Raw genomic sequence first — 139,939 nt, forward strand, 5'->3', positions numbered from 1 at the left:
AGACAGCAGCAGGTCCCACAGCCCCTCCAGACACGGGCTGGCGACACGGAGGCACTACGACCTTGTGCTGGGCTGGAGCTTTTGACTGAATTACGTTTTCTGGCCCTTTCAGGTGCTTCCTACCACCCCCTGCTTCAGGATCTCCGGGCCGTCACAAGCATCTTAAAAGAAGAGAGCGCGCCAGCCCAGGGAAGAGGTCACGGTAATCCAGCCCGTGCATCGTTTCCGCTGATGAAGCCGCTGAAAATGAGTCGCGTCGCCAGCTTCGTGTGGCCAGAACACAAAGTGATGAATTCACTGCCGCAGTTTTCTTGCGAGAAAGGACTTTTGCAGTAAAGCAAATCCTAGACATCATTCCTAAACCTAGCAATATTTATGAACTTCTTGGAAATATAATGGTGTGTTTGCTAGGGCAAGAGGAGAGGAGAAAAAAGTCTTTTTTAAGTAAGTGGGAGCTTTTAGTGGTTTTATTCCTCAGCTTAATCCCCTTTTTCACATGGATGCCACGGACAATTAGCACCAGTCCTTTCACTGGAGGCCGAGCTCCCACCGGAGCAGGCGGAAGAGCGCGGACAATGGACAGATCCCATTCGTTTCCCCCGCAGCCGTCCTACCTTCTCCGTAGGCAGATTCGATTTCCTCCAGCACATGCTGTTCTCCCTTTATCCAATCCTTCTCCCCTCAGGTTCCTTTTTCCTTCTTTTATGGGAACTGGAAATAAGATCTCAAGATGTGTTTCCTACAATACCTGGAAAAAAAAACCTTAGAGCAACTTTCAAATGCTTGCAAAATATTTAAAAAAAAAAAAAAAAAATCAATTGTACAAACAATTCTGGTGTTTGGACAAAAAATTAAAAGCAACTCCTCTGTAACACAGCCACGCTTTTCCGCGTAAGACTGCTTCTGGTAGCAAAGAGTTTAACCATTTTGAGGCTTACCGTGGAATAGCCCGCGCCAGCAGCCACGACACCCCGGCCAGCGGCTCCCCTTCCTCGCAGGCACCAGCCTCTGCCTCCATCGGGAACAAGCGGCGCGTTTGCAGAGGAGCTGCTCACCCCGGCGCACCGAGGGCTGCAAAGACCCCACCACCGTGGGGAGAGCTGGCAGCCCCCAAAGCACCCCTGCGCCGGTTTCGGAAAGGAACGGCGAGCGCGGGCCAGGGCCAAGGGCAAGCCCTAATGCGGGCAGCAACGCCTGCGTCTGTCGGGGCTCTCTCCCCAGCCAGGCACAGCCGCCACCACGCAGCCCCTCCGCAGCCAGCCTGCCCTCGCCGGCAGGCAAAGCCTCCGTCCCTCTCCCAGGCAGCTAAAAGGAATCCTAGAGAGCTCGATGCTTCTTGCACAGAAATGGTGAGATTTTTACATTTAGAGTGATTTGCTACGGAATCTCAGCCTCTGTCAGCGTCCCTGGTTCTCCCCTCCAAGGCCAAGGGCCAAAGGAGGGGGGCCTGTGTTTGTTGGGATCACTCCCTCGCTCAGAGGCTGCATCCCAGCATTTCAACGCGCTCATCACGGCCTGATTTGAGGAAGACTCAGATAGATGGTGACACTCTAAGAAATCCTGCTATCATCAAAAGTTAAGCAAATCTAAAATGGGGGGGGTGTGGGGGAGCAGTGACGCCATGCTGAAGTTTCAGGGATGCCACTTCAGGCACGTGGAGCAGAAGAGGCGCAAGGCAAAGCCTCCCACCCAAGCAAGCTTCAGGAAAATCACGGTGCTGTGCCTGCTGCAAAGGTCACCGTGCGAGGCAGCGCATTTTAAAACCTCCACGGAAATCACGAGTATGGCCCATCACAAGGGCCGAGCCACACAGCCATCTCCCCTCTCCGGCGACGGAGGGAGCGCGCTGCTTTCCCCAGTCAGAAGATGAAACCCGTTTCTGGGAGGTGAGTCTGAATCCTGTCTAAACCTGCTCAGAGGTTTACAATGCTGGAAGAAGAAAACAACCTGGCTGACAAGACGCAGGCAGAAGGCCAATGGAATCTATTTGCCCACTGCAGATGGCCACAGACCTGCCACTTATGTGGTACAAGGCGGCTGAGCTGTCACAGAACCAGACTGGTTATTTGAGCTTGGATTCGGCGTTAACCCCCGCCGAACAGAGACGTGGGTTTCTTCAGACCCCGCTGCTGACCCGCTTTCAGCAGCACATCCCTCCCCTGCGCTCCCAGAACCGCTGGCTGCGGAGGAATGATTGAGCTCTAGGTGTCCGCAGCTTCAGGCCACCGAATGAAGAGAAACAGGAATGCCAAATATTCGAGTTCTCTGAATATACAAGACCAAATAAGGCCCAGATGCCAAGAGAGTAAACACAAGGCTGATCTACCAAGTTTGGGCAAATGTGATTCAGAGTTCCCCAATGCTACAGATTTTGCCTTGCAGGATAAACTTAATAATTCTCTCTGTGTACGCTTATTCTTGTTTAAAAAGGAAGGCTCCGTGTAACCTCCATCTGTCTGTGTCAGCCCCGACCGCTTGTTTCTGAGGAGCACACGTCTGAGGAGTTCTGCCATGAACCAAAACCACCAACAAACCGTTTCACGAGGCAGGTAAGTTACGTACGTGAGACTAAGAAAAACCCGGCACAGCCCCAAAAGTGGATGGAATCGCTGTTTCCTGACCTGCCAGGCTGGCACCGAAGACCGCCGCAAGGTTTGAAAACCTGGTTACAGACAGGAAGGGACACCCTGAAGCGGAGACGTGCGTTCCACCGTCTGTGGGAAAGTAACGGAACTCCCACAGATAACCTGCATTTGTAATCAAGAACCAGGTGCAATAAAGCATAGAAACTAAATTAAACACTGCTATCCAGCAAAAATTGCTACATAAGTGACATTTATTAATGTTCTGCTATATTTACAGTTTTAACATAGTAAAACTCCAAAGTGAGTTACCACTTGGCAGAAAGCACAGAAGTGCACATTAAATCTACATTTATAACGCATCGTAGTCTCTGCTAACACAAATTATAAAAGCAAGAATTACAGGTGTGTTAGGAATCTGTTCAAAAGTCCCAAGCGAAAGGGAAAAAGAAAGAAAAAGGCCTTTGTTTTGCAAGGTAATTTTTCATACAAAGTTGCAACGTGATCTTTCATTTTTACACTACCAATGTGTACCGTGAAAACCCCTATATAGTCCAAAAAGTAGGTAGTATGAAAGTAAAGGATACTAGAACATTGAGAATATAGACTATTAAAAAAATTAATACTTGTGCCACCTTCAAACCACCACTCTCTCCCAGTCACGCCTCCAGAATCTGCACCGCACAGAGCCCTTCTCCCTTCGGGCACAGCCAGCACCGGCGCTGTCGGAGCTAAGCAGCAGCGAGGCGTGTAACCGAAGCCGCGCCGTCACTTCAGCTTCCGAGGTCACCCCTTCGGGCCGCCAGCACCGCGCAGGCTGCACAGGACAGAGCAGAGTCCAAACCCGCTCCCGGGACGGAGGAGGAAATAAAGCAAGCCTGTCCCCTGCTGGCTCCGGGGGCAGGGCTCATGCTACCAAATCACTACAGGAACTATCTCTAGAAGGCTTTATTAGCACGTCACAGACTCGACTGCAATAGCTTTTTCAAACATTAGCCACTAATGATTCAATGATTACAGAATTCTGCATTAATTATTAAAATTTTACACCTAGAAACAAATAGAAAGAAATGCTTCTCCTTAGTTGGTTGTGTTTTTTTTTTCCAACAGTACTTTTATTTATTTTAAAGCAGATGATTATTTTGTCTTCTGCTCCAGAGTCTTGATTCACTTCCTGCAGGTGCCCTGTTGCTTCTTGGGGGCGAATTCACTAACGCAGGAAGGCGTTTGCCAGAAAACATCTGTTCGGAGAAGGATATTGAATATTGAAACTATAGTTAGATTGTTATTTTGGTTAACAGAAGGATGTAGTTCACAAAGAGCGCAGGATGTGTAAAGGCTCATAAAGCATCTCGGTACACAATGACGCGACTCTAGCAAAACACTCAGTAGTTCTGTGGATATTTTACAGTTCTGAGGAGTTAAAATTCCTTTGGGGAAAACAGACGTCAAATCAGACGGTGCTCGTAGGATCACCGGCATGAAAACATGCAGGTGCATGAAATTACCCTGCATTTGCACTACGAGAATGAAATTTGACTCAGTCTTTGGTTGCTGCATCCACCAGGGATGACGACTCTGGTGTCTTTCCATCAAGTGTTCTAGCAGGAAGGAGGCAGCAGCTCTCGCGTGGCGTCTCTTCCAGCCCTGCCAGCCAGGGCCGCTTAAACCTGCGCTGCGACACAGGCCACTCGCGCTCGTCCTACAGCTCGCGTAGGCTGCTGGGGCACCGCCAAGGATAACGCCCATCACTAGCACACGCCGACTGAACAGTCGGCGCCGAGCTTGCCGTCAGACACATTTTCACCAGTTATTATTTTCTGGTTCGCGCTAATTGTTCCTCTCCTCCTCCCCTCCTTGTTTTTGAAAAATTATCCCTGATCTAAAATGATGATTCACCGTGCCCTTTTCATTATGCCCTACAGAGGAAATCTAATCTTAAGAACAATAATCCACTGAGAATCCAAGCCTTTTGTGGTTTCCCTACTCAGAATTTAGGATTAAAGATTTATTTTCAGGGGCAGTGTCAAAGTTGCATTATTCAGAAATTATTCTGGACATTTATCTCGATGTATCTAAGGGAGAGAGTGCTTTTTCAAAGCTTTAAAATGACAAAAAAAACCCCAAACAAATAAATAAAAATTTAAAAAACCTCTACACCTCCATCCTCACAAGCAAGGAGCCAAGCAAGGTCTCTAACACTGTAATTTCAAATTGCAAACATAGGAAAAGCCTGTGCAACAAGAAACCACGCGGTTCCTTTAATAAATGAAAAATTCAGTTTCAGTAAAGAAGCAAAATTCTAAAAATTGTTGAGTGAGAACAAAGTACAGATGATAAAGCTGACGCTTAAGCGCTCACGCTACATGACCACACAACTGGGGGAAATAAACCCTCTGGTGATTCAGCAGGAATTTGAGAGGATATTACAAATCCTGGAGGAGGTCATAAACCGTAACGTTGTTAAACAGAACTGAAACACTTAAATAAATTGACTGAACTATTTTTACACACTATCACCAGTGGAAAACTCAGGCTGGAAAACACTGCACAATGCCCGTTTTGTGCAGCGTGTTCTCATTACAGGGTAGAAACGAAGCAGAATCTTACGCAATTTGCAGTTTCTAATAAAAGGAAAGCGCATTTGGAAAAACCAAGCCTCGGTTTCAAAATCTGAACAATTTAATCACCCCCAATTTAAGGCTGGGGTTTGCTTGGTTTCTTTGTACCACTGTCGCAGCTGCAATCGCTTCAACCCTGTCTTGGGGAAATCTAGTGTTGTTACGATATTTCTAAAGGGAGCATCATGTTGCACTGGCCATCTGGGAGCAACCTATTACAGGATTTCCTTTCCCTCACGGAGGGACAGTTAATGCAAGGCCATTATCTGCTGTAAGCAGGAAATTATGCTAGAAGGCTTCGACTACTTAAGCCTCCTTCTTTAAAGTCCCGCTCAGAAGGCAGCAAGGCTAATGTTCAGCCTTAAAGCGGAAGACTTTCAGGCATTAAGGTTTCTGAAAGATGTTCAGGCAGGACAGCGTGTTCAAGTATGTGGGAGGGGTTTTCAAAGAGCAAAGGTGTGCAAGAGTTTAATTTCTTCAGGAACTTGGCAGAAAAATCAAGCAGCACACAAAATGCAGACAAATTGTTCTTTCTGGGACATAAGCCAAAGGCACTGGCACAACCTTCTAAAAACATTTTGTGACCTTTACTCGTGTTTAGGACACACCAAGTGCTTCAGGCATGCTATTTATTCTGAAAGACACACCTGCCAAGTACAGTGCAATACCAAGGGGCAGAGATTCTGTTCTTACAATTCAAGTTATGCAATCTAATGAACATAAAATTCCTCAAAGCAATATCTCGGGAAGAAATGTCAAGTATTCCTCTGCTCCCCACCAAATCAGGCCGGACTCTGTACAGACAGGAGCCGCGTATGGGATACCAAGAAACAACTGGTTTCTGCTGCCTTCTGCTCTAAAAATATTCCAGCAAAGCCTAGCCTAGAAGAGTCACTAAACAGTGTTAGAAACACAACAGAACAAATTCAGGAAAGCAGAACGTTTACCTTTAGTAAATAAAGAGAACTCTGGTTCTGGGGAGAGTGGAAAAGGTATCTGGCATCTTCCTAACCTTTGCATAATTAATAAATCCTCTGAGAAACAGCAGAAAACCTAGATGGAAGAAACACATTAGTCCAGTTAACACAGGTGTGGTTCTTCAGTTAGAGAGGGAGCAGTTCAACTCACCGTTACTAGTGTGGAGGGACCTACGGTGCTGGGATGCACAGGAGCTGATTTAATACAAGAATTTTTTTGGTACCAATGACATCTAATCTTTCAATTTCAGGCAATCTCAGAAACAAACTTTCCTTAGCCCATCATAAAACTTTTGACTCCAAATGAGATCCAGTCACTTCCAAAGGGGAGGGGGGGTGGGTGGGGTGTGAAAGGAGAAAAAAGACAGACCACAACCCAGTCTTCCGTTTAAGATACAAGAACAGATACAACATCAGTTACTATGAAGACAAGCATTGTTATCTTCTTTACTCCTTCTGGATGATAAATAGGATGCTGCCACCAAGAAATGACAACAAAAGGACAGTGTTTATGTGTACCTTTAAAATGCAGGTGGCATCCAGTAAGAGGAGGAGTACTCTGGGGGGCTGCGTTTCAGTTTTACATCCATACACCCGTATTTTAACAGCCAGTAAAGCTATGCTCACAAAAGCTCCAATTGCACTTTACAGAGTTTTAAGCAGCCACTCCCTCTTCCCCCCAGAACAAACACTCACCTAGTACAAGGAAGACCCACCAAAGCCAATACTGGCCATCAAAGTAACCAGGAAAATAGGTGGAGAACTAAAGGGAGAAAAAAAACGAAAAAGGAAAAAAAAGAAACCAGTTAGAGCACATGGCAGTTTCTGAACCCAAATCTATCCTCACCAATCTCAGCAGTAACCAGATCAAGCTCGCTGCATACAAGGGAGCTTGTAGGATGCTACATTTCATCAACCGCACAAACTGCAGGGAACAAGCTACCTCCACAAACTTTCATTTCAGGTTTTTCTACGTGTGTCAGACCAACTCTAACCAAGGGGAATGGAACAGATTCAATACCCAGCCATAAACTCTTGCAATCAGTGTAGCAGAAAGACACTACACTGAGCAAATACTCCTATTTCTCCTATTTTACCTGACATCTTTGATGCTTATAAAGCACAGTTGCAGTTTCTGAAAGAGAAGACCAGGCTTGCAGCAGCGCATTATGCTAATTACACTGTAAAACTGGGTAGTATGGCCAACAAAAGTACAGTTTACAAAGAAATCCCAGATCTCTGGAATCCTCTGACACAATTTTCTACTGGGAGAACTACTGCCTATTGAATGAAAGGCACTGACACTATTATAGCACTGAAGTTCACTATGTCAGTGCTAAATACAGTATAAATTTGTTTGTTTTCATTTTATTCACATTTTAAAACCTAACGAAAGGGAAGCTTGTTATCAAAGCTTCAATCAAATCCACAGTTAAGGTCACCTCTTTGTCACACCTCTTAATCCAGCAAATAGTTCTTAACACCACTGTTACAAGATGACCCCAAAAATCTTAACTTTCTACAGAAAAAGTGAACATGCTGTATTTACAAATTACAATTTCTAGCCCAAAGAGATTGGGTACGAAGTGACAGCCCCAACACTAATGCTCTCTACTTCTACTTATGCACAGCTAATGAGATGTTTTGCCTGAAATTCAGAATCTGGCCCGGGACGTCTGTGTGCCATTTTCACAGGCTCCAAATAAAGCTTTTCTGATGTCTTCTCACAGTCTCTCAAAAAAATAGTTTGACTTTTTTTTTCCCCGTTCCTTCCAGCATCAGTACATCTATATCCTTCCCCCACCATCCCAAAAGGTTTCTCTTTCTCCCCCTCCACGTTTTAAAAATACATCAGCTTTACTTGCTTCTGCAGGCAGATGCAGGGGCACCCAGGCTCCTGTAATACAAACCAGTTCGGATCAGCCACCCGCTTCCATTCCCCATGTGATCTGGTGGAAGGGAGCCCAGTGGGTGTTTTAACAGCCCGAATATGCCTAGAGTTTATATGGAAATAAAACAAAACAGAAAAGCATGCGTCCTCCTGATCCCCTGCTGCTTGTGCCGCAGGCACGTCGCACCAGAGGGCACCAGCGGGCTTCTCCCGTCCATGTGACAAAGCGGTGGCTGCCTCTTCTTCCCCCAGCAAAAAGCAAACCTCACACCTCCTGATTTTTAAGTCCCTATTTCCCTCTCCTCACCAACTATCCCACATTTTAGAGAATTTTTTTTTTTTCCTTCTCCAGAGGAGCACCTAAGGAACATCGTGCTGGCGAGGAACATCCCTGTGCTGATGGCAGCGCTTGCTTTGTCTGGATAAATGCTTTACAAAGGTCAGATCTTTGTTACTGCTCAACACACAAACACCTTTTGATCCAACACAGTGGCTCTGTCAGAAAGCACCATACTTGGCTGTGCAACCTTTATTCTCTTTTATTACAATAGTAATTCCAGGATATAAACAGGACAGAATGATGATGAAGTTCTGTCCCAGTGAATAAGGGGCTCAAAATCTATCTGGTTATAAAAAGCTAAATTTATGACTAACTTCAGTATAAGTGAGATAAAAATGAGCTAGGGAAATAAAGTACCAGTGCGCCTATGCATGGTTTTGCACTACACAACTTACCCTGACAATGAGGATCCACTTAATAAGAGACAGACCGAACCCAGAAATGGCCCCGTATCGTCCTGCAGCTGAAGTAGTCAGGCAGAAAGACAGGAAAAATCCAATCCAGTTGAAGAGGAATGCCACTGAGAAAGCAGGAGAAAAGCAGCAGGTCAGGCCCTCTTTATATTCCAATTAAAAAAAAAAAAAAAAAAAACAAAAACACAACCATAAAACCCTTGCACACAGGTTTTTCTTGGTGCTACATAAACGTAAGTGCGAAAATAACTCAAGCTATTTTAGGTCACTGCCTGAAAAAAAGTAACTTCCATCATGTACTTACTGAAGAAAGTTAGCATGAAAATGCCATCATTTCCTATCCTCAGCTGGTCAGTGTCGTCAAAATCATCCCGTGTCACAAATTCGTCATCCTGCAAATCAAAGGGAGGCAAGACGTGGGCGGATTTTAAGTCATTCCAGTTCATACAGCAATTGCAGTTCTGCACGTGCCTCTTCAAGAAAGGGCCAGAAAACTCTACAGCCCTCAAAAAGCAGTGTACAAGGGAGGGATACAAAACGCTTCGCTCACGTTTAACGAAAGCCCCCCCATGGGGCAGGGGTGGAATCCTAAACCTCAAAAGGCTACAAATGCAAGCAGGAAAAATTCCTGCTTCTCATCCTGAGATGATGCAGAGCATGAAATACTAAATCAGCAGCGATACATTATTTTTTTAATGATAGTCAAGATCCAGCATGTTCTTGTTCTCACTGTAAAGAATTCCTCTACTCATAAAAAAAATTAAACTTATCATCTCAGCAAGGAATTTGGCTTCTATGAAGAAGTACAATGAGCTGCGGACATCTAAGCTAGCAAGGGTGGAAGAAGGGGTTGAACAAGAGAGAATGTTGAAAAAAGAACCAAAAATAAATTAAAAAATGAAAAAAATAATTATTCTGACAGTGGTTTTGTCACCCTTGTAGCAGCTGCACTGACCTGTGGAAAAGCCAACTAAGTAAGTGGCAGGAGTATCAAGGGGGAGGGGAGGAAATAAGATTAGTCACAGAACTCTTGGGAGTGTGTGCTATCGCCACCCAGGAAAGCTTAAAAAGAAAAAAAAAAAAAAACCAAGTCATGACACTTGCAGGAGTTAAACCAGAAATTCTACAGAAGAAATGTGAAGGGCAACAGCCGGGCAAGTGCACTCACCCTTCCAGGAACCAAGGGAATGGTGGCTTCAGCCTTGGTTCTCTCTGCCTCATCATAACTAGGCAGTGTTGTGGCCACGTTGTAAGATGGAGGCTTAGGAAATCCTGACTCATCCTTGTAATCAAAATAAGCTGCAAAAAAAAAAAAGTTATACAGAAGGTAACTTGTCAGTTCCTTAAGAACACTGTGTTGGGAATGAGAAGCCTTTCAGATGACTTCAGAAGACCCCGATATCCCGGACTGCTGAAGCCCCCTTCCCGCCCTTCCTAGCCTCTTGCCACCCCAAAACAGAAAGTGAAAAACACAGGAGCACCTTATCTAATACAAAGTAATACTCAGAGCACTACTTCAACATGCCTGGCTGTACTTATTTTTAAAACAATGATGCATGCTGCGTCTCTCCTGACTTCAATAAAGAGAAGTAGTCATATTTCAAGACCAAGTGGTTTGAGTGAGTCAAAGAAGGATCACTGCAAGCCTCAGGCCACTGGTACCAATTTTTCCACAGAGACTCCAAATTGTTTTCTGATGGAGGGGAAAAGGATTGGAACAAAAATCCAACATAGCATTTCTGAGCCCCAGTTGCCAAGACACGCTAAGGGACCAGAGCTAACGGGACATCTTGACCGTTCGTGTGCCACGGCAGGACACTCAATAGGCAGCTTGAGAAACACAATATTCAAACTTCGGTGCAAAGCTTGCTGGCTGTTTGAGAGACTGACAGACTGTTGCATTTGATTCACAGATCTCATTTGAACAACTGACTATGAAAGTTCTGGGCAAAAAAAACCCAAAAAACAATGAGAAGATTTACCTAAGCCAAAATACTCTGATATATAACCAACACAAAACAAGATGTTTTGCTAAAAGTTATTAGCGAGATACATGACAGTATGATGATTCAGAAGTATAACCCTTATGACCAAGTCCTCAGTTACTGAAAACTGCAGAAAGAGTGAATTCTCTAATCCCTTTTAAGTAACAAGTCCTTTTTGGAAGGAGCACAGCATCATCCGAATGACAGATCATGAGAGGGGAACCACAAATCCTCACAGCGCTTTGATTTTAACTGTCTTCAATCTACTAAGAACACTGTGAAATGTAACTTGAACACCACTTGATGGGATGACATCAGATGAATGTAGCCAAAATGTATCTTCTAAACCACAAGGAACAATAGTCTCTCTGGATCAATTCTGATCCTTTCCAGCCTTAGTAAGGATGCTGCAATGCCATCCATCAATAAGGAGAACAATTAAGGAGGTAAGAACGAACAACAGAGGAGACCTAGCTATTTCCTTTCAGTTAAATGTACCTGTATTCTCCGCAGAAATGCTGCTGTAAGGTGGAGGGGCATCATTCACCACCGGTGCAGCCTCGCCTGGCTCCTCTTCATTCTGCAGCTGAACACACCCACACACAAGAGACGTTAACGGGGTTTCCAAAGTTGTGTGAAATTACCTCTGTAGTTTTAATCGTACACAACAGACTATTCTGGAAGAAGACTGTTCTACGGCACCAGGGGACATTCGAGCAGCCTCTCAGCTTCCCTCCGAAGCACTCCCACTTGAAATGATCAATAAACCATCTCAGCGTTAATGTGTTTTTAAATCATATCCTCACACACCTGGATTTTGACAAGGCACAGCATACACCTTTCCAGTACCTTTCCACTTCCCTGGCACTTCCTCAGATTCCCCAGCTCAGGAGCTGCAGTTACATCTCTTTTAGTCGAGGAAATAGCAGGAGATACCCAACAAAAGACTCCATTACTGCCTGTGGCTTTGCTAAGGAAGGTTTTTTTCCTGGATACGTTACATAATGATGCACGTAAGTATGAATCTTGCCATTTCCCTTCAACCTTTCACACTGTGTGACTGAAAAGGATATCGTTTATTTTGTGCACTGTGCTTCCCACCGGCTCTGTATAAATAACCACACAGCTTATCAAATACGCAGTGTCACTTGCACGAAGCAGGTATGCAAACGCAGGCTTTGATCAGAGACGCTGACAACAGCGGGCCAGAAGCGTTCAAAGCAGAACGCGCCAGGAAGGAATTTACAGATCAGCTGCCATCTAATTTTTTTTTCTTCTTTCCATTTCTCATCATCTCATCGACATCGAAACTGAGGTTTTATGCAGAAAGACAACCCATTTCAAAAAAGCACCTTGGGACTGAACCACATGCCTGGAAAGAGAGGTGCCACCCTCTTTTGTAATCACCACTAAACAATAGCAACCCTGCAACCTCTCCCTTAACACCTTCTTGAACCAACCCTCCTGCACACCCCTGATAATACTCTTGAAGCCATCCAGGACATATTGCTTTCTCTTCTTTGGAGAGATGTGTTGCCATTCAAGTCCTTCCCAAGCATTTAATGCGGGGGGGGGGGGGGGGGCGAGGATATGTTCTTATTTTAATTGTATACCTTATCAGGAAAGGAAAAAAAAGAAAATCAGCTCATACTTCTAAATGAAGGTCTTGTTTTATACATAACTGTTCTGCGCCTCGGGCTTTTATTCCTTTTGCTGCCTAGGACCGAAGATGAGACTACATCCATGTCCTCTGTGACTGTCAAAGCCAAAACTTTTTCCGATGTTTTAAGTGCAATTCACCAGACCTTCGCATCCAAACCACAGCTGCACGTCTGAGCTGTGAGACACCCGAGTCCTACAGGTTTGCTGAGAAGAGCACAGCTTGGTTTATTTTCTCCGCCACGAACCGGACGGCCGCACACCTCTGCCGGCTGCACAGCCGCGAGCGTGCACAGGACGAGTGACTGCACTCGTGGGTCACTGCGCTGTGGCCGGACACAATGTCCACTTTGTGGCTTCCCACCTCCTCGGCACAGAGGCTGCCCCCTCCCCACCCTGCCGGCACAGCTGATGTGGCAGAGCTCCCCGCGCCAGCTATGGCAAAGAGATTTTAAATACACCTGCTGTTAGAGGAGTTTAACTAAGGAAGGCTTAAATGACTTGGGTTAGCAGGTGACAACACGAGTGGTTCTGCTGGCAGGTCGAAGGAGTCGGCCAAGAGGGGGAAAGGGAAAGAAATGACACTGGAGAAAATTCAGCAGCACTGTCACCCAGTCCAGCTGCACCAAAACAACAGACCATGACAGAAGCAGGACTTTCACCATCAGAGGAAGATCACCTTGCTACTCTAACAGCGAGCCTCCACCTGCTCCCCACTCACATCTTCTAGACAGGAGAAGTGGGAAAAAGAGGGAGCTGGTCAGCCCCAAGCTTTCACTCCCCCCACAGCACAAAGCTGAACCACCTGTGAAGAAGAAGAAATTAAGTGATTCAGATGAAAATTTAATCCGTATGACACCAAGAGCACCTCTTAGGACGGATGCTGTGGCTGTCAGCAGGAGACACCCAAAACACTGGCCCCCAGCCAGACATGAACCGCACCAAATGAACCTGCTTCCACACCCAGGAGCGAGGACGCAGCGAGGGGAACGCAGGGCGGAGACGGCAGGTACCTGCCACGATGGCTGCAGCTTTAATTAGCCTCAGGGCGCTGAGCAATTAACACAATAAGCTGCAGCAGCTCCTACAACAGCAACGCATCTTCATCTTTTTCAAACCAGCTAACTCAGCATGAGCCCCTACCAAGGAACAAAAATGCCTTATTTTATAAACCCCATGGAGCTCAGTCATTAGAAGAAAATGCAAACTAACTTGTGAAGCAATTGCCTATTAAAATAAGCTTTAAAAAAAAAAAAAAAGAGACCACTGCTGCAGAAATTCACGAGCAGCCTGCACACAGCATGAGAGGGGCAACCTGAGAGATAATCCAGCAAAATGCAGAATCAAACCAGTTGATTCAGTGTCTCCCAGCTCTCTAGCCTATGCATTTTCAGGAAATGCTCCACCATGCTTATTTTCAGTCTACCTATGAAAATTCAACACTTCTACACCTTTTTTCTTCCGCCTATACAAGACCTAGTCCATTAATGAATGAGGAAAGGCTCAGACATCCTAGGGACACTCTGGACACTGCATGCCCTGCATCACCTGCTCTCCTAGCGAGGGGCTGGCAGAAATTAAAACCCTGATATTCCTAAGAAAGAAGACATATACACCCTAAAAGTACAAACACCAAGGAGGGCGAAAAGGAAAGCGCGAGGTGGGACAGCACTGCAAGAGGTGAACCAAAAGCGGACACAGACAGTTGAGTGCAATATTAATCCTATGGCTCAAATTCTTACGATGTTCTTCTTTCAATAGTAGAAAGAAATACATATTCTTACAACTACCTCGTGTGGGAGAAAGCAAGGTGGACTCGCTGCTAGCTTCAAACCATTACAGTTCAGGTAATGACACAAAAAAAACGTAGTTACTTTTTAAAGTTGAGCTAGAGGCTGTAGGAGGTATGCAGTTATAGAAACCAGATTTTTCTTCTAATGGACAAGGTAGACAAATGCCTCCCAGCCTTTTTAATGATTCCAGGCATCTAAAATTCAACTAAGTGCTTATTAGCAAAGCAGTAAGGGTTCATGTGACAGGAAGAATGAGTCATCAGGTCTCACATGGCCCGGCGCTGCGGCACTGCCCTCGCCCTGCGAGCTCCGTCTGCCCCGTGCAGCACCGCGCACCCGCGAGGAGGAAGGCTGCGCTACTCGGGCTTGCGGGCGAGTGAGTGCCCCTCGGGCACTGCTGAGAGCCTTCAGGACCCGGAGAACCTGATTAGAGCAGCGTTTGGCTGCAGTCTCTTCTGCTGCGGCTGTGGGTCATTCTTTCGTTCGAGTCTCTGATGGATTTTAGCTTTTAAAGCATGACTCTTGTATTAGTGGCCTTAAAAAAAATGGACAGTCTTTACAGCAACGCATACAGTTATTAAAGCAACAGTTTGGGTGTGATTTTTTGCTAAAAAACCAGAAAGTTGCCTGATAGAATGGGATGAGACCCAGGGACGTTTATTTTCCAAAAAACACCATCAGAAGCTTGGCCCTGAGCAAGACATCGCCTCCGTCTGCCACTTCCCCCTGCTTGAGACCCGGCCACATGTAAATACACACAGCGCAGTAGCATTAAAGTTCAAAACTTGCAAAACATTTTGAAATATTCCCACGTAAATTTTGAAGAAAGGTTTTCTGATAAATATATTTGTTAATTCTTCCAAATTTTCTACACTTAGCACATGGTTGCTGACAGTTTTGGATCATTTTTTTAACCTCCCCTTGCCCGAAGTCCTTAGGCTACATGGAAATATTCTTTATACCTAAATCAGGATTACTACAAGCTTCGCCTTAGCAATATATCATCAGGAATATATTAACTCAGCAGTATATCATAAATGTTTACTGCATCTCAGTTTTTATTTTATGTTCTGGCATGCAATGTAGAAGTCCCAGAGGAATCCTAGAATGAAGATAACCCTTATCAGATCTCATTTTTGTTGCTGCTATGGTTTCTGTGAGATTTCAGAAAGGCAGATATTTAGGCTAATGACAGAAAGAAAATATTTTTTAAAAAGGTGACAGGATTGATTTTTTCCATAACAATGAAATCATAACCTTTGCAAGCCAAATGTTGGGGGCGGGAAGTGTATCACTACTAAATTTGAGAGTACTCCAGCAAGGCAACAGCCTGCCCACAAAAAGGTTACACTTCACTCCCCCTGCAACACCCCTTAGTTTTCTCCTCCTGTATCTTTGCCCTTTTGGAAACAAATGAAAGTTTCTGCCAACTCTGAAGGAAAAGAGAATTATTTTTATTCACTTACACTTCACTTTAAACATACTCTGATTGGAAATCCTGACTTTCGCCCAATGCTGTTGCAGACTTCTATAACTTAATATCAGCTTATTAGTCAGCAGGAATAATGCTAAGCTATGAGACAAGCCAACCCCCGTGCATCAGCCCTCTCCTTGACGAGCAAATAACTGTTTTCTCTCGTAGGCACTTCCACTTCATTTAACTGACAGCGAGTGACAGCGCTGAACGGCGTGCCTACCCCAGCCACCTGCGCTCGGGCACGCCACGGCGCGGCTCTCAGGCGACGCGCTTGGCAGTCGCGCTGTCCAAGCAAACCCTCCCTCCGGCTTCTCCCTGCACCGGGAGATGCTGATGCTCCTGCCCGAGCCTCACCCCGGGGAACACAGCCCAGCTCTGGGAAGCGACCTCCTGAGGTCTCTGCCAACCTGAGCTGCTCCTTCGTTTTAATAAAGGACTGAAAACCGCGCCTCCACTCCTCCTCCCCAAAAATGCTTTTCCTTTTCCAGCCGGACCAGCTCCCTGCCACACCGTGCGCACACACCTGCGCCCACGCAGCGGCACAGAGGGAACAAGGACCAGAAAGCAGCGGGAGCATCCACCCGAAGGGTACGTTTGCAACCCCCCTCCCAGCCACCAAAGTAAAAACCACAAATCTAATCATCTTTTTGGTCCATCCAAACACAACCTGTGCTCACAAGGATGTTGTTCTTCACCGACTCACCGCAGTTAATGGCCTGACAACATGGAAATACACCTTGTCCTGGGCAACGCGCTGATCTAATTCCCTCGCCTCTGTTCAAACAGGGAATTATACTGGTTGGGCTAGACTGTAAACAAGCACTTGGGCCAGCACAAACCTGTGCAGACAGACTGGCCTTAGGTTTCAGTGTTCCGGGTCTTAATACAGAAGAAGTAGGTTTTAAGATTAAGATAGCTGTAATTAAATTTCAAACTCTTAACAAAGCCTAAGGCCTTACTGTAATATTTAGCATCACATTAACCTTTTTTCTGGACATTAAGATGTCACAGAAGTAACTCAAGATCTTCTGAGCATTTTAAAATATCACCTTTTTAAAATTGTTTTAATGAAGACTATTCAGTATCTTCGATGAAAAAAAAAATCCCATTGTACCACCATATATCAAATTTGGCTATCTCACAAGAACAGGCAGAAACAGAATGGAGGGGTTACATCTTAATATTGAATTTTTCCTATAACTCCCAATGATGAAGAATCAGAATTCATACACACACACACACATATATACACAACTTTCAGTATGGCTCCTTTTAAAACACGATGCCAAGCCCCCATAAAGAGCTGCCACATCTCCCGTGAGCCACGTAACAACCCAAAGACCTGAGGGACTGTTCCTACATCTGCTTCCCAGACGGGGCTACTGACCCCGCACTGAATTTCAGCGATGGGAGAAAAGTCTCCAAAGAAGCCCAAGGAAGATCCTAACACAATCCTGATATCTGAGGTAATACTTTTTAAAAAAAAAACTTTGCATGCAAGGCTATTTTCTGCTGTTACACAAGCTACGTGACGATACCGGACCTGCACTGTTTCACAGCATTTCCCAAGTCCTTTGAGTTTTAGAGGTGGAATCTATTTTTGTTCTATAATTACTTTTTCACACAGAATCACTAAAACCTTGCAAACTCACCTGATGGGTGCCATCGCCTACCGCAGCGGGTGTTTCAGCACCTAACAGGGAGACCCCAGTCACCTGGACACAGACTGGGCTGGACATTGGGCAGCTTCAAAGCGTGTGGCCCCCATCAGCTGCAGCAGAATGTAAGGGCAGCGGCTGTGCAAGAGACGTGACTTTACCCTCCAACTTATTTTTTTTAATCTTTACTGTTACATCAATGGACACCTCCTATTCTACTTATACAGAAAGAGAAAAAATGTGATAACAACCTACCCTGGAAATTTCCTCGCCATTCTTATCAGCTGCACATACCTTTAGCAAAGCAAGCACATCTTCTGCAGGCTGCCAGTACCCTGCCGAGGAAACGAATACCCACTGACATCACTAATTCCAATTGCTGACATTAAAAAATAGGATATATTCTCATCTTTCAGCTTAAATCTGCGTGCCCACTTCAACTAAAATAATTAAATACAAGCGTAAGGTAAGCACAAGGTGACAACTGACATCTGCCTCCCTATTTCACTCGAGCCCTCCCAGATATTAAGTAAGCACTGTGGTTCTCCATGGATTTAAACTGTATTCACAACATATCTTCAGCAATATACTTCCTCTACAATTACACTGTACAAAAACCAAACAAATGGAAAAATCTTTCTTCCTTATGGTTCCCATGGACGCCTCCCCTTCCAAAATGATTCATGATCCATGTAAGCCTTCAACAAGTGGAACAGGAAGAAATACCACTTAAAAAGGAATACGTCGTCATTATTTAACACACTCACCGTTTTCTAGGTGGGTTTACATTACTCATATACATCACATATTACTTCCAACTGCCTCAAGTAAAAAGCATGCCTCAGTTAGCATACAGTGTAAATAAATCTATTAAAAGACCAGCTATTTTTTCCAGCTAGTTTCTATTCTAAGGACAAAATACACCTCTGCCACTAAACGCACAACCCAGGTGTTATACTCAAAAGGCCTTAAACCACCTAATCCTAACCACATCTCTGCACATCTTTCCCAAAGGCAAGTCTAAACGGCAACAGCCTCCCAGTGTCCCCTTCTGGGGCACAGCACCGCCCGGAATAACGATGCCAGGGCATGCTGCAGCCTCCCTTCCTCCCAAACCTCTCCCATTCCCCCTTCCAACAAGCACAGCCCGGTCACCCGGCCTGCAGAGGAACCAAAACCAGCAGTCTGCCCCGGTCACCCTGCCCGGCTCCCGACAGAAAGGGGCCAGGGGAAGCCAAGATCTTTTTTCTGGAGTTTTAGCGTTATTCTTCATCGAGCTGCACTTCCTCGCTATATTAGATCAGAGTGCCACATCATCCAGGGGCGTCACCACAGGCTATTTTTTATCGGATTATCTAATGCCTGAACAAAGCACAGGGGCCAGAAAGTTAGCTTTAGAAAATAAATCGTATGCCATCCATTGTACATGCCTTTAACGCCACGCGTATTGGCGAACGGGCACTGGTTGCGAGTTTGCAGCGAAGGAGGCCGCTGGGGGCACACGGCCCACCACCCCATCTGCAGGGTGGCGTGGGCTGAGGAGCAAGGTGGAAGAAGAAACACAGAGGTTTCAAACTTGATTATCAATTATCCTCATTAACTACCACCTTTTTTCCTGAAAATACACACACTCAGGGAATCCTACAAGTATTTTACACATTCAAATAGTGCCCACACCTCAACAGCGCTGCTCCTACACACAGGCTGATACACCAACACCACTTCCAGGGGCAGGGGTTACACGACCCCGGCATGCCTGGATGGCACATCGCATTTAGCTGTACCAGAACCACCTCGTTTTGTGTTAAACTCCACTAATGCATTACCCCTCTCCCCCCTCAAAAAAAACAGTTATCAATGTTTAAAATTCTCAGTTCTCCTCCACTGGCTGATAATCCAGTAACTTAAAGATTAATGAGCTTGTTCTGAATTTCTACAGGCTACCTCTACTCACTGGATCCTGCACTCAGCTCTAGCCCTTACAGTCAGCAATTCACTACAAGCCTTCCTTCGCTGGCACGTGCTACGTTCATTAATTGTACATTCATAAACACAATAAGTTTCAATGTATGGAAAAAAACTTGACACATTCAATGCTCAAGAGACTCTCCTACCCTCTCATCCCTTCTAAATACCAACTCTGCATCTTTAGATCCACAGCTTGCAGGGGGTTTTGGAGCAACACAAGCATTAGGGGCCGGTTCAGCAACAACGCGCTTCACAGCAACGTGAATTCCAAGGTTCTGGCAGAGGGCGAGGGGAAAAAAAGCAATTTCTAAGCAGCTACACAAAAGTAGATACATTTATAGGTGAGTTTCCGATTCTGCACTCCAGTTAGAGCAGTCGTTTTCGTGGGGCCTCTGTTATCTGTTTGTCTTTAGCAGTATAAATCTGTCAGGGCACAGCCTGCCTCCCTAACCTCTGCAGTACCACGCCGTTACGCCCTACAGCAACAGCCGGGCCTGCTATATGTCCGTCGGACGCTCGCAGGATCTGCCGAAACAACAGCTTTGCACATTTCTCTTTAAGGAAACCAGGATTCTGCTTATCGGTCGGGTACAGAGCCACTGAAGAGCGACGCAATAGTGTCCTTCAGCACATTTTGTCACCCACCTCCACAGGCTCAAGGCAACGGGACATGAAGCTTGATCACTTTGTAAAAGACATTTGGGAAGGCGTTTGTCAGGATCAACACCATCGGCAGGGCTCTGACGGGAAAGGCGATGGGTGAAGAGACCTGGTTACCTCTACCTACCCTTCCCAAAAACAACAGTACGGAGATTTGTCTTCATAAGTGAACACATCTGTTTTGCACGGAACAAAAAAAAAGCGCCTGAGTTTTACTTAACTTTTACATTTCTAATATGTGAAAACAGAGATCTCCAGCTGTCATGACGAGACCCCATCCCAATGGCAAGGTGCATCTCGTATTCTGAGGAGAGCGAGCCTACCCCCGCTGAGACTGCTACCGAGGCAAAGCCGTAACCCAGCGATTTCCTGTACGAAACTCGGATAAGCAGGAGAGCATTCTGTACCGTCTTGAGGGATTTCTCTCCCTGACTTTAAGTAATGAAGTCTCCACACCTGCACCTCGGAAACGTGGGTGAGCCAGATCACACAGTGGGACCGAACCGACCCTGACCCCTTTCCAAGAGGCTGATGCTCCTGACAAAACACGTCCTCTCCGCCAGGAGGCAGGGATGGAAGAACAACCCCAAATCTACACAGCAGCTCCTTAAGGACAGCCTCTGGCCTACGGGGATTCCAACCTGAGCCACAGAGGACCACAGGTAGAACGTGAAATAAAATTAATGCTAATCTCAAGACGGTGCAGAACAAGCTTGCTCCTCGGAGGAGCCCACCCCAGGTCCGCTGACCTGCGGGCTGGAACCGAGAGGCCACGGAGCAGGGGCCGGAGGGGAGCGGGACGGGCGGGGACAGCACCCCCTCCCCGCACAAGGTCGCCCCGGCCCCTCCGCCGCGCTCCGGGCCGCGGCCGGCCCCGCGGAGAGGCCGGGGGCAGCCCCAAAGCTCCGCAGCCCGCCCGGGCCCGGCGGCCCCGATCTCCCGTCCTCCCGGTGGGACAGCGGCCCCCGCAGGCCCGGCCCAGGCCTAGGCCCGGCCGAGCCGCCCCGGGAGACGCCCGGGCCTGGGCTGAGGCGCCGCCCGGCTCCCCGGGGACAGGGCGGGGAAGGGGGGGGGGGAGGCGGCGGCGGCACCCCCGGCCCCTCAGCGCGGGGGCGGCGGGTCCCCGCCCGACCCCGGGCTCCGTCCGTCCCCTCCCCGCCCCGGCGCGGCCTGCGGCGCCGCGGCGCTCGCCGGCCCCCCTCACCTGCTGGTAGCGGCCGCTGCTGGGCTCGGCGGCCGCCATGGCGCTCGGCGGGGCGAGGGCGAGCGGGCGGCGGGGCGGAGACGGGGGGGCACCGGGACGGGCTCGGCGGCGGCGCTGCCCGGCCGCCTCCCGACGGGCGCTGCGGAGGCGGGGGCGGCGGCGGCGGCAGCCGGGTCGTTCCTCGCTGCGGGCTTCGCTCCCGCCCTCCGCCCGTCACGCTCGGCCGCGCCCGCCTCCCGCCCCGCCCGCCGGGCCGGGGGCCGCGTCCTGCCGCCAGCCGGGCCGCCCGGGGCAGCGCTCGGCGGCGGCGGCGGGGTGGCCCCGGGCTGGCTCCGCTGGTGGCCGGAGGGCGACCAAGGGCAGCCCCGAGCCAGCGGCGTGTACCCCGCTCCGGGCCGAGATGGGTGGGTGCGTCTGCGGGACCCCCTGCACCCCTGCCCGGGAGCAGGGGGGTGGGCCAGCAGCACGTTCCCTGGCATTTTGCGGGAGCTGAACTACGTGTATGTTATGAAGCTTCACGTATTCCGAGTGAAAGCTTCCACAGAAAGTGTTAAAAAACCCCAGGGAGTCAGAAAATTGATGTAGACCCATGTCGAAAAGCAACACTGCCTCAGCGAGGACCCACCAGCACTGACAGACGCCAGAGCCATCCCAAGCCACGTTAACCAAGCCTTGGTCACATGCACCCACTGCCTGTCCCCATCACCAACGCCTGTCCCCGTCACCATCGTCTATCCCCATCACCATCGCCTGTCCCCATTACCATCGCCTGTCCCCATCACCATTGCCTGTTCCCATCATCATCACTTGTCCCCATCACCTGTCCCTGTCACCATTGCCTGTTCCCGTCACCATCACCTATCCCTGTCCCCATCACCTATCCCTGTCCCCATCGCCTGTCCCCGTCACCAACACCGCACCGTGCCCGCACGGGCAGCGAAGAGGCCTGCGACGTGCTGCACAGCAGCTTGAGCAAACACGAGACGTTGGCCAACTCCAAAAAGCGCTGTCAGATCTTTAATATCCACGCAAAGCAGATGGCGTCACAGATTCAAAATCTCATTCCAAGAGAAGCACGTGCAGGAAACCACGCAGAGAGAGAAGTTTGTTTATTCAGAGAGTTTGTGCATTGAACGTTACATTGGTGAAGAGGCTTCCCAGCTTGTGTAACCTTCATTTTCTACATGCGCAGTTCAGCTATAGTCAGGCTCATACAAAACCACCCACATCAATCCCTAATGCTGATGAGACTTATATATATCAGCTTTAGGATGAGGAAGGCTGAATCAGCCCCGCTGGGATTCCAAGCTGCAAATTCAGAGGGTCGCAAGCGTTTAAACCTCAGGGCATGGTTTTGGACTGCTCACTCAGTCATAAATACAAGCCTTAATGCTCGTTATTCAGTTCCACTATCAAGTTGGACTTTTTTCTCCTGCATTCTCTTTCTGCAGGAGTAGATAGTTCACCCTTGTCTTAGTGAGACAAATGAACGTCACAGTTCTCACGTCAAAGGAGAGGCAGGAATTGTCAGGGATTTTTGCCAGGAATAACCTCAAAGAGTGACTCCTGAGGAGTGCTGGAGACATGAGGAGGATGCGGGTTTCTTGCAACGCAGATACCTTTGAAGGAGTGGGAATGAGAGCTGCAGGCACTCACAGACTCTCTGGTTTCACCTCTCCACAAGATTCACAATTTGCACTAAGAACCCCTCCTGCAGTAAGAAGCTGTCCTGATGACACACACAGATTTACTTGCCATTGAGGTGGGATTATATCCCTAAGTAAGGCTGCAGCTAGAGTGATAATTAGCTATACGCTGATTGACTTGGACATCGTAGAGACTAAAATAAGAGGCAGTTTGCACATGTCCTCAGAAAAGATGCTGCGAAGTATCCTGAAGGAATGGTGAAACAGTTTGTGTTCAGCCATTTTGGGGCCAGCTGGAGGCAAATCACTGCCCAGCTAGGCCATCGAGTCTGACAAGACTAATTCAGGAGAGGTAACAGCAAGCTCTTCCAGCTGCTTTCTGTGTATTTATTTTATTTTTGTAGAAGGAGAAGCTCTGTAGAGAGATGATGCTGTGGCAGGGCATGACTGGTTCTCCTTTCATTTCCTACATGGTTTAGGCAAATCACTTCATGCCTCTCTGTTTTTTTGATATTTCCTCCAGTGCAAAATGTCTTTTCTCCCAAGAGACGTTCTGAAGCTTGAAGTCATTGCTTTTTAGTGACTTCCGCGCGGGATGTGCTGTGCAAGTATTTGAAAGTAATTGAAAGTATTACAGAATTGCAGTACGGCGAGTCTTCTGAAACCCTAGCGCTGTACAAGTGTTCCTTTAATTATTGTGTATGGCTGAGCAATGAAGGCAACACTTTGAATCTACAATTTGTAATAAATATAGAACTCTAAAAGCTCAATAATAAACCTCAAAGGCAGGGCATTTTAAAGCTAGACTAATAAGAAATAAGCAGGACATTTAAACTAGATCTCTCTTCTAATCTTGTACTGATAAATGACCCAATTAGGAAAAAAGCAAAGACGAAACGTTCACGTAAGCTAATGGGCCAAATGGTAGCTGTGAAGCTCTCCACTTTAATAGCTTAATTACAGGCAAGCAGGCTGCAACTGGCAGGTTAGGAAGAAGAAAAGTGACGGTGAAGTGTTGTTCACTAAAAGGCTGCATTATCCAGCCATTGGCAATGCTGGGCTCAAGGAAGATGGAAACTTTATTACGAGTCTGATCCAAAGACCACTGGTATCAAGAAAAACTTCACCATGCTGCCCACAAAACCTCAACAGAGTGCTGTGAGCCTGGCTGGGAGCTGAGCAGCTGCTGTCCGCTTGGTTCCTTCGGGCCCAGTGGCTGCTTGTAGTGTTCACTGATTGTACATTTACACTCTTATTGAAAAAACTTTTCTGTCATCAACTCCAAACACCAAAGTGAGCAGTATTCCCGTGCCCACAGAGGCATCCAGACTTAATATGCAAGAAGTGGAATCATAGGGTTTGGATATACATATATGTCATGTCTTGTTTTCACGCTGTGGAATAACATCCTGAATTCTAGTTGTGTAATAAGGCTGAAGAGATTTGTTAAGGATTAATAAATGCTGTCTTAACAGGTGTTCCTCCCCAAAACATCGTGTGAGATTTCTGCGACTGTGAAAATGTAAAGAAAGGAAAAGCAGCAGGAGGTGGGTCTCTTGTATGTAAACGTTGATAGAGCTGTAAATTATTTCTAGGAATTTACTGATATTAAATTAGTTTGCTTTGAGACACACTACATACCTTGATGCTCTTCAGTTTCTTAATATTTTTTAGTCAGTACCATTTTGTATTTGAAGCTTCTTTTAGCTTTTTGCTAGTTCAAAGCTCTATCGACACAGCACAGTGTTATTCTCATCTCAGTTTGGTTTAAAACCATGTTACTGATGTATCTACAGTAGGTCAGGACCTGAGTCTTTCTGGTTTTGCTGCCTCTTCAGAGAAACAGAATCGGCGATGACCACGGTCTGCGGAGGCACAAACCCCAGCCGTTTCTCAGGCAACATGGCTTCACACCTCTGCGTGCGCCTTTATGCCAACGAGCTCTGACGCAGCCTTTAAAAACACATGGGGGCCCCCGGCCCGAAGCCCCCTGACAGCCCCTGGCCAAGCACGCTGCACCACCTCTCGTCCAACCTCGGCAGATGGCGGGTTCCCCGGCACGGCAGATGCAGGCGCGGATCTCTGCGCGCAGCTTTGAACACACACGCAGCTGCAATTTTCTGTGCCTGTTCATTGTAACAACAAAAGCTGCTCGGTCACGTCGGGTCTGCTGCAAGGAGGAGTATCCACACAGCGAGCACAACTGCATACGCTCCTACAGCCCAGGCAGAGCTACTCGTTAGCAGTGCCTTGTTTACTGGTGCGCAAAATTATGCCCCAGTAAGCCGCAAGTATTGTAAGGAAGGGGAATGCAGATAGCAGCAGCATTGAGATGGAAGACTTCCTCAGCAGAACTTCTCTCTTCCTGAAATTCAACAGCAGAACTGAGGTTGAAACTATCGAGTGAGGAAGACGAATTTGTGCTGACTGCAAACAGGGCAAGGCAGACAGCTGAGCTCCGAATTGCCTTCATCTAGCATAGCTCACTCTGTCAGAGCTGGGGCTTTGGCACCCTAACCCACTCATTTCACCAGCCATCTTTGCCGCTCCATTATTTCTTCAGCTTACTGGAGAAACCACAATTAACCAACGGTTATTTTAATCTTGCTATCCAGATTAAATCCCATAGACAGCAGTTTTTAACCTGATGAGGAGTGAAGCTCTGCCAGTTTTCCCACGGGAACCTTGTCTGCAAAAACGGGAAGGGACTGGCATGTGCGCTCTCTTGAGCTGCCTGCTCGTGCACCACCCGAGCGTGTCGGCTTGCTGTGATCCCCCAGCAACTCCTCACTGGGATTTGGGTGCTTCTGGGAGAGCTAAGCAGTGAGCAGGGCTTGCAGAAAAGAGCAGCTCCCCTCCAGATCTATCCAACATGGAATCTTGTTTATCCTTTTCTTATAAATAGGGGTGAGAAGGTAAGTGGAACATGCTGGAGCAGGAAGAGGTGACAGATGGTGGATATTAAAAAGACTCATGAACTACAGGATTTGGAGAGAGGGTCCTTTACGGAGATAATTTTTTAGTTGTTGCTCTTTTTAGGTAAAAATATCCCAGTGCTCCCAAGCAGTTCCCGGTAGTGAAAGCCCTGGTCTCTGAGCGCTGTTGACTCACTTCGACACAGACATAAAGAAAATGCTGTGCTTGTTAGAACTGCTTGGTTAAACTTAAACTTCTTCTGCAGAGAAGTGTTTGTTTCCTTCCATCTGCTGCCTTTGCAAGGAAGGAGAATCAGCCTGTTCATGTACCAGGAAGTTCTTCAACATTTGAACAGCTAGCTGTAAATGCAGGAACAATAACATGCATAAATTATCACACCTAAAAATACCCTGCATGCTAGTCACACGTATAACCCAGCCCTGGAGCAATTCCTAAGTAACGTAAGATTGTATAAAGCATGCAGATACACGGGATGTGGGCAGAACAGGGCAGCTGTGGCAGCAGATGCACCTGCCCGGCTCTCTTGCACCGTTGTAGATTTTTCCCCTCATCAAAACATGTTTTGCTGTCACTCGGAGCTGCCGACTGCCTCCTCTGTCTTTGTGCATCATGTCTGCCAAAGCCACTTGCAGAGGAGATTAAAGCAAGAGCCAGGCCCTTTGCAATCGACAGAGACCCACAGCATCTGAATTTAAACCAAATCCATCCTGACATTGGGGCTGTGCAAGCAGCACGGTAGGATGCTCTAAGGCTGATCCTCAAATGCAGCAGCTCTCCATACCTCTGAGGGGGCAAAGTGCAGTGAAGAAGGGAAGGCAGGCGGCAGGGGACGGGGTGATGGCTGTCCACACGCCGCTCGGATGGCAGACAATCCTGACAACCCGCAAGTCACCCCAGGGCAGGACACGGTTGTTGCCCTACAGCTCACTGCTGTGGGAAGTCCACGGTGTCTCTTGCAATCAATTCCTATGCGGTCTGTGCCTCCAGTATTTGCTTTTCAGCAATCTCTGAGCCTTCGCCGCGTTTCCATGGTAACGCTGAGCGATCTGATGTGAGTTATTTGCAGAATCAACGTGCTGGTGCACTCTCCCTTCTGAGCCCTGCAGCGGTTTTGGCTTTGCACACCCGAAGCTGCAGGTGTGCTGCAATAACGGGGATGAGTTCTTCACCGCAACTCCCACGTTGGCGTGCAGCTCAGGAGATACGCTCACCCGATCCCCGGTGCCAGTGTCGGCAGTACCTGGCGAATGCGCCGAAGCGGTCCCGGGATGGGAAGTGCTCAGACCTCAGCCAGGTCCCTGCTGCCCCTCCATTGCAGTGGAGGCACAGCCTGTTTGGTCAGCGCCTCCGTCCTGCGCCTATGAACCTGCTGGCACTGTAATTCCTGCCAGTGTCCCTGGGACCAATGGGTCTAACACACCAATGTGACCCCGATGGGAAAAGTGGAAAAGCTGTTTCACGCAGAGCCAAAGCCCAGGCTGCCCTGCGCTGCAGGAGCGCAGAGGATGCTGCTGCTGTCAGTCCTTTACCCAGCACTACGGCCACCGAAATACTTACCTGCCTGCTGGCTAACCACTGCTGATGGAAACACATAGCGCTTTCAACCTAATTTAGTTTCTGTGGCCTAAAACTCTTCCCATGTCCAACCACAACCGCCTGGCTATGGCCCGTCACACCCCACACCCATCATTCCCCATCCAAATGCAAACCAAGCCAGGACTTCTCAGCATCCACGATAAGACAGTATCAGGAGCACTCACACTAGCCAGGTTGTTTAAATTATTAAAATAAGAAGAAACTGCACAGGCTGGATCCTAGCAAAGCAATTTGTATATCATCCTTTCTTCTAATGAAAGTGAAATGCTGTCTCACTTTGACGTAAGGGCTTTGCATCTGTCTCAACAACGAACCCATTGCAAGGAGAGGTTGGGCATGTTTCCATCACAGCTTGAAGGCAGCCGGAGCAAGAGCAGGAAGGGCTTTTTGGGATAGCACCGCTGTCGGGAGCAGCACGAACATCCGCGGGGCATGGCTTGTTCACTGGAGAGGGGCTCTGCCCCCGCAGCCGAAGCTCAGAACGACCCTAACGTGCCCTGAAGCGGGTCCCTACAAAATGCCTCAAGCGTGAGAGCTCCTCGTTCCTGGCCGGGACGTGGCTCCTGGCTTCACTCGAGGGACTGCGGGCGGCTGCGAGACCCCCAGAAGGGCCGAGTTGGGCGGATCCCTGCAGCGATGGGGACGCCCTGGGAGGAGCGGGAAGGAATAAGGAAATTTAAAGATCTAATTGCCTTTTTAACACATCTGGGGAAAATGCTTCGTTCCCAAAAGCTTTGTCCAGGCATGTTCCCAGCATCGTAACTTTGATTCACGTGAACAGCCCGATAGCAGGCAGAGCACCTAATTCTTGGGTGTATTTAACCTCTTCTTTGAATTCTAACCCTAAATCCTCACCCTAGGATCCCCCTCGCGGGGCTGAGAGCTCGGGCCGCGCCCGGAGCCGCCCGCGGGGCTCCCTCGGCGAGTGGCCGCCCTGAGGAGCCGGTGCCAGTCGCGGTCCCGCTCCCCGTCCCGCTCCCGGTCGCGGTCCCGCCGCTCGCCCCTCACCGCCCACCGGCGGGGCGGGCGCTCCGGGAAGGGCGGCCCGGGCGGTGCTGCCGCCTCGGTCCCGCCCGCTGAGGGGAGCCCCGGGCGGCGGCAGGCGGGCGGGCAGGCAGGTAGGTGGGTGAGGAGCGAGCGGGGCGGCGGCGGTAAGATGGCGGCGTAGCGGCGCTGCTCGGCGCGGTTCCCGCCCTGACAGGCGGCGCCCGGCCCCGCCATGAAGCTGGTCATCCTGGAGACGTACGCGCAGGCCAGCGAGTGGGCCGCCAAGTACATCCGCAACCGCATCGTCCATTTCAGGCCCGGGCCCGGGCGGTTCTTCACGCTGGGGCTGCCCACAGGTGGGTGCCGGGGGCGGGAGGGGGCCGGCGGGCGTCCCCGGGGGGCGTCGCCCCGGGGGGCTGAGGCGGCGGCTCCCCCGCAGGCAGCACGCCGCTGGGCTGCTACCGCAAGCTGGTGGAGTACTGCCGCAACGGGGACCTCTCCTTCCAGTACGTGAAGACCTTCAACATGGACGAGTACGTGGGTGAGTGCCCACACGCAAAAAAAAAAAGTATTTGCCTTTCGTTACCCGTTTCGCGGTCTATTACGTATCTCTGCGCGGTGCAGATGTCCCCTTACCGAGGCAGGTCCCAGCCCTCGGTGCCGCAGCCTGACGGCCCCGTTCGCGTGTGGCGGGCGCTGAAAATCCCATCTGCAAAGGACTTACGGTAGGAAGGGTAACACCTGCGCGGGCCAAGGGGGTTAACGGTACAATTTTAACACCTATGTAAGAAATAAATCAGTATCAAAGTATCGATTTGTCAGTATCAAAGAGCATCAGGTGTTGCCTGGTATTGTACGCGCTAGACACCACTGTATTTTGCCTGAACTTAGGTGTTGATCAGCTAAGGATCAGGCTGAGCACTGCAGCCTGAGGTAGCGTGCAATATTAACTACCACCTTTGCTCTGGGATTATAAAGGTCACTTTAGCTCCAGGTCCCTTATAAAGACGGATGTGTTACCTGTCCAAGTGCCTTTCCGTAACTGACGCGCGCTTCTGCTAAGGCTGCAGAGGACCATTTTGTTTACAAAGCTGTGATAAAATAGCCTCTTCACAAGAAAGAGTACAGAGAGATCAGTGGGCAAGCATAAAGCTCCAAAGGTGAAAACCATACGGGCTAAATATTTGCTAATGCTAATGTCACTCTGGCCAAGGAATTTTTCTGTGAACAATCCTAATCAAGCAGCGTTAGGGAGCAGGCAGTCCAGTGTGGGTTTATAGCATTCAAGGGGAAAAAAAATATGCAGTAAGTTACTTCCCAGGCTTCTGCACTTTTTTTAATCATTCTTGCTAATACAAACTGGTAGGGGTGCTGAAAAGGTGGTAACAGTTGAGGCACAGTGCATGGCTGCTTTTCTGGAACATCCATTGCATGATGGTATGAGCATGTGTCTTATAGGAGCTATTGTGATTGATGTAATTTTGCTATTTAGGGAAATAACAACAACGTGTGAAAGTTGAGGGAGCCACAAATGACAGACAGAGAAAGCAGCGCTCTATTACCAAAGCCACTGCAAGTGGTACAGGTGGTTTATGTTACGTGTCATGTTCTTCCAGTTGGTCTCAGTCCCGTGCGTGATCTGTTACCAGGTCTCCCAAGGGATCACCCGGAAAGTTACCATTCCTTCATGTGGAATAACTTCTTTAAGCATGTTGACATCTCAGCAGAAAATGTTCACATTTTGGATGGAAACGCACCTGATCTACAGGCAGAGTGTGACGCATTTGAGGATAAAATCAAAGCAGCTGGAGGAATTGAACTCTTCGTTGGAGGTGAAAACCCGAAGGACTATCGGTCTCTAAACACTGGCAGGAAACGCTGCCTTTCCTCCACCAGCCATCTCATTTATTATCAGGAGAGTTCATTTTCACTGCAGCTCAGTGGATGTGCAGTGAAAGCCAACCCATACACCATCACCCTGGGTGCTCGTGTGCTGGCAGCCTTGTCTTCCAAAGTACCGCGCCCCCGTTTTAAGTATTTCAGTCCAGTAAGTGGATTGTTCAGGAAAAGATTAGCAGGAGAAACAGGCAGGACTGTTATTCTAGCAGGTGTTTGGAAAGCCTAGCCTCTACAGGGCTGGAACTCTACTGAATACAAAACGTATCACAATTGCCAGGGCTAACAGGAACCTGCTAGGAGTAGTCAGAGCCAACAGGAGCTCAACCAAGCTTTTCCCATTAGTTTGCCTTAAGATCTGCCCTCTGCTTGTCATCTTGTCTCAGCACGATTAGGGAAGAGTCTCTGTTGGCTTCAGAGGGGGCTTTTGCTCTCTTTCCTACCAGAAGCAAATTTGAGCTTGAGCAGAAAAATTGCAGGGGTTTTTCTCAGATCTGTATCTATTCCTGAAGCCCCGAGTGTCCTTCTGATAGGAGCGCTGCTGGCTCTGCTTCCTACGGTAACTGTAACAGCGACTGACCTTCTTCTCAAACTCTCTCTGCCACAGGTATTGGCCCAGACGGCCACATCGCTTTCAACGAGCCTGGATCAAGTCTGGTATCCAGGACACGAGTGAAGACCTTGGCTATGGACACTATACTGGCTAATGCCAGGTTCTTTGACGGTGACCTCTCCAAAGTCCCCACAATGGCTTTGACGGTCGGAGTAGGCACTGTCATGGATGCCAGAGAGGTTAGGAGAAAAGCAGTGACTTCACAGAGCAGCTCTTGAGCAGGGCTTCCTGCAGTTAAAGGCTGTCCCGTCTCGGAGCAGCAATGCACCCTGCTGGCGCAGGCCAGCTTATGCTTTTCCTGCCACGCACAGCTGAATACCTGACCCTCCTGTTCTCTCGCATCCTGTGACGCTATTGAAAGGCTCGTGCTCTGTCTTCCATTTTTGCTCTACTAACACTTACGTTTGCATAACCCTGCAGTAGAGTTGTTATCCTCAGGGAGCTAGAAAGGTTCGGGAGAATGCCTTTGGTTAAGACCCTCATCTGGGGAAATAACTGCAAGAACCACTGGTTGACTTGATGTTACACCAGCAGGTCATGAAAACTGTATGGGATAGCTTTTAATTGAGGCTATACCTTGGTTTATACAGGGGAGCGCAAAGGGTCTGAGTCATTAAAATGACCCACCAGGCTATGATTTAATTGACAAATAAAATGCAGCCAGCGCAAACAGAATCAGGATACAGCGAAGTGCCTCTGCATAGGATGATGGAGATAAACCCCTGTCAGGGACTGGGGCGGCTCTCCCAGTTCAGCAGGGTGTGGGCATGCTCTCTCTGAACGCATCTTCTAGACCCTAACTGCCATCCTCTGTGTCTCGGAGTCCAGGTGATGATTCTTATCACAGGAGCCCACAAAGCCTTTGCTTTGTACAAAGCCATCGAGGAAGGTGTCAACCACATGTGGACGGTATCTGCTTTCCAGCAACACCCCAACACTGTGTTTGTGTGCGATGAGGATGCCACGCTGGAACTCAAAGTTAAGACCGTGAAATACTTCAAAGGTGAGTGTTTGGCCAGGCCAAGCAGCTGTTGTACTTAGTCTGTAAGTGGTAAAAGCCATGCTTTGCATTGTATGTTTCTGTTTAATCAACTCCCAAAGGAGTACATTCCTTAAACGTAACAGCTGAGCCGTACAGCCTTAATAAAAGCGTAAGCTTAACTTTGTGGGCACGGGAGCAAAGGCACAAGGACTTTAGCAATGCCTAACTTCATTAGCATCCAATGACTGAGAATTTTGCTTTATTATGTCTACTTAAGTCATCTTTTTGCTTGCTACATTAGGTTTAATGCTGGTTCACAACAAGCTTGTGGAACCCTTATACAGCATGAAGGAGCCGGGAACAGAAAGAAGCCAGTCTAAGAAGCCATACAGCGATTAATCTCTTGCTGCTTAGAGTAATGCTGAACCAGCTTTTCTGTTGAAAACCAGCTGTGAAGAAAGCGAATTGCTGCAGAAACTCAGATTTGTTCTTAAATTAGCAAAATGATTATGTGCTTGCTCCTGTCCGTTAAAAAGACAGATGCAACACCTGCCTTAATTAACCAAACGAGGATGGGAACCAGTATAGTGTGTTCCACAAACTTCCACCACGAGCTTATTCTCTGAAGGTGAAGTTGGTGGAGAACGAATTTTTCAATCTATGAAGCAACTGTAATCACGTGGACTGAGGGCCCCAAAACTTAAGTGTGAAGATACGTGAAAGTACAGTGTTGTAGAAACCAAACGGGTGCTCCCTTTGGGATGCATCTCTTAATTCTGACAAGTACCTTTTTGTGTCACTCTCCTTCCATAATACGCTCTTACATTATAGACATTTAAAACGAGAACCGAGCTTGTTCAGCCTGGAGAAGGGAAGGCTTCAGCATGACCTAACGGCAGCGTGCTTCACAGCTACGAGGAGGTCAGCGGGAAGATGAAGCCAGGCTCTCCTGGGCAGCGTCCCGGGGGAAGATGAGAACGGGCAGGGGGGCTTGGGTTGAGTTGAGGTGCTCAGACTGGATATAAGTTAAAAAACCTGACCCACAAGGAGACTCGGGCAGTGGGGCAGGCTGCCCAGGGAGGCTATGCAGCCTCTGTCCTTAGGGGGTTTTCAAGACCTGACCAGGTAAAGCCTTGGCTGAACCCCTCTTTGAGCCAGATGTTGGACTTGAGACCGTTCTGGCAAAAGGGAGGCTACAGACAGCGTTCATCAGTGCTGCGTTAATAATGCAGTATCATTAATGCAGTTAAGGCATTTGTTTATGCATCTATATGGTTTTATTTGTTGTCACACAGGAAGCCTTACAAGTTCAGTTTCAGGCTTTACGATGTACTACAAGAGGATAGATTTGTCAGATTAAGCATAAATAACTTCTCTCGCTGCTGCTCAGCACTCTGCTACAGTGTCAGGGCAGAGCCTGAAGCAGTACGTTCTCTCTCCCTCCTTTCCGTGCTTCACGCTGCAATGAGGAAATGCCAAACAAGTCTCAAAGGAAGCACTCTGTTCCCTCAGCCCCACACAGGTGGAAGCAGCCTGTACTGGCAAGGCACCACCAGTTCTGAAACTTGATTCCCAGCTGTCTTATCACATGCTAACAAGTGAGGTGCAAGACAAACTGGGGAGCATTTATTTTCTTTATGCAGAAATTTTGTAAGCTGTTGTTCTGTAACGTAACTTTCTACAGTAAATGTCTTATTTTTTTCTGAACGGTCACACTGACTCTATCTGCGGCTCACTCTCAGTGTGCTGGTGAAACACGGAACAGGTTACGTGGCTGAACAGGCCTCCTAACACCACCTTTGAACAGCAACACCACAGCCTTCAAAGCATGAGAAAGACCTGTTATTTTGCACAAGATTTCTCCATCGCCTAGAACCAAAGCTTTACCGAAAGGAGTTTGGTGGAAACAGCTGCTGCTGCTCCCTACTTCCAGAGCCCCCTGCCTTGGCAGCATGTGCTGGCAGGTCTCCACCAAACACCTGCTACAGTTTGTCCTGCCAGGCAGCAGCCATTTCATTAAAAAGGTGGGGATCTTTAAAGGAGAAAAGAGAAGGTCACAGCTCTCCACCTTTTACCACAAAATGTCTGCAAATAAATCTAACGCTTGCTCTGCATGTACAGAGAGAGCGAGGGGGGCTGCAAGAGGAAGGAGTACACGTTGAGCAAGAAACTCTGTGCCACGTTAGCAGAGTTGCCTGCCTTGCTCTCTGTCAGTGAAGACAGGTTCTGGTTTTAGCTGTCCTGCCTTTGCAACACCAGCTGATTGTCCTACACATGCAGTCCTCTCCTGGGAGGGTCTGGCCTCCTCTGCCTCACTGCAAAACATGGGAGCTCTAACCCAGGGGTCCCCAAATGCCCAGAATTCACATATTATTGAAAGCAGAGGTAGTTCATTGTAACATCTTCAAATACTTCACCACGCCCTTGGGCTGTGGTAGCCCTGGCAGACATCCCCTGCCATGGCTTCTCATCCCAACGTACCCTTTGGCACCCACGCCCTACCCTCAGCCCACCTCTGTCCTGGCAGAAGGGACCTGCCCAGAGACCCAACACCCATCTCCTCCATCCAGGCAGGAAAACGGGGTTTAAGCACATGCTCCTCCTCCTCATAAACATTCCCTGTCTACTCACATATGCAGCTTAGTGAGAGGAAAGCCCCCTCCAAAAGCAGGCAGCTTTTGGACTCAGCCTGTAGCGTTAAAAATTGTGGCCAGAGTGGAACTACTGTGGGGGCTGCAGCAAAAAGCTGGCTCCATCCAACGCAGCGTTCCCACAAGAGTCACGACAGCCACCTCGCATCAGTCAGGGGCTTGTGTCTCCCAGGGAAAGCCGGGGGGGGGCACATGCACACCTCCAAACTTCTACCAGCGGAACAGATCCCGTGCCAACTTCACCCGAGAGCTCTGCGCGAGCCCAGGTCCGGCCTAGGTCCTTGTACAGACGCTGCCGCGAGCGAGCGCCGCGGCACGCGGGCCATGGAGGCGATCGCCACCCAGGCGCGGAGCAGAGCTCTGTCCCACGCGCTGATCTGTGCTGCCGCACACGTGCCATAGTGAAGACAAACAGGGAGACAACTACATTTACTGTTTAAAGTGAATTTAGTGCATGTGAAAGGTGCAGGAAATACAATTTAAACCATACACAATGTAAACTTTCCCTACACGCTGCCCTACAGCCTAAACCAAGACAAGAGATCCGCTCTTAACATCTCATCTTTTTAATTACTACCAATTTCAATAGTACAGGCTTTCACCCTCTGCAGAAGGAACTAAATCAGCACTCATTTGGGCCAGATATCCGATATCAATTTATTTACTGTAAGTCAAAACTGAGTGAGAAGTGTTCACCTTGGGTTTCTGAAGAGTCCTCCAGCTCCTGAGCTATCTATCTGGCCCCTGCTACTTGTTTTGAACACAGCACATGCAGTTTTAATTTCGAAATAAATTTTTAGACCATTCTGCAAGTGGAAAAACTTCTAAAAAAAAAAAAAAGTAGTGGCTCCCTCCGGTAATTACTTTCATGCTCACAAAACTACTTGCTGAGCTTTCAGGCGAAAAAATTCAGGGTTTGAAATCATTTGAAGAGCAAGAACAGTGGAAATAAGGGATCTAGTCCGGAACTAAAACTATCAACTATCAGATTTCTTTTATGAAGAGTTAGGTTTTTTTTTAAAAAAAATCCAAACCAAAACTTCATCGTCTGAAGACAAGGTAATTTTCAATATCTTGGAGAATTCAAGTTCTTCTCAACTATGTATCCTGTATTTTTCACCCCCTCACTGGCCGCACGCTCAGCTCACTGCCTCAGCACCCACCACTGCCAAAACAAGGAGAGGCAACGTGAGCGAATACGACAGCGACGCCGCGATGAGCCATCAAACTCATTCAGATTTCTGGAAATGGTTCTTGGTCATTTTCTGCCACAGCACCCAGTAACACAAAGACCCTGGCACTACAGCCAGCAAGAAGGGGGTTAACGTCGTTAGATGGCATCAGTGACCAAGCAATGAGCTGCTTTTCAGAGAAACAGGTCAGGAAATGCTATAGAAACAACCGGCTCAGCTGCTGAACGCAGGAGGAATTTTCCATATTGTATCAGCAAACTCACCCTGTCCAAGAAGCATCGCTAAACGGCTCCAGGCTGAGCACTGCAGCTATAGTAACGCTGCCCTAAAACCCACGATGGACACGAGCCGAGTCCTCAAAAGGTCAGTCTCCCTAAAGGAAACCCCCAACTACTTCTGTGATTTGGGGCTTCAGTTTTGTTTGCTTTTGAGAAAGGGGCACCTCTTCGTATGTATTTTTCCAGTAATTTTCCCACTTCTGACTGGTTGTACTTGTCTCTAAATCGATCCGATTATTAGGGCCTTCAGTGGTGATCCTGACCGCAGGACGGGGAAAATGGTCTCCTTTGGTTTTGGCAACAGCCTCTGAAGTGTGAGTACCCCGCGGTGCAAGGTAGTTAGCGTTCTTCTATCACGTAACGGAAGTGAAAAGCAAACAAACGTGACACAAAAATGGAAAGCTTCTGTCTCTGGTTTGTTCGGCTTTTGTTGCTGGAGAAAGCTACTAGTCTTCATCTTCAGCTTCCCAGAACTCACCGTCAATATGCATGGCTTGAAACAATCTGCAAGACAGCCAATAATATACATCAGGATGCAAAAAAAAAAAAAAAAAAGTAGAAGATATGTACAAAAAAAGAAAATCAATCTAAATGGGACCAAAAATACAAAAGCAGGAAGTTTCATGGTTTTTGTCAGTATCATAAAACACTCGTGCTGCAACCATCAAAGTCAAAATATCAGCTAGTCCACAGGCGCTTCTGTGGCGCATCACACCAGAAGGTTGTACAGCCCCTTACGCACACGATGGCCCACGAAATCCCTGAAAATATCCGTAATCCAAACCGTTAAAGGCTCCCCAGCACGCTGCCGCTCCTAGCCAGTCTTCAGGCAGCGCACAAGCAGCAGCCAAGCCCCCCTGCTCCAAACAGGATTGTCTCATCCGACAATACAGAGCTGGGCAAACAGCTACAGCCTATAAACAGCAGGTGGGGGTGTGTGTGTTGAAACAAAAGGGAAGAAAGTGGAATTTTTTTATAAAACAGATGGGTTTAGCTAAGATAGGTAGAGGTTAAGCTAAATGAAAAGAAAAAAGAACACCAGAAGAAAAACAGAAAGGAAAACAGGCTAAAAAAAATTTACTGTTGGGAGAAGAGGGAATGCTGAAAAAGAAGAGCAAGAGAAAAATAAATGCTGTCAGCCACCTCTGTTACAGCGGGACAGGCGGTGGAGGGTTGAGTAAGTACTGGTGCTTTGACTTTGGTACCCAGGCACTGTGTATCACAGCGACGGGCACGTAAGCCAAGGAAATACACACAAGCTTGGGCTGCTGTCATTCCTCCTCCCTGACCTGCCTGCCCTTTCAATTGCCCAGACAGCCGCGGCATCCTTTCCCTCTTGATACACCCCTGAGAGCGATGATGGAAGCCTAGTCTGCAGCTTTTTAGAAGCCGCTTTTTTTTTTTTTTTACCCAAAATCTTGTGTTGCGCTATCATATACCTGAGCATCTGCAAGGAAAGGTTTTGCTACAGGCTGTCTCCCAGTCAGAGGCAGCGAGCAGAGCATCAGGAACAGGTCCAGAGGGCTTCTCCGCAATTTTAAAACAGAAGTTCTTAAAAAGCAAAACCACATCCCAAATCACTCCTGATATTTTTTATTATTGTCAGTGTCAGGTCCTTGTAAGCGTAAATATTTGAGACAAGAAACTGTGTCTTAAACTGTACAACTACAAATTTCAAGGTCAGCATAACCTGGGAGAGATTATAAGTAGAAAAACAAGCGGGACAGCACTAGAAGAAACAGATGCAAATGCATACCTATTAAAGCATGGGGAAGATGGATCGTTGAAGTGCCTGTACGGGTTCACCCTCGACAGAGAACCCATGCAAAGCCAGCAGAAATACTGCATGCAGCCAGTACACGTCATTTTGTTACAACCATCTAGTTTCTGAGGAGAAGAAAACAAGAAATAGCAGTAACAGAGTCTTCCCGTCTCAGTCTCCAGGCCTGTCTCTGTACAATAAGACTCCTTGAAACTGCATCAACTAATACGACTATATTTTGCCCCGACTCTGTCGTAACACTGTGATTGTTTCACTGCTCAAAAGGACTGGGAGCTAGAACCACAGAATGGTAAATTAGCTATAATGCTAATAATACTGGAAATTAATATTTTTCTGAAGCTGGTTTTATTTCCTGGCTGTAGCCCAGAACAGCAGTAGCCTGAAGCACATGGAAAACAAAGGGATTCATACAGACCCAAAGTCACCCCAGATCTTTTTAGTACCAGGGTCCGAGCAATACCGGTCGCTGTATTTACCCAAGTCCCTGAGCTCCAGAAACACCCCCTCCTTTTCCACGTACCACAGACTGAAATGGAAAGTTCTCTTGCCATCTCCTAGAAATTCACCTTCCCTGGTGAACTTGGAGGCTACAAATAAACCTGTTCCAGCCTAAATACAGAACTGACTCGATTTAAGTTAGTGCCTGTTAAGAGTTACTATGATTCTTCAGCCTTTCCCCACCACGCTTACCTCTATGTGAGTACCGCAGCAAGGACAAGCCTTGGAGTTCTTTTCTAGCCATTCTTTACTCTCCATCTCCTCAAGGGCTTTCTGAATCACTCGTTTGCCATAGCGTTGTTCCAAGAACTTCTTAGTTGCCTCGTCTGCTTCTAAATACTCATTTCGCAAATCCATTAATTTCTCTGGGGAAATAAAACAAAAACAAAACAGCTTTTATAATGTATTATCTAAAGAAGTCCAGCTAATAACAGCATAAAGTAATCTCAAAGGAAACTAACATCATTAGTTAAAAAGCAAGTAAAACGAAGAATATGTAAGAAAAAGTTGAGTCTATTAAAACCCCTCTACCTCAAAATTCAACGTTTTACACTGTTTCATTATAAGAGACCAGTTGACGGAGTTAGAACAAGTCTGCAAGGTAAAATAAACTAAAAACCAAATATTTTTTCTGAACATAGAGTAAACATAACTTTGTCACAAGATTTTGAGGCCAAACGACAGAGAAGCATCCATCCAGTTCCAGTATCAGCCCTGACAACGGAAAGCGGTGGGATTCCCAGGGAAGGATAAAGAAAGGCACATATAGGATCACTCTTCCCCGGCTACGGCCTCTCAGCATTTGGCGATCGGCAGTTTAGGGACCTCCTGAGCCGTGGAGTGTCATCAAAGGAATAATTTTTAATTGCCAGCAACGGACCTACTCCAAACGAATCTAATCTGACAGCAAGCTCACGCGGTGATGAGTTTCCTTGCTTAATTTCTGACTCTCAGCCTTCTTCCCACAAGACTTAATTGTTTCTTGATCCATTTCCGAAATACGATGAGACTCACCCGCCGTAACCTTACATGGAGAGACCCCATGGTAAGTCATTTTACAGAGAGTACAGAAGGCATAGTTGCAACACGAACATATGCCCATGGTGCAACCTGGTTCTTGCATGACCGGTGTCTGACAGCCGGGGCGAGGGCAATACACTACATCCGCCATCAGGTCCAAGCTAGACTGCAGGAGCAGGCGGTCGTATCGTGCAAAGAGCTGCTCTCCGACCAACTCTTTAACCTAAATAAAGGTCAAAGAAAGATTACAAGCATCTGAACTTCTGAGCCTCTAGGGTCAGCAAAAAACCAGTGAAAAGGTACCTACAGCTGGGATGAATCCACTTAATATTCTCCGACAGGTCATGCAAAGAAATGCTATTTTAATAATAATTAATCGAATGAAAAACATGCAGCGCTAAATGGGACGGGACATTAATTCAGGCCGCTGACTGACACCAGCGCTAACAGAGCCACGTTGTAACTCTGATGCCTCTGTGTGGCTCAGTATGAAAAAACAAACGTCCCCAGGTACAGTCACAACGCTCACCACGGAAAGCCACGCCTTGTCCTCTGTAACTATTGGTAAGTTAGCAGAACTCTACCACCCTGCTTGCACACTATTACCTGGCCAGGAGTAGCAACAGAAGAACACTTCGGTTCTGGGCAGTTGAGGCAGTGGACCTGCCCATCCCTGATCTGTATTTCAAAGTAGTCCTTCAGGCAAGCTTTGCAGTACACGTGGCTGCACTCGGTGAAGTACATACATTCACTGCCCAGCTTCTCACAGAAGCAGATATTGCACAAGTACATCTTACTGTTAAAGCACTTCCTCTTCTGAGCCTGATCAAAATCCAAGATTTCCCTGATCAGACTCGACAACGATTCCACATCCTGCACGGCTCTTGCGTCGATGATTTCCTCCTCAGCTGCTGAAGAGCCTGCTGCGCCACCACAATCATTCTCAGCGTCGAGAGGGGCCAAAGGCGTCCTGCTCTGCCCGCTCCCTCCATGGCACATTTTAAGCTCATACGGGGAGGAAATATTCAGGTAATTCAGTGTTTCTTCCTTCAGAAACTGCATCCAGGCAAACAAGACCACACAGCCTCGATTCTCTTCCCATACGTTGTCCAAGTGTTTGCAAAGAGCACTGAGCTGGGAAAGAAAAAGCAATTCCAGATTTCAGTATGTTTTGACAAGTCGTTTTCCTCTCCCATCACTCCCCTTAGCTCACATTTACCTTCCAGATTCTGGAGTTTGTACATAAACACAAAACATACACAAAAATAATGCTCCTAGGTGCAAGCTTGCATTGCTTAGGATGGTGGCCAAATAAAAACAAGTAGGAAACAAGAGAGCCAACCGAAAGAGCAATGTAATCGTTTGTGTCTGAATTTTACTTTCATCTGCTACATCAGCATCCCCCAGGGCACCGCTACTTACAAACCCGCTCTTGATCACAAAAGCACTGTTAAAATGTTAAAGCTCTTTCACAAACCTGGGCTTGGGAGAGCCATTTTCCACTGAGGGTAAACGCGGGCGGGGAGGTTGACGGGTAGTCCGGTGGGAGTTCGAAATTCAGCACGAGGGGAGGCAGAAAGCAGACGGTGTATTCAAAGCTGGTGTTCTGGAGGCTTTCTGCGGAATTGCCTGGATCAAAGAGAACTGAGACAGTTGGAGAAGGAACAAGAAAATGAAAACTAATGAGCTGTAACTGTTTATGACAGATAGCTCTTTTCATTTGATAAAATTCTGGGTTTTCAATGATTTATTCAATGATTTATAACAAAACTTCTCAGTGCAGTAAAACTTCACAGGGTTGTACGTATACGGTTAAGTCAGTGAACGCCAGCACTGGGAAACATCAGATCCTGCACACGAAACCTGGGAAGACACATCCTCAGGGAGTAAAAAATAACGAACGTAATTATTCCAAAGAAATACTATTACTCATCTCCAGTTCACCAAAGTTCACTACGGAGGTTACATGTGTGAGGACGAAACCACGCGCTCGGGTATAAGCCCCAACAAGACAGCGCAGGGCCAGTCGTGCTGTCCCCGGTCACAGCTCCTGCAGGTCGCTACGGCAGCGGCCATGGAAGCCCATACCGGAAAATCAGCTCAGTGAAAATGAATTTTGGGATAACACAAAACATTTCAACTCACCACTCACAAAAATTTTGAAGTTTTGGGGCAACTCCAGACAAATTCTCGTTTCTCCTCCTTGGGCAGACTTGGCTCTCTTAAACTCCTCTTCATCGTAAATGCTAGCCAAAGCCAGCAGCTCATCCTCCTGAGCTTCTTTGTCTTCTGAAGACATTGAAATTTTCTGTGGAGTTAACACCACTCTACAAGATCAACTGAGTTAACGCATCCCTATTTCAATTATTAATTTGGCATATCTATTCTATGCTACTATAATAAGATTTAGAAACATGAGCAATTGATACAAAACAATGTAAAACATAATTAAGCTTTTTTTACAGGTTGAGAAAACATTGGTAGCTTTATAAAATAAAGAAACACCTTAACGGAGCGTCAAAAAGCGAAGCATTAGTGGCTATAGGCAGCTGTAAGGGGGGAAAATAGTGAAATACACTGATGGCAAGCGACAGAGGGACGTTTTGTTCGTGTGTGAAAGGGAAAATAGAGTGAAAAACAAGAAAAAAAATTAGTAACAGGATTTCTTACCCACTGTTCTAAAACAAACATGCAAAAAGACCCATTTACGATTAGAGTTATTGAAGACATCGATAAGAAGCTTCAAACCCTACGCAGGTGTCTTTCAGACGTGCTCCTGCACCATTTCAGTTCTGGATTTGGGGAAATAAAGCCACGTGTAAGGGATTACCTTTTTATTCACCGGGGCGCAGCGGCGAGGTTGCAGGTGCTGGCTGGTGACCGAGGAGAGCTGCGTTAGCAGGGCCCCCGCTCACTGCTCGGGGAGAGCTGCAGGTCATAAACTTTTCCTCATATAAGGCATGAAAAACATCGACTTTGTCCTTAAAGCACACATGGTTGTGGCACCGCTACTTCCGAGCTGCCTGCAGGGAAACAAACAAACAAACGCTCAGGGGGATTAAAGTCCCCTCAGCATTTCTGTAACGAATGCTAACGAACGCTCCCTTTGGGCAGACGCGCTCTGTAAATTCCGAATCATCTTTTTACAGCTCCCACAGCACTAACCAGCCGCGTAAGCTGCCGTGCCCGCTGTCACCCGCACTAACTAGCTCGGGCGCCCGGCGAGGGCCCCCCCGCAGCCAGCGGATATCCCACCCAGCTGCTGCCCCCCACCTTCAGGGCGTTTATTTACCCCTAATCAGCAAACAACAGCCAGCCCTTCCAAACAAGCCGCACGGGGGAGGAAAATCGCGACCAAAAAGCAGAAAGAATTAAAGAAAAAAAAAAAAGCCAAATTTTCAGGCCAAGCTCCCCCCTCCGCAACCAGCTGCGCGATTGTCATTTCAGTTTCAACCATTGCTGTGTTTTCGCGCGGTCGCACCCGCCTCAGGCACCACCTACGGCCGGGGAGCGGGAGGACCCCCGCACCCCGCCCGGGGCTCCCGGGCCGAGGGATGGAGGGAGGGCCCGGGCCGCCCCGCGCCGCCACCCGCGTCCCCGCGTCCCCGCACGGCCTGCGCCGCCCCCGTTACCTCAGCCGTGCGGGCCCGGGGACGGCGCGGCGGGACCCGGCCCAGCCCCTCACGGCGCGGCGGGACCCGGCCCAGCCCCTCACGGCGCGGCAGGGCCCGGCGGCGCCGCGGCCGAGCAGAGGCGGGGAGGGGAGAGGCGGGAGCGGCCGCCGGGCGAGGCGGAGGGAGGCGCCGTCCCGCCCCGTCCCGTCCCCGCCGCCGCCCCGCAGCGCCGCCCGCGGCCCGGAGGGACGGCAGCGCCGGGCCCGGGGAGCGGAGCGGGGCGGCCGCGGCCCTCACAGCTCCCGCAGAGCCCGGCTTCAGCCGGGTCAGAGCCCTCCGCACACCCCGGCACCGGGGGGCGCAACCCCCGCGCCCACCCCGGCACCGCGTTCTCATCGCAATCAACAGCTGGAGAGAAGGCGACCCAGGAGAATCCAGTGCATTTATTTCTTGGGCGTTTTCAGCTTTGGATTTTTAACACATACAAATTAACGTTTGCAAGTTTAATGACAATCAGGACTAGAAGCAAATCATTGTATAAAGCTCATAGGAAAAAAAAACCGCCAGATCAGTCAGGTCTTTTCCTGGGTGGGGGGAACCGAACCAAACCACCCCACCCCACGCATTGCGCCTGAAGGCCTCATGGAAGCAAGCACACCTCCTTCAGAAAAGGTTATGAACAAGTCAGAATCAACTACCAGCATAGGCAGCTGCAATACAGGTATTTATTCTTTCTACAAGCAGCTAATTTTAACCAGAGACAAAAAGTTTACATGGTCTTGTTAGCGGGGGACTTTGCCAAGAATATGCTTCCACAGCCAGACCGGCAAGCTGCTACTCCATGAGATAAACGAACCCAAGCCAGGCACGACACAAGGCCACCCGCCAAGGAACAAACACACCCACCCCACCACCCACTGCTCTGCAAGGCTCGCGGTGCTGCGAGCCCTTCGACTGCAAATCCAAGTATATCTAGAGAAGTATGTCAGCGCTAACATGTGCCGGGTGTCTTGAACAAGGACTAGATCAAGAAGAGCAAGGGAAAGGCCAAAGATTAGGCTCCAGCAGGAGCATTGCCTTCCTGCAGCCCCGGCGCTAACTGGCACCTGTACGAAGGCTGTTGCTGTAGCTTACGAGGGAAAGGGAACAAGCAGCAGCATATCAGACTGCAGAGGTTGCTGTCCCACTACTATAAAATAAGATTGACTGACCCTGGCCCTTAAAAAAAATAGAGAATCAGCTTATGGCTGTTCCTGAAGGTCTAGTAAGACTACCAAAACTTCTAAATACAATCGTAAGAGCAAGGAATACTGCTTATTTGAGTAGCTCGCTACCTAGGTGTTCTGACTGGATGCCTCGACCAAAACCTCTCAAAAAATGCCTAAGAGCACTGTGGTATTGACTTGCTTCAATCTGTATTCAGAACATACAAAGTCAACAACTTAAAGCTTTATTGGAGTTTGCCATAATATAAACAAGTGCTGAAATTCAGTCAATGTCCATTTCAGGAAGCTTCTTCTCGGTGGCTGTGGGGGCAGCGGCCGCGCTCTGCTCAGGGGGTGGGGGCCCACCGTTGGCTTCTCCCTGGCCTTCCACTGGTCCATTGGGTTCAGCTGGCTTCTGCTCCTCCTCCTTGGGGAGCTCGACTTTGGGTTTTGGTTTTGTGACTATGGGATTACAAATGCTCGTCAATTCCTAGAAAACACAGAAATAAAACACTTAGGAAATGCTTTATACCTACCAACAGTTGTACTTAATCTGAGCAACGGGTTAAAGTTTTGATGAGAGCAGCTGGATGGTCAAGCCAACAGCTGATGTGCCCCACACATTTAGCAGACTGATACCCAACCACGGTCCTTCCATTACAGATTTCTCACCTCAGTTTTCCTCTGAAGACAAACAACTAGACCAAGAAAGAGATATTCACAGAAATTCAGTGAATTACATAGAAAGACTTACTTTAGTTTTAGCTTGTATGTCTTTAGCTTTTATAACTGGGTCCAAAGTAAGACTCCTCTTGTTTTGCAGATTAAGTTTATTGTTCATCCACTCCATGGCTTCATTCGCACTCTTCTCCACTTTCGCTACATCGGCTTCATCTAGATGGTCATACTGCTCATCCTGAAACAGCCAAATGTGTAGTAGCTGTGCAAGTGTTTTGAACATCTAAACTGCATGCTTACTTCTTCAAACTTCTAGCTTCAAATTACTAGAGACCCGTTAGCCAGAAGGCTGTTCCAGTCAGCAGCGCAACCGAGCTGATCACCCGCAGCTCTGTTTAGGGAGAACTGAAGTTCTACCGCTGCTGCCATTTTCACTCCCTGAGGAAATCAACGCCCGGTTAAAAAAGCCCCAGACTGTCAGATTCTCAAGCCAACAGCCACTGCTGAAAATATGGTAAATACCAAGAACTCAGAAGCCAGCCAGGAGGTTGGACCAGCTTCTTCTTTAAAGGAGCTTACTTCAGATTCAGGAAGGTTCGTAGGGCTTCCTTGCATCTGCCAGAAATTAAGTATGGAAATACCTTTGCTTTGAATGCATGAACAGTTTTCATGTACTGTTGAATTTGCTTCCCTAACTCCTCAAACGCTTTTGGTCTTTCCTCCGATTCTTGAAATCTTGCCTGAATGGGTTGACCCAGAGCCTAAAACAAAGTACATCAGATATCAAGAACCACACAGCATCACAGTGAGATCCTGCAAGACTTGACAGGGTACATCAACGTTTCTGAACTCCTGGGGAACTTTTACGCTTCCCTCCGCTTCCGGGAGGGACCGAGAGTCCCTCGGCCCTGCGCTGTTGCAGGTCTGTTGGAGATCTGCTCCTCAGACACTTAACAAGCAAAGCAGGCAGTGTGGTACCAGTGCTGATCTGAGTCAGGAGACCAGCACAGCTCCCTGCTTGAGCAACGCTCTCTAGGTGCAGTAAATTCCGATGGGAATGCAAGAACCACTTACCTTCAATTCTGTCAGTTTATCAATGTAAATTTGTTTGGGCTGGTCTTCACCATCTTCATAAAGCCAGTTTTCTGTATCTTCCAGCTTCAGCGTGAAACTATTTCGATCCTGAAGCAATCCATACAGAAGAGGTGAGATAATTCTGTTAGGTGGCAGGTGGTATTAAGTGATACTTGGAACCTTTCTGGAAGGGTTATATTTTCAGAACAGAAAGAACCGTGAAACTCTTTATCCTATTTTATCAAAAAATAGGAAATAAAATATCCTTCAGGATGGGCTTATGATGGAGACCAGGCCTAAGGAAGAACCATGTATGACACCCATGGTTTAAATCAATAGTTTAGATCAATACTGTCACATAAAAACCTATTTTTTCCCCCTCCCTCTCCCTCACATTATCTTCATTACATGAAGAAGTCTGAGAGCAGAGTGAAACTTCTCTTTAGCAAAGGTGCCACGAATCTCACTGGACTTGTCCCAGTTTTAGCTCCGATGCGGGCACCGAGGCTCTGTGGAGCTGGCAAGGCTCCCGTTACAGTCAGGGGAGATCTAGTCAGGAGTTCGGCGTGATTCCCCTGGCTAGTGTGGTCATCTAACACTAATTACACACCAAGCTCCTTTTGAACACCAGGGAAAGCTAATTAACAATACCAAGAGATTTTTAGGCAACCTGTTCAGGTATAGGTGCCCATATTCAGTCAGACTAATCACACCTGTTATGTTCCTAGGTAGGGTGGTGCCTTGATTTTTTTTTTTTTAACTTAAACTATTCCTAAATACTGACAAAGAGCCAAAATAGATAGGTTGCCCTAAGATGATTGTGCAAGTGCTCCTACTCTGTTTCAGTCTGAAAACACATGCTCTGATAATATCTTAATTGCTGCAACTGTTTTGGAAAAGGGCACACAAAACATCCCAGGTACCATCTGCTTGTACTTGGGCCACATTTAGGTTGTCTTCATAGCCTGAAAGGTTAAAAGTTTTTTCTCCAAACTTGAAGACTGAAGTGTACTCTAAGTAAACATAGTATGTGATACAGGTCAAAAGTTAGCAAAATACAACCGTTCACTGCAACAAAATAGGTTAGAAGGCACTCCAGCGAGCCATACTTACATCTTCACTAACGAATTTCTCATAAATACTGCAGAGTTTGTCTCTCATATCATACACATATTCTTCCACTGCATTCTTGGCATCATTCCTCTCTTTCTCTAGCTTGTCCTGCATTATCATTTTACCCTGTGAACAAGTTGTCAGTTTAGTTGACTAAAAAGCCAGGATCCCTGCTTAGCAAAGGTTTGACTAAAGGTTTTGGTTTTTGGGGGTTTTTGTTTTTTTTTTTTTACAGAACTGTTCTGAACACAGGACATGAATAAAAACTAGCTTCAGTTTTGGTAGGATGGCCAAAACAGCACAGAACAATCTTGCTCCAGCTGAGGAAGCTTCACCCTGATGGTAGCAGGCACTGAGTACCTTGTAACCGCAGCTAATTTTGAACTACATCTCCTTGTGAGCCAGTTTTCCTGCAGAACCTCTTTTCAGCAAGAGTTACAGCATTCCATTAACAAGAATATATTTTGGCTCCATGAGGCACTGTTGTTCACCTCAAAAGATGCCCCCCCGCCCCACTTCTTTCCTGGATCACCCTTGAACATTAACCATTTTAACAAACAGCAAAATTTCTAGAGATCAACTAGTGAGGTTTTTAGCTTGGGCAAGTAAGAGTTTACCTCATTCTCAATGAATAAGTTCAGCATATCTTTCCCTATCTGCCACACCAACTGGTTTTCAATGGGCAGGTCCACTGTAGTAGTCTTTACTTTAGCCTTCTTGGCTTGAGGCGGTTGATCCACTTTCTTGTCTTTTGAGTCACCCTGAGAAGTCTGCAGTAAAGAAATATGTATTCAAAGTAAAGACAGCATCACCAGTCAGCTCAGGCTGAGTACTCAGGACTTACTGTAGAACAAGTATTACTGAATTCGTACCCCTCGACATCGGAGCCCCATGCTGGTCTCTAACACTTCAGCTGCTGACTAAGAGATAATTGATGCAACTACTGACTTTTTCTGGGCACACTGACTATATTCACAGGGGCGATGGTGCTTGTAGAAGAACGCTTTTCTAGCACTTGAGTTACTGAAAATTCAATGATTATTTCTTCCATGGACAGGAGAGTTCACCCATTTTGTCAGTACTAGGTCTCTTGACAGGCCTGCAATTACCCATGCCATTTGCATTCTAAAGCTCTAATCACAACACAGACTACCAATATATTACAATAACAGTTTAGCTTCCAGAGCTGTGACAAAGGCAGCGGATAGGCTCACACACTACATATTCTTATGAATCTCCCACAAGTATCATCTAAGAAAACAGAAGTCTCTCAGGTGTTCATGTTACCTCCATTTCTTCAGACTCTGCCTTATTTTCAGGTTGAGCCTGCTGTTGCTCTTCAGTCTTCTGTTGCTCCTCCTGGTCTACTTGCATCTTCTGAAAGTCATAAAGAGATCCAATTTGACATACGTTAAACGACACATATGTAGATCATTGCTTCTGTTCTTAGCCTGATCACTGAAATATAATGCTCTTTAGATAAAAGCAGAATGAAAACTGGACTCTCAAGGCATAAGTTATAAGCTTCTAGTCCTTCAGCAAGTAATAGCTCACTCCTAGCATGATTAAGAATTTCATCTCTACCTCACAGTCCTGGTTTCAAGAGATCTGTCACTGGCATGACATACTTCAGTCGGTACTTAACCACATCTTCATGTTGTAGTTGCTAGACATATCTACTAAATCCTTACACAAGCCTTAGAGCCTTCCCAGAACTTAGCCATTTGTGCTACATCAGTTTTTCAAGTAGCTAAGAGCAATGATGTCTGTTACCTCCTCCTCTTTTGCGTGCTGATCCGTTTCCATAGGCTCCTCGTTCTCATCAGATTTATGAACCTCCACTAAAGACGCACTTGAAACACTGAAGATACCATGGATATTTACTCTAACTTTGACTTTCACTTTTGAACTGGATCCATCTGTTTGAGGAGTGACCTTCTGAACCAAGAAGTGAGCTAAACAATCCCAGAGAAGAAAAAAAAACACCATACCATTTGATTAACTTAATCACGGAATCTAAAGTAAAACGTGACTGCTGCTGACAACAGGTCACTGATGCGCTCGGCAGATATCAAATCCTACTCAAGCTAAACAATTCATTTTTTACTCAGCAACACTACGATACACAGCTATTGGAAATTCTCTATGGTATACTGTAAAAACTGGTGTTACTGGTATCATAATAAAAGACAGCACAATTCTAATTATGCCCCTTTCAGGTTTGCTCCAACGTTAGGATGCTCTTTATTTAGCCTATTTGTCCATAAACTTCATGTTACTCCACCCATTTTACTGTGGATCCATGACTTTGGAAACATTTGTAGTAGGTTGCACTTTCCAGACTATACAATTAGACAGAAAGAAGTCCTGAAACATGTATGAGACTCTTAGCAAAGCTTAAAGCTACAGAACAGTCTTAACCTATAGCAGGATCCGGGTAAGGCAGCTCCTTGGGAGAACTGTAGTACGCCTCAAGAGTAAAAGGTTCCTTTCTGTAGAACGTGAGGACCTTAGAAAATGGAGCAGCGTGGTTCTTGGGAAAGACCTCACAGTCACTGTAAGAGAAATCCAGAGCATTTGTTCAGTATGTGGTGTAATGCATCTGATAAAGTTAAAAAGGCTTTTCTATGTACTCTTACACCTTAAGGAAAAGCTTCTTTAAGAGGTGACAAGAGAGTCTCCTAATCCTTTAGGTTAACATAAGGTCAATTAGCCATGTAAGAAGCATTCAATTGCCATCCATCCTTGGTTTTGTTTTCTCTATCACTAACTCCAGAAAAAGAATCAAAGCTTGAATTTTTAGGTAGGCATTGTTCTAGAAGTGTTATTTACTCTAGTCGTTATCAGTTAGTTTTACATTGCATGTAATCAGGCAAGAAGATTGAACATCTCAGGTTTTTTACCTTAACCCTTCCTCTGCTGGTGAATTCCATCGTAAAGAAATAGGATACGGTATCAAATCTGTGATAGAAAATTCTCTCACTTTGAAAGCCGGGGATAAAATAGCACACTGAAAGAGCACAAGAGTCATATTACAAACAGTCAAACTTCAGGTGAATAGTAATTCAATTCAGCAAATAGCTATTTACACTGCTTAATATGTAGCTTTACTCTAGGTTAAGGGAGACTAACACCGATGGACTGGGGACCTGCATAATAAGCACTGGGAGGTCGTATGAACCCTTCCTTTTCAGGGAGCTGCCACAGCCTATTCAGCCCGAAAATGAAATACATAGCTGTCATTTAGAGCCATCACGTTTGGTTCACGATGGTTAGGCTACTGAATTGTTTTGAGCGGCAACATAAGAAATCAGAAAACCTCTATTAAGTTCGAGTGACACAGAATTCAGATTTTTTTTTTGCGTGCCGTAACACAAAATTCTCTTTTTAAGCACATTCCAATAGCTGGCTTGTAACCCTGACGGAACAGAGCTCTGAGCACATATTAAACATTTCAAGGGAGAAATGAGGTGATCAGAACAAAGAAACAGTAGCCCTAGTAACTACAGAGTATTCACTACTGCTTAAACCATTCAACAGTGACCGATTCCAGCTCAGGAATAGATTTCCATTAGCAAGAACCTAAGCTTTTATTTCCATCCATGTTATTAAGCAACTGTCACATGACAAGTTTCAGTAATCCTGTAAAAACCTTCTTTCCCCTCTTTAACCCAGGCCCCGAGAAGAGGCCAGAGGGGAAAACAGCATGACTTGAGTTCTGTCAGACCACCCGTTTCCAGCCACAGCACAAGCAGAGTATGTTTCACTTCAAGTTACGCAGATTCCCTGATTTGGCTTAGACAACCAGCGCAAAGCCATCAGTTAAAGCCACTGTTCTTGTTCTTCCAACCACTTCCCTGAAGCCTATTTGAATCCATTCTGTGATAAGTATGAAATAGCCTTCATGTTACTGGCAGACTCTGGCTCAAATATTTATGGATTTCAATAAGGAAAATTCACAGCTACCACACACAGCACTTTACCTGCAGCGCACAACCTCGTGCAACAGCCTCATCTGCGTTCAAAGTTGTACTGACTTCTTTGCCAAAAAATTTACTGATCTTTTCTTTTACAGCAGGGATTCTTGTGGTACCACCAACTATCTCCACTGCATAGATGTCCTCCTTCTTTAACTCTAGAAAGGAGTCAGACATTAGTTTTCATAAATTAGGTATTTCTGGCTTAAGTGGATATGCTGACATTATAAACTAAAAGTTTTACTAGGCCAACCATTATTTTAGGCTTTTTCTTTAAGTTTCTAAGCAATAAGAATCTCAGATCACAGCTTGTGTGATAAGTTTTAGAGCTTGTAACTGCTAAGCAAGAAATCGTTATCTGTGCTAAATCCACCTGTCCAAGTTCTGCCAACAACCAGAGGAAGCTTACATTGCTCATCTCTTTTCTGTACGCAGGATACAGAACAGGCACGCACTTACTGGCTTGCTCGAGCACACTGCGAAGGGGTGGTTCCACTCGTGCAAGGAGTCCATCACACATCTCTAAAAATTTGCTTCTGTTGGAAGAAGCCATAAATAAAGCTATAGGATTCCATAAGCAAGTTCACCGCAAACACAACAGGATGCCACTTTAACGATGTACTGCACAGTTTTCTCTCCCTCCCCAGTCCCAGTTTTAAGCTTATTTGGTATATTCTCCCAGACAAACTTGGTTCTAATAATCTAGGCACACTTGCAACACCCACAGCCCTTCCCAACCAGTCTCTAAACATCACTATTTTGCACAGCACCCCTGCACATGTTGTTCTTACATTTCCCACTTCCCTCTAGTCCTAAGAGCTGGTACTTCATACTAAGTTTTCTTGACTGAAGCAACTTGAACAAAGGGCGCTCTAAAGCTCACCTTTGTAAAAGCATCAACATTACCTGTTCATTGTTCCAGAGACATCTATGTCATTCATGAAGCATTCTATGTTCATCGGGAGATCAGAGGCATTAGCGCTCATCAATTTTTTCAGTTTTTCACATTCTTGGTATAGCCTCAACAACGCACGAATCTTTGACTTTATGTCTAGTTTATATTTCTTTCCGAATTCTTCACAAAAGTATTCAACTAACATCTCATCAAATTTCCTGCCTCCAAGTGTTGTATCAAATGCTGTAGCAAGAACCTTAAAAGAATTGAACTCTTCAGTAACAGTGCAGTTTGTTATTGGTTTACGCTGAAGTAATTAGCGGTTAATATCAAAGCATTTCTTTGTTTCAAATGTAATCCAGCTTTAAATCAAAGCAAGCATCACAACATTACTACTGAGGAAGAATGATACTGGTGCAGCCACAACAGAAAAATATCAAGTACAGTTCATTTTTATTCTGCCCTTGCCATCACCAGTGAGGAGTTTCTTTTGACAAGCCCTTACCTAGAAGTCTAACCCACCCCAAACAATAAAGCTACGTCCCAGACTCATCTCGCAGATTCCATGGACACTGCTGGCAGCAATTAAGCCGTTCTCTTGCATGTCAGGGCAGTCTAAGTAGCAGTTGCATCACTAACATCTGATCGTTTTTGTGGATTGCAACTGCAGTAATAGTCACACACATACTAAGAGGTTGTTTGTTTTTTTTAAAGCCTACCAAGTCTAAACCATTATTTATCTTAGGCTTTTTGTAGCTGATATTAGATATGCTATGTTCAAAATGCTGTTGGAGTAAGAACCATCATTACCACGGACATATTCTGGCAGCTACACAACTATCAGACCACCTTGTGAATGGTAACTCTCACCAGAATTGCCGTGCTTACATACAGCAGTGACAAGCTCCAGGAGAAAAAAAAAACCAAACATCTGCTGTCTTAAATGCTAAAAAGCAGCCTTGGGCACTCAGCCTTCCTGGATGAGGTGACAGCTTTTAAAAGAAATTTAGGAAGATAGGGCAAGGCTTAGCAACGCAATTTGTTTAGTAACTTGTACTGTAAGCCATTGTCAGTTTGACTCATATCCCAGTTTAATATTTGATTCCTCCTAAGGCTAGAACATGCTTATACCAAGCTAAAAATAAAACATGAAGAGAATAAGTGCTATTAACTCTTGCAAATAGGTGCTCATTTTTGATGAGGGAATTATCTGCAAAGAACATCTGTAGGCCATCCACCTCAGCCGATTCTACTCTTTGAACATATTGTGACCTTAATATTTTTTTTTTTTTTTTTAGGAATAGAAATCAGAAAAGTATGGCATTATTCTCAATACTCTTTCAGACTAGGTTTGGTCTGTACACTGTTTTAACTGCCTTGCTGTCCAGCTCTCCATTCTATACTCAAAAGCATCCCCTCAATACTTCTACAGTTTCAAAGTTTAAAAGACAAATCTGAGACAAAACCACAAAGTAGGTTACGTTTCCTCTTGTGAAGAAACAGAACTACAGCAAAACTGATGTTTTCAGAACTCTTGCTTTCTCTTCATTTCACTACCCCATGCTTTAAAATTCGTGTTTGTTTCTCTAGCCAATTAAGAGAGTTATTTGAACTGCAAAAACCCAGATTGCAGTTGTATAAGAGCTGACTATGAAATGTTAGTATTTGCTGGAAAACAGTAATTCTTTGGCAACTTACACTTAGATGTACATTGTAACTTGCTTAGCTTCCATTTTCAGCTTAAAGTAATTAAGAATGTTTTTATTTTTACATGAGCACCACAGTGAGCATAAAAAAAAAAATGTTTCTCACACCATTCTAGGTGTTCCTGCTTTAATGCTAGCTCTCACGACTGAACTGTTTTTGAAAGCAACATCCAGTCAGATATAGTTTCTGAATAAATAATTTAATCCAGTTTTTTATTCTTTGCCAAAGTCTGCTGATTAAGGCATGTTTGCTTCCTCCTCGTATCGCTCAAAAGGTCTCTAGTTCCCTGCCCTACTTTGAACTCCAAAGTGCAATTTTAAGAACATGAATTGAGCTGTCTGGACGTGCTTATGTAAAGGCAGGCAAGCTTGCCTGTCACAGGCCGTGTGTATACTGATAAGTATTTCTACTGGTGATTAAAATGGATGTGTAACAGATTGTTTACTTTCAGTTTTCCTTTGTTGAATGCACAAACAGAAACTTGATATGCAGAATGCCCCATATCCACAAAAACAACATTCCGTGGCTTCTCTTCCAAGGCAGGCAGGTCTTGCTTATAGATTCCGTATGCAAGGGCAACTACACAGAAAGAAGAGCCAAGGGGTATAGTTAGGACATTCGGCTTTGTAATTCCTTAGGAGATAAATGGTACATCAGTAAACAGCATTAGCATTTTATCTTACTTTTTAAGCTACAGAAACTGATCTCTCATTAAAGTTCCTAGTACTAGAGGAGCTTGGAAGAACATTAAACACCATTAGCCCCTCCTAGTAGCTGCATTAAAACACCTATTCAAGAAATATCTTTATGCCTCTGTAAAGCAATAAAAAAAGGACCAGAGCTTAAGAAACTGTATGATCAACTAATCTATTTTAAGTTTATGAAACCAGCAGTAATCCCAGAGGGCATGGATCAGCAGCGGATTAGAAGTGTTTTTGTCTAATAAAACTACAATATTACGTAAGGGAGAGAAAGGAAGTATTACCTGCAGTTGTTTCATTTATTAGCCTCAGACAGTTGAGACCAGCAATCTGTGTAGCATCCATCACAGACCTCCTTTCTGCATCTGTGTAGAAAGAAGGAACCTGCAAGATCAGACAGCTAATATTAACATTGAGAAGAGCCATCTTCAACTAACAGTTACAAGCGTGCGCAGGGATTTGGTGCAGAGAGCGGCTGAGGTATCCTTTAAGTTTAATGCTCATTTCAGTTGCAACAGAAGCAAAGCAAAAAAATCATTACGTGAAGATAAAGTTACTTTTTGTGAATGTTTTTCCATCCCCTCTCACAAGCCACTCATTTTAGGAGCAAAGAACCAGAAACAGGTATCAAATATTATTTATGCTGCTACTTAGCAGCAATTTAAGACATTCCACTGCTAATGAAGCCAGTCTAGCTTTGGAGAAGAGGCATGAGTAAGATTCACTTTTAAATAGAAAGGACAAAGACCTGAATATTCAGGTTTAATAGACAATTTAATGTGATAACCACCAATCACTTCAGTTTATGATACAAACCAAATATTTACTATCACATACTTACGGAAACAACACAGTCAACTACAGGCTTCTTAAGCGCATTCTCAGCGGTCTCTTTTAATTTGGTAAGAAGCATTCCTGTCACCTGTTCAATAGTAAAGTTTCTTTCTTCTTCCATATACATGGCCTTCAAATAAAAATCATGTACACACATATTACACTACAGTAAAAACTGCACAGCAAACATAAGGAACAAATGCAAGAAAGTCTACTAAAAGCAAGCTTAAAAAGTAATGCAGCTCTGCGCAACCTCTTCTCCGACAGCCTAGCACATGTGTTAGACCATCTTGCACTTGCTGCACATAAGCACTGGAATATGCATTTAAGAATCTGCATATGCAGAGCTGCTCTGGACACGTTTTCCTACCATTTCACCTGCGGTACTAAGCTAACATCTCACACCCTTTCATCTGGACAGCAGCTAAATAAGTACACTGGTCAAGCAGCTCATCTTCCAAATCCAGCATGGAGTGAAGGAAAAAAGCACAGCTAACAGGTCACGTGGGACTGCAAGGCAGAGAAACTGTGTAACTTTAAAAGCGGTCTCGCCTAACACCTGGAGAGACCACCTGCATTATTAGTCTTTTATTCCCTATTTAAGACTTTCCATCCACAAGACGACAGAAACTAGAGCAAGCCAATTCCAAAGAAAGATAAAAGGAAACTTTATCAGTTTCCTCCTCTGGCTCTTTTTATCAACTATGCCAGACTTACCTTGATGCCAGTTGAGCCTGTTGGCAGCTGGACAAGTTCATACGCAAGGCTTGCTTTTTCAGCTTGAACAAAGGGATCTGAGAATGCACGACCATGAAATCTTTTAAAACTTTGTACTGTATTCTTTGCATTTGAAATAACCTAGAGGAAAAGAAATCTTTAATACAACGTGTCAGGGGAACATCTGACTTTCAAACAGAAGACAGTTTTGTTCTCATGCTTCCCTCGCCACAACATTTCTGTCATCTGTACCTTAAGAGTATCAGGGCAGTTGCTAGAAGGCAACTTCCCTCTGCACAGGTAGCCTACAGGAATCTGAGATTTAAAAAAAGGTACGCAAGAAAGCTGAGCTGAGATTCTATCAAAAGTTGATTAAAATAGCACTCAATTTTCGACATGTACGTGTAGGACAATTTAAGTGTTAGCAAAGTGTCTTCCCCATTTACCTGCTTCCTACCACCCTACCTTTCTACTGCATTGCAGCCAGTAATTTAGCAAACATAGCGAGCATATTGATGTAAGCTCCAGTTCAGGTTCATCACATGCATGTGACAGTCAACACACAGATATTCTCACAAAACAGCTCAAGGACCTTCAAAGATGAAGCTTTAAAAAGCCCTCGGGAGGGCCCCAAGATGATACTGTCAACTTGATTTAACCAACAAAAGGTAGATTGTCTTTTATTAATAGCAGAGATCAGTGCAAATGGAGAAGTGAAAAATCATTATAGCTTGTTTTCATCAAGTGCCAGTACACTTAATTCTTTCATTTCTATTAGAGCGAGACACATACCGAGAAAAGCACAGTAACTGACAAAGCAGACAAGCACTGTACCATGTAACATTTACCTGGGATTCAGTTCCAGTCAAGTGTCTACTTCCTAAGTAACCTGGGTTTGTTTTTCTGCAAGTTTAGTTTCTGCAGGACATACCTCATCTCTACTGGATCTCTGTATCAATGAATTTCTTTAAGCTAAGCAGACACTCAATTCGAGAAAAAACATCTGTATTTAGTTCTAGTACAGTTCTTCTGTTCTTGAATAATATGGTTGTGTCCAGTCATTTTTGTATTCTAGATAATGAATCTTCACACATCTCTAGGTATTTTAGGCTAAGAAAAACCAAGTGTTTGAATAGTCACTTCCTGTAGAGGACTTCAAAACAAAGAAGGCATGTTTTATAGGGGTTTCACAGCAATACAAGATACGATACAGCAGGACTCAAATGTCACGGCCAGGACAAGTCAGTTTAACTTCTTCTCAGGCCTTAAATCATATTTACCTACCTACACCAACAGAAACTCAAAAGTATGAGCAAGAACACCCAAGATAGGTATTTAGATTGCAACTGAAGCAGAGTCATAAAAGCAATATATATTTACACTCAAGTATGTCCCCTTTCTGCCAAAATGATGCACTTAATGGAATTCTCTAGAACGTAGCCACATAATTAAAAGCTATCATAATGCACACGATCTGAACAAGCTAAGGGAGGATGAAGCGCTATTTCTTTGCTTTAGAATTTACATCTGCGACCTAAAAAAAGGTAGTATTTATCAGGATTTCTTAAGAGGCAAAGATTTTAACATTTAAGTGCAACTATCAACCCTTTGATTTCTATCCAAGATGACAAAGCCGCGTTTCATGCTGAACAGCTAAATTAAGCTCAGCTGTTCGTTACAGTTATGGAGACACTAGGACACTGGCTCAGAGACATCTGTAATCTTCAATGATCAAAAATACATTCTGCTCATCTGATTTTTTGACTACTGAAGTTGCCTTTACCCAAGCTATACGCTCACCTGGCTTTTAGCTGCAGCGCCAATCGAGCGATTCTTGGGTCCAAAGGCTATACATGATCTACAATGAGAAGAAAGGGTTCCAGTTAGTAAAGTCATCAGTGGAACTACACTGCGTATCTTTTTGTTAAAAGGTGTTGATAATTTAGACTAGAGGTCTTTTCAACAGTATTTGGTCCGTTAACGAAGTTGGTCACTCACTGCAATATGTGCTCGGAATGTTCTGTGAATTCTGGAAAGAAACAGGCACTCTAAGTTCAGGTGAAACAGTAACACACCTCACTGCACAACAGCACTAAACCCAAGCTTACTCAGGCTGCTTCAAGCTTTGCATCTAAGAAATAATTGGGTAGACACCCTTTATGATTACCCATATATCTAAGCCACTCCAAGTTGTTCACTAATAATACAGGAAATATTCAACTGTACAGAAGAAACACACGAGGTAAGTCAGATATTAAGGAACTCATTCCTACATGTCTGTACCAAATGCTAACTAAGCTTTTCCATTTTAAAGCAAATCCTTCAAAAGCAGGAAGAAAAAGCCTGCAGAGAAAGACTGATGGGTTTGAGTTTATACTTACTGAAATAATGTAGACTACAGAAGGAAAAAAAAATTATACTTTACTCCAAACTACTTTGTGACAGCTTACAGTTCTGAAAGAGGTAGACTTAAAAATCCTCCTTTTTGGAGAAATGCCTAGACCTATTAAGCCTCTTGATTTACATATTTAACAAACTGTAGAGGCCCTAACAACATTAAATCCAGCCCCCTAATCCAATATCCTCACACCACTGAGGTAAACTTACTGGGGGAAAAAAGCTATTAGTCAAGCAGATCTTTACTATTCGCACACCATAGTAACAGCATAATTAAGCTGCTCTCTACACAGCAGGGCAAGCAACCACTTTACAGCAGGGTTATGCCATAGGGCTGCCACAAGAAACAAATTCCAACTCAGCCTGAGGTTTGGAACTGCTCTTCCGAACAGAAACTGTCAAAAGCAGAACTGAAAGCTGGAGCGATGTAATTGCATTGGTTTTATATCTTCCTCCAATTTATTAATTAACAAATGAAACAAGGCCCAACCTAAAGCATATGTTCCAGCAGAATTAACATCTCTGAATGAATCTATTATTTGAAACCGCGGTTCAAGGGATTAATTAACAAAAAGTGAGGAAGGTCTGGGCTCTGCAGACCCTAAGGCTCGTACTAAGGGAACAGGAGCTGCAAGCATACACCTAAAAACAAAGGAATCCAACAAGCCCCAAGCAGGAAGCTAGTTATTAATTTACTCTGTTCTCCAGAAAGGAATTAGGACATGAACATGAATTGTTGCTTTTCTCCTAAAAAAACCAAACAAAACCCAGCTACTTCACTGCTCAATTCACAAGCCATCAGTCCCCAAACACCACAAATCCACTAGTTTAGTTTATGGAGCCTTTTAAACCTGCCAGACTAGAACCTCAGGGTAGAAGCCTGTCTCAACAGAAGGATACAGCACTAATCAAATATACGGGCTTTCATATTATACACAGCAAATAAAACCCCAAGTGCATCCATTCTTATTCAACATTCTTGCCTCCTGCTCAGCTGTATGAGCAGGAAAGCTCCTCTAAGGAGCTGCAGCTGGACAGACAGGACAGTTCTACACAACTCCACTCCTTCCCTTTCTGCCCACCCAACCCTTCTCCCCTAGAGTTAAGCCTGGCTCCCAGCTGAGCCTTGGTCAGCCATACAGGGACCCAGCACAAAGGCAAGTTCAACTGCAAAGAGGGAGGGAAGAATTTTCAGCCAGTCTCATTCCCCAGATCAGTTCACTGTAGGAACCAGGATTAACTCACTAAATACAAGTTATACTGTTACATGATTTAGTGGAAGCTGAAAAACTAACCATAGCAATAAGAAATGTACAATCACACTGAAGGCCATCAGAGGTCTAATGAAGCAACTTAAGCAGAGGTTTAACTTCCTTAACACACCTGCAGACACTACTTCACCTTCACCCTCCCACCAGCTTTCACTTCCTTGGAAGACATCCCCTGTCAGCACATTTCCTCTATGCTGAAAAAATGGCACTAGCTTCGCAAGATCAGTTATAACTATTTCACTTAATCCAAGTCCCTTCATCCTTATGGAGATAATCCTTAATAACAACAGCCTTAATTTTTTTTTCCTCTCATTTTTTAATAGATTTCTCTACCACTTTCCTATTTTCAGAATACCATATTCAACAACAAGCATGTTCTTCGCTGCTTTCAGATATACGAGTTCAAATTTCACAGGATTGTAGAAGAATCCAAGTATAGAGCTGGAAGCAGATTCAGTAAGAATGTCACCCATACCACTGAACTAACTACAATGCGCTCAGCAGGGTTTACTTCACTAATACAAACTACTACAGCAACACATATATGCTAATCCTTCCCAAAACTTGGAAGTCATCATAGACAACATAGTGTTTAACCCTGACCATGAGCTGATTTCCAAGCAAAGCTGTCACAACACCTCGCATGACTTCTCCTAGAGCTCACTATAAAGAAGTGCTAAGCACTGACCTTTTGAATCAGCCTTTCTGTTTCCAAGACAGAAACTTAAAAGTCATTAAGTTTCTTTTAATACATGTGTTTGCTCACAGAACGGTTTTCTTCCTTTCGTCAGGACCACATTTGGAGATTTAGTCCTGGTAAAAACTCTAACTTTCATTATGCGAATTATTTCCAGTTTCACTTCAGCCTTTGATAGCTGAACTATCTCCTGAAAGATGCATTGCATCAGGTATTTTATATAGCTCATCTCCTTTAATGAGCAAGTTTTGTGTTTGTATCTCAAATATATATAAGCAGAACCTCAACTCCCTGAGGGCCAGGTGCCTAGAGCTATTAGAAAGTTGCTTTGGAATCCTTTACATTAAATATTTTCCTAGTACAGCTAACCTTTAACTTCCATATTATTGAGAATACTTAAGAGACTAGTCCTTACTCTAGCACCAAATTAAAATTTTCCTTCTCCATTTATTAATTGCTTGGAGATAGTAACAGGCAAACAGAGTTGAGGTAGTGCCTAATGAGAAGCAAGGTCATTTTATGCTCTGGTCTTTTTAAACAGCTATGGTTAGGTTTCATTAATCTATGCAAAGATGTTCGCATTGATTATGAGAAATTCATACTTTCTATGATTAGGCAGGGATCCCCCACATATCTGTGAGGGATCTGGGAAAATACCCCAAACCCAATGCACCTGTCTCACCAAGACATCTATTTCTTTTAGTATCTGTTTAAAATAAAGCTATACTATGACAGATAGTAAGCTGTAGAAGCACTTTTAAGACAGCTTTCCAAACAGTTCCCTTCCAGGTTTGATGCACTCAAGTTCCTTTCCCACCTTTATTTTGCAATTCATTCTTAGAAGAGTTTTATCCCAGTTCTCCCTCTCCTTCTTAGAAAATTTCTTATTTATAAGAAGTTATTTTCGTCAAAGTCTTGACGAACGCGTTGGGAAGCCTATTTGCAAGTAGAGTTGGAATACCCTACACACACTGTAAAGCGTAACGAGGCGTCTGTCCGTCCCCTCGCCGGGAGGGCAGGCGCCTGACGCGCTCTGCCTCCCCCCCCACCCCCAACTCCCCATCCCCAGAGCTTGTCAATCGCGTGGCCGGTTCCAAGCAAGAGTTTAGAAGACCCCGATACTCAAAAGAAATGCAAAGGTGTTTTTTTGGTGTGTTTTGCCGAACAAAGAAGAACACCCATGCTGACGGGAGCGCTGCTAAGGAGCAGCCTGCACCCACGGGCGGGCCGGCGAGCTCTCCGGGAGCTCTGCGTTCGCCTCCCCGGAGCTGCGGGGGAACACGCAGGCACGCTTCAGGCATGTCAGAGCACGGCGCGTGGATCTATAGGAAATTAAGCTTTGTTACTCCCAGCAGCCAGCGGTGGGGTCGCTTCCCCTCATGCTCCCGGCCTTCTGCTCCTCACACCGCAGCCCTGCCTCGGGGAGGACGGGCTGGTCACAGGGCGCGGAAGGGGAAGGAGCGCGGGCGGGGGGGTCACCCGGAGCCTCCCTCCACGCCTCCCGCACGCCGCCGGTGCGGATCCGTAAGGGTTTTAGTTAAAGTAAGCCCGAGTCCCGCTCTCCCCCCCACCCCGCCCCCAGCCGGGCAGGAGCGAGCCCCTTCCCTCCGCGGGAGGCCGGCGCCCCGGCGCCGCTCCCCAGCCCCTCCTCAGCCCGCCGCCGCGGCCCGCCCCGAGCCCCACTCACGGCGTGCTGCGGTCGCTGTACTCGTTCGCGATGGTCTCGATGCCGCCGGCGCGGGCCACGGCCACGTAACAGCTCTGGAAGCCCAGGTCGATGCCCACCACCGACATGGCTGCGGTGGGAGGGAGGGGAAAGGCTGAGGCGCCTGAGGCAGCGGCGGCTCGGCCCGTTTAAATGCGCGGCGGCGGCGGGCGCGGCCTCCTCGGGGCGGGGGGACTTCTCGAATGATCCCGTCGGGCCGCCGAGCCGAGCCGAGTCTAGCCGAGCTGAGCCGAACTGAGCCGAGCCGGGAAGCAGATCTCGCGAGACTAACGCCGCGCGCTAACGCGCAGGTGCGGGAGTGCGCACGCCCGAGGCGGGGCGGGGTTACTGGTGGCCACGCCCCCCGGGGTGGGGGGAAGGAGGCTGCGCCATTTCATCACCAAAACCTTGGTTTTCTTGCGTAATCTCAGAATTGGGGAAAAGTGCGGTCAAGGCAGGAGCTGGCAGCACGGCACGGGGCTTGGTGTTATATTCTTGTGGGTTTGAGGCTTTAAGGCGTTCATGGTTTTTAGTGCAAATGGAAGGGCCATTTGATTTAATCGTTTTATTAAAGGAGGTTGTGGTGAGGTGTGGGACGGTCTCTTCTCCCAAGTAACTGCAATAGGATGAGAGGAAACAGCCTCAAGCTGCGTCAGGGGAGGTTTAGGTTGGATATTAGGAAAAATATCTTTACTGAAAGAGCGGTCAGGCCCTGGCACAGGCTGCCCAGAGAGGTGGGGGAGTCACCAGCCCTGGGGGCGTTCAAACACTGTGTAGACGTGGCACTTGGGGGACATGGTTCAGGAGGCCTGGGGGTGTTGGGTTGGGGGTTGGACTTGATGGTCCCAGAGGTCTTTTCCAACCTTAATGATTCTAGGAATTTATTTTTTTCCCTATGATGTAACCACCTCATTATAATGATGGGGTTTGAAGGAAGAGAGCATGCCGTGAGATTTAAAAAAAGAAAAAATTAAATCACAATATCTGGAAACCCACACAGGCTTTGCAGAAACTCTCCTGAGCAACTCTCTTTTGCTGTTAGTGAATTGTCGTCATGTGTCCTGTCAATTCAAGAGGACCGCACTGGTGATTCTACGTTGATGCTCCCAAAGTTATAATGAAATCTAGTTCCGTCTTTTTCAATTTTAACAACCTCGAGTCCTAAATAAAATAATTGAAGCCTTGTTGATGATGTTTTGTAGCTAGTGAAAGGGTGTACTGATGGCATCTGTGCGTCATGTCTTTCACGCATCTGCCAACTTCTACAGCAACGCAGAGGTAAACTCTCATTTTTCCCTAAGCTTCCTCTGCCACACAAACAGAATAAAAGCAGAATAACAATGGGATACAACCCCCACACCTAAACCAAGCACATGCACACACACACAAATATTTAGAACTCACTAAACCTTTCTCCATGGGGGAATTCTCAGGCAAAGCATGGCTCAAACATGAGTGGCCTGAGCGACCCAACCCATGTAATGATTGTTCCCGAATCACAGAAGAAAATCCTTTGCAGGATGGAAATCCAAGATGAAAAGCCAAGGCTGGGTTCATAGTTTCATAGTTTGAGAATGTGTCTAAAAGACAGTTTGGTTCCAGTTCTGCTGCCAATAAAGTTTTGCATATGATTGCTTTATATCCAGTAGGATTTGCAGAACAGTTGGTCTCTAATCAACACATAAAATTTTAATATTAGTATAACTGTCCTCAGGGCTTGGGCCACCCTCACTGCAGTCTCTGTCCTATAGCCACATCCTATTTTCCAGGGAAACATTTGGGCACCAAGTGCTTCATAAGCATGCTGGAGAAAAGTCCTTTTTAGGGATCAGGAATTCTTAAAAAGCTAACATTTTAAAATAAAAAAAATCCCTAAAAGCTCCAGAACATTCTGTAGTCCCAGGGGTGGTGGGAGCGGGTTGAGGGTGGACGGGGCGGTGGAGCGACTGCTGCGCTGGGACCCCGACAGCGGCGCTGTGCCTCCCAGGGAAGGGAAACTTCTGCCGAGGGGAGTGTTTTGGGAAGAAAGCACGAGGGATTGGCTGATTCATCCTCACAAAAGCGCAATTCTGATACTTATCTTACATTCATGGATTTTGTGAAACTTAATATTTTGGAATGCTTTTAATTCAGAGATGAAACGTGCCTAAAACACAGCGATGTAATGTGTTATAAACAGTACGTTTCCAAATTCCCAGCCCTATATTTACATCACTGCTCCTTGTTTTAACGACACAGAAAACACATGGCAGAGAAATTCAATATTTAAAGCAGGAAGGGCTCTCGCCCCAAAGGCTGTGGAGTAGCCCCAGCCCCGCGTGTTTGCGATTCCTGGCAGCGTGCTGAGTGACGCCGCTCTGGCAGCTGTCGGTGGGCTGGGAATTGCATCACGGTGCTAACGACAGAATAATAATGAAGTGTTTCACCTCGGACGTCCTTGAGCGTACAGCGAGGTGCTAAGGAACGAAAGCAGCCTGCTGCTCCGCGTGGAGAATATCATACAAGATGTGCCCGCAGCACAATGAACAGAGGGAAAGAACGTCACCCAGTTTCCTCTTTTTCTATTTGTCCCCACTTTCATTTTCAAAAGGAGGGATCCTGCCAGCCCTGACGGGCTCCCACCGGCTGCCTGCCACGTGTGACTGCTGACCCTGGGCTAGGACACGGTCCTGGAACCTCGCCGGGGATGCTGCCCGTGGGGACGGGAGGGAGGTGGGAGAGAGGGACCCCGCCAACCCAAACAGACCGGTCTGATCAGCGCATGCTGAAAAATAAAGAAATCAATGCAAAACCTGGGGTGTCCTTATGCAGTCGTCTGAAGTGGAACAGATTCCATGATTCTCCCACTCTCCTGTATTTTCTGAATGCTCCTCTTGTAAAAAGTGAGACTTCTAGCATACAAAACATAGAAAGCCTGTAATAAATATTTCTAGAGAAATAATTAGGATTTTATGACAGCTGAAAGACACGTAGCTTATCCTGAGCTCCTGTAATATATATTCCTTAATAAGGCTTTCCCATTTCTTCCCTGGTGAAGACTGATTTGCAGTAGAGTCACTGTAAAATGAAGCAGCAAAGTACCAGTTGGGGTAACTCAACGTACTGGATTTTACCTATGAGTTTGACGGCACTTGACTTTTGAAGGCATGATAACTATCTGATTTTATATATGGTTTTTAATTTTATTTTATATATGCTTTTTTGATATTTTGCCCCCTCCTGTAACTTCTGATGAATCCTCTTTGAATCCAGACTGACTGTTCGTTTTGCCACAGATTTTTCACTTTCAACATGTTATAAAACCTCAATGATTGCTACGGGCATGGAGAATCCTCCAGAAAACTGCGCATGCCACCCAGTACCAAGGCGTTTGTACTTAATTTGGTGAGTGTCCCCTTCTTGGGGTGTCAGTACGGTAGAGCAGCTTCCTGCCCTGAGCTTGAAAGAAGCCGTGCGCAGGGATGGTTTTGGGAAGCGGGGAGCACTGCATGCAATGTTCGTTCTTCTGTGCCCGTATTGTTCCCCGTCCCCATGGGGGATCGAGGTTGTGTGTCCCACCAGCTATGCGGAGTAGACAAGCTTTGCGTTTGGGAAGGAATTGGAATAACAGAAGCATCTTTGTCTCATCTGAACCCAATTTCCAATATGGATACGCCCACTGAGATCAGACCTTGGTCAACATTTCTAGCCTTCAGCGTGGCAAAGATCTTTCCAGATGGGAGTTCAGAATAAACCCATGTTTGTTGTCTGCTAAATTTGTAACAGCCTGAAACAATTGCTGTTGGAGAGTGACAGTTGCCCTCAGAGGAGCAATCTAAAGACAAATGGTGCTCAAAAGGTAGGTCTTAATTTCTTTATGGCTTATGTTAGCATGCAGAATAAACTGGGAAATGAAGACAATGTGGTGAGTAAAATGCATAGAGACGGAAGGAAATGTGAAAAGTGAGAGGAAAAAAAAGGAGAAACAAAGAGTGGGAGGAAAAAGAATGTCTGGAATAATGGGCAGCCTGATCTGAAAGCAGATTCTTCGGCTGCATTTCTGTCCGTTCCCCAGTACAATGGTAAGGCACTAAAGAAAGAACAGACACAAGTTGAGTTACCTTTTATATCCCCGGTGGTATGGGTTTGATGCCCTCCACCCACGGTACTGTAGCGCTCGGCGGGGGGAGAGTTTGACCCGATCCGCGGGAGGATGCGGACGGACATGCCTGTCCTGCTGTCGCCCCATCAGATGCCCCACTGGCTCTGCTGCTCCACCCTGCCTCGCCTGGCAAGCAAATGCAGACTCTTAGATCCGACGCAGAGGCAGAAAACCTTGCTGCGATTCTCTGCGGATGCTGAGGAAGCGCGCCCGGAGCGTGCAGATTTGTTCCGATTAACTTCAAAGCTGGGGTTTGTTTCGTGGTGTCCCATAGATACGTCCTCTGCTCGGCTCGGTGCTGAAGTCATTACATTGTTTAAGCCATTCTGTGATAAACTCTCTGTTAGCTTTTGACCCTGAGTTACTGCTGGTCTGGAATTGCCAAGAACTTGCGAATTTTCAGTTCAGTGGTTTTCAGCTTCTAATTAATAGAGGTGTCTATTATATTTTTAGAACTCTGTCATGGGATCTAATTATTCCAGAAGACCTGGACCATGAAAATCAAGAATAAATCAGTCTGACATGCAGGAAATCATGGGGAGAGATGTGCATATTTATCGTTGCTTTTGCAAGCTTTCTAGCACATTTTGGAACCAGGTTTACAGCACGGATACCTTTGCTTTTAACAGAGATGCGTGACTAGAAGAAACGTCTCAGTACATTAAGAAATATCGAGGCAAAATTCAACTCTGAGGTAGCATAGCACCTTGCCACAGTCATTTAAGGAAGTAATTTCATTTCTTAGACCAAGGCAGACTTTGTCTTCTTCTGAGCAAGTAACTTGTCTTTTTCTTATGCACTTAAATGCATATAACCTGTGACTCCCTATCAGACATAAACGTCCCTTATTTGTACATACTGTGTTTGTCATTTGGGATGTATTGTGTATGTTGCTACTTATTTGCCTGTCAGTAAAGTGATAAATAGCTGAATACCTTTTGTTCTCTTTTGGTATCACAATAATCAGTAATTTTATTTTAAATTAAGGAGAAAAACCCAGAAGAATCATCAAAAAAGGGCTGTTGAAGATGCAGCTTGTCTCTTAAAATAGATGGCAACTATTTGAAGAACAAAATGCCTCAGAAATTCTTCAACTTTCGAAGATGATGTAAACAATAAGCAAAAGCATTAAAATTTCATAATCGCATCATATGCTCAAGACTTTCACAATTCAGTTATACATCTGATCAGCTGCTGCTATATATAAGGAAACACGAGTCAGAGAATGTATTCAAAATGTGATGATAACATGGCCTAAAATTTGTGGCTACTTTTTAAAGAAGGAATGATTTGCTGTTGATACACTTGATACCATTTCACTGCTCTGAGCTGCAAATGGGTCCTCTGTAGCATGGCAGGCATTAGAAGTATCTAATCCTCAAAAACCATGGGTATTAAAAAACAAGAGGGAAAAAGACTGATGCATCGCTGTTAATTTTTATGCTATGGGTGCTTTGGTCAATTCTTCAGAGTATCCTCATCGTGCTTTCATTCAGTGGTTTACTTGATCTGAGCCTTAGTCAGTCCTGATCTCAGTCTGCAGCCTCCAGACTTTCCCAAAACTTACTCCTCTGGGGAGCTTCAGAGAGAAATCCTTGCCTGGCAGATTAAGCACCCTCCTTTTTCTATTATCTGTATGCGACATAGATGTATGATTTCTGTGGAAGTGCTTACATACTGCAAATCTGCCGCTGCGGTGCATCGCAGTGTACGCCCAGTATCTTCAGACTCTGTTTACAGTGGCATGTCTTGCAATTCATTAATGCCGGCCAAACGTGAAAATGAATATGGGCTTAAAATAAGGCCTAGCCGGTATCTGTCACAGGCTATTCTTTGGGCTGCTGTAAATAGTCATTGCATGTCACCTAATGTGTGGTTCATAGTGCTATTCTGGGATATTCAAATACAAATGGGCTTTGCAATCTCCTCAGCTGAGGGTCGCTGGGGTATCGTGTTGCCCCAAACTCTGGTATGAATCATACCCCATATAATACAGTTCTCAGAAAATCCTACCTCTCTGTGCTACAGAAGGTTACTCGGGAGCCGTTTTCACCCGTGCAGTTATCTCAGTCATTTGCAGTGAAATAAATGTTGAAAAGATAATTTTCCCTCTTATTCTGGTCTCCATAGTTTTCCATCAAGCTTGAAAGGTAATTAGATTTCTTCTGTTTACAAATTAAGGCATCACAGCTACTGAAATATCAGAGCTGGGTAATTGCCGACCAAATAAAACCCTAAACAACCAACTGAAAATTTCCCAAAGAAACATAACAAAAGCAAAGAGAAAAAAGGAGGGAAGACAGATACAAGAAAAACCACATTGGAAAGTGATGGGCGCTATAGCAACAAACGCGTGAGTGAATTATTTGCTCCTGGATATTGCGCATTATGCATACATTGTAACTGTATAATTAAGGCTAGTTCATGGTTTTGCATATGCTTCCTAACATTGGAAGTTAGAGCCTCGGGGCACCCTGCCCGCATGGACGGTTTTTAAACATGTAAGAGGCTTCTCAGTGTGTTGGTCTGTGACACGTGGCAGCAAAAGGCGGGAGGCTTTGTTCAGACAGGTTGTAGCTACGGTGTCAGCCTCCCCACCGAATCTGGAGGCACTGAACTGACCTGCAAGTCCAGCAGACAGAATTTTTAACATATTGATAAGGTAAGAATGGTGTCATATGATTTGAAAATATGAAACAGTGGCTGTGTTAAAGGAAGAAATGTGATCAATCCTACATGCAAGTGTACATCCCTTCACTGAACGCAAGGCTTTAGAAGAGAAATTTTTAAATTGTGATTAAGTTTTTTGATATGACATGAAATTAGGAGGCATTATCAATGCAAAACCGCATGATCCCATGGACTGGAGTAGTGAGACTGGCCTGAAATTCAATGATACAAAGACGGAGGTCATGCACACATGAACTGCGAGCAAAAAATTCTGTTAGAAACTGGAAGCTCATCACCAGGAGGTAATGGTAGAGGGCTTGCATGTAAGCTGGCTGATCAGAGGATGGCTGCGGGTGGAAAGTATGGCGCAAAGATGAAGATAAAAGTGCCTTAAGATGCATGAGGTGTCTCCAGCTGAGACAGGAAAGTGTTAGTGCCATTTGTATGTGGAATAATACTACGCCTAATTCTTGTCATGCACGTTCAAAGCATTGAGGAGACCCCCCGAAGGGACTCTGTGATGGTCAGGGGAAGGGGCGGTCGGTGTTACAGATGGAAAGTGCCCTCGTATGAGTCGAGAGAATACAAGAAGGGATACAGTCACTGAAGCACAGTGGGGATGGGAATAAGTACTTAAACTAAAGAACAGCTGACAAGAACAAATGGTCAAACTGGTCACTAATAAATTAATTCAGAAATTAGAGGGATCCTGGAGCAATTGGAGCAGTCAGGCTTTGGAAAGGCTGCTAAAGAGAGCTGGGACGATGAAAACAGCCAGCTTTAATGATGAATCGGCATAAGTGTATAGATGGGATTCTGTGAAATGGCTCCCACCATGACTGGAAGCAGCAGCGGTACCCGGTGGGTAACTTTGAACTCTGTAATCCCAAATGATACAAGTCCTAAAAGACTGAGGATTGAGGCTCAGTCACTCCCTGCCCTTCCTCATGGCGCCTGTGCTTGTGCTGTTCGCAGATCCAAGAGTTCGGGCCCGCGAGCCCACCTCGGAAGGGCGAAGGGCTGTGCCTGGGCGCTGGATGGAAGCTCAGCCCTATTTTATCCATCCAGACTATCCACAAACCTCCTACAAGTTCTGGCAGCTTGTGTGACGTGCGCACACGGTTGGTGCGGGTGACAGCCTTCCCCTCTTGCCCCGTTCGGGTTCGGACTGCGAGTCAGGTATCGTGGCTGCCCTGTCCCGCAGCCGGCCATCGGCCCCGAGCCCCTCCGCCTGCCACTGAGGCTGCTTTGTACGCTACGGTCTGCTGGCTGCCAGCCCAGGAAAGAAAAACATCTGAAATTGATCTAAATCAATCGAATACATTCCAGTGACATATTTAATGATGTAAGCTTCCACAAACCGCACACAGAAGTGACGTCCCCGCTACGTCGACATGCTTTACGCTCCGTCGGGAGGCATTCGGGATCTGTTGACACACAGAGATACTTAGCGTGAGCTGAAATGTGAGCTGAGGATCTAAAAATAGGGCAGAGTTTTCTAGGCTGGAGCGGGGAAGAGTGACCCAGCAGGCACTCGCCGAGGGTGCAGTGACAATAACACCACCACAGTCCCATAGCAACGCTACACCAATGCTATCCCCCCTAGAAAAGGGGTGGTCGCCCCCCCTTTAATATTTATTAATATTTTTGAGATAGATCACAGTATCAAGTTGTATAATTCTTAACAACATCAGCCAATTAAAATGGCAATTTGTTGGAATTTTTTACAATCAACAGAGCGACTTAGTTAAAGATTCGAGAATGGCAAGGGTCACTCTGTTACATGGAAGAAGTACACAAAGGAAAATGCAGTCATACTCGAGTTAGAGTGATTCACAGAGGGATTGTGGATGCAGGGGATGAGGAGGACCCTCCCATTGAGTTGCAAGGTTCAGAATAGACCCCCTTGCTTTCTACACTCCTTTCAGAGAGAAGTCTAGGTGTGGCTAGGTCCAGTCTTAGTCTCAGACTTGGTCAATGGTTTAGGTGAATAGGAATAATATGTACATGTGGTGTGTATATATAGATAGATATATGGTGAAATTGCACACATACACACACACCCCCAAGGTTAACCTGTGAATAAAATTTCCCTTTTTGTGAGTTTCATAAATTACTCACTTTTGTGTGCTGGCATTCATCAGCGCACGGCCGGTGAACCTTGCAAAATCAGGCCTTTGAGTCCTCACAAAATCGTCAGCAGACGACCCTTCAGTCCTCACAAAATCTCCCCCGAGAGGCGTCCCAGCCCCGGGGGAGATGCAGGGTCACACAGCCCGCTGCAGTCCCGGAGAGCTCAAAGGTTCTCCCTCTTGCATCGCTAGTTATAGGATCGAGATAGTTGGCTTTGGTTGATATTTGGCATTCTGGCCACAATTCTGGGACAGAAGTCAGGGAGCAGATGGCCCAGGGGTGGACAGAGATTGCCTGGCACCCAAGTCATTATGACCCAGATAACGGCATGATAGGGCTTGTCTTGGGGTCCCAGAGTGGCCCGGGGGGCTGCACCACCAAAGGGATAGCTGTTATCCCTTTCAATGTATTTTTACAACAGATGAACTAATGAAGACTAATCTGACTCGAGGCTCAAGAAGCTTCCTTTATGTGAATCACCAGTAACGGGTCCAACTGGCATTTCTGTCTTTTTTCTTTCAGCTTTCTCTACTGCCCTCTAATTGTCAGTTTATATGGCGGATGCCAAATGAGCCTGATGTTATGCCAGCCCGGAATTCTAATGCTTAGAGCCAGGGTCTGCTCTTAGTTACTGACATAAATATTGATTATCTGCACCAATTTTACTAAAGCAGACTTAAATCTATACTGATATGAAATTTATATATATTCTAAATACTTTTATTTTGCCAGGTCTTTCATTGCCTGTGAAGTAGTGAAAACAAATACTTTTTGTGACTCTGCTAGAAGAGGAGACCCTTTTCACCGTGTGGATATCATCTCATAATACATTCAGCAACTTATACCGCAAGGAGAATACCGAAGAGGGAATGAGGGAACCCGTCTTGCTTGGGAAGTTATGAGACAGAGAAACATAACTGAGCAATATTGAGGTTTGCTTTATTTTATGCTAGGAAGGGATTCCCGTACTTCTGCTTCTCACAAGTAAGTCATCTGAAACACCAGGACAGATGGGATCTCACCTGGAGTTCCCTACCCTGATGTGCTCAAACATGCTGTGACGAGGCGGGTTCACTGAAATCCACCAGACGGCATGATGAGGGAAAACCATCACCTAAACGCGGCGTACAGGCAGCGCCCTGGCGGGCAGGAGGAGTTTAGCTGGGTACACCACTCAAAAGGGACCAGCAGCGTACCACGCTCCTGCTCAGGGTTCACTGACACAAGCACTTCTTTCACTTGGCTGTTCCGGTTTTGCTTTTGTGATGGAAGAGAAACATTGGGATTTTATTCATTTTAGGTTGGCTGTTTTTTTAAGGAAGTCTCTGTCGGTGCAGACAGTATCTTCCATTAGGCCAGCCAGTGCTTGGAAATAGTAGAAAAGCTTTGAGAAAACCCTCCTTTGCATTTTTCAAATACTTGATTCAGTAACGCCAGGTGGATTCAGACCCAGCCAAAATGCGCAGCAGCCCAGCACCGATCCAGATGTTCTGGTAAACCACTTTCTGTCAGGTCCTGACGTAAAGCTCCGCTGCCCCAGACAGCCTGCCCGGCTCTTGGATTCCAGCCTGGAGCTGTACTACGGGTGTGGCATTGTTTCTTGGGAAGAATTGGTTTATTATCTGGAAATTCAGACTCCAGATGCCCTGGCAAAAGAATCACATCAGGAAAAGCTTTAAATAGAGAAATAAAACATTGTTTTGGTACGATTGCTTCAATTTTTTCAGACATTTGATTTCATAGGCAAAGATTTTACTCTTTGTTTTGAATTAGGAAATGCAGAAAATTGAACAAAAGCCTTTCTGGTATCTTTGGTTGTGTCCGCATTGAGACTGTAGCGCTCTTTAGAAATACCTGAGCCAAATCGCAAGGAATTGGTTTGTGTACCCAAAAGTAGTAACACGGCGTTTTGCAGGAGCCTGTTGCCTCTGCAGAGAAGTGAAGCCGCCTGGCTGACTCTCATTTGTTACCTCGGAGTATTACTGTGTGTAAACTTGCAGTTACTGAAGGTGCAGCTGTGTGGAGGCAGGGAATTCCAGACAGAGATTGATTCAAATCTATAGGCCATCTTCCTTGTCACTGAGACTTTTTCCAGCCTAGTTTTGCCTGAATAAGGACTTTCTGTGCTCCCGTCTCTCACTTTTAGTTCTGTCTGATGCTGAAAATGCTAAGAGCTCTACATACAGGAATTTGGTAGCCAGCATGGGTTGTTTGTTTTGGTTGTAGGTCTTTTTCTTTGGTTGGTTTTTATTATTTCAATGTCCAATCTGAACTGTGTTTTAATCTGTAGTTTTCTTCAGTATGGAATACAGGGCATGACCGATTTCTCTTTGGATATGCTCTGCAAGAAAGCTTGGGGGAAGAAGTAAAATGCACATTTAAAAAACGCCAGGTGACACCGTCTCTGGTGCTCCCAGTTCATCATCATTATTGCCCAGCTTTAGCACTGTCAGCTACCTAATTGCATGTCATTTCGGAAGCCTGGTCAGGGCTTGGGGTAGCTGGTGGTAGTAGCCGACAGTCTTGGCAATTAAGTTTTAACCGTTTATTCATGGACTCATTCCTTCCTAAGCCGAGGAAAGAAAGCTCTGACAACCTTTTTCCAGTTTCACCTACAGACCCTAACAAGGAGTGTGATGCCTTCGTTTCGTACGCAATATGTTTGCACAGAAAAGTGCTGGGGGGTGGGCGCACAGCGAGAAGGGTCTTGGAGGAGGCGGCACAAAGTGGCTTAGCGTTGGTGCCGCTGAACCTTCCAAACTTTCCCCGTTTTCTTCTCCTGTGTTCTCTGTGTACCTCCTCCCTTTCCTGCCTAGAGAGGGGCACATTTTGGAAAGTAATTTCCTTGCCCAGCATATTTAGAAATAGGTTAATGACACTGCAACTTTAAATAGCAACCTAATGTGCAAAGGCAGGATTTATGGGCACAGTCAGTTCATTGAGCAGCAGCAGATCCCTGGAACCGTCCCCCCGCCAGCGAAGCCAGCACTGTGCAATGACTCTGCACGTTTATGCCGGGGAGTCTCGGCGTCGCATCCTCCGGTGCGCTCATCAGCCCCATGGTGAACTACCTCTGCATGAGAGAATGGCTGTGGAACAGAGGTTTCAGGCTGTAGGAACCTGTGGACTTTGAACTCAGAAAAACACTTTCAAACTCCCCAGGTAGAAGGATGATAAGAGGATTGTTCTAATAAAAGGTACATCTTTAAAGCCTCTGTGTAAGGAAAAGCCCATACGCTCCAAGGAGCAACCTGGCATATATCAGAAAATTTGCTCTGTTGCATTAACCATAGGAGAGCTGCACAGGTGCTGGCGCACCAAATGTTAAGTAGAGTGCAGATATTGCTATCAGCGTGTAATTTACTCCAAGATATTAAGCGACACTGAGGTAAAAAAGGGATCAGCAGACAGGAATTTATTATAAAGCATGGATTATTATAAATAGCTGTTCTTAGCTATTTTGTATTTTTAAGAACATTTGTCATTCCTAAAATAGGAAATTCTTCTGTCTGACTTTCTCCATTAAAAGGGAGATGCCAGACATCAAAATTCAACTATTGAGGCCGAGCCCTGCTGCGTTTGTAACGCACCAGGCATCACACATCAGAAGTTAGCTGAGGTGCCAGATACAGCTAATCACAGGTTACTGCGGAGCTTCGTCCAAATCAGGACAATGGTTTAGACAGCACAGGAAGTGCCAGATGGAGGAGAAAACACGACGCATACAGGAACAGCCAGTAGCCTTAGACGTTACAATTACAGTTTGGAGACAGGAACTACCAGAATATTCAACAATTAGTCACATGGTAATTAGTCCTGATGAGTTGGTTATGTCTAACAGAATCCCTCACTATCTTGCCTTCCCAGCATGATATTTAATTGGTGCCATTGTCCCCAGCAGATGTTGTTACCACCCCTGGGAGTATAAATACGATGTGACACCCAGCAGGAAGCGCTGGCTCGGGCATCTCCTGGGTGTGACTTGATTGTGCACCATTAGAGGTGAAACACCTCCATGCCGCATGCCTGCTAACTCAAGACCTGGGATACTCATCACCTGAAAACATCAGATTTTTATTGCTGCTTTATATGTGTGGCACATAAATATATTTTATTTTTATAATCATGACTTGCTTAAAATGTAAACGTTTATAGCCAACTGTTCTCAGTACTGTTATGCAGCTATTTTTTCTCCCCACAAATTGTTGTACCGTGTTCCCACCTTGTACCTTGCCTTGAGGTAAGCGCGAGCTTTTCTCAGCAAGGGCTGCCTTTTACCCTCTTTCTACAGTTCCTCACACAGTAATGATCCAACTGGTACAGCTGGATTCTACTGAACTTAAGAAAATGCAGTATGCATTTTTGTTTTATATAATAAATGAATACCACCAACTCAGAAGAAGCACATTTTGAAGAGCTACATAGGTGATACTAAACTACTACAAATCGGTAACAATTCACCTATTTCACTAAATGTAAATGCCCAGTAGAATGCCCATCAATTGTCCCTGTGACAGGATACTTCTGAATTAATACTGGAAATGGTGGATATAAAGTACTTCCCAGATACTAAATAGCAGGAGTAATCACAATTCACCATTAAAAAAATTGTTTTCTTGAGGATTTTTGTCATGAAATTTAAGATATTCCCATGGGATAACCATGAGTTTAGATAAAGCCAATATACGAAGCCATGTTCCTTGCTTCCCTGAATCCAGGATATTGGCTGCTCCACTTGTGCCAGCTGGCAAAGATTCCAAGGGGCTGCCTGCCAGGTATGTGCCACCAGAGAGCTCCGGCCGCTGCTACTCGTCTTTCCTGTGCCTAGGCCTCTCCTCCCATGACAGAGACCGTAAGGGGGTGATGCAGGAGCCCAAAATACCAGCTGCTGTTGCATAGCTGAGGGACTACAGTCTCTGGGGCTGAATGGAGTGGAAGAAAGAATTTGCCTTACGATTCCTAGATATTTCTGAACTGTATTTCCTTACAATCAAGTATATGTGTGTTGGGTCAACACAAACATGACTTAGTTGTGCCCTCAGGCCCTGAGATTCATGTTTAATGGATTATTGAGCCATGATTACGCACTCATAGAAGTAGAATTAATCTTCTCAATTATCATGAGATTTCTTCTTCTGTCAGCATGAAGCATAAAAGATGTGTCCTGCTAAAAGCAATGTGTTAGTAAATGCTTCCAACTTTCTAGAAGCGATGAGTTACACTATTCCTTTCTGCAATCTAGACCTTTCTAACATTTTCTCGGAGCCTTCACATTTTGACCAGAGAACTATGATACTTTCCAACTTGTCACTCTCAAGAAGCTGTAGCAGGCTACCTGCCACTACGTTAATTTATTCACGTGGACTAATGTGGTGGGTTAACCCCAATGTCACCCTGTAGTCAGGCCTGCTCGTGGCAGGAGGGACCCGGATCGATAACCCCCCTCCTCCTCACCTCTCCCGCTCCCTTCTGCTGCCGGACATCAGCCGGGAAGACTTCAACAGTCGGCTTCCCCCGGCCGCACAGTCAGAGGTGGGTGGTCTCAGGTAGTCTGCTCCGCTGCTGCTTTCAGGTATTTAAAAAACACCCCTTCTAAGAGAAAACTAGTTTTTTATGTGAGGGGCAGGTTCCTGCAGGGCTTTGAAGGGAGTGAGGAGCAGCGGGCAGGCGCTGACAGGGCAGCTCACCGCGCAGGGGCTGAGGCGGGAGCGGCCCGGGGAGGGCGGCGAGGGGCCGGACCGAGACCCTGAGGGGACATTGAGGGCCGCGGGACGAACGGAGGGGCCGGCGGAGACACGACTGAACGCGGCGGGAAGCGCAGGATGGAGGCGGCGGGAGCCATAAGAGCCACCTCAGCGCGACCTTCGCCTTCCCACCGTAGCTAACACGGCGGGAGGAGGCGAGACAAGGCGGAAAGCGCGACCCTCCCGACGCGTCCTCTCTGGCCGCCGGAGGATTTACTCTCTGTGCCGGCTGCTCCTTCTCCCAATGGGAGGCGGCGGTGGGCGGCCCGTCCCGTCCCGGCATGCAGCGCGGCCGCGCCTCACTTCCCGGCCAGGCCGCTAAGATGGCGACTCCCATGCACCGCCTTATCGCTCGGAGACAGGCGTGAGTGTGGCGGGCGGCCGGGGCGGGACGCGGCGGGGCGGGGCGGGAGAGGCGCCGCGGTGGGGCGGGGGGTTCCCGGAGTGGGGGGAGGCCCGGCTGGCAGCGCCCTGAGGCGGCTGGCGGTGGGGAGGGGATGGCGGCGGGGCCGGGCGGAGTGGGGCCGGGGGCCGGGTCCGAGCGCTCTTGGGGGGTGCGGAGCCCCCTCCTCGCGGTGCTGGGCGTCCGGGGCGGAGTGCCGCTCATCCGGGAGGGAACGGCTCCGAAACGGGGCTGGGGCGGCCCGACTAGCGCCTACCTTGGAGTGCAGTGATGGGAGTGACAGGAGGGGTGTGGAGAAGGAGAGGAACTTCAGACTTGCGCTTTTGGTGTTAGTTAACAGCGTTTTGGGAAAAGGCTGCCTTACAGGTGTCGGCATGCCATAGTGTCCGGTGAGGTGCGTGAGACCCTGCGATGCGGGTCGTCGCTGATCTTCACCTTGGGCTTTCAACAGTCAGATTAAGAAAAAATAAGTTATAGTTTTGTGTTTTGGTATGTTTACGGAACTGCAAAGGGGGGAAGGAAGTAAGCGACCTTTGCTTAGATACGGGCATTGAATCTGAGCAATTCTCTCAATACCAAAGGGGTGTGATTACCAAACACTGAAATGAGGAAAAGCCAACGTTTTTGCTTGTTTATGTTAAATTCAGCAAATGCCTGTGTTCCACTCTCATGCATTGCTTGTGTTTTTCATTTGTTTGTTGGTTTGGATTATTTTTTTCTTCCTTAGAAGAATTTTTCTTGTGTTTCAACTCTTGGAGTGTGTTTGGGGTTTTTTTTTTGTCGGATCATAAGAGTTGGATAGAATGTGGATGGGTTCTGCAGTCGCTTTCTTTTTTATTTTTTGGTATAATTTCGTTCCTATTTTCCAATGAAAAGTAACTTGGAATTTCAAAATACTCATGACATACTTGTTCTTTTAAGTTGCTATTTTATTATGAGTCAAGGAATGATGTTTTACATTTCTCGTGATGTCCCTATGCCCTTGATGGGTATATGCTGAACGGTGCCTCTGCTGGCCTTTGCTTCTAGGTTGTGGTCATTGATCCCTGTTAAAAGTTTACTTAGGCTTGTGCTTTTCACTAGTATTAAAACTTGTTAGTTACTGGTATGGTATTTGTAGACCTGTAGTTGTTGAGCTATTTCGATCTGTTTTTCTGGTAATAATTTATATTGCTTTTAGGGCCTGATCTTGTCATTTTAGCTTGTGCAGAATTCTCTGCCCTGGTCATGTGAGTAAAACCCTGGAAATAGTGAGTTTATATTATTGTTGCTTTAAACTCCCATTCTGTTCCTTCTGGGCTAGTTTGAGACAGAAAACATTGACTTTTTTGGGTTTGTATGTTGATGAAGAGGAGGGGGTATCATCGCTCTGCTTATATGTAACTCCTGTGGCAGAGCCAGAAGTTCAAGGCACAACAAAGCAAAACATTCAAAGGGGTTGGGTTTTTTTTTTGTTCCATTACTAGATGTACTACTTCCCATTCAAACCTGCATTAGTTGTGCAGCAAGTTTAATTAGTTTCCTAGTGCTGATTTAGATTAGTATTTTGAAGGCTAGATTATGAAGCCTGCACTCTCTGCACTGAAGAAGTGATGGGTGTTCGGAACAAGATTTGTTTCAAGATACAGCAGAACTGTCACAGGGATGGCTAGAGTTGAAAGAGAAGCAATTCACACCTTGCCTTGAAAAGCAATTCTCCTTTTTGAGAGAAATATGCTTGCTACTGGTCTGTCACTTTATGGTCTCTAAATACTAAATGAGCAGCCTCGGAGCCTCCTGGTTAAGCCAGGTGTCGTGGTTCAGCCCTAGTCAGCAACTAAACACCATGTGGCCGCTTGCTCACTCCCACACCCTTGTGGGATGGGGGAGAGAATCAGAAGAGCAAAAGCAAAAAAAAAACCCCAAACATGTGGGTTGAAATAAGAACAGTTTAATAATTAGAATAAAATAATGATAATATTGATTATTATAATAATAAGAATAATGATAATATAATAAAAAGGAAAAGGGAAAAAAAAACAAACACGAATGATATAACCGCTCACCACCCGCCGACCAACGCTGCCCATCCCTGAGCCATGATTGCTCCCTCCCTCCCCCAGCCAGCCCCTCCCAGTAACACACTGGGCATGACGTTACGTGATATGGAATGTCCCTTTGGCCAGTTTGAATCCGCTCTCTTGGCTGTGCCCCCTCCCCTCCCGTCTCCTTGTGCCCCCAGCAGAGCGTGGGAAGCTGGAAAAGTCCTTGACTAGTACAAGCACTGCCCAGCAACAACCAAACCATTGGTGTGTTATCAACATTGTTTTCATACTCAGTCCAAAGCACAGCACTGCACCAGCTGCAGTGAAGAAAATTAACTCTATCCCAGTAAAACCATTGCACCAGGGGCTGCTGATCTCAGGTAGTTTAGATGGACTGGCCTTGAAAAATTAATATTTTGGTGTTTGGAAAAAATGATAGAAGGTGGAAATAAGTTAGAGCAGTTGCAGTGAAACTGTATGGGAGCTACAAAGTCCTGATTTCACTCCTGGCTCTAAAACTAATTTGTAATTCTGACCTTGAGTGAGTCACTTGACCACTGTATGAGTTTTCTTGTTTGTAAAGGAGGAGAGTGTCTCTGAGAAGATAGCAAACCAGCTTTTGCAGAGCTTCAGAAAAGCAGAATAAGAGCTAGAAAATGAAAATATGAGTTTTCTCTCTAGGAGTTGGCTCCTAATAATGATCGAAGCATTTTACCACAGTGTGAAAACTGAAATGTGGACGTAAAATGATCACAAAATACTTGGACAGTACAGAGCAGCAAGTGTTGCTTGATTTACGTTGCACGCAGTGAGCAAGGATCTGATTGGTCTTATGACCAACCAGCCTCTAATGAATCTTAGTAAATTCAGATAAGCTGCAGCTGATATCTGTTTTACTTGCTCAGAATCCCAGGCTGGCTGTGAGAATTTGGCAGTTTGGTACTGGTGTTAAACTCTAGCATTTGGAAATGGAGCTGCCTGCTTTTTGCTAACAGTGTTCTAAAACATAATTCCAAATACTTAGCTGAAGCAAGCTAGAACCATGTGCAACCATGGGATGGTAACAAGCTGTATGCAGCGTAATCATTCCCAGTAACTTGCACAATTACATCCTGTAATGCTGAAAGCTGTGCCACTTAGGTTGATCAGAGTGGGACTTTGGTGACAGGATTAATCTTTGCTCACTGGTGGAGGATGGTCCTAGTAGCTTTTTTCAAACTGTTTGTTTACAGTATCTGAAGGAAGTGGCAAATTATGGAATCTTAAGAGTGGGGGAAGGCTGCAAGGCAGGCTAACCAGCAGCTGGTGTAAAACTAGAAGTGAAATTCAAGTGCAGTTGATGGGTGTGTAGAGAGTTGATGTCAGTAATTCAGCATGTGCTACTTTAGCCAAAGACAAACTGAAGCTCTAGAATAGAGCAGAAGTCTCTTTGTTCTCTTTCATAAATAGTTGATAGGAGAATGGAAATGTATTTGCCTGAATTCTGTTACGGTTCCTGTCTTGATTTAAGATGTGTAGTTGCTAAAGCACCCAGGAATGTCAGTCTGGTGTAATCATAACTATATAAACAGATTCTTAACAGCATATTTTGAAAAACAAACAAAACAAAAAACCAAAAAACAACCCCAAACACCGAAACCACCAACCAAATTAAAAACCCAGCAAAATATTTTCAATAGGTAGAACAGACTTGGAATCAGTCACTTAAGCAATTCTGCATTTTTATAGGGAGGCAAACAAGCAGCATGTAAGATGTCAAAAATGTTTAGAGTTTGGACATTGGACGTACGAATGTACCGGCAAGAGAAAATACCTGCACAGACCTTCAAGGACAGCTCAGTTAGCGAAAATTCTTAAAGAAAAAGAAAAGCGACTATTACTGCAACAAAGGTAAGATCGGCAGAATGAAAGCATTTATTTTTTAATAATGAAAAGGTAATTTTGTATGTGGGTGGAAAAGATGGTGTCCTAAGACGATTTGCTGTCATCTTTTCTTCCAGGCTGTGTGATGCTTGCTTAACGTGAGATCCGTTTTGTATGTTGGGTGGAATATGTACACTCAGGTCCCACAAAACTAAAATGTTGGTCGTTAACCTGCTCGTCTGAAATATGCTTAAAACTTCTTTGGCCTGTTTGACACACAAAAGTGCACTAAGCTGAAGTTAAAAATAGTTGGAGCCTCTTTTTGTAATGGAATACTGTTTCCCGAATTCCTTGGTTGCTTGGTTTTGTATGTTTATGCGCTAGCACAAGCAGGTTGGTATGAAGACTGTAAATGTATTTATAACAAAGAATCAATTCTCTCACTTCTGCTTAGGTTTGCTGTTAAAACCCGGTGTTCTTGATATGACCTGATGGTGGATCTGTGCCAGCACAGCTCCTGTAGATTGCTCATGATGAGCTGTAACAGTTAAACAGGTCAATGAGAGTTGGATTATCAGGTGTTTTTTGACTCTCAAGCATACAGTAAAAACAACTTGCTGACTTGCATAATTATTTCCCTTGTTGACATTTGAGAAAGTGAAAGGTGCCTGCAGCTAAAGAGAAAAATCTAAGCAAAACTATGCGTTTGTGTAATGTGATTTCCTTTCCACTTTGCTCTGTGAGTAGACTTCAATGCTTCCCCCGACTTTAATAATTGTTTCAACAAGCAACTCCAGATGACATAGTTCTCCATGAAATTCCTATGTATGAGGGTCTCTGTTCTGCCACTGCAACTCAAATTTTTAGTTATGGGAGCTGAAGAGGTGTTGCTTCAGCCTCACTGAGGGACAGTGTTGCTTACAGCCATTGCAGCTAAAATATTTGAGGATTTGGAAACATACCCTCTGCTGTTGCCACTTGCAGCTTGGTATGTTGGCTGTAGTTCATTACTGCTGCCAGGATGTGAGTTATGGAAGGGTGTTCGCACCTTCTGCTCTGGTATCTTCATGGGAAGAGAAAATGGGTGGTAACCTCTGGCAGAGAGGTCTGATTTGACTTCGTCAGCTGTTTCAACTGAGGCAGGGTTATGAATCAGAGTTGTTGAAATACTGACTTAAGTGGAAGTCCATTAGCTTGTGTGAAGAGCTGTGTGAAATGTTTGTTTTTTGAAACTGGTTTTGATCCAATGAGTAATTCTGAAGCAGTTGGAATCCCCTACTATTGTAGATAAGAAATCAGGAGTGCTTAGGCTCTAAAACTTGTTGCATTTGGAGACAGAGTTTGGAAGAGCTCTTCAGAGACTCAAGATTTTTAAAACGAAGATTAAGATTCAGATTATTTCCTTGTTCCTTTTCTGCCCTATTTCTATTAAGTTCTGCAGGTTAACATTGGAGGATAGTGAATTGAGGGTGAAATCTCACGATGCCTGGCTGTTGTGCTGGCGTCTGTGTAGGGGATAATTTTGTACAGGACTGTCCAGTGTCTGTCCCGAGTGGGGTTCTCTGAGCTGTAAGTCTCACAGTCCACAGTGTGGGGAGTACGTGGTGTGAGAAGTCATCTCATGAAAGGAAGACTAAGTAATCCTATGATGGGAACAGTTTTTAATCCTGGTTAAATTGGGCTGGATCCATAGTGGTTATATAATTGTAAGCTCTCTGAAGCTCCTTAACTGTGCCATGAGGTACCCAGTTCCTTAGATGCCAACGTTATGCTTTCAAGGATGGATCTTATTCTTCATGGAAAGAACAACTTCTCGGGTCACACTTTTACTGTATAGCTTGCTTTGGCAGGTTATTTCTTGTCTGCAGAGAAGTTGGGTCTCTTACAGGTCTGCCTCAGAGTATTTGTATCATCATCTTTAGAGATGTAATAATGAATCATTAACCAGAAGGCAAACATAGTCTAATAAGGTTAATATTTACTTTCTGACAACCACCTACAGAATTTTCCAGCGTTAACTCCTTTCAGCAGTTGTTCCAGGATCCTTCTATTTGCCTAGTGTCGACCCCACGATTCTGACGGACATTATGGCCGTCAGGAAAGCCCACTGCTTGCCCGTCCTAGAGTAGGAGTTGGGAGGGGAGGAAAGGTGAGAAAACACTTATTCCTTAGCGATGTTACTGCATGGAACCGAAACCAGGATGCCCGAGTCTTTCTTATGGTTCCGAGGACAGTGTGGTGCGCAGGGGAAAAGGCCAAGTGCCGTGAAGCGGATCTGTCTGATCTGCAGGGGTCTGACCCCTCTCAGTTGTGCAGTTCCCTGGAGTAGTGAGCTCCTACACTTATCCGTACGTTAAACACTAGAGGGAGGCATAGACCGGTGCCATGGCAGCCCGGGTTACTCGTGTGCTGGATCAGGTCCCGTCTTCTGAGAGGTGCTTTGGGATCCAATTCTGTTTGCTCAGAGCGACTTCTCCTACCTGTGAAAGACCTGGTTACCTATGGTAAGGGGTTAAGGCCTTAATAATATAAATATTAACACATTCAGCAATACAGGAGGGATTATAATTTGGATCGAAATTTGAAGATCAATGAATCTTCCTCTTGCCCACAGGAGATTGTGGGGACTGTGGAAAACTCTTCTGTGTAATTATAATATTTTTCATGCCATGCATATGAAAACGAAAAACATTGGAAAAATCTCACTTTTTTGGCATATAAATGGCATCGAGTACTTTTTATTGAAATACAGTATACTTTACACTCAACGCTTTCTTCTTTCTACTCTTTTCTGGAGCCTCTGTTAACGCATACTGGTGTCTAATTTCTAAATGCATTATATTTGCAGATTTTATTTTTTATTTATGTGTATTCAAGATGGCTTCCAATAGTAGGTTTCAGTTGAGGAAAAAGTATCCTGGTTTGTGAAAGAACGTACAATTTCCTCAAATCAGTGGCACTTTAAGCATGTTGTAACTGTATGATGAGGGACTGCTTTACTCACATGTACATTCCGGGTTGATTTATGTGCTATAGATCTGCAATGGATTGAGAAGAGCATGTGACTGGTACATTTGACTGAAAGAATTTTATTTTCTTAAAAAAAAATCCAGAAGTGAAAACTGGTTAAAAAAAATATCCCTTAGTGTTTTGTTAAAAGAAACTTCCTTCTGTGTTATTTACTGCTAAAACTTTCTGTGAGTGAATGAATACATGGGAATCTGAAAGACAAATAGGTGGAAAGCATCAATATAAATATTGTTCTGTTTCTTTTTGTAATTGAAAGAAATACACAGTGAAAGCTACGGACTAATTCAGTATTTTACCCTTTGTTTCAATCAATTCAGTTATTGCTAAATATAGGTACACAGAACTTTTGTTTGTATCCCTATCTCCTCTGCTTTCCCCATCCCAAAATGTTGTTGTCCACATAATGTGAAGAAAAGAGTAAAGCTTACTTAACACTGAGAAATAGAGGTGAATTGCTGCCTTTTTTTTTTTTTCCTTTCCTGATTTGTAGGTATTGCTGTTTTTCTGGTCTGAATAGTGACTGAAAATAGATGCCAAATGAACTTTGGGCGGTGCGGCTCTCTGCCAGTGGGACACTGGTTTCCTAGTATTAAGCTCGGCTCCACTGTGTTGCTATTTATTTAATTTTCCCACTGCATTAATCAAAGCCATTGTTTTTTTCCCCCCCCCCCCTTAATTAGTGCTGGAGAAAGTACTGCAGAAAGGAAGACCAAGAAAAAAAGGTATGTGGGGAATGACGACAAATCCTGCAGCTGTTTCAGCGTGCGATCATCTTGCACTGGGTGTTGCGGCAGGCAGTTTGGAAGGGGTGTGTGGGGAAAGCCAACGCTGCAAATACAGTTTTGATTTTACTGCTTTTAGCCTGTTACGGGCATTTGTATGACAGACATCTGGAGAATTTCTACTGCTCCCTGTCCAAAACCCCTAAATTCTTTGTCCTCTGCTTTTCTCCCTACTGATTGTCCTATCTCTGCATGATCTGGCTTTAATACTAAAAATCTTCCTATTTCTGCCTCAGAGTTCATCAAGTGTATTTTAAATGATTGTGCAAGAATGGCATACTATTTTCTGGTGTGTAATCGCTCCACCTACCCATCTTGCTGTTCCCTTTATTGTTTTCATTCCCTTCTGGTGGCAGCTGTCTGTCTCTGAAGCTTTGTCTGGAGCATGAAATAAAGCATCTAAAAAAAAAAAAAAAACCAAACCCAACCCCAAAACCAAACAAAAACTCCCCAATCCCAGACCAAAACAAAATCCAGGAACTAAACCTCCCTGCCCCAAGTACTAATTTGAGCCGAGAACTCTTTCTGTTTTGACATTATTTCTACTTTACTTTGCAGTAATGCGTGCTTGGGAATCTGCTTCTGTCTTTATTAGCAAACCCCTTTAGGGACCAGCTAGAACCCCGGCTGTAATTCTCCTGCTAATCATGTTACGAGTTTTACTTAGAGGGCATGTCTGTACAGTAACAGCCTTGTGATCTCTTTGCTTTTAATTGACTGTCCTCTGTCTCCAAATCTGATCTTCTAATAACAGTTTTCAGAAGATTTTTTCTTAAAGATTAGGCCTTCTGTTTTGTGCAGCAGTCACTAAAATAAGACACAGCAGTTTTTAAAAACACGCCTTTATTTTAGGCTGTTGTGTGGAATGTGGCTTTATTGGAATACTGCTTGGTGAGTGTCTTAGTTCTGCTATCAGAATATGGTTTATCAAAGGCTCCTTTCTCACTAGCGTCCATTTATTGTTGGAGTTACAGTGAGACCATAAATTAACTGATTTCAAAACAATGTACTTCAGACCTCTTCCTGCCTCAGCTTCCTACATGCTACAGTCTTCTACTTGGCATATGATTTTCAGAGTATTTGAGGTCTAAACCAATGCAAAAATGAAAATAGCAAAAGGATTTGAGGGGTGTGTGTGGTTTGGTCACTCTTTGCTTAAAATTTTAAAAGCCTTGTAGGTTTGAATCGTTATCCTGTTTTTATGCAAGCACCGAATCCCCCTCTAAATTCCTTTCCAGATCGTTTGCTATTTATATTTTTATTATGGTACAGGAAGCATTAAATGTGGAAAATTCAGTGAAGTGTTACCATTGCATATGTAAGTTCCAGAATTCAAGGAAAAAAAAAAAGCAAAAGTTAGGGTTCTGGCAGTAGTGAGCACTAACCTTTTACATAGTGTATGTTTGTTTTGATATAAACAGTAATAAGTAAGCTACAGGCTTAACCAGAAAAACAGGAACAGGCAAAACAGCTGTTGTACAATCTTGTGACCTCAGGTGACACAGAGCTGTCTTTTGGGTGCGTGTTGGCTTCAGTGTTCCCATGTGGCGTACTTTGGTTATTAACTGAAAGCCCACTTCATGCTTCGATCACACACAAATCTACTTGTCCAAAGGGTAAATCATCTCTTAATTCACTTGTTTCTTCAGGCACCCAGCCGTGATTGTGCCCAACACTGTAGATTCGGTTTAAGTGGCAAGTTTACAATCACCCGGGGTTGTTAGATGATGGCGATAGAATTAGAAGGGACGAAAAGTCTCGGAGAGGGCCGATAGCACGTGTTACAAAATGCAGCAGTCGTTCCACCATTGGAATCATACAAGATATTAACATTTGTGAACTAGTTGCGAGGAGAATGAATACTTGTCTGCTGGAGAAGTTTTGCACTTTTACAGTGGTGTAGCAGACCTGAGGATCTCAGATCTACCCATCTTACAGCGTCTGGGCTCTCACATTACCTAATTAGGAAAAGGTGAAGTAGATGAATTTTACTTGCTCCCATCTCCATCCTCCTTTTTTTAACTATCAACAGGCCATGTATTGCATCACCTGAAAACAAGTATCTGCTTGTTTCTTCTCTCATAGATCTAGCTATTGCTTTCCTCTAGGAAAGGCAGTATTAAGTGTTCTGATGTTTCTCCGAGTGGGTTTCAGGTTATAACCTAAATAGTGGAGGTCTGTGGACTGCTGCTGTGGGCTCTGTGAAAGGTGATTAGGAAAAAAACAGAGGTGTCAAAGTTATCATTCAGGGATCCTCTGATTTGTGTCCATATAAATGAGCCTCCACATCAAGTGAAACTGTTTATATTTAAACTAGTAGTCCCATTTTTTTGGCTTTCCTCATGTTAAGACTAGTTTTTCACGAACGATAAGGCTGTATTTAACCAGCCCTTATGGCTTTATCTTTAATAAATAGCCGTTGTGCCTGCATGCACAGAGATAACAGATTACAGATGTATTATTAAAACTTCAGTGGTTCATAGCTTAATACATGCATTTAGATTTGTCAGCTGACATGACCGTGGCTGATAGAGTAATGTTTTTTCATCCTAATTGCCTTAACGTAGGCGTTTCCTGAGTTGTTCTATTTAACCAAATCCTCTGATAAAAACTACTACATTAATTTTCTAATGGAAAGAAGATTCTGCATCATTACATCTAGCATTTTTGCATGCTGTTTGGTTGACTTGGCGGGAAGTGGGGTGAATTACTCCCTTTACACTTTGTTTGGAGAAAGATCTATGGGAGAGTTTAATTGTACTTTATTGGAATTCATGTTCCCTTAATCAGAGACCTCGATCTTGAGACCAGCAGCCTCAGTAAGGGCTAAAAATAAGAAAAACAAAAATTGCAGAGGATACAGAAATCCACTTTGTGTTCATAATTCTGCTTTTATCTTGGACTGTTTCCACCCCTTCTTTTCCACCCTACAAACATAAGCATCCTGTAGTGGCAAGTACTCTGGGTTCTTTTGCCAGGAGTCATCTAAGAACAGTTTCTGTTGAGTACAATTCTAACATCTGTGAAATCGCTGATGAAACGTCTGCCGACTTTTACATTGCCAAAATTTCCCTTCTTATTGCAGAGGTGTGCTAGGGGACTGATCTTGGTTAATTTTCCCCCGAGTCTTTAGTAGCGCAGGACATCCATGCTTCTCCTGCAGCCTTGATCTTCTATTTAGCCAAGTCAGTAGAGACACTCATCGTTACTGCGCATGAGATCCTTGCCAGCTTTCAAACTTAACCTCTTTCTGTAGTCCCGTTTTGGCTTCCTTCACGTACGTGGGGTCACTCTGCCATGGCTCAGCTGGCCAAAACGCATTTGTTCAGAATTGGGAAGGGGTAGGCATGGGAATTTGTCCTAGACTGTCAGGCCTGGAAATTTTCAGACCAAATAATTGATTTTTGTATTACAACACAGTGTAAAGAACATTGTGTAATGAACGGTGTCTCTAGCAGGCCCGTTCTCAGCTGTGTATATGCTTTCTTTCAGATCTAAAAGCGTGACCAGTTCCAGCAGCAGTAGCAGTTCCAGTTCGGCTAGCGATTCCTCATCTGACAGTGACGATTCTTCTACCTCCTCTTCTGATGATGACAGCGACAGTGATGAGAGCTCCTCTACTTCCTCATCTTCACCATCCTCTAGTAGTACTTCCTCTTCTTCCGAGTTCGAATCGGATTCTAGTTCCTCCAGCAGTAGCAGCAGCAGCACAGACAGTAGTTCTGATGATGAGCCACCAAAGAAAAAGAAGAAGAAATAGTGCGGTACAGTCTAGAACTGTTGTTTAGTGAAGGATAACGCTCTTCAAGGATGTTTTGAGCACACAGTTGCCAAACAGTTTAACTGGTCAACATTTCTACTGCTAAAACTTTCTAAATGTTTTACATAGTCGTTCATAGGACATGAAAGGTATTAAATGGCACGTGAGACTTACTGAAAGAGTATTTTTGTGGTTTATCCTTTGATGGAAAATTTTACTTTTTTAGTTCAAAACTCTATCATCAGATTTGTTTATATGAGCTAAGGTCCAGTAACCTGGATGTTTACATGCTGGAAAGCAAAAGCTTTTTATTGCAGATCATGCTGTGCATCGTATGCTACTATGTTTATGACAGCTTCACTTACGTTTAGAAAATCCTCTAATCTATTAGTAGCAAAAGTTTCCCGCTGCTGGCTGTGGAGCACTGTCGTTGTTGAAACGGAATGCACAATGTTGCACACGGAGGGCCTTCCATCTCACTGTTAACAAATGTATGATATGCTGCTGTGAGCTTTTTTTTTTTCCCCCACCCCCGATGGCTTTTCCTGATGCTTCCAGGTCGAGTCTTAACTGCAACACAAAACTTTAAATAGTGTTCGTTTGTTAACGATCAATATGCTACTTGTACTGTACAGAGGCTTTAGTCTTTTCGACTCGCCTGTTTCCTTAGCTCATGTATTTGTAGTATTTTCTGAGACCCAGAGTGTCACTTGCAGCAGTGTCTGTGGAAGAAAGAGGAGCAGTGCACAGTGGAAGAATTACGGCTGCTGCTGCTTAGGAGTTTCATCTTTGTGCCTTTTTTTGTAAATTAAATGTATCCTAGTGAGAGAAGGGCTTGAGGGGGTGTTTTTCAGAACTCCGTTAGCTTTCCATACAGAACATGGTCAGTAAAACCAGAGAAATAGTAGTAACAAACAAAAATGGGCACTGTTTTCAAGGAGATAGGGGAAAGGCTGTTTTCACCGGATGCTCAGTAAGAACAGGAGTTGCCTTTAAACAGAGGTCCCAAAGCAAAGTGTTTCCCTTCTGATATTTTTGCAGAAAATTGTTGTGTAACGCAAGATTACCAATCCGTGTTGTTGGGCACGTGGTGGCTGGCATTAGAGTCTGCAGTATAATCAGTCCGTTATTTTTATGTCCTAGTGTGTACGTGTCTGTGAAAATCTGGCGTGGGAGAAGCAAGTTAGTGCAAAAAAAAAAAAAAGGGGGGGAAAAACCCCAAGAAAAGCAGAATCCAAACATACTGCAGAACAAGTATTGCTGGTTGCAAACTGAATGTTGTTTGTTCTTCTGGTGGATTGAAGCAGCTGGCATTAGTATCTTAATTTGTGATGCGGTCTCCTGAATTTCGTATTGTTGGAGTGCCCCTTTTTGGGGAGGGGGCATCACACGTGGAAGAATTCTGAAATATCTTGTTTTAGGTAAAATATAGTAACTAAACTATTTTTTATATTTTTATGGAAAAAGTAGCGTGTAGAATTTTGAATAAACTGTGCTTATTTAAATGTTTGAAAATATGTATGTTGTGTGTTTTAGTCTGTAATCATTACTGTGTTTTACAGAACACTCTGCAGACTGTAAATAAAATGACCAGAAAATTGTTTAAGTTGTCTTGAGTGAATGTACCATTTAATGGGAAAAGTTAATAAATTATTAAACAGTAGTTGCTAAGTCGATGCTTACTGCAAATCCAGATGTAAGTGGTGTAGTAGGAGTAAAGCGTGTGTGCGGAAGCCCTTTGGAATATAGGACCTCCTGCAGCGCAGGGTTTAGGGCCGTCTGAGGGGTTCCAGCAAGGCTTGTGTGATGGTTGGAGTGGGTGTGAAGGGAAGGGAGGGGTCCCCCTTCGTTGCAGGGGGATGGTTGCAGGAGGGGTGTGGAGGTCCTGTGCCACGAAGAACCCAGGCTTTAGCTGGGTTGGCGCTGAGCGGGGCGGCAGCGCGGACACGCGGGGGGTTGTGGTGAGCAACAGGCGGCCGTTCAGAAGGGAGAGGCGGGGATGGAGGCTCAACTACCTTTGCCATCCCGTAAAGAGCATGTTGTACGTTTGTTTCTTTAATGCTGCTGGTGTTTGTGTGTAGATGGTTTCGTCAGAAGCGCGCCGCTCTGTGCAAGTACGTTACTTCTCCCCATGACGTTGTCTCTGCCAAGGAAAGAGAAGCTTAAATTGTTGGACAACTGCTAAGTCCTAAAGCTAGTCGTTAAATTCAGGGGGTTGGGCTCCTCATACGTCTGTTTGTTTGGTGTCTGTCTACAGACTGACAAATTGGGTCCATTCACAAGACAAAAGGAAACGCTTGTGAATCAGCAGGAGCTACGATAAGGTAACGTAATTAAGATGGTACTAAAGGGACCTTGATTTAACTTCTGGTCTGCTCTTGACTTGTGGGGATTCAGAGAGATGCCTTACTGCTTTTACTGGCTATCTGATACCTCCAACTGCTGATTAAGTCCAAGACCAACCATAAGGCCCTCTGTACTCAGATTCTTTTTTTTATTAGATGTTTAATTTAAAATACAATATTTTTGTTGTTTTTTTCAATTGCCCTTTCCGTTTAATTTGTCTCTGCGTTCTCTTATCTTCCAGAGTAAAACCCATCAGCCTGTAAAGAGCCTTGCCAGTTCATCTTCCACTAGATCACATCCTGATTACTTACTAGATGCTTTAATCATACTTTTTTCAACGGGAAAGGTATCGCTTTAATTACTGTCTTCCAGAGCTCTAGGTTAAATACTAAAGATCTTTTTTTTTTTTTAAAAAAAAACAAACCAACAAACCACTAACTAGAAATTACTGTATTTCCTGAGCAGTTACATGAGACCTGTGTAGCTCCAAACAGCCTGTTTTAATCCTTCCAATTACAAGTGAAGCTGCCATTGCTAATTGAAGGGAAGCAATTGATGCAGTCTCGTAGAAAAACAGCCTCGGGAAAAGGCATCAGATTTCTGGGAGAAACGCTGCGATCCGATGGGAGAGCAGGAGGAGGGAGAGACAACCTGATCTTCCAGTCCAGGCCTTTATTAATTCTAACATCTGTCAGACTCAGAAACAGGTTTTTGGGTGCCCCCAATGAAACTGCATTGTACGGCCCTTTGTGGATTGATTTTTTTAAAAATTTTTTTTTTTTAAGGGAGGCTTCCTAAATAAATAGGACTTTTGCAATCAATGGATTTGCTTTATAAAGAAATTATTGGACATACCTTAACCTCATGGTTTAATTTGCTTTATGCCATTATATTTATCCAAACTTTGCCTTTAACCAGACACAGGGGCATCAGCTGTGCCCGAGGCATGTCTTCGCAGACCAATTTTGTTAATGGGGATGTGTAAGGTGTGTGTGGGTAATATAAAACCCAGTGCCGGAATGTGCTTGACTTTTGAGTTCTGGTGCTCTCCCAGTGACCTTTTTGATATACAATTTTAGAGATATCGTTGAAACCTGGTCAGAACAGGGTATTTTTTTAGTATTTTCTGTTCCCTTCTGTTATTCACAGTGTTACTTTCTCAGAGAAGCAGCCTGTGCCTTCCCCACCCTGTAAAGGAGGGAAGTTCCAGGTGCCTTTCGTATTCAGGTAGGTCCAGGGTCCAGCCCCATTTGACTCTGTTTTGTTGTAGTGCTGGCCATATTTCAGTGTCATAACAGTGAAAACAGTTATGAGCTGTTTGAAATTGGCACTAGACTTAAAACTATTGTAGTGTCTTTTTATAGCACTTTTGTAGGAAGGGTCTCTCAAATCACAGTATTGGAGACTCTCTTTTTAAATGCAGATGTAGATTTTGGAGGTTGTTACACTTATGCAAAAAAAAAAAAAAGGGGGGGTGTGTTGCACCGTTCTGCTGCAATTCACTCGTTTCAAACAAATAATAAAGTCTTACTTTTAAAAATATGAACCCAAAGTAGAGCTGTGTTCCAGCACATTTCAAAATCAATTTATGTGGAAGAAGTAGTTTGTTTACATTAAAAATGTTTATATAGTATAGTTGTAAGTTTTGTCAAAAACAGCCTCTTTGGGAGATTTTCAAAGCCACCATTGGAAGTTCTGTAAGGTTGCCGGCGCAATGGGGCTGCCCATGTGGGATCTCCTGGGAAGCGACGTGGGTTGCCGTGGGTCAGGCAGAGTTCTGAATGCGGTGCTCCAACCTGCTCTTTTAGGTCAAAAACCGGCAAGGCAGCGCTCCGCTGGGACAAAAAACTGAATTCTAAACCCGAGCTGTGCGTTGCACAAAGGAGTAAGAGCAGTTCAAGAGCAAAACTGGCACGTAGAACTGTGAGGGGCGAGGGCTGGCTCTGGGGGGCTCTGGCAGCGTGGCTGGGGTTGGGGGGATTGTGGGGGGGACCCTGGGGAGGGTGCCTGAGGCTCTGGGGGGGGGCTTTGGGGCTTAGGGGGGGGTGTGGGCTGAGGCTCAGAGGTAGGTTTGGGACTTGGGGGGCAGCTGGGGCTCTGGGGGAGCTTTGAGGTGTGGAGGGGGCTCAGAATCGGGCTCTGGGGGTACTTTGGGGTTCGGAATGGGGCTCTGGGGGGTAGCTGGGGTTCTGGGCTTTGGGGGTCTCTGGCAGAGGGGGCAAGGTCTGGGGCTTTGGGGGGGCTATGGGGAGGGCGGCTGGAGCTCTGGGGGGGCTCGGGCTGGTGCTCTAGAGGGGGTGACCGGGGCCCTGGGGACCTCGGAGAAGCGGGGCCGGCCGGGGTTTGGGGTTACCGGGAGGTAACTTTGGACGGGCCCTTTGTGCGCGGCCCCGGCGGGACGCGCGGTCAGGTCCCCGAACGGCCCCTCGAGGGGCGGCGGGAGGGTCCGGCTGGCAGCACGGGGGGGGTTTTCACCCCCCGCACGGCACCGCCCCCACCTCAGCGCTCACATTTCTTGCCCAAAAAGGCGGGTTTTAGTGGATTTTAACCGGCCCTAAGGGGGGGGGCGCGGGGGTGGCCCCGCCCCTTGTCCTCGCCCACCGCAGCCAAGGGGCGGAGCGAGCTGCAGCCCCGCCCCGCGGGTGTCACGTGCTCGCGGAGCCCGCTCCCCCCCTCCCGCGGCGGCGGCGGGTCACGTGAGGGGCGGCGGGGCTGCGGCGGCGCGGGGGCTGCCGGGTATCGGCGGTGCCCGGCTGCGGGAGGGGCCGCGGCCCGGCAGGACGGGCGGGAGGGCGGGAGGCAGGCCGGAGCCGGGCCAGGGGCCGAGGGCCGCCCGGGGCTGCCCAGGCCGACGTCGCCGGCCCTCCCCGACCTCGCCTCGCCGCCAGCCCGGTCCCGTCCCGCGATGGAGCGACGGGACCCCTGGGGAGCCGTCGTCGCCTCCCGCCTGTGAGCCGCTCCTCCCTCCCCCCTCTCCCCGGGCCTGGCCCCCCGCCGCGGGCCGGGCCCGCCCCTGCGCTCCCCGGGCGGTCGGTGACTCGGCGGCGGCGCCCCCGCTCCCTCGGGCCTCCTCCTCCTTCCCCCCCCCCCCCGCGTCGGGCCGGTGGCGGCAGCCAGGAAATGGTGCGGGCCTAGCGGAGCGGCCAGCCGAGGTGAGACGCGGGCCGGGGGGAGGGGGGGGACGCGCCGGGGCAGGGGGGGCCCGCCCGGTCCGGCGCCCCCCGCCGCGAGGGGGGGGGAGGGCAGGACCCCGCTCCGCCCGGCCCGGAGCCGCCCCCTCCCCGGCCCGGCGCGGCTCTCCGTGCCGGCGGTGCCCGCCCGGGCCACGGCCCCGCCGCTCCGGGCGAGCGGGATCGCCCCTCTCACGGCGTGTCTGTCCCGATCCAAAAGGCGGGACCGCCGTGCTTCCCCGGCAGGCGACGCACACGCCGGGAACCGGGGTCGCAGCCCCGCCGGGAACCGGGGCGGGTGCCGGTGCCGGCCATCGCTCCCCGCTGACCCGGCCCGCCCCCCTCACCGGGGAGCACATCCCGGGCGGCCCCCCGTTAAAACGGGCATCGGGGACGGCTGTCGGTGCTAACGGGGCCGAGGCATCCCCTCTCTTAGCTGCTGGGTTTTAATCCCTTTCCAGTAATTGACGTCAGGGCTTTGTTCCTTCCCCTTTGCTCTCTGTGTTTGAGGCCCTGAGCAGCCCTGGGGACGGAGCGGGCGCTGCTGGGCGCTGCGGCGGCCGTAGGAAATGGCTTCGCGTAGGTGCCGCCGAAGGTCAGGAGAAGCGAGACTCCTGGGGTTATTGACAGGCAATCCCGTCCTCCTTGTGAGCGACGAGGTAGGTGTTACATAAAGCATCATCCCTGGTGGGGATCACGTTATAGTTTGTAATCGGAAGAGCGATCACTTAGTGTTTCCGGAACCTGGGCTGGCAAGTGCTGCTTCTCTTTCTCTTATTCCTTTCTTTCTGCCGGACAAAACAAAGTGAGAAAGGGTTGAGACGTGTTATACAGATGTTAGTGCGTTCGGCTGCTGTGGCTCTCATTCACTTCTTGAAACAAGAAAATGGTTAACTTCATTTCGGGGGAAAACTGAGAGTGCTTGGCCCATGTCTCAAATACAGCCTGAAGAGATGGTGGTTGAATGAAAAGAGGAGCTCCGCTTAGCAGGTGTGGGCCCCTCTGTTTCATAAGCCCGTCTCCTCGGCTTATTATGGTCGTGTTTGATCGTTTACTTATGAAGTCTCTGACGGTTTTAAATGTTCACATGTTTCCCCTGATGTCAGTCAGACCTCCCACTTGCCTCTGTGCGAGCTGAACGGGCACTTACTCAGCATCAGTAGTCTCTGAAATTAACTTGTTCTGCTCAAGTCTGTGCTTTTATTTGTCACCTTATTGCCAGCTCCCTTCTGGCTACCCAACTTCTCCTCACGGGGATGTTGCGGGCTCCTTGCGTTTCCTTAAAACTTCTGAATACTTCTCTTAAGTCCCTGGAACACAGTGCTTTGCAGCCCGGGGGCGTTATTGCGAAATAGGGTCTAGTTGAGTGCTTTGGGGGAGTGGTTGTAGACATTTTGTTATCTCCTCTGATGAGAGAAACATTATTAAACTCACAGCGCTGCTGTTGCATCGTCTGCCTCAGCAAGGTGCGATACGTACAGTCTTAGTCGCATAGGTACCGTGCGCGGGCATTATACTGGGGTTGTGCAGCGGCGCGCAATGGCAGTGGTTGGTAACAAGAAACGAAATTTTACCCTTTGGCATTATGAATATCTTGGCTTTATTAATGTATCAGCATTAATTTTTAGTATTTCCTGACTGCGATACAATGTCTTTGCAGCTTTGTGCGAGAGCCAGCTCTCCTCTGTTGAACAGTTTTAGCAATCATGAACAAATGCGGTAGATGTCAACTCTGCTCTCAAAAACGGTTTCAGGTCCTTAATAATTCCTTTAAACATCTCTGCACTTCTCGTTTTGTGACTTTTCTCCAATGTCTCAAACTTTGAGAGAGCGAGACTGCGCCCCTGGAGTAGGTGCCCTGGAGAAGGCACGCGGCAACCGAAAAAAAACCACCCCTAGCAGTTCATATCTGTGTGTTTTGCATTCTTCCCAGTTATAATGGTCTGAACTTGATAAAGCGCGATAAAACTTCATTGAAATATTACTCGGATTTCTAGGTTGTCTTTTTAGTAAGCTAGAACATACAGATGCTTTTGCATGGTTATGACCGGACTATTTAATGAGAAGATGCCACATCTTTTTATCTGCAAACACCATATGCTTTGCGTCGTTCAGGTTTTGTAGATAAATAGTTGCAGCAGAAATCTGTCCTGACATTACAGTTGGTAGATAATAAGTTGGCACGTACGCAGTAGTTCCTTCTTCCTTTTCTAGCTCGCAGCTGCTGGCAAGGATGTTCTGCTGCACTTTGCTTTCCACCGTGGTTGCTCCTGGCTGTCAGATGTGACTAAAGACATAGATCGATGGTGTGTGCGTTAGTGACAGAGAGCGCAGTCTGCAGCATCTTTTGAAGCAGGCAGGGGACTCTGTGACCAAAAGGTGGTGAAAGTGCTGTGTGTCCCCCCCCGAGGTATTTTCAGTGCTTACGAGAGTTGCCGTAGCTGCTCGTATCTGCTTCTGATGCCTCCCTTCCTTTCTTTCCTCCTCATCCTCTTGTTTTGTGAGTTTTTTAATCATTACTGCTCCTACTCTCTGCTCCAGATCACTAGAAGCCTACGGTGTTGAGGGTAGAAATATTAACCAGTGATACCTGTATCTGAGGCTGAATCTTGAGACATGAAATCAGCACCTGTCCTACAGGCCCTTGTTGGGCATGTGGAAGAAGTACGAGCATCTTTCAAGAGGCCGCCTCTACCAGCAGCAACGTGTATGTAGAGCTGGGAGGTACGTTAGTGGCACAGCGTCGTATTTGGGGTCTGCCTGGCTGAGGATGTAAGAATAGTCCTGAGACTTCAGTGAGTTTGAGGTTTCTTTTCTGTTGTAGTAATTGTTCTCGGCCACATAATTTCAGATTGTTACTCACATGTGGTTTGTTCTACAGGCAAATTTCCTTTCTCTCATGTTACTGTAGTCTCTCAGTTACCTTCAGCAGAGTCTAAGAAATAACTCAAGTTGAGTCTATCTGTCTTGGAGTTTGTATCAAGAAAGAAGTGAAGTTGATGTCATCTTTGCCGAGCAGTGCAAAAAGAACACAGCAAATTGTGGGGAGACGGAGAGGCTGTAGGACGAAGAGGGACCGTATGGAAATGAGTCAGGAAACTTTTAACAGGTTACATTTAGGTAGAGGAGGGTTAGATGTACGTAAAATATATCGCTAACTGTGTCAAAATAAGAAAATAAGGAATCAGGTTCATAGAATTGCAAAACTGAAGATGAAAGAACTTAGCGGGCAATGGTTCTTCTCTTGCAGGATTGTTCCTTCTCTGCAGTTACTAATGACTAACAAGATGCTGTCCAGCTTGTGAAATGATAGGGGTTCTCTCACTGCTTAGGAAATATAACTGCACGGGCTCCTTCCTGTCGTAAAACTTTTCTCGTAAGTTTAGTCAGCCTGCGTTTTTAAAGGAGTACCGTTCTCTTACTGTGCCTCTTTCCCTTTGGGAATCCAGATTTATTCTCTTTTTAGATACTCGAACTAGATGTACATATTCCTGTTGAATTAAGGTTTCCCATTTTGAATAGTTGTATCAGTGCTCTCTGAAGCGAGAATCTGACGTTGCCTGTGGCTCTTGCAGAGGTGCCTAGCACACAGCACGTAGCTGCAGCGTGCACGGCTTGCTTCCTTGCCTGGTTCCGTGCCAGCTTCGTACGTGCTCTCCAAAATTCCATTTTCCCCATAGCTGCGATATTGTTTGCCTCGTGCACTCGTGTCTAATTTGGTGTCTGCCATCTCCCCAGGCTCTTAAATTCTTACTACTTTCCAAGTTTCTTTCTCCAACTTTGTGTTTCAGGCCTAATGCGGTGAACTATATTTTCTCCCCAAGTGCATTAGCTTGTAGTCCTTCAAGTTATCATGTCTCCTGTTCCTACTTGATTCATTAATTCTTGCTGATGAATGTAAAACCTGGTTTATTAACTGGCAGTAGTGCCAGGTACCAACAGGAAAAAAGAAAACAAAAAAATCTCCCTGTGCTCGGTACTGTACAAACATTGAATAAGAGAAGTTCTTGCCCTGAAGTCTTCAACTAATTTTCTTCTGTTAACAGCTCATTAAGAAAAGTTTTCCTGCACTTCTTTCTGTTGAGCTATGGTACCCAAGCCAGGCAATACCTCACTCGGCAGCTCATAGCCCCCTTTTATTGATCTCTCTCTGTTACAGTTCATCTCAGTTTTTATTCATGCCATAACATTTATTGATAATTTACTTGAACGCCTTGCTTTCTGTGTTTTATAATTAAACAACTACAGAGTGTGCTTTTACTGATACTGTAATCCTGTAATGATTGAGTTTTTCAGGTCAGACTCTTCTATAATTCCAAATCTCTCCCTGGGGATAGCTGGTGTACTCTGCAGCCTCACAGCAGTCTCTTGCTATCTATTCCCAGTACTACACTGGGGGCTTAAAGCCTAGATGTTAGTGGACAGCAGGCCAGAATAACGGAGCGATTCTCGTCAGTGTTAGCACTGTGTGTGTTCTCCTGCAAGGGATTGATGTTTCCCCCATTATCTGCAGTTTCCAAGAGCAGCTTTAAGATGAGCATCTTTTAGACTGGACTTGAAACTCCTCAGCTTTTAACTTTAGTGGCTTATGGGGGCAGAAGCGAACCCTGAAAATGCATGTGCCCCTCCTGAAGCTCCGTGGGGTAGCTCTTCTGGGAGTGGGAGCAGTGTTGGAGAATGCGTCAAACCAGAGTGGAGCCCTGAACATAGTGCTTTCAAAGCTCTGCAACTTTTACTGTATATGGTGTTAAAATGAGAAGGCGCCCAGGTTTTGGTGTGCTGTAACTATATAGTCTCCTGGAAGCGGAGGTGAGTGTTTGGTATTTCACTTTAGTTGGGTCATAGGTCATTTTATTTACATACGTTTTCCAATTTTAAGGGAAAAATACTAGTATGTTTAAGTTTTAGAACCAAACCTTGGGAAAATAGTGTTTCTAACCAGTGACCGGTTAAAAAGTACTCTTCAGACAGGAAAAATTGCTTAAACTTGCCCTTAGCTCAGATTCGAAGATCTCATCAAGATAAGTTGTTCGCTATTACTTTCCTCAACAGTTTTGGTTCCTGCTGAAACTCCCCACCATTGAATAGTCTCTCTTTCCTACTTTTTCACTGAAGTATAGCAGGTACATGTGAATCTTTACTCTGAGAGCTGAATCGCGATCTGTGATCGGGCAGAGATGTGGGACATGGAAGTGTGGTTCGAATACAGAAACCAAATACATACGAGGAGGACGGAGCAGAAGTTTTGTTGCTCCTCTAGCTGCGCAGAGTGTGTAGATACCGAGGTAGTAGGCACCTACCCATAGATAGACACATACTCATAGATAAATGTACAACCACCCCGAAGCCATTTAAGGCAATGTTAGTGTAACTGGTCCTCCAGCATCAGAAAATCTGGAAACAAGTTGTGATAGCTTTATTTACCCTAGCAGGCAATTAAATTCGGTGCTTTTTCCCCCTTGTGCTTTCAGGCTGTGTAGAACAGTCAGAAATGTAGAATGCACTTTCCTTAGTGTGATCCTGTTGCAAGTGTCTGTGTTAAAATGAATATTTAATATTTATATTGATTGTCTGCAATATTTTATGTAAACTGTGCTTCAAAATACTAAGCATGTACTTTCACGTATGTCACCGTCTAGGCTGTTACTATAAAAGCTCCACAGCTGATCGTAATTGTACACCTTTGTACATCCACATGTATTTTTTTTTTTTTTGTTTCTGCATTTAATTTAATTTCCAAAAGACGTTAAAGAGATTTCAGTGACGGAAGTGCTTAAATGGTTTTAATTAGGCTTTGATGTGCACAAATCATTAAAGCAAGTAGGATGAGGAGATAAGAGTCCCCACTTCTCATCGCATAGTTTGGCTGCAGAGCAGCTAAGGGAGTATTTTTCCTATAGGGGAGGACAAAATCAAACAAACAAAAAAAGCCACATCAAAATGGGAATTTAGTTTTTGTGTGATGTTACGTATTTTGTGGGCAGAGAAGTAACCAGAGTTTCTGGAAAAAAAAATCAGAAATGTGCCAATCTCATTTTCCAGAGTTCCATTACTGTTAGCATAAGCATTTCCTTATTTAAAGGTAATTAAAAAATGGCTTGGTCAAAGTCCAAACCTGAAAAATTGAGCCATTAGGATGAAAATTTCAGAAAAATTGAATATGGAGAAATGGGTTAAAGGACTTAATGGAAGAACACGTTGTAAATTTAATCTAGCAAGTTGTACTGTGTTTGGCATAACTAAGAATAGTGACCCGATGGGAGTCGCTACGGTTGAAAAGTGGTTGATTTTTACAAAGGTGCCGTAATGTTATTTTATTCTGGTAACTTCTAGGGCCTTAAAGCATAAAGATTGGCCAAGATGAGATGAAACGGACTGATGCTTTCCCTGCCTCGTGTCTTTTTGTTTTGATGTGCTGGGTGGCCCTGTACGGACAAGAGCCTACTGACTGTTTTGTCTGTGTGCTTCTGAGTAGGTTTTTGTATATTCGGGTGGGCAGGGGGCTGCTGGTGGTGGGCTTTTCTCTTTGTTTGTTTGAGATGTACCGTTAAACCATGAAGTTCGCGTGTGGTTTGTACATCAGTGACGTACGTACTGCTGCGATCCACGCTGGCTGCAGGAGGAAAGCAGTTGGGCGCTGAACCGGCTCGGTGTGGTGGTCTGCGTTGACTGGTGAAGTTTTGGAGCCACTAGATCCCATTTTGCTGATAGATCAACGTTTTAATATGGTGCTAATTTATCCTAACGCGGTGCAAACTATGGCGTAGACAGCTTTTAGAAGACAAAGGGTGAAAAGGTTTTTCCTGGAGCAATGAAGATTTCTGCTGAAAGATCTGCACCAATTATATTTAATGAGGAAAAAATGCAAGAAATTTGTATTGTGTCACCTCCTTCGCCAATAATTATTAGAAATATGTTTTACTAGGAGAGAGTTTTAAAAAGTAGTCTTTGGCTTAAATGTGTTAATTACTAATAACCTCCTAAAAAAGGACTTTTTTTTCTTTATCTTAATTTTTTCTCCAATTTCCTCTGTTTTAAGAAAAAAGTTGCATTCTTTTATGGCCCCATGAAGCAACACCCCTGCCAAATTGACCTTTAAAGATGTTTTCATAGTGTCCTCTTCACGTACGTAGTAGGCCCCGATAGCCTGTGTTGATTTTTCTTGCTTGTTTGGGTTTTTTTTTGATAAATCCAACTGCCGTTGGCTCTGCCGAGGCAGGGAAGCGGCGCAGTGTGGGTGGCGGGGCACGGGCACGGAGAGGGGAGCGCCGGTGACTGCCGGGACCTGCGTGCGCTGCGTGGCACTCCTCGCTCCGCACGGCGTGCTCCAGCATGTAGTTATTCAGAGGAATGTTAAAATACATTCAGTCATAATTTACTGACAGACCCGAAAACTAAAGATGGTCACAAATGGGTGTGGTTTAATCACGGTTTCTATTTAAGAGAAGACGAGTACAAAGTTTGGATCTCACTGGATGGTGTAATGGGGTGATTTCTTGCTAGCAGGAGTGTACTTTGTATTAATACAATTTATTTTCATCCATTATAGAGCTTAATATTTTTTAAATTATTATGTGTAAGTAAATAGTGAATCATATCTTAAAAAAAATTAATCTTAGCTTGCGCTTAATAGAGTTCAGTTTATTCAGCCGTCAATAAGGAGTTCCCATCTGTGCCAGGTGCCCAAGAAAGGCAACAAAACTGTTTAATTGAACCTAGTTTTGTCCGCCGTATCCCTGGAAGCTTTAGCAGTGAGAAGCTTTTCTTGCCATGTAATTTCTGTAGCATTTAAAAGCGGTTTTATCTGTTAACAGAGACATTATCAGGTTTAAGTTTTGTAACAAACTGACGTGCTGAAAGTCTCTGTGAACCGAACTGGCCGATTGCGTTAAGTGTTTTGAAATTCAACTGAATTTTGACAAGACTTTTGCAAGCTTGCTTGTGTTTAACTTCATACAAGAAAAAGCCTAACTTCTTTCTTTGATGGCAAGATTCATTGAGTTTCACTGACTTCAAATTCTATATGTTATGATTCTATGTTTTGCAGTTTCATGTCTGTCAAGTCTTAAGCTTATAGTTAAAAATATGTTAGAAATAGCAGTTCAAAACCTGCTTGCACAACGCCTTTACTAGTTTATCAAATGCAGAAGTTTTTAGTCTGGGTAGACCAGGATCGGTTTACATATCTTCTGCAGAAGATACTTCATCGTTATTATTGTTCACAGTTATCCCATCTCCGGTGTAACGGGCGGCGCTGGATGGCAGTGGGTTGCACGCGAGCGGTGCTAGTGCTCTGCGGGGATGACCACGAAGGCACCGTTTGATTCCCGGCTGCCCTGCCTGGGACGTGGGATCCCTGTAAATGGGGAGCAGCACAGGGCATGGACTGTCCGGGGGGGTCTTTGGTGGCTCAGCCTCTTTTTGGTGCTTAAATCGGGTAGACCTGGAAACAGCATGACTCCCTTTTAGGGCCATGGCCAGGAAAGTGAGAAAAAGCTGTAAGAACTTTTTTTTGGGAAATAAACCAAAGCCAGACACCCCAACTTAATGTCATTAGAGGGGAAAAAATTTATTGAAAGGGTATTTGTATAGCTAAATTAACACTTATAAATTCCTGCAGGAAAACAGTTGATACTATACTAAATATCTTGATACTCAGTGGCTGTTTTTCTCAATCTGCTTTCAGGAATTATAAAATACAGGTGGCATTTAATAGGTAGGATGAAAACTTTCCAACTTTTTAAACTAGTGTTTGTTTGGAAGCACTGCACATCAAAGCTGTGGCTTTCCTGCTGAATTTCGGCGTACCTCTGTCGGTAATTGCGGTCCCTTCCTCTCGCTTCAATTTATTTTCCCCTTTGTCTGCAAATCTTAAATACTCCTCTTCTCTAGTGGGTTTTTCCAACGTTTAACTAATATGCTAACTAAGAGTTAACTAATAACTCTTGTCATCTTAGGGTACTTATGACTGAAAACTTTCTTTATAGATTTCAGAAAGTATCCCAGGTCTCTGAGCTGTCACGGCATTCACATATTAATAGCAGTTTTTAGACAGGTGACAAACGGTGATGAATTTGGTAAAGTTTTACATGCAAGTCAGGGTTGAAAACTGGGAATCAGAGTTAAAATTCTCTCTTTTCTGGTACTCAGTATTGTGGATTTTAAGAAGTCTATGAACCGTGCCAGTTTTCAAAATGCAAAGCAATCCTAGAAATACCGTGACCGCTAACGGGAACCGTTGGTGCTATGTGAGGTTGAGCCGTCGCTTTTGAAAAGATATTTACATGCCGACATGCATGAACTCATTTGGCTTTTTGATGCTTCCCCTCTACTGCCTTTGGTTGCTCTGCTAACAGTCTGGAAACATATTGCACTTCGTTGTGCTACTCAGTATTTTTGTAGCATACCTCAGGTGTTTTACTGTGTTTCTGAAGTGAGTTAAATCACTAAATGGTGAAGTTCCTTAACGCTGGCTAGGCTGCCGGCGTGCTCAGCGGCATCCTTCTGCTCTTGTTCCATCGGTCATAACCGCGCTGCTTGTCGCTTGTTGCAGACAAAGTCCACCGGTGACGCTGCGATGCAAAGAGCATGGGCAGTAATTTAATGAGACTTATGTGGAGGTGTTTTTTGTTGTTGTTGTTTTGTTAGGTTTTTTGTTGTTTTGTTTTGAAGAGGTTGCAGGACGTGGTTTAAGTAGACATGGTGGTGTTGGGTTGATGGTTGCACTTTGATCCTAGAGGACTTTTCCAACCTTAATGAATTCTATGATTTTTACTCCTGCTCTCTGGAGCTGATCTGATCTGAGCTGACCTGATGCTACCATGGAGCATTCAAACTTATCCGTGTTTAAAAATAACCCTGGCCCCAAAATACCTGTTTTTGAACCTGCGCAGGTTTCCCTAATTCGGCGTAACCAGCTCCAATGAGTGGCCGTGTCAGCACAACCGGGAGGGCGGTGCAAGGCAGGAGCACGGCACGGGGCGGGAGCTGCTTTGGGGATCTGCCCTGGACCAGGGACTTGGAACCACACCCGTACCGTACTCTCAAATTCTAAAAATTGCCTTTTGCTTTGAGTACCGAGTAGAGCTGGGCACGGGGTGTATTAATAGCCCCAAAATACTTTCTCACTGATGGTTGTGTTGTGTTGTGAAGGTGTGTCAAATGAAAATTGTGTTTAGAGAATAAGCTGTGCTTGAAAGAGCAAGGGGAAGAGGCAGAGGCGATCAGTGTTTATACGGTGCTGTCGCGTGGAAGAGACCTTACTCCTGCGAGCAGTTAGAGAAGATCTAAGTGGTTTATACTGTGGCAGAATTTATCTCAAACCTTGATGTTCGTTTTATTATGTTACGCAGCGGAACGCGTGAACCTTGGTTACGATAGGAAGTCCATGATGACTGTCTTGTGAGGCAGTGCAAACGGATGGTCTTTCAAGAAGGCTGGAGGACATGGCAGTTGAACCTAGGTAATGTGGGTGATAAACTTTTTCCCTCCTTACTTCTTCTGTAGTTCTGTTAAGACGGGAGAAGGATGTGAACCATGAATGTGATTTTCCCCTTTTGCCTTTTCACTCTCTTAGTTTAGATGGCACCTTGGTAAAACATTGCCTACTATTTCAAATCTTAAACTGAGCCTATTTATCAGAGAATTTCTGTGAAGTGAATCCTTTCTTAATGCTCATGCCGTAGAGTTCATAACACTCCAATGTAATGATGCTTTTATGAAAGTAAATTAATGTGAGGAAGTCAGAACTATAATAGCAGATTAATGTTGGATGTCTGAATAACTATTGCTTAATAAAATTTAAACACCAATTGTCTTGGCTTCAAAGTTTAAACAGAAGAACATGTAGGCACAGGAATTTGGTTATTAAGTTTCTGCCCAATTAAACTGCAGAATATTGTTGGGAAACTATTAGAATACACTTTGGTTAGCCTGTGTGGACATGAAAAGATTGCGTGTAAAAATTTTGGGTTCATGATGCTCCATCTTTGCACTGTGCAAATTATAGAATCTGCCAGGGATGGAGAATTGAAAGGATGAGAACTTTTTTGTTTGAGTGTGAGATTGAACTGGGTTGAAGTTTGCTGAGTTGAGATTTGTGTGAGAAACAGATTTGTGTTCTCAGTGGATGGCAGAGCTCTGTTGAGTTCGGTCTGGGTTTGATGCCCTCATAACTGGAGGGTGTCAGGGCTCGAGCTTCAGATGACGTTAACAAGAGTATCATTGCCTTGGTTAAGAAAGCCTCGTATCCCTGAAAGTAGCTTTGGTATTGCAAGATGAAGCAAATAGGAGATGCAAAGACTCAGGAAGGCAGCGTTGAAGTTCTGCTTCCATGACAGCAGAAATGAGCTTTACTTCCCTCTTCTAGCTCAGGCCCCATTGCTGGTAACAAGAGTAGATCGAAGCTCCTCTGTCTTACCTGACTTGGCCTTGTGGTGGGTGCAAAAAATGACAATTTTAGTAGAAGATGGCTTTGGTGGAGCACAGCGTTAGAGATACTCTTCCTTTGAATCAGTACCGCCACTGTTGGGTCACTCCCCTGGGCTCTGTGCCGTCTGCCTTTGCCTTTGCTTTGTGGCAGGTCGCGGGATGGTTGATGGAGGATGGAACTGTCCTCTGCATCCACCTAGAGAGGAGGAGAGAGCCGTCACTTCCTAGGCTTCCCTATTTCGCTACAGTTTCTGAAGAGACAGGACAAAAAGGAGGGACTGAAGTCAATGTCCTGCAAGCAGCTCTGCTCTCTATGAACAAAAAGAGCTGGGAACTTTGTTTCTGAGAGCCAGGCAGCTGTTGCTTCTTCCTGTCCGTAAATGGGATAGAGAAAAGAAAAATAGGCAGAGCCGATAGCCTCAGGTCTGCTTATCTTCAGAGGAGATAGGGACTATGTCTTCGGTGGGAGCTACCAGGCTTGCAGTAGAGTCTGGGTGGTGCAGTGTGGTCCCTTCGTGGTCTTCTGTGCTGAAGCAAGAACGACACAGCCAGGATTGCAGATGGTTACAGCTTGTCCTTGACAGTGACACAAAAACCGACACCTGTGTAAGGTTAATCAGGGAGAAGGGGGGAGCAGATATTTTCCCTACCCTGTAATACTTTTGCACAAAAATATGATGCTTTAAAGAGTGGGTAGTTCTGGATCCCTTAAGATCCCTTGAGTATATTACATCAAACCACTCTTGGAAATTCTTCCTGGATGTAAGCAATTTTAAGCTATTTTAGCAGTATGTTTTAGAAATGGACTTAAAACTTGGTTTTAAATGAGCTGAATTGCAGCTAAGTTAGAAGTTTCCTCCTTAATTTGGCTTCTAAAATCCAGTTGCTGGGTGTTAACTCTTACCTTAGTCAAAATACAGCCCTTGCTTCTATATGCTGAATCTTGTGTGTGACAAATAATATTCCCATTTCTCATCTGAACTTGTTTAATGAGTTGTTACGCTTATAGAGCCTCTTTAGTCCTAAAGGATCCCCAAGTCCTTTTTCAGTAGCGAGTGTTGAGTTACAAGCCATCACTATAACTCTTAAACCCATCGTTGCGGTGCGGTGGCATCTCAAGTAGAGGATGCCGGCTGGTTGATACTTGGGTAACCCAGTCCAGCTTTGGGGAATGAAGGGGGCAATCTGACGTACAAAACCAAAGAGCAGGGCGCAGTTACTCGCGTCGTCGCTGGACTGAGACGCTGGAATTAACAACGTGCTTTTACAAAAAGTAGTGTGAATTTTTTTCTGGACTAACGGTGGTGAGGGATTTGTGCTCATTTGTCTGAGCAGCAGCGGCAAGTCCAGGCGTGTAGTGCTTTCTTGGGGATTTCTGCCGTGTTTCGGAGCTGAGCAGGAAGAAGTGCCTATGGCAAGCTGCGAGCTCTGCCCTCCCTGGTAGTTCTCATCAAACATTAACCTGACCTAGGCCAACTTGGCGGTTTTTTATTATTTATTTTTTTGGAGCTCTCCCACCCTCACAGTACGTACAAAGGTGTTCACGTCCAGCTCTTAGAGCTTTGTGATCGCGTTGTTGAATGTGCAGGAGGAACCCCTGACATGAAGGGCGGGATAGAAACATTTGTTTGTGTTATAGAAAGGAGGAACATTTATGTTTGTGTTACAGAAATGAGAAATATTTATGTTTGTTAATGGTGAATCACTGGTTTGTATTTGTAAAAAATTGTTTTGTAAAGAAGTGGAATACTTTGTGCTTTTGAAGTGCTTTTTCCCTGATTCTTGCCACATATGAATATTATTTGATTTCTCTGTAAACTCTTGTTCTTAGTTTTGTTCTTTATTTCAGTGTTATAAAACTCTCTGAAGACGACTTTGATGATGGTAGTGCTTGTGTCTGCGACGTTGTGATTGTCCTTTAAGCTGTACCAGGAGAAGCATGCTCTTTTGTGCAAAACTGTGTCATCTCAGTAGGAAGTGGTTTATATTTTTCCTGCAGGTTTTTTTTAGTTTATCATAACATAGAAAGCTAGAAGTTAACGCTACGCATTCACTTTCATGTGACAAGTATTAAATAGTTCTTGGTGACACCAGACCGTGTTCCTGTTTTGTGTGTCGGTGGGTTTTTGTTCATTTTGTTGTTGCGGGGCAGTTATTTCTTCAATTTCTCCCTTTTTTAACCGCTCTTATGTGAGTGCATTTGTATTAAAAGCTGACAGAGTAGCATTTTAGGGTTGAGTACGTGATTTTAGTGTCAGGATTAGGAGTGATGCCATACTTGATGCACAAGTTGGGAGAAACATGCCATGCCAACTCCTTAGATGCTCCTTGTTATTCATGGTACAAGAAAGAAAAATATTTGAAATAAGTACAGGAACCTTTGGGAGGGAGCCTGATGCAGCGTTAAGGCAGTTTCAGGTATTTTTTAATGCCTTCTGTAAACATATCGTTCCTTATTACAAGCAGGATTTCCAGCTTTTTTTTTCCCCCCCTCCTTTTTTAAAAGAAAACAGAAAATCGGCTGAGTTGTCTGTGCTTGGTGCAGCTGGGTGTGCCCTGCACGAGCACTAGATATTGTCTGTTCTCTCTGAAAGCTGTTTATCGTTCGTGGCCAAATGTTGTCAAACAAAAATTGGGTTTCATTGCAGCCAATTAACCGGCACTGGATAAACGAACTGTTTGATTTCTCTTGCTTATGAAACCGATACAGGCAGAAAAAAAGCTGGTAAGTTAAATGAGGATGTCCTGAAGGAAGTCAAGGTGTTGTAAACATGCTTTGAAGACCCACTAACGCTTGGTTGAAAAGCGGTGGTTTTGGATCACTTCTTGCCGGGCTGCACGTGGTGGGTTCCTCAGGTGGACCTTCACCTTTGATGGTTTTGCCTTACGGTGTCTGGGAAGATGGAGTGATGCTGCTGCCGGCGAGGGTGCTGGTGAACTTGTGCAAGGACAGGCTCTCGGATGCCTGATGTGGTTCAGGAGGGGTGAGAAGTCGGCTGTTAGTCCTACGCTTGTACCCGGGGATTGGCCAAGGTCCTCTTTCCTTTAACAGCGTTGCCAGTAAAACTTTGGCAGTGTGGGTGTGGTGTTGTTGTTGCTGCTGTTGTTGTTTTTTCATAAACTAAAAACATGGTCCAAAAGTCCCATACCTGGGATCTGTCCCCCTGCCCCAGAGCGGAGGGAGTGGGAGGCGGGAAGCAGGAGAAGGTTGCAGTTCCATAACACGAGCTATAAAGTCCAGGATGATGATGGTTGCTTGAGTGAACTCCAGCCAAAGCCATGCCCTTTTTGGATTAAGGATGAACAGAAATACCAAATAGGATTTAGTAAGGTGTTGGAAGGAGGAATGAAAATGGTGTTTCTGGTACGGATGATTCGAACGATGCTCGACTAGTTCGTTTGCTCGGTACATCTAGATCAGCGGTTGACAGCGGTTAAAGAATACGCAGAAGTGGATTTTGTGTCAGAAGTTTCTGTGAACTTCCTGATTAATTTCCTTCTGTCTTTCAACTGTTTGCAGTGAGCTGGAGGAAAGGCACGAGATTTGGACAGAGGCAGCTGTGTAGTGAGGTGGCGCACAAGATGGACTGTGCAGAGCACAGCCCGGCTCACTGCAAAAATAATGACTCAAACCATATAGAACTAGACTTTCTAAAAATGGAAATACTATGCTGTGCTTCAGACCTGTTTTCTAATTTCTTTTAATTTTTGAACTTTTCTTTCCCCAGATGTGGAATTTAAGGTGGCTTTGGTCCTTGCTGCGGGAGCATTAGTTTTGTCTCCCTTAGCCTGGCTCTGCTCCTCCTAGGAGTTCACACTTTCGCTCAGGCCTCCCGGGAAGAGGGAAGGGGAAATTATAGCAGGATCCTCTTGATAGCAGCAGGTACAAGTCAACAAGTTCTTCACCTTCCACTTCCAGGCCTGGTGTGCAGGGAGGGAGGAGCAGAGATGCTGCCCTCTTGCCCAGAGGGGTGGGTAGGGGTGGCAGGAGCTCGGCTGCACCAAGCTGCTCCGGGCTCTTTTATCTTGTGGGAAAAGTTTTAAATCTGGGGAATGGGTGTGGATGTGGGAGAGGGAGACGCGGTTCTGCCTCTGTGCAGCTCTGGCTGCGTCTGCAGAGCTCCTTCCCACCAGTCAGCGATGAAACTGGGAGGGAACGGAGCCTCTCGTGCCAGCATGAGACCGGCTGGTGTCCACTCTGACTTGGGGCGAAAGAACCTGGGGACCAGCAAATAGTACATAACTTTGATCACAGTAGTAGAGTTTTGCATAGTGGATTTTAAAAGTTTGTTATAATTACAAGTGGCCTGAAAACTTAGTTTTGCAATTTCTGGTATGCTGAAGTTAATTGCTAGCAATGTTGATTTAGTAGGCATGCCTTAGTCTTCTGCTTTTCAAGGCACCTCTACTGCTTGCTTTTCCTGAACACGGGCAAATTTATCTTCTGTTACATTTCATGACTGTGGAAGGTACAAATTTGAGTGGGAAGTTGTCTGAAGTACAGAGTTAAAAAGGCCCTGCTAACTTCATTTATTTACACATTTAATGCTAGTGTGATTTTAATAGCTTAGTACATATTGTAGGCCCTTAAAATATCTCTGTGAAGAGACATAGAAGATTAGATAGAAAAAAGTCTAACTTGGATCACACTGAAATTACTGTCTTTAATAAAAAGTGTAAAAAAAAAACAACCACCCAACCCTAAACCCAATCCCTGACAGTCAAAATGACTACCCATGAAGATATTTGTCATTTACTGTACTACAGAAGACTGGGAGGAGGGGTAAAAAGCATGATTAGCTGGTGTATTTCTGATGCCCAGTTTTGCCTTGACCTGGCAGGTATGGCCAGATCCGCTCTGGTTTGCTCCAGCTCTGACCTCAAGTGGATCTTTGCTATAACGTTCCTTTCATGTGACAGCGTTGGTGCAAATCTTGGCGTTTTTTTCGTCGGGCCCAAGAGTTACAGTAAATGTTGATAAAATTTTGAAAAATTAATCTTGTATCTGTAAAAAAATAGGAAAGGGCTTTATTAATTTTTAACCCTCTATTTGTGAAACGTAGAGGTAAAATTCTTCCTTAAGATTATAATCTTCTAAGCGTATAGCTGTATAGAATTCACAATCTTCGTGTACTGATGTGAACGAATGACTCAAAGGTAGGGTACCCCTATTCCTTACCTCACATTTTGCCTTTAACCATAAAATGGCATAGATTCAAACTGTTCCAGTTGGCTTTAACTGATCAGTGTCTATAATTAAATCTGATATTTGTCTCTGTTTAAATCTTACCTGTGTAAGAAACCGGGCTTCACTCTGAAGAATAAGCTTTTTAAGCCTTAAACTTTTAAAACAAGTTTGCCGTTAATGTCGAAATGATGCGGGCAGTTTGCTTGCCACGTGCCAGCGTACAGGTCCCCCTCTCAGTAGGCAGCCTTGATGCTCACTTGCAATGACGTGAGTTCAGCTGAATCCAGGATAACTGGAGGAAGAAAGTGATTTTTCACATGTAATTTAAAAGTTCCCATATTCATAGGCTTGATACCAGCATCGAGTTGGATTATGCTAATGCTTTTACCTTGTTTACAATGCAAATGGTTCCAGTGCAGGGAAATACAACAAGCCCGTTGCCTTAAAAAGTGTCAAAGATTTAAACATGGGTTTAAATTTAACTGTGGGTTTATTCTGGTTTTGGCATCCTCTTAGATTTCACTGTATTCAGAGTAGTAGACAAAATGAAGCCAAATGAGTAAGACATTACAGTAAGAGGCTAAAACGTAATTGAGGTGAAAAGACTAAAAACTTGAGGGGTAGGCTGAAGTTGTCTTTTTTGAAACGGAATAGCTGGTTTTGCATAGCTTTCAAAGTAATGCTGTAGCAAATATTTATTTTTTTTTAAATAATCAGGCAGCTGTCTATAAACATGAAATAACGATTTTCGAAGCAGACAACATTTCCATTTCAGACTGCAAATTATATGGAAGAACATCTATTTCTCTCCTGAAAGCACCTACCACACTTTTTTCAGATCAGTGAGGCACATTTATAAAATCTCTTGATATTGAAGTGTAGCACATGTTAAAGGAGGTAGTACCACGTTATTTATCACCTTATTTTGTTTACTCCTTTAAGTCCCAATGCTTTATTGAGCTCAAAGGGAATCTTTTCCAACTTCTTTTTTTTTTTTTTCCCGGTGTTGCAACAATTCGACGTATTTCTGTTAACCGAGGCAGCAAGACCAAACTACAGCTAAAATTTGTGAGAAAGGAGATTGGCAGGTTTTTAATCTGCGTTTTTGCAGTAGGAGAACACTGTACGGTCTAAGGCCAAAGGTGCAGTATTGCCAGAACTTCACTGAAATTAGTGCTTTGACTAGAAATGTCTTTTGGGAGTCAGGGAGACCTGGGAACAACATCAAAGCTTGAGGTTAGGATACGTTGGAGAACGGGGGCCGGTAAAGGTATGTCAGCGGCAAAAATAAAACCAAATCTACAGCAGAAGGCAGGCACTGAATGGGTGGGGGGCCAAGAGAGTAAAATTGCAGAACATTTGGGGGATGTAGAGGAGAAAAAGTATTTTAGAAATGAATGGGAGATGTACAGCGTGGGTTGAAATAGCTAGATGATTCAAGCAGGTGAAATGGTTTTAAATAGTTACTTGCCTGAGGACTTCGTGGCTTTTTTTTTTTTTGCCTTTTTTTTTATTGCTGCATAAACTTTCCCTGTTAAAAGCTAGCTGTAGATTGTGGGTTATGGCTCTTCTAAATGCGAGGTGTCTTAAATTGGACAAACATCTTTTCCGTTTTGAGGAGTTACAGTCGGCAGGGGGTTCTTAACTGAGGTGATTCTTTTGGCAGAACAGGGGCAGGGGCTCGCTGTGCGCACTCGCATCCCTCCTCGTTTCCTTCTGTGACCAGAAATCATTTTTTTTATTCGTAGCAACATGAACCGTGAAGACCGGAATGTGCTGCGTATGAAAGAAAGGGAAAGGCGAAATCAAGAAATTCAACAGGGTGAAGAAGCCTTTCCACCTAACTCTCCTCTCTTTGCTGAACCATACAAAGTTGTGAGTTTATGCAGTTCTTACAAACGCAGTTTTTATAGCAGAAGTCGTATTCAGATTTGTAGTTAAAATTTATTTTTATCTGCATTCTTTTTAGATCCACAGCTTTTAATGTCAACCAGGTATGGGCAGTTACTAACCGGCTCTGCTGGCAGATTTATAGCAATGCTTATGAAGGAGGGGCTGCTTTGTAGGGAGTGAGAAAAGGGGTGATAAAATCATAAATATTTTTTGCTTTCTCCTGCTTTTGCTACAGTGACTCAAAACAATCAAACTGTCCATTGTGTCGTGCCAAATGGCCTTTTTTTGGGTGCTTTAGCCTGTTGCTAAACTTTCTAACCTTCAATCAATGTAATCCAGACCTGGGTAGACTCAAAAAGAGAATGTTTAAATGAGAGGTTAACTTTAAATGCTGAAATTCTTGATATGATAGAACTGCCAGCTTTTAATGAGTATGCCGATTGTTTGTATCTGATATTTTAGTTTGCTTTGAAGGAGTCTACTCTGTTTATGATCTTGTACAGCTTTAAACCTGTGCTAGGTTTCCTTCCAGGTTTGATTTGCTGAACAGAACTGGAAAAAATAACCTAATCCTGGGATAGCTAAAAAAATACTATTTAAGATTTTTTCATTATGCAGCTCAAAACTCACTTTGAAAGTAAACCCGTGCCCTTACGACAATTTCAGCTGTTTGGCAAGAATCAAAACATTGTGACTGAAAACTGGCTTCCTGTAGGAGGAAAGTTGAGAAACGGTTATTTTAAAAAAAATTATCATCATTCCTGTCCTCCATTACTGTACTGTGCTTGATAACCAAATCCCACATGTACGGAGTTAACTAAAGCTGGTTGGGATATATAGCTAATGATAGAGCATAGCTGATTTGGAAAACAATCTAGTTGTATAAGAAAGAACCCATATAATTGTTGCCAACAAGAATTATGTTGGTATAAATATCAACTAAAAATTACATACAGTGGTGAGGTTAAGCTGATTTTATTTTACCATTAATTAAAACATTTTAGGACTTATGCATTCTGAATTAGAGAAATAGTCTCTAAGGTGACAGTAGGCATCTACAATTTTTAAAGGTCCATCCAGCTCACCAGTGTGTCATTTGAAGCACTGTCTAGTGCTGTTTCGGCTGTTCCTGCTGCTGAAGTACATCTTTTCCTTAGGCTTTAGGAGGTTAAATTATGGCTTTAGGAGGTTAAATTACTGCTTTAAGAACTAAAACTGGGAATTGTAAACAGTGGGGGGAAAAGGCATGGATGCTGGTCGTGGTCTTAGCCCTGAAATTTAGATTAATTGCAGTAGTTTTCAAGTCAGTTCACTGAAGGTGAAGTTGTGATATTTTTAAAGCATTATTTTTTTAAAAAATTATTTTCACAGACCAGCAAAGAAGACAAATTGTCTAGTCGTATTCAGAGCATGCTTGGTAATTATGATGAAATGAAGGATCTTATAGGAGACAGATCGCTACAAAAGCTTGTTGGAATTCCCAAACCAACTGTACCATCAACACCAGATGAAAAATCAAACCAAAGTTTCTTTGGTGATCAGAGACATAATGCTAGCTCACACCAGAGCAGCAAATGGACTCCTGTAGGACCAGCACCCAGCACTTCCTCGCAATCTCAGAAACGGTCCTCGGGTTTACAGAGCGGACACAGTAGTCAGCGTGGCAGTGGCAATAACACTAGCAGCAGTGGCCAGAGGCACGACCGCGACTCGTACAGTAGCAGCAGCAGCCGCAAAAAAAGCCAGCATGGGTCCGAACACTCCAAACCCCGTTCTTCCAGCCCTGGAAAACCATCTGCTGTTTCTTCGTTGAGCTCCAGCCATTCGAGATCTCATGGAAATGATCACCACAGCAAAGAACATCAACGTTCAAAATCTCCCCGGGATCCTGATGCCAACTGGGACTCTCCCTCCCGTGTACCCTCATTTTCAAGTGGACAACACTCTAATCAGTCTTTCCCACCCTCACTAATGTCCAAGTCCAGTTCAATGTTACAGAAACCCACTGCGTATGTAAGGCCAATGGATGGGCAGGAATCCATGGAACCAAAGTTATCCTCCGAACACTACAGTAGTCAGACCCACAGCAGCAGCGTGAACGAGCTGAAGCCTAGCAGCAAAGCACATCTAACCAAGCTGAAAATACCTTCACAACCGCTAGATGTAAGTTGCCGTCTGATTCCTGGCTTCTTAAATGTAAGTCCCTTTGGGCTGGGATTTTCCAGCTGCTTTAAAATCCCAATCTACATAACCAAAATTTAGTTTTTAGTAAACACTTTGGTGGTGGTTTTTCTTATGTGTGTGTTACACAAAGCATTTTAAGCTTACACAGTGAAGACCTGTATTTTAAAAGGGGAATGTACAAAAGTAATTATTTTTTTCCTTTTGCTTCGTCCACGTGGATACTTTGATTTTTTTATTAAATAAAGGCTATGAGACATTCAGAAAAACTAACTTAACCCAGAGGGGCTAATTTTCATAGAGTATTTCTGTAGTCCAAGGTCAGTGAAATAGTAGGATATTCACAAGTATTCTGACAAGCTGGATACGTATATTGTCATTACTGGGAGCCATGTTGTCTTAGACTAGTGATACTATCTGCATATATCAGATCTTCCTTTGAAGTGTGTAGCAATTACTAGATGTGATTATTATACCTTCACCTCGGGAAAATAAGCTAACCCTAAAGCACACAAATTGAACAGGGTTCGGAACTTGGATCAGGTGTGCTGGGTGCAAAATGCTATTGGGTTAACAACTTCTAGTAGTTTGGTAATTCCTGAATCGTTAAGGCGCAGCCTGACTGCAGGCCCCTTACAAGGAGAGTGCCTTTCTCATTGCATCTCCTATTTAACTGCTTGAATCGCGGTACCTAGAGCAGGGCAGTTGTTCCTGGGATATCAACAAATAGCAAAATCAGATCCAGGGCACAGGTAAGGAAATTTGAAAATAAATCATTTTCTTATTTGTGAAGACCTTTGACACGCTAAAGCCAATGCAGAGTATCATATAGTATCTTTGCTTCCTTTCTGCTTGTAGCAGTCAGGGATGCAGAAGATTCATAGTTTCATAGTAATTGCTGTTTCTAGATTCATGCTGTAATGTATGTTTTACTTCATAATGCAGTTTGTCATTACTGTATATTCACGGTCACACATTTGAATTCAGATGTTATTCACTGGCTTCTTCCAGGAAATGATTGAAAGCTGCAATTCTCCTTCCCCTCTCTCTAGAAGTTTTTAATATCACTGACTCCCTATGATCACTAAAACTGTCAAGTGAAAAGTAAGAGATTATTGTGGCAGTTTTATATATCTCATGTATTTGCTTTTCATAACTGGATGTGACTCATACCATAAAAGTACGGGTCTATGATATTAAAATTAATGTTGCTGAAAAGAATTAGCAAGGTCTGTTTGTATCTATATAGAGTCCATATGAATCATGATAAGGATTGAAGTTTTAACTGTATCTAGCCCCGGAATCTTCTAAGGAAGATTTGCTTTAGGAGGTGTTAATGTTGAGTTTTGATTTGTAGGCATCAGCATCTGGTGATGTGAGCTGTGTGGACGAAATTCTAAAAGTGAGTTCTCTGTTTTTGTTCATAACTCATTTGTTGAAAATACAAACATTACTAAGGAGGGGGAAAGTACTCTGCAGTTGATTAATGCTTTTTAAATTGACTTGGCTGCAAGTTGTTACTTGAGGGCTCTTCAGTTACTCCTCTAGCGCAGGTAGACTGGGGAAAATGGGAAGCAGAGCTGTGTGTGAGCTGGGCACTGGGCATTGCTGGGTGTGCGTATCATCTGCTGGATATCCTCGCTCCGTTCCTGTTCTTCTAGACCCACCTCCCTGTTAACTTAATCAGAATTACCCATTTCTTGCACCAAAACACAGTCCTTACATTGTGATAGCTTTTCAGATTATAGTAATTTTTTTGCTACCCCACGGCAGAACTTTCCCTTCTCTGCCTAGGTTATTTTCGCAAGTTGTTTTACCCCTCATGTGATCCCTGGTCGTATGTCTACTACCAGAAGAGAATCAACCCAGATTCCCCGTGAGCATTTCCATGGCTTATTGTTTGCTCTGACCCTCAGTACAGTACTCCAGGGTCCTTAGGGATGCTCTAATGAGAGAAAACAAGGCACTTTCTTTCCAGCTTCAGGCATTTGATTTTCCCCTTTTTCCTCAACTTCATAGGCTTCCCTTCCCTAGGATTCCTCTCTTTACCCCTATGTCCTGTATGTGCTCCTCACAGTTCGAAATGATCAGACTCTGACTTCTTCTGCAGTTTGTTCAGGCCAACCAATTTTACTGATTTATGCCTTTCTGCTTGTTATTGTGTCCTAACTATCTGTTCTCATGGGTAACAATTTAAGATTTAGGTTTAGGTGTAAAATCTTTGTTACACATTTGGGAAATTAACATTTGAATATAAAGCTTAGTGAAGCGTGGACAATGAACTGAAAATTGAGAGACAGGGTTACCATTTGAATCAAGATTGTAACTTGAAATCTTTGCTTTAATTTTAATAGCTTTTCTTTTTTGTTCTGGTTGTAGGAGATGACCCATTCTTGGCCTCCTCCACTGACGGCTATTCATACGCCGTGCAAAACTGAACCGTCAAAGTTTCCTTTTCCAACAAAGGTCAGTCCTGTAGTCAAATGCTGAATGCTGCTGAAAGCGTAACTCCTATTAAAGATCAGGATTTTGGAACTCTCTTAAATTCGATTCTGTATAGTTCTGGGTTTGTTTCAGTGCTTTGTATCTCTTTACCTTGCTTCACAGCAACATTTGTGAGCAGTAGCCTTATGAAGAATGTAATTGTTTCTGTTCTGGTTTACACACACACAGCAGCCTGCAAAGATGTCTATAATACAGCTTTCCTTTTGCTTTTTAATTTTTGCTTCATAAATTCCAACCTTCTTCAGGATACTTCTGAAGCTTGAAAATGCCATTGAGCCTTTTTCCCTATTAGGGAAACACTTTGCACCATTTTGTGTAGAAGTGAGCGTTGCGTTTACCTCCATCTAGCAAAGCAATAGAGGGGGGCTGGTAAACGCTAAGAAATTTAAATGTAATTTTCTGCATAAGCTGAATTTTCCTCATAATTTGAAGTCCGTTGATAGTTCTGTTAGATCTTGTATTTTCAATTACCAAAAAAAAAAAAAACAAACCAGTTTTAAAATCGGATGTTTTGCTAACGAAATTTTCAGCTCACTTTTTCCGAAAGATCTCTTCCTATAACCTCCCATGTACTTAATAACGACGGATGTGTTTAAGCTATTAATTCTAAAGAGAAATCAGCCTCTCTGTGCTGCTGTTGACAGCACAGGGCACGTTTCCAGGAGACCTGCCTGAGCTGACACCTCCGAGGAGGGAGTTCTCTTGCTCTCGGCTGCTCGCGCCCTCCCCTGAGGCTGGATTTGGCAGCCCCAGCTGCGGGGTTTCAGGGCAGACTGGCGCTGGTGATTGTTTGCCTTGACATACAGCTCTGCAGTCTGCAGCATCCTGGAAGCTGATGGGTAGGCAGGGTGGAGATAGGCAGAAGAGATAGCTGTGGGTAGCAACTTTAGCAAGTACGGTTCAGCTTGCGACAGCTGACTCATTCAAGAATCCGTATTTTGTTCCTGTACCTACTGATTAGCAGTAAGAGATTTAACTCGACAACATAATTTTTCTCCAGACGCAACATATCTCTGAAATGGATTTGGGGTACTCCGCCCCTCGTTTGGCATAACTTCAGAGTGAAGAAATTATGCTGTTTGTCTTTTAAAACTTACCTTCGTAATAGTTCAGACAACACCTTTTCTGACCAGACTGCTGTTCTAGAGCACCGCTTGCTGCTATCAGTTTCCTGTTTCATCCAAACTGCTCACCAAAATAGTTCAGTGAAGTATCATAAGAAGATCTTCTCAGCGAGGTCTAATGCAGTCTGCCTAAACAGATAGTCTTACGTGAACGCTTTGACTTCACCTTCTTTTGGCCAGAGGTTGCAGGTCCGGTGTTGTACGTGTACCTCCACAAAACTCCTGCGGACTGGTGCGAAATGAAGCAGTTCAGGTTCTTGTCCTGGCTAAATATCCCAGGCGTCCTGTTGTCGTTGCCCTCCGCATTGCTTGTTCCTCTGCCTTGCTGCATCTTGCTTGCTTCTCTCCAGTGAGCTGAAAATGCAGAACGGACTATACAGTTCAGCTTTACTTTTGAAGGCATATCTATAAATAAATCTTGTCTATTTTCTTAACATGAGATGAATATTAATCTTGCATATATTATTTAGTCAGGCTTTATTTGCTGTGTTATATAAAACTGTGAACTTGGAAATAATTCTTACCTTTTGTTGTAAAGAAAGAAATTCCACGCCTTTCCTCATCAGCAGAGGTACTTATTCCACTGCTTTGAGTACTTATTCCTGAACCTTTGGGGCGATATTTTCCCTTCACGCACTTTTGAGCACACTTGATTGTAGGGTTGCTACCCCTTTGCTTGTTTCTGCATTTCTTTGGTATTTGACTCAGTCTGGGGCGGAAGAAGGTGTGCAGAAATATATGTCCCTTTGTGACGCAGAGAGAAACTACGTAAGATTGCGCAGTCTTGTTGATGTTTGAACAAAAAAGGTAGGTTGTGGGGTTTTTTTTTTTAACCTATCAACCTGGATTGTGTTTCTTCATCCAGTTTGCAAAAAAATTCCATTTATGGCTGCTCGGAGTCTTTTGATTTTTTGCCAGCTTTTTTATTTTGTGGCTGCACATCTTAGCCATGGAACTTTGTCAAATTCTCTCTCTGCATCCAAAGCCTATAATTTCCTCTGCGTTCTCTCCTCTGTCATTCTTGGCAGCAGGATCTTCGGAGAATTCCAGCAAGTTAGCCAGCCATAGGCTTGTGCAGTCTGGACCCAGAGCAGAATTCAGAAAACAAAACAAAACAGTGGTTTACTTTAATCAAGCAGTACTGTTCGAGGAAAGCTGGTTCTCTTTAATACAGTGCTCAGTTTATTTACAAGTAGTGTGCTGCAGTGTTTCACAGCATTCCTCTTGTGTGCAGGAGTTTTATGCCTGCGTGCATAAAAATAAGCACCCTTTGGTGGACCAGTTGATGTTATTTGTAAGACTGCTGGGATAAGGTGATTTTTCCTATGTGTAGATAGTGAGTAGCTTGAAGGGACACACACTCCTGACCAGGGCCTCTCTGCTTTGCTATAAATATGTCTAATAACTATCAGGAAGTTTTTGAATCAGATTGTAAAACTCCATGAAAATAGGTCAGGGAAAGTTTTATGGATGCGGTGGAAAAAATGTAGATTCCTGAGTCTTGATAAAAAATGTTATCCAATGACCTAACACTCTATAATTTTATCCCGTTTCACTTTTTTTAAGCCACGGGCTCGCAGTCAAAAACTCCAGAAGTACTGGCATGTTTGTAAAATATATTAAAAACCCCCAGCTGTTTGTTAGAGGAGGGTGGAAGTTTTTCCTTTCAAAGCAACGCGAGAGCCGAGGCAGGTTCTGTGCCTGCCTACCTGTGCAGCGACCTGGAGGTCCCTGAAGAGGCGGATCCTGTCTCCAGGTTTGTTTGGCGCCTGCCCTGCGCTGGGGCTGCCGAGAAGGCCGGCGGTCGGGTCCCTTGGTCCGTTGTAATACAGAAACTTTCTTCTGAGAAATAAAAATAAGATCTGACCTGAGATTTCAAACAGTCAACGGAAATGGGTCCCATCGACCACAACCGGGCCTACTTCCAAGCTGGTAGCCTACAGGCGAGAGTTGGGTACCCGGCTGCCGTCTGCCCAGCCGGCGAGTGTTTTTCTCTCCACAGCTTTTATGTTTGAGTCCAAGCTGCGATTTTGTTTCCTGCTTAAGTGTCTTCACTACCTGACCTCAGCAGTCTATTATACCTTGGTTAAAAGGGTTTCCTTCCTCTAAGTTGTTTTTAATTTCTTCTCTCTGAAGTAGACCTTTAGAAGATACTGCTGTAAATAACTTCAAGGTTGAAAGTGTAGTTTGGGGGTTTTTTTTTCAACCTCTTGAGTTTCTTAAAGAAATACGTGTTCAAAGACAAAATAGATGCAAGATACCTGGAAAAAGTTGCACATTTAAACGTAACACCTCGTTAAAGTGCATTTAACCGAAAGACTGTGCTATGCCCTCGAAATAGGAAGCTGACTAAAGTGAGCAGTTAGGCAGGTGCTTTCTGCAGAATTTGTGATACATGTTTTGGTAAGAACGAGTACCAGTTCCTCATCTTGTGCTCACCCCAGCGCAGTGGCTCCGTAGATGTGGTGTTTGATTACTGTGTGGTCTTTACTTCTTTTTTTGACTTAGGGTTTGTCAACTTGTGTACGCTGACGGTGGAAAACAGCAATCAGGGAATCACACTTGCGCTCCTCATACCTATGTAAAAGATAAAAATAAGTTTTTATTTTGAAGGAAGTGCAGCTGTTGTGTTTTGTTGAAGCCAAAAGGCTTCTCTCCAGTTTCATCTTCACTTTGCACTTGGAACAGAGGTTAATTTTATTTTTATTGTTCCTTCCTTTCTTTCAATTACTAAAGATTAGAGGCATTTGAAATGCCTTACAAGGAAAGTTCCCCATCAACAAAATACTTCCAGTGTATTACTGCAGTTGCTTTCACTTTTGAAATAAAAAGTTAAAGAGAAATTAGAAATATCTACGTGTGCTTTGCTGTGTAAAGCTTTTGTGTGTTTAAAAAAAATTAAATTTTATAAATTGTGTCTGTACCTGCTGCACGTCACTGATGTGGCTGTTTGGGAAGACTGGTTCATAGGCAGCCCCAAAGACCTGGAATTCGTTGTTGAATTGTAATTCTGGTTTGCCATTGCCAGAGCATTTAAGTCAAATGTGTGTGTATAACTTTATGAATTGAGTGAAATATTTTCAATTTTTAAGGCGCCAGTGTTTGTCCTCATTTTAAAATGAGGTCAGGAAGGTACTATTTTAAAATGGCACTCTAGCCTTAAAGTGGGTTTTCAGTAACTCGGTAGCATCTGCATATTTGTTTGTTAAAACAATATTTTAGGGTTTAAAAAAAAATTATAATCTACTGTCTTGGGAGACGGAATTGGATTTTCTGGAATGAGAATACTGGAGATCATACAAGTGCTAAAATTTGCAAGGCTTCACCTTTCACGGTTAGATTTATAAGTAATGGATTCGTTATATATCAGAGGAAGTTATATATCCTTGTTTATTGGCTTTTGTACAAGTGAATTGTCCGATTACGTGAAGGTCTGGCCTGGGCGGGGGGAGGATGTGTTGGCCAGCGGTGCCTGGTTGCATCTACCAGGGACTTGCCTGGAGCTGCTGCAAGAAGGGGTTTTCGGGCAGAGCGAGCAGAGCTGTTCGGATTTTGACTTTTGTTGTCTCCTGGGCTCTGGTGTCGCCGAGATAGTTGTTACTGTACTCAATGCTTGACCACCATGATGCTCTCTGTGTCTGAAAAAGGGAAATGCAGAGAAAAGAATTAGAACAAAAATACATAAAACTAGTAGCAAAGCTTTTCCATGTGTGAGGAAGATAAACATACTGAACGGTTCCTGCCCACGCTAAACATAGGTGAAGATGGGATTTATGGAAGTTGCAGGGATTTGGGAGTTTGAGCTATCACTCAACTGCACATGGCCCTTCTTAAAACCAGGCGAGCGGGAGAGCTGAGGAAGAGGAGCGTGAAGCACTCCTTCTCTGGGCTGGCTGGGCCGTTACGGCTGGTGAGGGGAGTTAGGACCCAGATAAAGAATCGCTCTTTCTGTTTTGTTGCTAGGTTTTTTCCTTTTTTAGAGGTTAGGTGCCATCCTTTAAGTAGAAAGAATATCTTGCTTACAGCAGGGGTTTTGGTATGTTAAAATTCCAAGTGAAAAAAACCCACTTGTGATCTTTTATTCCCTTAGGAGTCTCAACAGTCCAGTTTTGGCACTGGAGAACAGAGTAAGTATATTAAACTTCCTGTAAAATGTTTAATATTTTTGTTGTGGTTCAGTACTCTTAGTATCTCTTAAGACGTCTTAGAGAATGAGATTTTCCAGACTGGTCATAGGATGGAGTCTGAGTTAAAGTTTTCCGTACTTTCTCAGGTTCTAACCTATAAAACAGTTGCTTGGTTTTCTTTGCCATTTCTTGTTGAGATCTAGAAAGTTATGACTGAGTTGCAAGGTTGTTAGTGTCTTCTAGGAAAAAAAAAGGGTATTTTTAAATTTGTCACATTTTCTAATTCTTGAAAAAAATGCCTTTGTGGGTGATCGAATTGAAAATAGCAGAGTACTAAAACCAAACACCCTTTAAAAAATCCGACTCCCTGCTTGGGGATGTACTAGAAACTAAAATAGTGCTTGTGTTTATATTTCGATAGAAAAAGCACATTGCAGTTCCACTGTTCGTTCTCACTTTGTCATTTTAAAATCAAGAGAGAGAACAGGTCAAGAACGCATGTAGTAATGTGCCTAGTAATATCCTTGAATTTCTTGTCCCAGAACACATTTTCAGATTTTAGACAAAAGCAGCTTTTATTTCTTTATCTGTATTGTTGTTTGGAATATTACTGAAATTAAGACTTTAACACAGGTAACATTGAATTAAATTTGTGCTGTTACCTTCCAAAAGTCTTTCCACTCCCTCTTGAAGTGATTAAATAGTAAAAGAAGAATGGTTTATTCTTAGATATTCACAAGGAGCTTAATCTAAACACCTGATACAGTAGGGAATTAAGGAAACAAATTAAAACTTAATTCTATAATGCTAAACCGTAGACTTACGTTATAGGAACAACTGATCTTTAGGTGTGTCAATGAAGAGGCGAGGTCAGTCAGAACACAGAACCAGTTTTTAACTTCCATTTAAATTTTCTGGGAAACTTTTCTCAGCCTCAGTTCTTGTTTCTGTAGAACTAGCGTAGCTGTCTGCCAGAATTAAAGAAAAGGGAAGGAAAAATAACCCCAAACTGAAAAACAGATTATATCAACATGTATTCCTATTGTAAGAGCTGGCTTCTGAGTTGGATTTCTGGAGCTAAAGATTGCTCATCTGCTAAAAAGCTACGTAGGCATGCTGAAACAAGTCAGAGCGTGACAGGCTCATCTATATCCCGTATCCTGCACGTAGAAGGCGATAGATTAATCTTGATAGAAGCAAAACAGTTTTCCAAACCATTAATAAAAATTGTGTATTAATTTAGACAGCGATGACTTAAATAATTTTCTATATTTTCTTGATTAAATTATTTGCTGTATTTGTCTCTGCATCCACTCACTTCTTCAGCCTGTGGGAGATTGTACCTCACGTCAGCTAGTTATTACTTTCTCCTGTCTACTCAGCCGTTCGTAGTTGATCTAAGACTGTATACCTGTGGCAACTTCGGAATGACTTCTTTTCCTGGCTGAGTTTTCAACTGTGCGTTTCTTTTTTTTCTTCTTCTAGAACGATATAATCCTTCATCAAAAACATCCAATGGTCATCAATCCAAATCGTAAGTGGCTGTTGAGAAAACAATTCACAAATAGTCAAATATTAAGAGATTTGGAAAACAGCTGTTTCTTCTACTAGAATGTGTCCGTTCTTGCACAGTCACTTTGGCACACATCTCCTTGACTGGCAGAAAAAGGGGATCATCTTTAAGCAGCCATTTTCTGGGAGAGCAGGCCAAATATTGCATGTGGGAGCGAGTAACAAATAGCCTGGGCTGCCTTTCTGTTCCCCTGTTTCTTGTCAGTTGTCAGGATAGGTGTGCAAGGGTTTGCGCCTTGGAACCAGCTTGTGAACCAGAAAGGTTCTGGTTAGAAAGCTTCTGTTAGTAATGCAGAGAGATCCAGCATTTTACTATGTCAAACATGCAACTAGAAGAAAAAATAAAAAGCAACTGGAATATTTTAGATGGCTGTAGTCCACCATTCTCGTGCCTGAAAATCAATGATATGCTGTTAAAAGATTGTTTCCAAACAAGTATGTCCATGAAAGGTTTACCAGCTGGTTGTAAGTTTAGTGAAAGTTGTAGATTCTGAAAATTTGTTATTCTAAGTTGATGTTTGTTGTGATGCAATCACAAAGGGAAGTCTTCGCTTGTCTGTGCATGCGCTACAGTATTAGCAAGATTAAAAAGCGCATGACCTGTGGGAAGGGAATAGGACTAAAAGAAACCCCGCTCAATCATTAGAGACTTACAGTTTCCCAAAAACATGTAGTTGAAGATGCTCATATGCAGCCAGTTCAACAAGTGGTAGAAATGGACGTTCACCATTTGGCTTTGCTTTTGTACAGACTGCGAAGAAGGAACTGTGCTATTTCCAAAGCTGGGGAATGCGAGAACAGCTAAGAACAACACATTGGACGTGTGTTGAACTGGGGTGCATGGGAAGACAGTTGAGATGATGCTTACTGTGACAGTACAGTTTTAAATAATTAAAAAAAAAAAAAAGTGGTTGTGATCTGGTCAAATAAAAAAGGTGATAAATGCATCTTTTATAAAGGGGAGCAATTAAAAATATTTCAGGAGCTAGATCCTAGAGGCTGGTGTTTCTTTTCAGATCATCAGTAGAAGAGCTATACTGTGAAACTCGGAAGTATTAGGCTTTTAATCATTTCTCATTTTCTTTCTCTAGATGTGAATCGAACCAGACAGAGTAAGATCTTTTATTTTTGTAATCAAAGGTGTTTTTTCAGTAAGCACAAAGGCCCTGTCCCCTGCTACACGTTTTCAGTTGTTCGCATATTTTCAGTGTTGTGAAACTCTGTGTGTGTGTGTGTGTATGACTACCATAAATAATTATGGCTTTGAATAATAATACAATAATTATGGCTTAGAACAGTTGCACTGTTGCCATGAGACAGGAAGCAGCCACTAGTGTTACTTTTCTTGATTCTATTTAAAACAGTGTTCTTGGCCATTGTGTGTGAGACGTTGAACATGTGCAAGTTAGCTCCTCCCGCATGAGTAAATTGTGTAAAATTTCCCTTCTAAATTTAACAGAATGGAAGAAGGAGTCAAAGTGCTAGAATCCTTGTTCTTCTCTAAACAATGACTTAACTCACCATTCTTAAGCATTAAATGTTAGAATGGTATCTTGTGGATTGCACCCACGCAGCCTGCCTCGTAGTGTAAACAACAGCGTGTTGAAATGTAGAAGAATGCTTTGAAAGTAATTAAAGTACGTGGAAAAACTTGTCTCACTTTCTCCCTTTTACTTAGTATGTTGAAAGATGACTTAAAACTTAGCAGTAGTGAAGACAGCGATGGAGAGCAGGTATGTTCATTAACCCGGAGTTTCAGAAAAACATAGCGAACGCATTCACGGTTCAGTACTTCAGCAGCGCTCGGTATTCCAACGGCAAACTGAGCAGCTTGAGGGGAGATTTATGATTAAGAAACGAAAATCAAATGGAATGTTTTCAGACAAGCCTCAGGTGTTCCAAAATGTAAACTTCGGAGAAATTACGTTTTGTGAAAACAGTATGCTTTTATCTAGAAAATCTTGTTTTACTGATTTCAGATGGGCTTTCTCTGAACATAAAATGGCAATAGTGTGCTTTAAAACATAGGTAATGGCCCACCGTTTAAAGATAGAACCCTTCACGGTCTGCCACTCCGGCTAAAGAGTAGCACACCACTAGCTTGGGACTGTGTCTGGGATGATAAGGGATACTGAGTCTGTAACTGGGAGTATAGCAGCACCTTTATTTTTTATCAAAAAGTCTCTTTTTTCCTCTTTGTCAGTGTTAACTTTGTGCAGCTTCTGCCAGAAATAGCATTTAGCACACTAAATTAGAAATACCTGTAGGGTCTGTGCTACCCCGCAGTAATCCACGCTCCTCTTTTTGTTTCTTTTCTTCCTGTTCCCAGTTCTAGTATTTGGTTTTCACCTTGTGGAAAATTTTGAGAGAGCGCATTTAGTTGGTTAACTCCTAGTGCTCTGGGCATCTCGGGAACAGCATCGTAAGATGTTGAATCGTTTGATTGAAAAAGATGGAGATGCGGTGTTAGTGAGTGGTGGAAATAGGAACTCTTAGAACTGTAGTCAGACCATACAGGACTCTGAGATAATAGACTTGTGTTGAAAACTTGGAAAAAATAACTCTGTTTTACTTTATAAGGAAAATACAGACAAATTTAAGCTGCTGCAAGTACTGAATTAAGATGCTATTCAGGCTAAATTAAAAAAATGTAAAGGCTCTAAATCGATGCCTTGCAGTTTAATTGTGTGTACGATCCTAAAGTAACTTCTAGAAGCTTCATGCTCTTTCTCTTCATTGCAGGACTGCGATAAGACAGTGCCAAGGAGCACACCTGGAAGGTAGGCATTCCTGGTAGATTGTGGCACAGAAAGCAGAGCGGCGACATCCAGCCCAGTCAGCACCCTTGACTGGATCTCATTTCTAAAATTCATGTTTGTCTTTTGTGTTAAAGCAAAAGGTGATTAGAATATAATCAGTGATTGAAACCTGCAGATTATACGAACCACTTTGGGAAGGGGGATAAAACAAAGGTTGTTGTTTGTTTCCAGGGTGGACTGTGTTCAGTTATGTTGAATTTTCTAGTAAATGTTAATTAAAATACTACTTCTTATTCCTTCTAATGAAAGAACTTCTAGGATATATTTGTGCCTTGGGTAGTGTTTGTTTATTTTTCCTCATTTTTGTTTTCAGTAATTCTGAGCCTTCGCAGCATAACAGTGAAGGAGCAGATAATTCAAGGGATGACTCGAGCAGCCACAGCGGATCTGAGAGCAGTTCAGGGTCTGACTCTGAAAGTGAAAGCAGTTCCAGTGATAGTGAAGCTAACGAACCATCACAGAGTGCATCCCCCGAGGTAGGATTTCACATGTGTTTGGGCTGTCTTCACTAGCTTGGCGTTAATTCTGAGTTTTAAAAGCAGGAAAAAAATAATAAATTCTCAAACTGTTAAAAAAAAAAAAAAAGTTATACTTACCACCATGGGATCACTTTCAAGATGAAATACTTTTGCTGATGTCCCTGTAATTGGATACGGTAACAGTTCTTATATAAGCACACATTTGATGTTTGACTCTGAGGTGATTTTTACAACCAGCAAAAATCTAGTGGAGTGCAGAAATTAGATGTATTAACAGCAGCTTAAGAAGCTGTGGGCTTTTACTCTGGAAGGCTATGGCAGCAGGTATGGCCTGTTGATAGGTGCTGCTCCAGATGCAGGAAAAATCAGAGCTGTTACTTGTTACCTGTAGTCATCGACCTGTATTTCAGTCGTTATTTATCTCAGTTTTTTTTGGTGTACCTCTTGCTTTGGCATGGTACAGCTGTTCCATGGGAAAGATAGAACAACTGTGAAATATTTTCTCTAATGCTGTTTTTTATTTGTTTTTAGCCAGAGCCACCACCAACAAACAAGTGGCAACTGGATAACTGGTTGAACAAAGTTAATTCACATAAAGTGTCACCAGCTTCTTCTGTGGACAGCAATATCCCATCCTCCCAAGGCTACAAAAAAGAGGGACGGGATCAGGGGACGGGGAGCGGGTACACCGATCAAAGCGGATCCAAGGATTCAATTTCTTCTACACCGGGGCGAGATTCCAAACCCACCCAAAAGGGCTCGGAGAGCAGTCGCGGCAGGCAGAAGTCACCTGCCCAGAGCGACAGCTCAACACAGAGGAGGACTGTAGGTAAAAAGCAGCCCAAGAAGGCAGAAAAGACATCTGTCGAGGAGCCTAGAGGAGGTCTTAAAATAGAAAGTGAAACCCCAGTAGACATGGCAACAAATATACCTTCAAACAGGCATAAGGCAGCCACAAAAGGCTCGAGGAAACCCAATATAAAGAAAGAGCCCAAATCTTCCCCTCGGCCTACCACAGAGAAAAAGAAATACAAGGCTTCAAGCAAATCTGCCCAGAAATCCAGGGAATTCATAGAAACAGATACCTCATCCTCTGATTCAGATGAAAATGAGAGCCTGCCTCCTTCATCACAAACACCCAAATACTCTGAGAGCAATAGGACTCCTGTTAAATCTTCCATGGAGGAGGATGACAGCTTTTTTCGGCAAAGAATATTCTCTCCTATGGAAGAGAAAGAGCTTCTTTCACCACTCAGTGATCCTGATGAAAGGTACCCACTTATTGTGAAGATTGACCTGAGCCTCTTATCAAGAATACCAGGGAAGCCTTACAAGGATGCTGACGCACCCAAAGTGGAAAAGAAAAACGTGCCGGAGAAGCACGCGAGAGAATCCCAGAAGCAGCCATCTGACAAAAGTTCTACAAAAGGCAAAAGGAAACATAAGCAGGTGATAATTTTGTAGAGAAAGATTTACTGTTATCTCAGCCCCTAAGTGGATTGCCACTGGTGTCCAGCGTGTAGCCCAGCAGTCCAGGTCATACCTCGGTGTAGTGACTCCGAGGAATTTAGGAGATTACTTGGGCCAGAACACGTTGATCATCCCTGTGCTGTTACAGTAGAGACTGTTGGGATTTTCTGTTGGAGTGAGTAGGGGAAGGGAGAAGGCTGCACCTGCAGGAGTCTCAGCCCTGTAGCCCGAGCTGGCGGAGGTAGCGCAGCTTCTGTACCTCTGAGCGCTGCATCCTGCCCTCGCATGCCTCCACTTGATCTGGCACCAGCCCCTGTTGCACCGCAGGCCAGCTCAGGCAGCTGATCCAATGGAAAATTCACCTGAAAAAAAAAAAAAAAAGCCGTTTTCAGCTGGATCAGCTCCTTGAACCAGTGAGTCACACGATTGCACGTTGCCAGGACGAGGGATGGGGCAGAAACGGGCCTGGGGCATGGCAGCAGCAGAAACCTCAGGGGTGCTGCTTTACTGGGAGCAGAGGTGTCTCTCCATAATGATATTTAATCTTTTCCAAAACAGCATTTAATCATTTCAGCTATAAATAAAAAGCAGGAATACCTGGGGGCAGTAAAATGGACAGGAATCACGGGGGGAGCTGAATGGAAGTAGTACTCTTGGAGGGGGGAATGGTGAGAAGTAGTGGGCAGTGTAAGCTTAAACTCCTTTTAGAAACCTCAGAACATGGACAATCTCTGTAAAGAGCAAACCTGCGACTCTCTGATGGACTCAGTGATCCAGTGAGTTTTTTATGAATTTATGGTTTCTGTGAAGTTAGGACTGTGGAGCCCTGGTTCAGGGATTCAAAAATTTCCATGCTAGGCTGGATTTCATTCTGAAAATTTCATTTTGACAGAGATGTGGCAGTAGTTTTAAGACTTTGTGGACATGTGAAATCAAAAGATTCTGTGATATTCAGAATGTCGTTTGACTGTCCAGAGGAGGTGGATAGTTTCAGTTAAACCAGTTTTCCTGCTGAGCAACCTAAGTAAACTTGATCACTTGCTGAAGTTAGTGTCATCCAGGAGACTTGACATGTAACTGCAAGCAGAGGTTTCTCCTGTACTGTTCCTAAGATTCCTATTCTTTCTGGATAAGGAAATGAAGCGAGAAAGTATGACTTTTTTTGGTAAATGGGAGTAACTCTGACCAGTACAGTGATTAATTATTTTTTGCAAGTGTTACTGGAGAATTCCTGATGTCCATGGGAATGCACTCACGTGCTCCAATGGCTCTGAATACACCGACTTCTCTTTCTTTGACCGGTTACGCCTTTCAGTACACATTTTGGAGTTACAGAATTAAAGATCTGTGCTCTTACATCTAAACCAGAAAGTTTGGTAAAACCAATTAAATTTAGGCTTTATCCCAGCAAATAGCCTGGTGGTTAATTGTGTTGAATTCTCAGATTACTCTGGTGCTTACGGGTGCGTACCAGAGAAGATGCAAGCCTGTCTGAGGCAACTAAAGAAAAAACGGCCCTTTCCCCACACCCTTCCAGTTTTTAGGTTTGTGAGTGCTCTGTACGCAACTGCCACTGCTTGATTTCTACACGTTATTTGCTCGTGTGTTTCCTTGACCATCAGGCTCAGGGTGGCAGCATCGGTGTAACAAAAATGAAACCTTTTGGGTTTGTATCTGGGTTACGTTACCAGATGACTTCCTCTGTGAGGCCCTGTTTTCCATTTTATTCTCTGTATTGATGCTTCCAGTGCTTGCTGAAGACATCTTAGAAATTTACCTTCAAGACCCTTTGACTTCCGAATTAAATGTGTATAAAAATCTAGTCTTCATCATCTCTGAGCTTACTTTAATAGACAGCAAGATTTTTACCTTTTTTCTGGCATTCGTAAGACACCTTTATTAAGCTCCACAACATAAAATCTGCCTCCTGATCTCTTATTGAAGCCTTTGGCAGATTTTTCTGGTATTTCATGGCTATAATATGTTTGAATGAACAACTTAGCTGCTACTACTTTTATGCAGGTTGGTATTTTAGAAGCCAGACTTTGTTTTTCATTAGGTTCCAATATCAGGGTCTGATCAAATATTTGACACAGACTAGATGCTGTGGGGCATGTGTTTGTGGTCTGTGCGTATCTTATTCTGTGCACTGCAAAACACCTGCTAAATTGAGTCTCTTAATGTGAAACATTGCCACTCTCGGTGAAACTCTAAATGTGGACAGTTGCCTGGATGTGTTTCTTTTTTGCTTTATTCAGAATGAGGATGAAAACAGAGCCAGTGAAAGCAAGAAAACGAAACTGGAAGAAAAAGCTCCATCAGGACACAAGACTTCTAGCAGCAGGGAGTGAGTATCTTGGCTGTGTTTTCAGCAGTGATGGCTTAGGGTGATCAAGGAGAAGATGGGTGCCCATCTTCCCCCCGCCCCTGCCAATAAAGTATCTCCTCATTATTAATCAGTGGGTAAAATGTCATTGCTTCTTACCCTTCAGACAGATTTACTTCGGAGTTTCTACCAGTAGTTGGTGGAAATTAATTTCCATAACCAAAAACATTGGCCAGGGGCAGCTGTTCTCCGTAACAGAAGTAGGGTAACCCCTCATGAGAAGGGTCGGTGTATTACAGAATATAGGCTTCCTGCTTTTTCTCTAATACACAGTGGGGTTTGGTTTTGGTTTAGAGATCAGCTGTGTATCTAGCTTTTTGATCTTGCAAAATCCATGCTTTTGAATTAACCCAGTCTGGTAATTCTCCATTTAGTAAGTTTGTAAACTGAGAATAAATTACTTGACCGGCGTTGTCTGGGTAGCTGATGGCATTGAGGTTTGGATCCATGGATTTAGCCTCACATTTGCTTGATAGATTAGCTAAAGAAAAGTGTGAGTGACACAAAAGCCAAGTAATACAGAATTAGCAAATCAATAACATTGTTTAATACTCTTTTGCTTGTATGTTATTTCTGTAATTTCTGTTACGCTTTTGTTTGACTTATTTCTTGGTCGGTGTTAATCCCCAGGAAAGAGTAAGCTGTTTTTTTTTCCACTGCCTTTTAAAACTCTGCTATTTCAGATCAAGAAACCGAAAACTGGTATAATTATGTCATGGCAAATACTGCTGTATAGCGAGTAATTGCCAAATCACAAATATGTGAGAAGCTGCAGCACATCAGATGCTAGAAATTGTGCTTGCCCATTCTGAATTAAACAGTGTCATACTGTTTGTTAGGAGAACAAACGGATGCATTTCTATCTTGATTATGCTTTTTTACCTGTTATTTCTGATACTTGCCTGATTGCCAGTGCGGTTCCCTGCAGGACATTTAATTAAATGAAACTATATGACTTTACAAAGATAATCTGTTGAAATTATTATTATGGGAAGCCAAGAAGAGTCAAGAGTAGCCCTCCACAGCCCAGGTAAGAGCGTACTGAAAGGCCACGCTGAGAAAGCTTTCCAATTTCCTGGGTTCCAGAGAATATTTATCTGGACCATCTTTTTTTCTGAGCTCTTAGGCTGACTAGTCTGCAACAGACAGGCTGGCGCTAACGCTGGCATTAATTTCTTCCATTGTAAGTGTTTGGGGGTGTTTTTTTAAGAACAGTTGTAGGGATGTGGTTTTATGGTTAGAACTTGTCTACTGTGTTTTCAGGTCAGAACAAATAAAATGGTGAAAACGAGTTCAATCTGGCTTCATAGAAACCTACTCACCGACATGATTATTCTCTTTCTTTTCCACCATAACTGGTTTGCTGGGTCTAACAACAAAAATATTGTTTGTTTTGGTGTTTTTTTTTTTTAAAAAAAGTTGGGTTTTTATTTAAATTTCTAAAAAATAAAGTTTTGTGTGGTTGGGTTTTTGTGTTTGTTCATTTTTGGTTTTTAAGGGAAAAAACCCAAACCTGAATTTGTTCATTTTGTCCAGGTCCTCAAAGCCAAGTGCTGTTAAAGAGAAGGATTTACTGCCGTCTCCTGCTGCCCCAGTCCTGCAGAAAGATTCCAAGCCAGAACATGGGTCCCGGAAGAGGACAGTCAGTCAGTCGTCATCCTTAAAGTCCAGCAGCAACCTTAGCAAGGACGGTAGCAGCGGCAGTAAAAGCAGCTCATCTTCCAAACAAAAGAAGACGGAGGGGAAGGGTTCTAGCAGTGCTAAGGAAACCAAGGTAAAGGGCTTATTCTGTAAACGCCTTAAGCCTGTTACTTTGCTTTACAGTTAGACATGCTCAGTGTGATGTAAACAATAATTTGCAGTTCAAGTTAAAATGTAATTAGTTCTAGACATGCATTGTTCCATGTCGTAGTGCTTAAGTACCTTGGAAGTCTACAAATTAGAAAATAACTTTCGAGGGATCATGGAATACTAATGTTTATTCTCACCAAATTCTTATGTTAATTAGTGAAATGTGTTTAGTCATCTTCTGATTAGTGATGCTGCTTATTTATTGTTTAACAACTTTAATAAGAAATATCACTAAAAAGCTGTCGACACAACAGTAAATAGAACAGTGAGGTTGCTCTTGTCTCATCGGAGCAGGTACAGATCCTGCCCTGGTTTTTTTAAGGAGAGCAGGAGCTTGGCCCACACTCAGTGCTAGGGTGCGAAGCTATAGGTCTCATTTAGTGACACTGGGACCTCAGAAAGATTATTTTAACTCCAGTTTGGGAACATACAGCGCTCTCCGTGGTTGGAGTGGAGAAAACATGGTTATAAAACGCCGCAGAAAATGGTTTTTTAAGAGGTTTAGGTTAGGAAGATATTTAGATGGTGGAATTAAAAAATATTATGAGATGATGATGCTCTTGGGTCACCAAATTGTAATGCACTTTTTCATCAGTGTACAAATATGTATTACTGGGCAGAAATTAGCCTGCGAGGACATCCGAGAGTGGATTGTTAAACACCTGTGATGAGCAGTTTCTATCGCATAGCCAGTTATTGAGCATAATATGTTTAACTGGGAGGGATTTCACCTTTGTCCGCGATGCCAACGTGTGCTGCAGGTGCTGGTGCGGCTGTCTCCAAGCGCTCTGTAGCAAAGCCCCCAAACCTCTGATAGGCTGTGGAAGCTCCGGTAGCTTAAGCAACTGCTAAACCTCAGTAGCTGGATTTGCAGTCTCTGAAAAGCTTAGTAGCAAAGTCTAAAAATGTTCAGGAAGGATAATTGATTTGGGGAGGAGTAAAGCAGCAAAAGAGACTTTAGCAATGGCAGAAAGTAACTTAGTCATCAGGGTGGAGTTAATGAGTATCTGAACCGGGAGACGCACTGTATCACTTCAGATGCCAATACCATGAGATTTTAGAAGCCTGGCAGGGTTGCGTATATCGGTGGCTGCGTAAGACACTTCCAGGAACTGTAGATAGTGAATTTACCTGACAGGCTGAGGCTCTGCCCTTTATTCATCAGCGTAGAAATGTCCCTAAGCCAGGTGTTAATTTGCGAGATGTTTATCACTTTATACTTCATATCTGCATAGTCATGCCTTTCTTAATGTAGTATATACCCTTCCTGCATTGCACCGCATGCTTTGTTATTGTTTCTACGTTACAACGGTGGGTAGTACCCTGCTGTGCGGATCCGGTGCCTTGCAACCAGGATCCTTCTGGTTAGCAATGATTTGATAAATGTAGGTTACGAAATACATCTATATAGATGGCCTTTGGTCATGATAAATTGGGAGAGCAGAAAACACACATGAAGCTGGGGTGTTGTTTTATACTCTTTAGCTACTAAAAAAGATTTGATTTAGGATTCACAGAAAGTTTCTAGTGGCCAGTTATTTAGCCTGAAGTGTCACGTTGAGCCGTGTGTAATTTAGGGGAGCAAGGACAGTGTTGTGAAGACAGCCAGCTTTTCTCCCTGAAGGTGCTTATCCTTCTGAAATATACTTCTTTCAAGGCAAAGACATTCAGCAGAGCGTGTGGTTGACAGGCATGAGAAATCATAAAAATATTCATCATCTCTTTGTCAGAGTGGAAAAGCAGGACTTGGAAACAGTGACATGGGAGATTGAGGGAGGGATTTCCTGGACCCAGGTGTGTCTAGAAAGCCTCGGCTGCATTCTTTCCTCTAATGGAGATCTGGTGTATTAGAGTGAGGAGCTTGATTAAGTCTCTGTGTGCACCTCTGTGCCAGCATTAGGTGAATGCCTCATGGATGCTGTGGTACTGTCTATGGTGAATGGCAGCTAAAGCAGCTGCAAAACTGATCTTACTGCATATAATGCGGGAAGTCATGGGAGAAATTTATACAACAAATACTTTTCTTGTAGGCAGAGAAGATTTAACTGTTCTTTAAATTTATTATTTGGCAACAATTTTCCTTTCAGGAAAAGATTCTGAACAATTCCTCAAACTGCCCTCCTGCATCTGCACAGTCCACGGAAAGTTCAAAGTCAAGAAGAGCAAAACTTGTTTTTGATGATAGGTAAGAACAGCAGAAGGTGCCTTTCCCTTTGTGGGGGTGTGACTCTCGGAGCATAGCCGGTTCCCCGTGGAGAAGAGTCCTCGTTTTGCTTCACAAAAGACGTTAAGTCAAGCTCAGACGCTGGAGAGCAGCGCGTTGTTCCGGCAGCGATGTGCTTGTCCAACTGCTCCCTGTGCCATTTACTTGGCAGACGGCGCAGTCCTTGAGAAGGAACTGTAGCTTGCCCTGTACACTCCTACCAAGCATAAAAGGACCACGCAGTAGACTTAAATAGCTCAGGGTTCTTCTGTTTTTGAATGCTGATGGGTCCTTTTCACCTTTCCGGAACGCTGCTGCTACCTGTCTGCCTGTTCTCTTCTCAACAGAGCCCGCTTCCTCTGGAGTAGGAGTTGTGGTCACTGAGAGTAGAGAGGAGCCTTTGTTTTTGAAACCCCCGATCCACAAAAGCGGGATTGGTATTTAATCCTGCGGGGTCAAAAGAAAACATCTTGAAATTAAAACAAAACAAATATTTTACCATCTTGCGCAGACTTTAGGTTTCACTGGCGCCAATTCAGGTCTCGGCACAATGCTTGCTCTTAAGGCATCTCGCCTTGTTGTTCTTGAAGCTCACTTTGCAGATAAAATTATGTTTGTACCAAATGTACAAGTAACTTCCTGGTTACGAACTCATCGGAAGTGGGCAAGCGAGTTGGTTGTTGGTGGGGTTTTTTGGTGTGTTTTTGTTTTTGTTTTTTTCTGATGGTTATTTCTTAAAGGGGAAAAAAAAGGAAGTTCAGTGGGTTTGGTGATTAGAGTACACTGTCAGTCATTTAGGGCAAAATAGTTTATGGGGACTCTGTAATTATTCCAAGACAAAACAGGGCCAAGAAACTGAGATAAGATCAAGCTTTTTTTTTAAAAATCTGAGTGTGTATTGAAGTACAGGAAGACACAGTGCAAGCTTTCTCCAAGAGAACAGAAATTGTGCTTTGGAATGGTGTCACGTTATAACCTGATGGTTATGATGAAGACATTTTTAGGATTTCTTGGGCCTAGAACTGGTTGAACTAATTTTGTAGGTATATAATGTTTTTGTTGTTAACTGTTCCTTTGCAATGACATCAATTTCCTGTAAGTGGACTGTTAAAAATGTTGATTTCAGATATCTTTGATTCTTGAACAAGTAAGATAGGGTGGATGGGAGGATTTATTTCAAACCTTAATCAACTCATAAGTAGTATGTTAATATATTGAGATGTATAATTACACTTTTATGATTTCTTTCTGCTAATGTAGCCATGAAAGTGACTTGGCATTGATTGTCTTGGGTGGCTAAGCAAAAGCAATTAACCCCTGAATGCATCTTGATTCTTTTGCATTTTTTTTATTGTGATAATTTTAAAATACATCCACCCTCAGTAATGCCAGTCTCGGAGGCGCTGGATTAATTTGTCCTCAGATTTTGTGGGCTTTTTGCTTCCCCTGTTGTTGGTCAAGTGTTTGGTTTGCTTGACTATGAAATGCAGTAAATTTAACCAAATTACATGTACTTACCAATTTGCTTGAAATACTGTTTTGAATTACCTGAAACTAAAGAACTAACTTTAAACTACTTTTAACAATTTTATCATACTGTAACTAATCATACTAGTTAACTATTTTAATGGCTTTTAAAACAGTTTTATCATAGTGTACCTCCTGTAACTTGAGTTAGACCGGAAAAACATGAAATTTGGCAACATTAAGAAACTCAAATCATAAAAGGAAATGCAATATGGGTGGGGCCCAGTCCATAAACGTGTATCCTCTGTTGCAGGACTTACTCAGCTGATCATTATTTACAGGAAGCAAAGAAGTTAAAACATAATGCAGATGCATTGGTAAGTGAACCTCCAATACTTATCCAGTGTTTGCACATTATACGGGGGTTTGTTCACTGCTTTTGCCGTTGTGCTACCCTTCCCTACTGGAATTTTCTTATACTTCCTCGGTGGTTTTTTGTCCTTAAAAGTTTTTTCCAATCTCTTCAGTCTGACAGGTTTGAGAAGGCTGTGTACTACCTAGATGCTGTAGTGTCATTCATTGAGTGTGGGAATGCATTGGAGAAAAATGCTCAGGAATCCAAGTCCCCGTTCCCTATGTATTCAGAAACTGTGGAATTAATCAAGTAAGCACTGCAAAGCATAGACAAAAGTCAGGTGGGTGGGAGGGAGGTCTGGAAACTGGAGCTTCTAGATCGACTAAAGCTTTTGAGATCTCTTCTCATACTCCTATAAAACTGCACCACTTACCAGTTCATTCCAGTTGCTGAGGCTTTAAGTGTTTTCATGAAGGTTGAGATGCTTTCTGCTAAGGCTCTAGAAGTCTCTGTGCAACGTGTAACACGTGAGAAGCGAAATTATTCCAGTTACTACCTGATCAGCATTTTGCTTAGGGTCTGAGAGAGGTTCCTGAAATGGTGAAGGCAGTTGAAACTAGAAATTCATAAGAACGTCAGTGTTTTGTGATTGATAAATGATACTGTAATATTTATTTTGTTGTTTACTTAATGTCTTTGTTTGTAGATACACTATGAAGCTGAAGAATTACTTGGCGCCGGATGCTACAGCTGCAGATAAAAGGCTAGCAGTGCTTTGGTATGTGCATTCTGAACTTAATGCAATGCATTGATTAATTTCAGATGTTTTATCTGCCTGAAATGCTGTATTACACTGAGTTGTCAGGTGTTTCTGAGCCAAATATACGAGTTTTCCACTTGGCTGTACGTAAAGATTAATGCTGTGTATCTGATTACTGTAATTTGGGGCAGAGGGGATGTTGACTATGTCTTTGAAATATGAAGGAAATTACTAGATTTGTAGGGAACAACAGCAGAAAGGATGGGGGTCCTTCCTATGTATTCGTCCAGTGATAAGTCAAAATTTGGACTGGCTGTAAAGAATTATCACTAGCCTCCTAGATCAAGCAGAGATCACTAGATCAATGAAACGGCTGCAGCAGGTGTAGAGGACCAGAACCAGTTGGTGTCAGGTGGAAGAGAAAGCGGAAACCGTAGCAGAACGTGTAGACTCGGTATGTCCTGACACGAGTGAAACATAAATGAAACTCTTGACTTAAAAATTAATAGTTTCAGCATAAGGCACACAGAGCTGGTTTTATTCCTTGGGAATTTAAAGTGCTCATCGATTGTTTGGTAGACCTACAACCTGAGAGTTGGCAGAGAAAGCTTTAAAAACACAGCTACTATTTTTTTGAACTTCGCTCAGCTGTGATAAACTTGGCTTTAACTGTAAATGTTTTGTTATTCTGTCGTTGGTCAGTCTTCGGTGTCAATCTCTACTATACCTAAGGCTTTTCAAACTGAAAAAGGAAAGTGCATTGAAATATTCTAAGACTCTGACTGAACATCTGAAGGTAATTGCATATGTATTTTCTTAAAATATTAAGACCTAAGCAAATTAAAGCTCTACATCACTTAAAAATCCGGAATCCAATTTTCAGACTGCTACACATGAACTTGGAATATACCATTTTTAGAGCTGGGCTTTGAAAGTGTGTTAAAGTTGAGTAGTTTAAAGCTGGGAAGAGACAGTATGGCTGTCGTAATCCTCCTGGTCCTAGCGTAGATAGTTCTCTATTAATGATTTGATCTGGCTCTTGTCATCTTTAATAAATTGCGTAGGCTTCAAGGAGAATTTAAAAATGTTTTTCTTGCTGCAGCTATAACAAGCTGAAACTTCCCTTTCATGTTTAAGCTTAAGGGAATTCAGGATCTAGGGGTGAGATGGGCTTGCAGCTATTAAGCCTTCGCAAAAGCTGGCACCAGAGCCAACTTCTAATTCAAAAGCAAACTGGTCTTTCTGAGTTTTTGTTGTTTCCAGTGGGATGTTTGATTCCACCCCCTCCCCATGAATTTGTCTAGATTCCTCTGCAACTGATATAAAATTGCCGTCAGGGAAAGGAGACCAAGAGACACATCTTTTGAATTAATTTATTTTAATCAAGATGATGCAGATAAGAAAAACTGTTACGACACTTTTGTGACATTACTGAGTCCTTAATCTAGAGTGAGATTTTCAAAGGAGCACTTGGGAATAAGTAACTAATGTCACTGGCTTTCCCTGACACCTCCAGCTATCAGTACGGAGGGGAAACAGCCTTGTCACATGCCTGACTTCTCCGAGTTTTTGAGATACCTTTAATAGTTCAGTGCTGGTAATAACAGAGATTTCTTCCTATTAATAGGCTGAAAACCCAAAACGTTATGGTAAGAGGCAGTGGGATCTGATGACTAGAACAAAGGACTACTCCAATACTGTATACATTTAGTGGCCTTCTTTGTGCTGTTAAAATAATCCTTTAATTTGTGTCTTACTTGTCAGTAAAAAAGGGGTATTTTCTCAAATCTGAATTTACTTTTGATATTATTCAGAATTTTGGTTATTGCTTAAAAGAAATTAAATAACCAGATGAAGTGTAACGAGTTAAAGCATAAACATAAATCGGGTGACAGATGTCTTTCTCCCCAAACAGAATTCCTATAATAATTCTCAAGCACCGTCACCTGGTATAGGAAGGTAAGTAGTAAAAACTGTTACTTGTATTTCTCAACTTCGAGCTGGTTTTCTACGCAGACTGCGTGCCTGGGGTGCTCAAAGAGTAGCTTTTCACCCTTCAAAGTGTTGGGCTGATTGTCCAAAGGGTTTATGTTTTGATTTGGTTGTTTACATAATTATTCTGATAAAACGCTTGGAAGACTGCTGCTTGTGATAGCGTGTCACTAACACA

General features: G+C 44.5%; 6 protein-coding genes and 1 long non-coding RNA gene across 17 annotated transcripts in view; 3 read left to right on the forward strand and 4 right to left on the reverse strand.

Moving 5' to 3' along the window:
• Positions 1 to 2,818: 2,818 nt before the first annotated feature.
• Positions 2,819 to 21,444, reverse strand: NDFIP1 (Nedd4 family interacting protein 1). The gene is made up of 8 exons (XM_064458249.1): positions 21,229 to 21,444; positions 11,308 to 11,395; positions 9,993 to 10,123; positions 9,129 to 9,216; positions 8,807 to 8,931; positions 6,877 to 6,943; positions 6,151 to 6,256; positions 2,819 to 3,823 (listed from the first exon to the last, which is right to left on the reverse strand). Exons 1-7 carry the CDS (start codon positions 21,265 to 21,267, stop codon positions 6,153 to 6,155), a joined length of 642 nt encoding a protein of 213 aa, XP_064314319.1. The 5' UTR covers positions 21,268 to 21,444; the 3' UTR covers positions 2,819 to 3,823; positions 6,151 to 6,152.
• A 6,928-nt stretch (positions 21,445 to 28,372) lies between these two features.
• On the forward strand, positions 28,373 to 33,598 carry GNPDA1 (glucosamine-6-phosphate deaminase 1). Of its 2 annotated transcripts, none has more exons than XM_064458247.1 (6): positions 28,373 to 28,750; positions 28,834 to 28,935; positions 30,044 to 30,226; positions 30,898 to 31,082; positions 31,732 to 31,906; positions 32,187 to 33,598. In XM_064458247.1, exons 1-6 carry the CDS (start codon positions 28,627 to 28,629, stop codon positions 32,282 to 32,284), a joined length of 867 nt encoding a protein of 288 aa, XP_064314317.1. In that variant the 5' UTR covers positions 28,373 to 28,626; the 3' UTR covers positions 32,285 to 33,598. The 2 variants fall into 2 exon arrangements, with proteins under 2 accessions (XP_064314317.1, XP_064314318.1); XM_064458248.1 differs by having other exon boundaries at positions 28,677 to 28,750; positions 28,902 to 28,935.
• Positions 33,599 to 34,964: 1,366 nt separating this feature from the next.
• On the reverse strand, positions 34,965 to 43,100 carry RNF14 (ring finger protein 14). Of its 3 annotated transcripts, none has more exons than XM_064458246.1 (9): positions 42,941 to 43,100; positions 42,139 to 42,331; positions 41,461 to 41,597; positions 40,786 to 40,937; positions 39,915 to 40,442; positions 39,303 to 39,531; positions 38,481 to 38,653; positions 37,764 to 37,894; positions 34,965 to 36,511 (listed from the first exon to the last, which is right to left on the reverse strand). In XM_064458246.1, exons 5-9 carry the CDS (start codon positions 40,368 to 40,370, stop codon positions 36,454 to 36,456), a joined length of 1,047 nt encoding a protein of 348 aa, XP_064314316.1. In that variant the 5' UTR covers positions 40,371 to 40,442; positions 40,786 to 40,937; positions 41,461 to 41,597; positions 42,139 to 42,331; positions 42,941 to 43,100; the 3' UTR covers positions 34,965 to 36,453. The 3 variants fall into 3 exon arrangements, with proteins under 3 accessions (XP_064314316.1, XP_064314315.1, XP_064314314.1); XM_064458245.1 differs by having other exon boundaries at positions 41,454 to 41,616; XM_064458244.1 differs by having other exon boundaries at positions 40,786 to 40,952; positions 41,454 to 41,616.
• Positions 43,101 to 44,356: 1,256 nt separating this feature from the next.
• HSPA4 (heat shock protein family A (Hsp70) member 4) lies at positions 44,357 to 62,130 on the reverse strand. Its single transcript, XM_064458250.1, has 19 exons — positions 61,876 to 62,130; positions 57,624 to 57,681; positions 55,824 to 55,964; positions 55,114 to 55,236; positions 54,557 to 54,656; positions 54,017 to 54,150; positions 51,876 to 52,120; positions 51,429 to 51,505; positions 50,976 to 51,127; positions 49,896 to 50,002; positions 49,414 to 49,547; positions 48,766 to 48,947; positions 48,280 to 48,369; positions 47,610 to 47,762; positions 46,993 to 47,118; positions 45,880 to 45,987; positions 45,447 to 45,566; positions 44,882 to 45,043; positions 44,357 to 44,617 (listed from the first exon to the last, which is right to left on the reverse strand). Exons 1-19 carry the CDS (start codon positions 61,980 to 61,982, stop codon positions 44,411 to 44,413), a joined length of 2,526 nt encoding a protein of 841 aa, XP_064314320.1. The 5' UTR covers positions 61,983 to 62,130; the 3' UTR covers positions 44,357 to 44,410.
• Positions 62,131 to 64,013: 1,883 nt separating this feature from the next.
• LOC135314639 (uncharacterized) lies at positions 64,014 to 76,865 on the reverse strand. Of its 2 annotated transcripts, XR_010374133.1 has the most exons (4): positions 76,292 to 76,865; positions 70,826 to 72,483; positions 65,994 to 70,131; positions 64,018 to 64,807 (listed from the first exon to the last, which is right to left on the reverse strand). It is a non-coding gene; the product is annotated as an uncharacterized LOC135314639 (long non-coding RNA). The 2 variants fall into 2 exon arrangements; XR_010374132.1 differs by having other exon boundaries at positions 64,014 to 70,131.
• ZCCHC10 (zinc finger CCHC-type containing 10) lies at positions 76,865 to 90,044 on the forward strand. Of its 3 annotated transcripts, XM_064458251.1 has the most exons (4): positions 76,865 to 76,945; positions 80,737 to 80,898; positions 84,582 to 84,623; positions 88,176 to 90,044. In XM_064458251.1, exons 1-4 carry the CDS (start codon positions 76,905 to 76,907, stop codon positions 88,441 to 88,443), a joined length of 513 nt encoding a protein of 170 aa, XP_064314321.1. In that variant the 5' UTR covers positions 76,865 to 76,904; the 3' UTR covers positions 88,444 to 90,044. The 3 variants fall into 3 exon arrangements, with proteins under 3 accessions (XP_064314321.1, XP_064314323.1, XP_064314324.1); XM_064458253.1 differs by lacking the exon at positions 84,582 to 84,623; XM_064458254.1 differs by lacking the exons at positions 76,865 to 76,945; positions 80,737 to 80,898 and adding an exon at positions 83,027 to 83,375.
• Positions 90,045 to 93,501: 3,457 nt separating this feature from the next.
• The window catches only part of AFF4 (ALF transcription elongation factor 4), a 54,052-nt gene continuing 7,614 nt past the window's right edge, over positions 93,502 to 139,939 (forward strand). The window contains exons 1-21 of one of the 5 annotated variants that reach the window (XM_064458256.1): positions 93,503 to 93,941; positions 109,118 to 109,272; positions 112,326 to 112,452; positions 113,842 to 114,633; positions 116,009 to 116,053; positions 117,031 to 117,117; positions 122,371 to 122,407; positions 123,893 to 123,941; positions 125,071 to 125,091; positions 125,658 to 125,712; positions 126,722 to 126,759; positions 127,112 to 127,274; positions 127,809 to 128,726; positions 131,006 to 131,094; positions 132,670 to 132,907; positions 135,072 to 135,169; positions 136,968 to 137,031; positions 137,182 to 137,318; positions 137,716 to 137,787; positions 138,472 to 138,565; positions 139,685 to 139,728. In XM_064458256.1, coding sequence (XP_064314326.1) covers positions 112,330 to 112,452; positions 113,842 to 114,633; positions 116,009 to 116,053; positions 117,031 to 117,117; positions 122,371 to 122,407; positions 123,893 to 123,941; positions 125,071 to 125,091; positions 125,658 to 125,712; positions 126,722 to 126,759; positions 127,112 to 127,274; positions 127,809 to 128,726; positions 131,006 to 131,094; positions 132,670 to 132,907; positions 135,072 to 135,169; positions 136,968 to 137,031; positions 137,182 to 137,318; positions 137,716 to 137,787; positions 138,472 to 138,565; positions 139,685 to 139,728 — 3,164 coding nt within the window. In that variant the 5' untranslated portion in view covers positions 93,503 to 93,941; positions 109,118 to 109,272; positions 112,326 to 112,329. Of the gene's footprint in view, positions 93,942 to 109,117; positions 109,273 to 112,325; positions 112,453 to 113,841; positions 114,634 to 116,008; positions 116,054 to 117,030; positions 117,118 to 122,370; positions 122,408 to 123,892; positions 123,942 to 125,070; positions 125,092 to 125,657; positions 125,713 to 126,721; positions 126,760 to 127,111; positions 127,275 to 127,808; positions 128,727 to 131,005; positions 131,095 to 132,669; positions 132,908 to 135,071; positions 135,170 to 136,967; positions 137,032 to 137,181; positions 137,319 to 137,715; positions 137,788 to 138,471; positions 138,566 to 139,684; positions 139,729 to 139,939 lie in introns of all 5 variants that reach the window. The other 4 variants (XM_064458257.1, XM_064458259.1, XM_064458258.1 and 1 more) reach the window with 4 other exon arrangements.

The sequence above is a fragment of the Phalacrocorax carbo genome, chromosome 8 (assembly GCF_963921805.1).
Source record: "Phalacrocorax carbo chromosome 8, bPhaCar2.1, whole genome shotgun sequence".
Classification (NCBI taxonomy): Eukaryota; Metazoa; Chordata; class Aves; order Suliformes; family Phalacrocoracidae; genus Phalacrocorax; species Phalacrocorax carbo.

Bases quoted from the DNA above. Each gene is read 5' to 3' on its own strand.
- NDFIP1 (XM_064458249.1), bottom strand. From the start codon at position 21,267: ATGGCGGCCGCCGAGCCCAGCAGCGGCCGCTACCAGCAG. The intron at 9,217-9,992 runs GTGAGTGCACTT...TTTGATTTGCAG, and splicing joins TTCCCTTGGTTCCTGGAAGG to GATGACGAATTTGTGACACG. The intron at 6,257-6,876 runs GTGAGTGTTTGT...TCTTCCATCTAG, and splicing joins GTGGGTCTTCCTTGTACTAG to GTTTTCTGCTGTTTCTCAGA.
- GNPDA1 (XM_064458247.1), top strand. From the start codon at position 28,627: ATGAAGCTGGTCATCCTGGAGACGTACGCGCAGGCCAGCGAGTGGGCC. The intron at 28,751-28,833 runs GTGGGTGCCGGG...GCTCCCCCGCAG, and splicing joins CACGCTGGGGCTGCCCACAG to GCAGCACGCCGCTGGGCTGC. The intron at 30,227-30,897 runs GTGAAAACCCGA...TCTCTGCCACAG, and splicing joins AATTGAACTCTTCGTTGGAG to GTATTGGCCCAGACGGCCAC.
- RNF14 (XM_064458244.1), bottom strand. From the start codon at position 41,607: ATGTCTTCAGAAGACAAAGAAGCTCAGGAGGATGAGCTGCTGGCTTTG. The intron at 39,532-39,914 runs GTAATAGTGTGC...ACCTTTATTTAG, and splicing joins CTGTTGCTACTCCTGGCCAG to GTTAAAGAGTTGGTCGGAGA. The intron at 36,512-37,763 runs GTATGCATTTGC...GCTGTCTTGCAG, and splicing joins TCTTCCCCATGCTTTAATAG to ATTGTTTCAAGCCATGCATA.
- HSPA4 (XM_064458250.1), bottom strand. From the start codon at position 61,982: ATGTCGGTGGTGGGCATCGACCTGGGCTTCCAGAGCTGTTACGTGGCC. The intron at 51,128-51,428 runs GTAAGTGCGTGC...ACTCCTTTCTAG, and splicing joins CAGTGTGCTCGAGCAAGCCA to AGTTAAAGAAGGAGGACATC. The intron at 48,370-48,765 runs GTAACAGACATC...TATGACTTTCAG, and splicing joins AGCACGCAAAAGAGGAGGAG to AAGATGCAAGTAGACCAGGA.
- ZCCHC10 (XM_064458251.1), top strand. From the start codon at position 76,905: ATGGCGACTCCCATGCACCGCCTTATCGCTCGGAGACAGGC. The intron at 80,899-84,581 runs GTAAGATCGGCA...CCCCTTAATTAG, and splicing joins CGACTATTACTGCAACAAAG to TGCTGGAGAAAGTACTGCAG. The intron at 84,624-88,175 runs GTATGTGGGGAA...GCTTTCTTTCAG, and splicing joins AGGAAGACCAAGAAAAAAAG to ATCTAAAAGCGTGACCAGTT.